This window comes from Drosophila arizonae, chromosome X (assembly GCF_054131065.1).
Source record: "Drosophila arizonae isolate 15081-1271.41 chromosome X, UAZ_ARI_1.0, whole genome shotgun sequence".
Taxonomy (NCBI): domain Eukaryota; kingdom Metazoa; phylum Arthropoda; class Insecta; order Diptera; family Drosophilidae; genus Drosophila; species Drosophila arizonae.
This window is the reverse complement of record NC_142927.1, coordinates 19,588,692-19,730,078: the sequence shown is the minus strand read 5'-3', so window position 1 is coordinate 19,730,078 and position 141,387 is coordinate 19,588,692. Positions and strand designations below refer to the sequence as shown.

General features: G+C 40.4%; 15 protein-coding genes, 2 long non-coding RNA genes and 2 pseudogenes across 33 annotated transcripts; 12 read left to right on the top strand and 7 right to left on the bottom strand.

Moving 5' to 3' along the window:
- Positions 1-15,296: 15,296 nt before the first annotated feature.
- LOC149267993 (uncharacterized) lies at positions 15,297-17,961 on the bottom strand. Its single transcript, XR_016271234.1, has 2 exons — positions 17,021-17,961; positions 15,297-15,893 (listed from the first exon to the last, which is right to left on the bottom strand). It is a non-coding gene; the product is annotated as an uncharacterized LOC149267993 (long non-coding RNA).
- Positions 17,962-19,191: 1,230 nt separating this feature from the next.
- LOC108619665 (uncharacterized) lies at positions 19,192-20,456 on the bottom strand. The gene has a single exon (XM_018016357.2). The coding sequence runs from the start codon at positions 19,679-19,681 to the stop codon at positions 19,289-19,291; it is 393 nt and encodes a 130-aa protein (XP_017871846.1). The 5' UTR covers positions 19,682-20,456; the 3' UTR covers positions 19,192-19,288.
- A 7,947-nt stretch (positions 20,457-28,403) lies between these two features.
- On the bottom strand, positions 28,404-33,278 carry HisRS (histidine--tRNA ligase). Of its 2 annotated transcripts, XM_018016349.2 has the most exons (6): positions 32,961-33,278; positions 30,507-30,823; positions 30,209-30,424; positions 29,717-30,145; positions 29,020-29,640; positions 28,404-28,952 (listed from the first exon to the last, which is right to left on the bottom strand). In XM_018016349.2, the coding sequence occupies exons 2-6, from the start codon at positions 30,702-30,704 to the stop codon at positions 28,749-28,751; spliced, it is 1,668 nt and encodes a 555-aa protein (XP_017871838.1). In that variant the 5' UTR covers positions 30,705-30,823; positions 32,961-33,278; the 3' UTR covers positions 28,404-28,748. The 2 variants fall into 2 exon arrangements, with proteins under 2 accessions (XP_017871838.1, XP_017871839.1); XM_018016350.2 differs by lacking the exon at positions 30,507-30,823 and having other exon boundaries at positions 32,961-33,277.
- On the top strand, positions 30,752-32,297 carry LOC149267992 (uncharacterized). Its single transcript, XR_016271233.1, has 2 exons — positions 30,752-30,846; positions 31,508-32,297. It is a non-coding gene; the product is annotated as an uncharacterized LOC149267992 (long non-coding RNA).
- Positions 33,279-33,562: 284 nt separating the features above from the next.
- Positions 33,563-35,155, top strand: LOC108619663 (uncharacterized). Its single transcript, XM_018016353.2, has 2 exons — positions 33,563-34,086; positions 34,172-35,155. Exons 1-2 carry the CDS (start codon positions 33,798-33,800, stop codon positions 34,837-34,839), a joined length of 957 nt encoding a protein of 318 aa, XP_017871842.1. The 5' UTR covers positions 33,563-33,797; the 3' UTR covers positions 34,840-35,155.
- A 608-nt stretch (positions 35,156-35,763) lies between these two features.
- Positions 35,764-44,462, top strand: Ggt-1 (gamma-glutamyl transpeptidase). Of its 2 annotated transcripts, XM_018016347.2 has the most exons (6): positions 35,764-35,916; positions 36,054-36,105; positions 41,563-42,330; positions 42,998-43,435; positions 43,516-43,756; positions 43,932-44,462. In XM_018016347.2, exons 2-6 carry the CDS (start codon positions 36,101-36,103, stop codon positions 44,217-44,219), a joined length of 1,740 nt encoding a protein of 579 aa, XP_017871836.1. In that variant the 5' UTR covers positions 35,764-35,916; positions 36,054-36,100; the 3' UTR covers positions 44,220-44,462. The 2 variants fall into 2 exon arrangements, with proteins under 2 accessions (XP_017871836.1, XP_089331448.1); XM_089475322.1 differs by lacking the exons at positions 35,764-35,916; positions 36,054-36,105 and adding an exon at positions 41,162-41,366.
- Positions 44,463-44,672: 210 nt separating this feature from the next.
- Pgant7 (N-acetylgalactosaminyltransferase 7) lies at positions 44,673-49,529 on the top strand. Of its 2 annotated transcripts, none has more exons than XM_089475321.1 (4): positions 44,673-44,844; positions 45,182-45,586; positions 45,856-46,332; positions 47,143-49,529. In XM_089475321.1, exons 2-4 carry the CDS (start codon positions 45,382-45,384, stop codon positions 48,234-48,236), a joined length of 1,776 nt encoding a protein of 591 aa, XP_089331447.1. In that variant the 5' UTR covers positions 44,673-44,844; positions 45,182-45,381; the 3' UTR covers positions 48,237-49,529. The 2 variants fall into 2 exon arrangements, with proteins under 2 accessions (XP_089331447.1, XP_089331446.1); XM_089475320.1 differs by having other exon boundaries at positions 45,037-45,586.
- A 2,129-nt stretch (positions 49,530-51,658) lies between these two features.
- Positions 51,659-52,483, top strand: LOC108619664 (uncharacterized). The gene is made up of 2 exons (XM_018016355.2): positions 51,659-51,996; positions 52,083-52,483. Exons 1-2 carry the CDS (start codon positions 51,759-51,761, stop codon positions 52,337-52,339), a joined length of 495 nt encoding a protein of 164 aa, XP_017871844.1. The 5' UTR covers positions 51,659-51,758; the 3' UTR covers positions 52,340-52,483.
- A 2,645-nt stretch (positions 52,484-55,128) lies between these two features.
- On the top strand, positions 55,129-56,289 carry LOC108618354 (uncharacterized). Its single transcript, XM_018014325.2, has 2 exons — positions 55,129-55,629; positions 55,849-56,289. Exons 1-2 carry the CDS (start codon positions 55,374-55,376, stop codon positions 56,103-56,105), a joined length of 513 nt encoding a protein of 170 aa, XP_017869814.1. The 5' UTR covers positions 55,129-55,373; the 3' UTR covers positions 56,106-56,289.
- Positions 56,290-57,157: 868 nt separating this feature from the next.
- LOC149267991 (uncharacterized) lies at positions 57,158-59,152 on the top strand (annotated as a pseudogene). Its single transcript, XR_016270885.1, has 3 exons — positions 57,158-57,193; positions 58,425-58,635; positions 58,696-59,152. The product of XR_016270885.1 is annotated as an uncharacterized LOC149267991 (transcript).
- Positions 59,153-59,176: 24 nt separating this feature from the next.
- On the top strand, positions 59,177-60,161 carry LOC108620057 (proteasome inhibitor PI31 subunit pseudogene; annotated as a pseudogene).
- A 581-nt stretch (positions 60,162-60,742) lies between these two features.
- On the top strand, positions 60,743-62,801 carry LOC108620055 (uncharacterized). Of its 2 annotated transcripts, none has more exons than XM_089473142.1 (4): positions 60,743-60,923; positions 61,067-61,917; positions 62,014-62,185; positions 62,251-62,801. In XM_089473142.1, the coding sequence occupies exons 1-4, from the start codon at positions 60,842-60,844 to the stop codon at positions 62,598-62,600; spliced, it is 1,455 nt and encodes a 484-aa protein (XP_089329268.1). In that variant the 5' UTR covers positions 60,743-60,841; the 3' UTR covers positions 62,601-62,801. The 2 variants fall into 2 exon arrangements, with proteins under 2 accessions (XP_089329268.1, XP_017872411.1); XM_018016922.2 differs by having other exon boundaries at positions 60,827-60,923; positions 61,070-61,917.
- A 152-nt stretch (positions 62,802-62,953) lies between these two features.
- LOC108620056 (serine protease persephone-like) lies at positions 62,954-69,812 on the top strand. Of its 6 annotated transcripts, none has more exons than XM_089473137.1 (8): positions 62,954-63,436; positions 67,060-67,216; positions 67,282-67,471; positions 67,666-68,262; positions 68,374-68,450; positions 68,784-69,064; positions 69,133-69,319; positions 69,391-69,812. In XM_089473137.1, the coding sequence occupies exons 2-8, from the start codon at positions 67,102-67,104 to the stop codon at positions 69,738-69,740; spliced, it is 1,797 nt and encodes a 598-aa protein (XP_089329263.1). In that variant the 5' UTR covers positions 62,954-63,436; positions 67,060-67,101; the 3' UTR covers positions 69,741-69,812. The 6 variants fall into 6 exon arrangements, with proteins under 6 accessions (XP_089329263.1, XP_089329264.1, XP_089329261.1 ...); XM_089473138.1 differs by lacking the exon at positions 62,954-63,436 and adding an exon at positions 64,649-64,772; XM_089473135.1 differs by lacking the exon at positions 62,954-63,436 and adding an exon at positions 64,807-64,948.
- Positions 64,649-127,457, top strand: LOC108620054 (uncharacterized). Of its 5 annotated transcripts, none has more exons than XM_089473134.1 (7): positions 64,649-64,772; positions 97,968-98,429; positions 102,452-102,631; positions 121,899-121,990; positions 122,055-122,180; positions 123,028-123,363; positions 123,527-127,457. In XM_089473134.1, exons 2-7 carry the CDS (start codon positions 97,977-97,979, stop codon positions 125,238-125,240), a joined length of 2,901 nt encoding a protein of 966 aa, XP_089329260.1. In that variant the 5' UTR covers positions 64,649-64,772; positions 97,968-97,976; the 3' UTR covers positions 125,241-127,457. The 5 variants fall into 5 exon arrangements, with proteins under 5 accessions (XP_089329260.1, XP_089329257.1, XP_017872410.1 ...); XM_089473131.1 differs by lacking the exon at positions 64,649-64,772 and adding an exon at positions 64,814-64,948; XM_018016921.2 differs by lacking the exon at positions 64,649-64,772 and adding an exon at positions 69,951-70,971 and having other exon boundaries at positions 123,527-127,456.
- LOC108620058 (uncharacterized) lies at positions 108,042-109,073 on the bottom strand. Its single transcript, XM_018016926.2, has 2 exons — positions 108,939-109,073; positions 108,042-108,880 (listed from the first exon to the last, which is right to left on the bottom strand). The coding sequence occupies exon 2, from the start codon at positions 108,806-108,808 to the stop codon at positions 108,473-108,475; it is 336 nt and encodes a 111-aa protein (XP_017872415.1). The 5' UTR covers positions 108,809-108,880; positions 108,939-109,073; the 3' UTR covers positions 108,042-108,472.
- Positions 127,458-130,866: 3,409 nt separating the features above from the next.
- On the top strand, positions 130,867-136,549 carry LOC108620210 (uncharacterized). Of its 3 annotated transcripts, none has more exons than XM_089474076.1 (2): positions 130,867-131,332; positions 135,399-136,549. In XM_089474076.1, exons 1-2 carry the CDS (start codon positions 131,084-131,086, stop codon positions 136,242-136,244), a joined length of 1,095 nt encoding a protein of 364 aa, XP_089330202.1. In that variant the 5' UTR covers positions 130,867-131,083; the 3' UTR covers positions 136,245-136,549. The 3 variants fall into 3 exon arrangements, with proteins under 3 accessions (XP_089330202.1, XP_017872599.1, XP_089330203.1); XM_018017110.2 differs by lacking the exon at positions 130,867-131,332 and adding an exon at positions 135,072-135,328; XM_089474077.1 differs by lacking the exon at positions 130,867-131,332 and adding an exon at positions 135,073-135,292.
- Positions 131,334-131,811, bottom strand: LOC108620213 (uncharacterized). Its single transcript, XM_018017114.2, has 2 exons — positions 131,647-131,811; positions 131,334-131,571 (listed from the first exon to the last, which is right to left on the bottom strand). Exons 1-2 carry the CDS (start codon positions 131,722-131,724, stop codon positions 131,344-131,346), a joined length of 306 nt encoding a protein of 101 aa, XP_017872603.1. The 5' UTR covers positions 131,725-131,811; the 3' UTR covers positions 131,334-131,343.
- LOC108618160 (uncharacterized) lies at positions 133,405-133,847 on the bottom strand. Its single transcript, XM_018014064.2, has one exon. It carries the CDS (start codon positions 133,777-133,779, stop codon positions 133,468-133,470), a length of 312 nt encoding a protein of 103 aa, XP_017869553.1. The 5' UTR covers positions 133,780-133,847; the 3' UTR covers positions 133,405-133,467.
- LOC108620211 (uncharacterized) lies at positions 134,074-134,899 on the bottom strand. Its single transcript, XM_018017111.2, has one exon. It carries the CDS (start codon positions 134,868-134,870, stop codon positions 134,148-134,150), a length of 723 nt encoding a protein of 240 aa, XP_017872600.1. The 5' UTR covers positions 134,871-134,899; the 3' UTR covers positions 134,074-134,147.
- Positions 136,550-141,387: the final 4,838 nt, after the last annotated feature.

Here is a 141,387-nt window from a genome sequence, read left to right as displayed (position 1 = left end):
ATTTCATCTTTACTTTGTGCTCATCATCAATTGATGCTTATTGGGGTCAAGTGTTAAGGCGTCTATTCAACGTAAAACAGCTGTTCGGGTTTATAATATGTATATAAATAAATGGAAATATATATTAATATATCAATCAATATTATATGAAAAAAAAAAAAATATATATATATATATATATATATATATATATATATATATATATATGTATATGCACATTATATCTTTAAAAAATATCTAGCAGGTTTTTTTTACTTTGAGATTTATTTTAGAAATTCTTCCTTAATTAAATTAAGTTGAAATATTTTATTTCTCTTTTTTGCTTACAAAATACATATATTTTATTATTAAAAAAAATATATATATACATATGTATATATATATGTATTTTTAAAAAAAATTGTTTAGTTTTTTTTTTTAATTTATATTTATTTTATTAATTTCTTCCTTTATTAAATTAACTTAAATTAACTTGATATATTTTGCATAGTATATATTTATTAATAAATGATTATCTTATTTTAATATTCCTTTTTTATTAATTTAGTTTTTAGTTTAAATACATAGTTATAAATCCGGCCCTAAATTAATTTATATTAAAAATTATTTATACATTTTACTTCTAACAAGAGTCAAAGCTACTTTAGTAAGAAACATAATTAATTTATGTAGACTGAATTCGCACTTATATTTAATAAATGCTATTATTCATTTTATATATATTCCATTAAAGACGCGAATTCGTGATTATTGAACTTGCTAAGTTCTAATTAGTAGCGAATAAATTAAGCTTAATTAGAACGCGAGCAACTCATTAATTATGCAACAAATTTTATGAAATATTTGCGATTTGAATTTGTTTCGCTTTGTTCTACCTGCCAAAAACAAGCATTTCGTTTGTGACAATTTTGTGGGCTGGATGCCACAATTTTAGTGGCTACTACTACTAATTACAACAACAACAACAAAAATTAATGACTTGCAACATTGTCGCGCCTTTTAAATAGGCTTAATTAAAATACATCAAAATTGCTGCAAAAGCAGCTGCCAGGATTTCTGTTGTTATTGTTGCTGTTGTTGTTGTTGTTGTCGGTGATGTTGCTGTTGCTGTTGCTGTTGCTGAGCTGGCAGCGCACAGAAATGGTCTAATTAAAACGATCGCCAGCGTTTTGGCCCAACAAATGAGCTACCAAATGATAAATTAAACTAAATACACCCTGTAGAACACTCACCGAGCGGTTAGTTGAGTTTGTCATTCAACTGAGTCAAAACTCTATGAATACAATTCTCTCTCTTGTTGTAAAAATTCTTTCAATTTTAACATTTAATTGCTCTAAGAGCATTAGCAAATGCCTGCATGAATTGCTTGAGTTTTTGTTAGCAATATGGAACTTTAAGGCGATATATGCGTGCTTGATGAGTGTCGGCAGTTGAGTCACTGAGAGTTCTATTAGTTTGCCTACTCATCATCTATAGACGATCTATAGTCTTGTGGAAATACAATTTCATAAGCCTATCAGCCTATAGCTTAAAATCAGATCAAGAAATCGCTTCAGATCGCTATTATATTGCAATAATATAAGGATATTTCTACACATCTTATCAAGTATTCACATTTATCCGACATGTTATCCTAAATCATTTGTAGACTATATATAAATTTTCACTTACACCGCCCTTTTTGTGAGGCGTGGCAGCTCAAAACACTCAGCATTGAACATTCTTTGCTGATTGCTTGAAAAATTGTTTTGGTTTTTAGCTACATTTCACAGGGCAGCGCTTAGTCATGACGATCTGTTAAGATTAAACGGTTGTTGCTGCTGTTGTTGCTTACTTAAAGGCAATCAAATTTGAGAGCAACCGTCGGCGCGTTAAACAATTTGTGCCAATTGTTGTTGCCATTTTGTGCTGTTGTTATCGTTGCTAATTCTTTTAGCTATTGTTATTATGAATCGTATTGTTATTGTTGTTGCTGTTGCTGTTGTTGTTGTTGTTGCAGTTGCATAAAATGAAATTGAATTACGCGCTTGGCTAAATGCATTTTCACTAAATTTCTGTTAGCCATGCATAACATTATTTATATAAATGTATGTATGTATAGCATATATGTATGTGTTATATATACATATTACTTAGTCAATGCACACACCCAAATCTTAGCCAAGTCAAGCAACCACCCACAGTCAACAGCTGAACTTTTATGGCTGTTTGATTGCTGCTGCTGTTGCTGCTGCTGTTGTTGTTGTTGTTGCTGTTATGCTAATGCGCGTAATATAATAAAAAAAAACAATTAAAATTGCAAACTTTTCACGAGCCCTTATGCCTATGCAGTTCGAGCAAATGAAATGCAACTGATTTACATTTCATTGCGTATCACATCCGATTACACTGGCCAACAAATTTTCTTATTATTTACACTAGCTTACTAATATCTACAGTCGAATTGCTGCTCTAGTTATGATAGAGCCCTCGCTCAAGGGGTAGCCGAGCTCCTCGACTCAGGCTGACCAAGTCAAGCTGCTTGCCGCGTCGTGCATACCCGTTGCGTGTTATTAGTGTAGAGCAGCTATAACAAGTAGGCTGGCACAGGCAGGCAGCCAAGTAGGTAGGTAGGTAGTTAGACGACGTCGACGTTGACGTCGCTGTCGCTGTCGACGTTGAAGTCGTCGTCAACGCCACCGCATTGTTTTCTCAATTATGGAAAGTCAATTAATTCTAATGAGTGTGTGTGTGTGTGTGTATGTGTGTATTTGAGTTGCATGTAATTTCCATTTTTTGCGCGCTTTGGCAACTTAATTTAATGCGTTGCAACAACAACAATAGCAGCAACAACAACGGCAACCGCAACAACCAACAAACAACAATTGCATCCGCATTGCGTGGCTTCGTTTGTGTTTACATTTTTTTTTATTGTTGTTTTGCCTTAGCCTCCTCTTTTTGCAGCTGTTGTTGTTGCTGTTGTTGTTTTGCATAATTGCCTTTTGGCTTTGTAATTATTGTTGCATACGCTTTTAATTCGTTAATTAATTACGTTGCACGTTCGTTGCTTACTGCAGATGTTGTTGTTGCAGCTGCTGTTGCTGTTGCATTCGGTTGTATTATTTCTTTATTGCGCATACGCAGCGTTTTGCCGTGCTGTTAGCTAACAGCGCTTTAACAGAATATTTAGGTTGTTAAAAAATTTGTATATATCGATGGCTAATATATGCATGTAAGATTATTATACAATAGAAAATTTTGATATTCATTTAGTTGTTTACTTATGCAATATGAATATATAATGCTTAATTCTATATCAGCCATAAAACCATATTTATTTTCTTACATTTATAAATTGCTATTCTATTGAGTGTCGCCCTGGTTAAGAGAATTAAAGCGCTTTACAGCTTCTGTTTTATTATTTGCATATGCCAATTAGATTAATATGCATATGTATGTAAATAGCTAAAAGATAATGACAGCTATGTTAACTTAACATAGCCTACCACATATTGGATAAACTCTGTTTAGTTAGCATTACTAACATAGCATATACAATACGACATTACGACAGCTCTGTGCAAGCTGTTAAGCTTAAATTGTAGAAGGTCTGTTAAATTAATAAGGCTTATTAGACATTGTCCTATTTATGTTAAGCTAACATTGCATATAATACTAATATATGTATATACTATGCAAGTTTCTTCCTATGGATTTTAAATGATACAAAATTGCTTATGACTGTGGAATCGAGGCAAAGCTAACTAAACTCAAGACAAGATGTTGAAGTAAATTGAATTAATTTTTATTAATTTAAAAAATTTTGCTTTAAGAGCTACATATCGGAGATTTCATAATGAGCATCAGCGAATTCTGATTGGTATTTCGCGAAGGGCGCAAAAAACGGTAACAAAAAGAAGAGACAAAATAAGAATCATGTTAGTGGAAATAGATATAGGTTTGGGGGCAGGGAGATATTTGCCAAATAACATCAGATGCGTCCAATTTGTGCGCTAATGATGATAAATCCAGGCAATGGGACACGCGGCGTGTTGAATTTATGAACATGAACATATAGCCGATGCTGATGCCGATGCCGATGCCAATGGCGATGGCGATGCCACAGCGCGGACGCAATGCGGAATTTTAACAAGTTGCAATAACAACAAAGCAGTGCTAATTCCCCAAAGACAGCAGCAACAGCAACAACAATAAGCATCACATTAACAATTTAAATACAAGAAACCAAATATAAATGAGAAAGAAGCGACACAACAACAACAAATACAAATATAACTAAAATACAAATAAAATAAAAATAAAACGAAATCAAGAGAGCGAGGACAGAGAGAGAGAGAGAAAGAGAGAGAGAGAGAGACATGCAACAAAATTTGCACTTTTGCCAGGCAGCATACCAAGAGCCCGCTTTGGAGCGAGCGAAAGAATACGAAATAAATACAAATAAAATAAATACAACAACAAAAAATCAGAAATATATATATATATATATGTATATAGAATAAAATGAGGAACAAGTACGACATTTACTGTCGGGTGTTACCGACTGCAGAATACTCATTTACAGCCCAAAAGCTGCCAGATCCATTTTCCGTTTTGGCGCGCTCAATCGAACCGAGTCTTACGCGATTTCTCACGCCCTCAGTGTACGTAGAGCTGTTCACCATAGCTTTCTGAGCTCCAATTGTCAACGGTGGTATACATTCCAAATTTTTATTCTTTAGTTTTTATACTACCATGATTTCTAAAGCACCAGTAAATGCATTTTCCGGAAAAGTTTCGACTGTTTATAATACGATGGTATAAGGAGTATGTATTGCAAATTTCAAGTCACTAGCTTCAATAACGCCAAAATGCAGCAAACATTGCGGAGAACTAATATACTCGTTTCACTTTCGTGGATGGGTATACAAATAAAGAGCAACACGAAAGCAACGTCCAGTATCGCCGTCGTCGCCAGAGACCTGTGCGCCGATCTTTGTCCTGGCTGAAGCAGCCAAGCTTCTCGAGTTGGCCTGGTGCTGCTTCAGAATCCCCGAGAGCTCATTAAAAAATACCAAAATCTTCGTACTGAAAATGTGACAAAATTTTTAAATCACCTTCACTCAGCGCTGTCGCATCGCGTCGCAACGTAGAGCGCTTAACAGCATGCACCGTGGTGCCAACTCATTGAAATGGAAATGAAATTTTTTCTTATAGTTGCGGAAATTAAAGTTTTGCTTGCAACAACAAATGTAAATTTGTAGTATTTTTAAAGTTATTAAAAAAAAAAAAAAAAGATATCTTAAAAAAGATTGATTAATTTTCAATAAATCTCTTTTTTTTTCATATTTTATTATGTATTATTATTATTCATTATAACTATTTATTATGTATTTTCTTTTCTTTAGTTAACATATAAAAGTCCATACTAAGATAACTTTACGAATTCCTATGTATTTAATAGTTATTATAACTTTTAGAGAAAGTTTATTCAAAAATCAAGCGATCATAAATAAATAAATCAAAGCTTCTCAAATTTGCGGCCAGGCCACTGTCTTTCGCCACACTGTGCGCACTGAGCGTCGGAATGCGGCAGCCTTTCTGTGTCCAACTCCAAGTCAAAGTCGCAGTCGCAGTCTGAGGTCCAACTCCGACTTAGAGTCGAGTCCTGAGACCTCAAATAAAAGTGCAAGTGATGCTCATGTACAGAATCAAGTCGAGAGTCGCAAGCTGGAGGCTGGAGGCTGGGGTTTGGGGACTGGGGACTGGCTGCGCAAGAAACTCAGTCACTAGACCGAAGACTCGGAGACACTTGGCCGAGACTTGAAGCATGAGTGTGAGGCCCTAAAACTGGGCAACGAGAACTTTGTGTGTTTTTCGGTGGTTAGGGCAGGGGAGGGTGAGGGGAAGCCGGAGGGTTGCCGAGGATTGTCGCGTTCTCAAATTGCGAGTTGAAAGTTTGCGCTTTTGCGCATTTTTTAATGAGGCTCTAATTGACATCTGCATTTATTTGCGACAGGGGCAGCAGAGCTTAGGCTCAGCTCACATCGATCATGGGGCAGAGAGAAAGAGAGGGGCACACAAGGAGACAATGAGAGGGGGAGAGAGTCAAAAAAATATTTTAATTGGCATTTTAACTAAAAGTGTTTAGGCTTTAGTTAAAATTGTTGGCCAACTGAAAACTGAAAACTGAAAGCCGAGAACTGAGAAAACTGAAATCCGAATAAACTGGTTTCTCCTACTGTATGTATGTGTGTGTGTGTTTGTATGAGTGCAAGTGTATGTGCATACGAGAGTGGACTCAACAAAAGATCCGCGCGGTACGTTCAACCCAATTAACGCGTTGCCAGTTGCCGACTGCCAAGCCCCTCTTCGCGTAAGCCCCATGTGCCGCACCGAATCCCCTCCCCCTCTGCCCCTGCCACCTGCCTCGTTCCAACTTCCCACCCCTCGCTTGGATCGAATGACATACAATTTAGTATGGGAGGCTGGCCGTATTATGCAAAAATGCATATTGCAAATTGATAAGCGACTGATCTCAGATACACTAAAAGACAGAGTGAGTGAGAGAGAGGGAGCGAGAGGGAGACTGATTTGACTGTCGGCACATAAAGCGAATGTCGCACGCACTGTTTGCTTCATTTACTCAAATTGAAAGCGACAATGTTTAGGGGCAGCGCTCGGCTAATGATGATGTTTGCCAATCTGATCAAGCTGATGCTGCTGCTGCTGCTGCTTGTGATGCTGCTGCTGATGATGATGATGATGATGTTGATGATGTTGCTGATGATCGCTGCAAAGATCTGCGCACCATGGGGACCAAGCGAAGCGTAAACCCAACCCAACACAGCACAGACCGCACATACAAAAAAGGGCAACAGGCATCATCAGCAGGCAAAGGGCCAGAGCCAACCGTTCGTACGCACCATGCAGAGTCGTCGAGTCGTCGAGTGGTTCGAGTCGTTGAGTTGGTTGAGTTGGTTGAGTCGTCGAGTCTTCCTCGCCGTTGCCGCCGGGGTAAGCCAATTAAATGTGAGATCGTGTAATTGGCAAATTAATTTCAAACCAATTATAAAGAAAACGACTAAAAAAAAAAAAAAGAAAAAAAAAAACCAACAACAACAACAACGAGCACAGGACCCGCCAGCAGCAGCGCTGAACGAATGACGAGCTTTGCGTTTTCGGCCTTCGGCTTTCAACGCCGTCGTCGTCGCCGTCGTCATTGACTTCGGCTCGTTCTTCGGCTGTCGCTTCATTTGCAGTTCATTTAGGTGCGTGCGCTGCTCAGATAAGAATCTGTGCAAATGATTCAGAGTGCGAGCGAGACGGCGCTCTGCAATGCCACTCAGTGCAATTGGCAAAGCGAGCGCAGCAACTGAGCTTTTCAACTGGACATTTGGAGAGTTAATTGAGAACGAGAGAATGAGTGAGAGAGTTATAAATGGCAAGGCAAGCGTAAGAGAACTTGAGCAATAGAAACTTTAAGCTGCCAATGGGAATCCAATTGGAATATGACGTAAAGTTTATTGGAATTATTTGCAAATCAAGGAATTAAATAAATAATTCAGTATTAAGCTTGGCAAATAATGATTTACTATAAATTTTGATTCAATTTTCAGCCAGAAAACAAAATAAATAATTTATCAAATATTAGCAATTTGTAAAAAATCGTATAGTCTTTGTTAAGAGAACTATAAACCAGCTATAAAACCTATATACCCCTCTTTAGCATTGCAAATAGAGTAAAACATTATACAAATGAAGCGCACGCAAGCAAAGTTCAAACCGTGAAATATCCTTTTGCTGATGCATTTTGCAGGTTGTGTTTCAATAAACCCTCACGCTCAGCACGTTCCGCCCCCTGAACAAGGCAATCCCGAGTATGTTTGTGTGTGTCTGTGTGTGTGTTTTAATGAAATTATAATAAAAACACATTATGTGCGAAAGAGAGGCCGTTGTGCACTTCATTTTTCATTTTGGCGCGACGCACTTCCTTTTGACAAACAACAACAACAACAATGGCAATGGCAACTGGAACGCAAACCGGGTCCGTAGAGCCCTCAACTGTATGCGGCCTGCGCCCCGCCCCCTTTTTGCATGTGTCCCGTTGAACGGCGGAGACGTCAGGATAAATTTGTGGCATAAGGCAACGGCTGCAGTTGAAACCACAATTCTGACAATGATAATGACGATGACGACGATGACGACGATGACGATGATGATGATGATGAGCGCTGACGTTGCTTCTTAATTATTAATAAAACCAATTGCAAGCCAAGTTCAGCATTGAGAGTCGCCGTCTCTGGCTCTGGCTCGCGCTCTGGTCAAACCAACATGTTAACTTTTTAATTAACGAGTTTTCTTTTTCGATTTCAATTTGCCAGCCAACACACACGCGCCGCATTGCTGCCCACAGAACTGGCCTATAGACAGGCCGACAGGCCGACAGTCCAGTAGTCCGACAGTCCCTGCCTGATCCACAGCGAGTCGCTCGCGTTACCGTTGCCAATTCTCAGTTACTTCATTGCAATTGCAACCATAGCAGACTTTGTTAATGCCCTAACTTCTGTGTGACAAAGTCCATTACATATATACAGCATATTCTTAACCTTAAATATTTACTAATCTAGCCTGATTATTAGAAGAATAAAAATTCAATTTTTCTGCCCTCAACTCAAACAGATTTCATTTGCAGGATTTGTATAATTCTATAAAAATTTAGTTTTATTATTTTTTATTTATTTATTTTTATTTCCTGATTAAAACTTTTATTTAGTTTGTGTTTATTCTCTTAAATAACTTTATGGGCTTTCCATATAAAATACAATTCTATGCAGTTTCATTAGAAAGACAATCATTATACCCAGATTTCCTCTTTGCTGTCTTTCAAGTCATTAAATTACAGATCATCAGCTAATCGAGCAGACTCTTCTGAAGAGATCTTAATTCTCTTAATTTAATATAACAGCAAAGTTTTTGCATGCATCGATGCATTAAGTCGCAAGGAGAAGACGATGCAACGTTCGCTCTCGATCTCGCTCTCTATCTCTCTCGCTCTCGCTCTCTTTCCCTTTCTCTTTCTCTGATCAACGAGTTTTTCGGCTGCAATCACAAAACAGGCCTTCCTCTCACTTCTTCTCCTTCTCTCAATCACTCTCTCTCCCTCTCTTTCTTTTTCTCTCTCTCTCTTTCTGCAGCCAATGTCATTTATTAATAAAATATTTGCAAATTGTTGTCATGGAGGCGGCCCAATCCTTCGCACAGCCCTTGTTCAAATTCTAGTTCCAGCTCGAGTCGAGTGTCATAAATTAAAGGATTACAGCGAGGCGAGCGGACGAGCAACGGGAGCAGCTGCTAACGGGGCAGGAGCAGGGGCAGGAGCAGGAGCAGGGGCAGGACTTGGAGCAGCATGAAGTGCCTGCTGCCTAAGCAAGTTGTTAGCATTAAAAGGCCGCAGCACAATGTGTGGCAATTACACTGAGCAACAAAATTTTGATGCAGGACGGAATAGGTAAATAACAAGAGAGAACGAGAGAGCTAGATGGAGCTGAAGAGAAAGTTAAATTGAATAGAGTGTTAACTACTCAGGAATTGAAAAGAGTGTGAAGTGAAGAGAGTGAAAGAGATGTCTTTCTTTTTCTCCTTTTCTATCTGTCTTCTCATTTCTCTTTTTTATTTGTTGTGCTCTGTATCCTTCTCCTTCTCTTTTTTATCCAAGTTCGGCCTATTTTTCGTTTTCTCTATCTTTATCACATTTTTTTCTCTTTTTCTTAGTGTGCATCATGATCCTATTCGCTTTCCATTTCCTCTCCTTTTCTTTCTCTTTTCCTTTCCTTTTATTCTATTCCATTATTTTCATTTTTCTTCTCTCCTTTTCTTTATTTTTCACCTATATATAAAATATTTTCGCATTTCCACCTCAGTTACACCAAAGACCCTATCCAAGTTGCGCAGTGTTTCTTAGAGCTGGGCATCATAAGAGAGAGAGAGAGAGGGAGCGAGATGCGGCGTTGGAGTCATTGCATGCGTCTCTGTATGTGTATGTATGCGTATGTACACACATACATAAGTTCACATGTAGATGTATGTCTATATGTAGGTGCGTCGTCGTCTGCTGCGTCTGCTGCTGTTTCTGTGGCTTCGGCTTCGGCTGCGGCTGCTACTGTGTGAGCCGCGAGGTGCGCGTGCGCGCCCTGCTGCCGATAAGATCGTAGCTGAGGCAGGAGCTGAAGGCGAAATGGAGGAGCGGGCGGAGCTGGATAGAGGATCGTTCGGCGAGGCAATAAGCCATACTAATAGGCTGTTGCTGCCAGACGCAATCGGCGGCCGCATCAGTTGCCAGTTGATGAAGGTGCCTCCTGCTGCCCACTGCCGCCGCCCTCGGTTACATTTGCCACATTTGTATGAATAATTTAATTATTGTTTAAATGTTAATTAATGCAACGTGAGTCGCAAGTCGCAAGTCGCTAGTCGGCGGCAACGTTAACTGAACCAATGCACTTCGCTGCAGTTTTTTCTTACATATCTTTCGCTTTTTTTTTGTTTTTGGTTTTTTTTTTTTGCTTTTTTGTTGTTTTTATTTTTGCACCTCCACTTTACACGCTCCACAAACAGGCGAGACGCCCAGCGTCTGAGTTTATAACTTGACAGACACGCATTTGGCATTAATGGCCTGCTTGACAGACAGAGAACAACAACAGCAGCGGCAACAGCAACAGCAATGGCAACGGCAACACAGCCGAGAAGTCTCCACTGTGGGAGAGTTGTAAGCAACAAGAGGGAGAGAGAGCGAGCCAGCGAGCGCTTACAAATGCGTAAAATTTGCAATTAGATGATAACTAAGATCGTTGGGGTTGACAACAGACACACACACACACACACACACACACATCTACTGATGCACGAGCACGCACACAGCATTAAAAAGGGTAACTAATTAACAGACTGCGCGTCTGCTAAAGTACAGCACAAATATTGCCAAGTGACACGAAGAGAGAGTTTGACTTGAGGGAGAGATACGGACTGGGAGAGTGCAATGTAGAGCAATGCAATTGAAAGCTTCCCAGCTGATCAACGAAAGTATCTAAAACGCAAATGAAATGTAAACAAAATAGAGTTAGACTTATTGGAAAAATCCATTTCTAATTAGAGTATCAGGTTCTGTGGAATTGGGGAGATAATTGCCAATTGGCATATTTGCGAGGAACAAAGCTCACATTTGAAGAAAGTCTAATTAGAGTGAAAATGTATATGGTATTGGGGCGATAGCGACAATAGGTAGTATGTCGGAAGAGAGAGATTTACAACCTTTATTACTACAGATCACGATTTATATTAACCTGCTATTAAAAAAACCCAAAAACTATTTTCTTATCTCTACTGCGAACAGTGCAAAAAAAATGGCTTGGATTGAGTAGCAAAACAAAAACAAAGCTGCAAAAATTCTTCAGTTCTAATGAAAGTGAAGAACATGCTATTGCAGTTATTTGCGGGGTTTCAAATGACATTACTGAAATTCTTGCTGAGTGCTGGAATGAAAGTAGATCGCTTGTTCATTCCAAGAAAAACATATGGATATAATGCTGGAAATCTAAGCTTTATATAAATAAAAGAACTGTTTTTACGAACTTGAGCAATAAGTACTCAAGTGAAGGCGAGTAATACGAGTTTTATCAGTTGATTCAAACAATTACTAAGGCTTTCAATATTATTTATAATTTGATATAATCTAGCAATCAGATAATCCAGATGGAATTGCCCTTAACTGCTTCTAACCAGAAATTGTTCTGCTTATCTGCCATTACCCATAATATTGCTATTTTGCAAATTTTAACACATTTAAATCTATGCTGAACAATTTAAGTTTTTGCACAAACAGAAATAACAGTGCGGAATCCTATAAGAATTCCCCTGCTAATTGAATATGACCTCTAAGAAAGCTTTTAACTTGCACATACGCGAAATTCTTTGCATTCCCAATTGGAATTCGTAAATAGTTTGTAGTTTGTTTGCTTGTTAGATTCTTTTTTTTATTTCTGCAAGTTGTGATCGATTTTATGTAACTCATAAAGCACTCACACACACAGGGGCTCTTTCTGTTATGTCTTTGCTGTTATTGTTGTTGTTTTTTCGGCGTAAACGCAACGAAACTTGAAACTGAAGCAATTAACAGAAAAGATTTGCGTTTTGTTGTTCTTGGGCCGCGCCGCTCGTTTTCTTCTGGCCTGCCAAATGCAGCCGCCGACGACGACGGCGACGTTAATTAAAACAAATGGCAAAAATAAACAACAGCAGCAGAAACTAAAAGTAAACTAATTAAAAGGATCGCAGCACAAAAGTTTCGACTTACATATGCAGAAAATTGTTGCTTTTCTTGCTGCGAGCGATCGTCGAGCTCTGCCTGAAGGGGGATATTTTCTCTTTATTGCTGGCGATCAGCTTTTTTCGCCTTCTTTCTTGTATTTAGTGCCGCTGTTGTTGTTGTTCTTGATTCTCCTTGTGCTTGGTTCTGGTTTTGCGGCAAGGCTTGTTTTTCTTTGCCTTCTCTTTTTTTATAATTCTTATATTTATTTACCGCGGTTTGTTGTACAATTTGCACACAGGAATTTGCTAGCGTTTCTTGTTGTATTTATTATAGTTATTATTGTTATTGTTTTCGTTTCTTTTGTTTTGTTTATGTTATGAGTTGTTGCTGCTGCTACTGCTAATTGAGTGCGAATTTTTATAGTCGTACTAAACGCATGAAAATTGCTGCCGCTGCTGCTGTTGCTGCTTCTGCTTCTGCTGCTGCTGCTTGCACACGTGCGATAAGGAGAGTTGCACAGGCAGCGCGTACGTGAGAGAGAGCGCGAGACAGTGTCAGAGAGTGGGTGAGAGCTGTTAGCGCGTGATTTACCGTTGATTGAATTAGTACAGATGGCAATAAGAAGACGCCTCTAACGAGCCAAGATCGGCCAGAGAGACAGAGAGAGAGAGAGAGTGAGTGAGCGTGAACGAGATCGAGAGAATGCCCGACACCTGCAACAACACAAAACACACGCGAACCGCGAACTGAACTCAACTCGACTCAATTAGTTAGCTCGTAAATTTGCATATTTCAAATAATTGCGCCACACACACGCACACACACACATATAGAGTGTAAGAGAGAGAGAGTCAGTGAAATAACGGCTGGTGGGGAGGCGGATCGAAGGTGTAAACAAACACACACACTTGACTGTTGCTTCTCTGCTTGTTGCTGTTGTTGTTGTTAAATATTGTTGCACGCACACTTACACACACAGAGATAGATATGTATATATTAATACATATGTCGGCACTTGCATAAATATCTTGTTTTCAAAAAAAAAAATAAAGAAATAATTTTTTGTTGTTATATTTATGATTTTTTGTTGTTTTGTTTTCCTCGTGATAATAAACAATACGCTTCGCACTCGCCAAATTTGAAGTTTCGCGTAACGTAATTTCAGTTGCTGTTTACTACTGCTGCTGCTACTGCGCGCACACACGACCGCCAGCGCCGAAGTTCACTTGACGAATGCGACGACGAGGCTGCATGAATGAAAACCGAAAAGCGGCAAAAACGTGCGCTGTTGTTGTTGCTGATGTTGCTGTTGCTGGCTTTGCTGCTAGCGTTGCTGCGCTGCTGCTGCTGCTGTTGCTGTTGCTGCTGTTGTCGTTGTTAGGTGGTTGCGCTCTGGCGCTCTCTCGCTCTCACTGGCTTATCAGCTGCTATTGCTGCTCGCTAGCTGAGACCGGCATTTGGTGCTGTCGCTGCTGCCGCTGCTGCGAGGGTTGTTTTGGCTCTTGCGCATACTTGCCGCTGCTCCGGATACTTTGTGGTTGGGGGTTTCTTGTTTTTGTTTTATGTAACGTTACCTATTTTTTTTGTTGTTGTGTGTGTGTTTGATTTAAGCGTTGTTGCTTTTGGGGCTGCGCTGCCATTGGACACCAAGCGGTTGGCTTTTGCCAGCCAGCCGCCTATCGCAGGTGCCGGCCAACGAGGGTAGCGCCGCGACAGAGCCTTAACAGAGCTCTGTTAATGTACACCTGTGCGTAGGCGCGCACTGTTAACTAGCTGTCAAACTGACCGCTGTAGGTGGAGCCAGCCAGCTTCTTATGTAAAGTGGCCAACCTACCTGTTTACCTTCTTACTCTTTTTTTGTCATGTTTTTTTTTTTTTTTTTTTTTTTTTTAATTAAATGACAAACCCTTTTCAAAGCACTAAATGGACCAGCAGCAGGACCTTGCGCTGCTTTCATCGTCACGTTTCTAATGAGTTGACAAAAATGTAATTTTTTATATTTGACGGGGGGTTGTTTCAAAACTTCTTGTTGTTGTTGTTGTTGCTGGCATTTAGCCATTTATTATTTTGCACCTCGCTCTGATTTGATTTGATTTGATTTTCCTCCGTTTTTATTTTTTTTTCTACCGGTTAACCAAGCAACTTGACATGCACAGATAATAGTTGTGCTACCTAAACAGGAATGCGGCCCGCTGCCTGCTCGCTAACCCCTTTTTTACGCAGTCCATAACAAATTTGTTGCAGAAGCAGAGAGAATAGCGAATAGAAATATGAAAAACGTGGCCCATGGACAACCACATAATGAATTGGCTGCATAAATAATAGGCTCAAACTACTTAGGATAAGAAGCATAGCACACGCACCCAAGACACACACACAGAGAAAGAGAGAGAGAGAGACATACAAACACACGCACACTCACACACATAGATACAACCCCCTGGAATGCATCCCTTTCGACAGGACGACTGCTGGCAAAGAGCAGCATTATTCATACATAAAAAGCCAATTAAAAATTTATAATAAACCCCGCGCCAAATGCAGCAACCCCAAATAAAAAATAAAAAAACAAAAATAAAATTAAAATAAAAAAAAATTGAAAATAAGCAACAACCAGTGTGCACAGTGGCACCAAATTTTATTTTTAAAATAAAAATATTTTTTGTAAAATATTAAATTAACATATACAAATTAATGTTTGTTTATTTTAAAAAATTATAATAAAAGAATTATATACATTTCATTTATTTTTCAAATTAAAAATAAATTAAAGCGAAAAAAACGCAAACACATTTATAAATATTTATAAAAAAAAAATATTTATTTATTTATTATATATATATTTTTTTAATTATTTATATTTAATATATTAATTTTTAATTAATAAATTAACATATAAAAATTAATTTTTGTTAATTTGAAAAAAAATTATAATAAAAGAATTATATACATTAAATTTATTTTTCAAATAAAAAATAAATTAAAGCGAAAAAAACGCACACACATTTATAAATATTTATAAACAAATATTTTTATTTATTATATTTTTTTTAATTATTGGAAAATTAAATTTAAATTAAAGTTTTGCTGCTGATCTTCAATAAATAATAAAATTAATAAAACTTCTTTTAATTTAATGAAAGAATCAAAATTTAATTAAAAGATTTTTCAAGCTAATAGCTTTCACCAAAAAATATACATATATACAATAAAAACCAATTTAAAAACATTTTTTTTATTCAAATTTATTGTTAAAATAATAATAATGTAAAATAAAAAAAATACACAAAAAAATCAATTAAATCAATGTCAAATTATAATATATTAATAAAAAGTATTCCCTGTACATAAATATTATTTTCCTTAGCTTCAAAAAACTTTATAACTACAAAAAAAGAAATAAACATGTGTTCAATGAAAAGAAATGAAATCTATTTGCCAAACAAATCAGCCGTAGCCCACTGTGCACAGGCGGCCTCAAAGTGAAAGCTTAAAAGCATGTGAGCATTGTGCACAGGATTCGTCCTGTCCGAGCATGGAGCTGGAGTTGAGTTGTTTTTGGTCCGGGTTCGGGGTTCAGGGTTCGGGGGGGTCGCACACGCAAGCAGCGCTAAATTAGATGTAAAATAATGAACATTTCAATTAAAATAATTAATATTATGGAGTGCATGGCGCGCTTTGACAATGGCCAAGGCAGATAGATGAGTTCAAGATCCTGTGGCTGCGGCTGCTGGAAGTCGTGGCCCGGCCACTAAGCACTCAATTAACCATTTTAATGCTTATGGAAGTAAGCGAATGCATGTTTGAAGCATGTGCGAGCGAAATGGCGCGACCATTTGCCCATCGGCCAGAGCGAGAGGGCCGAAGATGAGCCAAGGCTTTTTAATTATAATTAAACATGCGAGCAAGTGAGCGAGCGAGTGCTGCCAATGGGAATGGGAACGAATGGAAATGGAAACGGGAATTGATATATGGTATGAGGTATGAGAGGTATGGGTATGGGTATGGGTATGGGTATGGGTAGATATGGTTCCTCTCTGGCTTGGCATAATCACTTAGCCGCGTGCAGCGCAGCATTTAAAATTAATTCTACTCAAGTGCGTTTTGGGCGGCCCGAAAACACGTGGCACACGTGGAACACACAAATGGCGGAGGCTGCGGGGGCTGCGATTACCGTTAGCATTTTTGCGAGCGAAACAAATTGCACGCTAATTGCTCATGTTCAATTAAAAGCAAACGCAAAACAGAGAGAGAGGAGACAAAGGAAAGCCCAATCTGCAGAACATTTGGCCACACTGTGCGCGTTCCCAGAGCGAGCCCAACTGTGTGTATGTGTGTGTAAGTGACTGAGTGAGACTGTGCGTGTGCGTGCGTGTGTGTGTGAGCGAGAGGGCACAGACAGACAGACGCTGGCTTTGCTTTTTGTTTTGGTTTTGATCCTTTGCGCAAATAATTGCCTAATTGTCTCTGGTCGGGGCTTGTCAGTGGCATGCATTGTTGCTGTTGTTGTTGTTGTTGTTGTTGCTGCTGCTGCTGCGCATGCAAATGGGTAACGCATATTTCTTACACAAATCCATTTTCATCTATTAATTGGCAGCGCTCGGCAGCTGCTGGCCTGGCCAGAGCTGAGCCGTACCGTGCCGTGCCTTCGTTCGCCTTCCCTTTTACACAATTAAGCGCTTGTGCAAATAAAAATCGAAACCGAAACGCTTTACATACACAAATATGCAAATTTACCACTTGAATATTTCGATGGGATTTTTGTGTTTGACGGCAAATGCCGTGGCCAAGATTCGATGTGTCAGCTGGAACTAGTTGAATTCGCCAGCGGCCAGAGCACAATTCGAAATCTTTACAGTAATTCAACATTGCTAACTGTCAATTTAGTAGTTGTAGTCATAAGCCAATTCATTTCAGTTTTTTCTCTCCATTCGAAATGACTCAAAATGGCTGACAGTTTTGCTAAAATGTAAAAATTAAGGACAGAGCCGATTGCAACTTCTTCAGCTGCTTCTTCTCTCTTGCCAATTAATTTGCATATATGAATGTATGTATGTGCGTGTGTACATACAAAATTGCACTGCAATTATACATATACATGCATATGTATGCATGCATGCATGTACATATGTACAGTGGCTCACAGCAAATTACAACCAGCATCTATAGAATATATAAAAATGAATCTATAAAAAAAAAAAATAAATAAATAAACTCCGATCAAAAGTATGGTCATAGCAAATATATAGTTTTATTGATTTTGATTAAAGAAAAAAATTAATTAATAAAAATAATGTAAGTACAAGTGCTTTTAATTAACATACAAATGCTTACAAATGTTGATGAAATAAATGAAATAAATAGCAAGTAACTTGCACTTAAATATTTTAGTATATTTTCTATTTTAGAATTTATAGATGCTCCCATTTTATTTATTTATTTATTTTTTTTTTTTTTTTAATTTTTATTATTTACAATTTTTATTTATTTTTATTTTTTGTTTTGTTTTTGTTTTTTTTTTTTTTTTATCATTTTCATTTTATTATATCATTTTGCTTTTATTTTAGTTAACATCTTTAAGACTGAATTGTTTTTTTCTAGTAGCTAGTTGAAATAAACTGTGAGCCACTGTATGCAACTGCAGCGCTAGCTGCGTACTTCTCTTAGTACTTCGTTTTTCTTACTTCTTTTCATCATACTTTTGATTATTATTGCAATTATTATAGCTGCTTGTTGTCAACAAATTGATTGCCTTTGTTAAGCACATGTAAACGAGCGCATAAAAGGGACGAACGATCGTTGACAAGGTCTGCCAAAAAAGCAGCAACAAGAAGAAGAAGAAGAAGCACAGGCGCAGTTCGGCAAGTTACGTGCATGGGACCCACTGGAAGAGAGCGGGAGAGCAAGAGAGTGGGACAGAGCGCGCGCGCGCACGTTCACTTTCAACTCGTCTAATTGCGGTGCATTGTGCGTCAAACGGAGGCGATATCCAATTTCAATACATAATTTATTAGCTGTGACTGAGCGACTGCGCGACTGCGACTGCGACTGCGACTGAAAGTGTGAGTGCAGTTTAAAATTGCCACCGCTGTGGGGGGCTCAGTTACAGCCACTTTGAAGCATTTGCAACCCGTGATAAATGATAGGGCGCCGCCTACGCGCGTCAAGGGTTGTCGCTCTCTCACTCTTTCTCTCTCTCTTTGTCGCCGTCACATTTTGCGGTACGCCGCAACGCCGATCAAATGGCCGATAAGCGTTGACAACGGCAGCGACGCCGGCGACACCAGCGCCGGCTACGTGGCTGCGGTTGACAATGCAAACGGTTGCAAGTCAAAATTAATTAGGATTTTTCAGCAGTAGCTAGAGAATTTTAGCACATAACAGGCTAAAGTCGACTCTCGAATACCCTAACATAGGCTAGACAAGGAACGGGAGAATAAGCTAATTGCAATGTAAAAGGTTTAATTGAATGGGCCATTTGTAATAATTATTAACTTTCAACTATTGATAAAAGTATATTTGTAGCTTTATATATTGTATATAGCTTATTTATATGTACATATATGTTCGTATCTATGTGCATCCATAGGACTCATAACATAGCCAAATAAACCGTCTCAGCTTAGGGTAGAATTTCTAATGCGAAGCGCTAAATTGAAATCAGTAGAAAACAGCAGCAAGCAAAATAAAATGAAGCAAAAAAATGCGATCATTAATCATCAAGCTAAAAGGGTTGACGCGCTCGACAGAGCTCAAAATACAAAACACCGCAAGAAAAAAAACAACAACAAAAATTGAAAAAGAAGAAAATAAAACACGCACAAAGGGTGGCTTGACCGGCGCCACAACAAAAACAAAACCAAAGCCGAGGCAAAGGCACAGGCAAAGGAAAACAAAAACAACAACAGTTTTTTTCTTAGCCTTCGTTCAATTCGCTTTAATACCTAGTTTTAACAGCTGATCTGGCAGCTTCTCTCCACCTCTCTTATTTTCTCATTGAATCTGCTATTCTCGCTGCTTGCGCTCCTCATTCGGCTGCTCCTCGTCGGAGGATGACTCCAATAGCGATCCCAAAAACATCGCGCTGTGCGTGCCGACCAGCTCACGCAACGCTTCGGCAGTGCGCGGTTTCTTCATTAGCGCTGCCACGGCGTAATCGGTTATGGCTGGATTACCCATGAGGCAGCTGCGCAGCTCCTTGCAGCGGCGACGCGTGCGTCGCTGCAGCGCCTCATCGGTCTGCTCGGCATCGTAGTCGCCGACTAGATATTGTATGGCCAGCTCCAGATTATTGGAGGCATGCGCCAGCGCCTGTCGTGCCTCGATCTCTGCGTAGCCCATTTCGAGCAGCTGAGTCAGCGTATCCTTAGCATCTGTGTTTTGCACATCGGTTTCCATCGTTGGAAGCAGCAGCAGAAGCAACTGTAGTTTTTGGCAAAATAGATCCAATTAGATGTTCAATGCTGCCGCGCATTTCTCGCTTAGATATGCGCAACAGTTGCTAATAAATATCGATGAGCCACTTAAGTTGCCTTGATTTCGCAATTAGCGATCGCCTATCGATAGCAACTGAATATCGTTTGCAAATATCGCATAAGCGAAGCGCGCGCAGTTTGGTTTGTGCTTACACAAAAACTTTGATTATAAAAAAAAGTTTGGCAACAATTATATCAGAAATATACGCACAACACACATACAAATGTTTTTATTATACAGATGTTGCCCCGCTGCCTTCGTTTGGTATGCTATTTATGTGCTGCACAATTTTAAATAATCACCCCATTGGGAAATTTCATGGAAAGTCCAACACAACAATCGAAACCCTTTCATTCTCTTACTTTAGCTTTGCATTACTTTACTATTTGCGTGTGCGTGTGTATGTGTGTGTGTGTGTGCGTTGCTTACACTGATTTATGGGCATTTTCTTTGGAGCGTTGTCCTTTTCGGTTAACTCTTTGTTTATAAGCAGCCCTGGGACAAACAAGTGGTCCGTAAAAAGCATTCCCATATACCCTCATCTATCACAATTTCTTGCTACAGTTACAGTTCTTACATTTTTGGGTTTAAAAACGCATTATTTTGCTTTTGGTAATTGAAGTTTTTAGTTTTCATTAGCCAACAACCGGCCAAGGACCAACTGACAGGGGATAAAGCACATAATAAATGGCTAACTTATATACATAAATATATATCTACATACATATATACTTGCACTCTCAAATTAAGATATAAGAGCCGTTGCTCTTTGAATACATAATACAGTTATTTTTAAATATTAATTCCCATTTAGCGTTGCCAGCTGTTCACAGGCAGCATCAGCTAAAAAACGACGTAAAAGAAAACGTAAGTCGATACTTTTGAAATGCTCACGCACGCACACGCACACGCGCGCAGTGAAACAATTTTAAAACGGATATCAAGAGTTTTAACTTTGAGCATTTGAAATATGGGAAAAACGTGCGCTGACATCGACATCGACAGCGGCAGCAACAGCAACAGCGAATGTGATAGTTATCGCAGCGGCTTTTGCAATTGTTCGATTTTACAAATGGCAAAATCACTTAACACACCGTTAACACCCACATTAGTTGTACTTGGACGCACACACACACACACACATGCGTTCGCCTGGGAAATGCACACAGCGCTCCACTTACGGCTTCGTTTCAATTACTTTACAGCTACCCCAGCTGCAGAACTGACTGGAACGGGCGAACGGGAATGGGCAGGGAGAAGGGATCATAATCGAATTAAATGCAATGCCAACAGAACTGAAACGAAAAAGTCATTAAAAACGCAAGCCTAACGATTGCACGCAAATTTGTTGGTACCCTCGCCCGTTTACCCGTTACGCGCTGCCCAACACACAGACACACATACACACGCTCACATACATACATACGTGCCAAAAACTATGGTTCATGAATGGGATTGGAATTGGAATTGGCAATTGCACGTGGCGTGCTGGTCACCCGAGATAAGCAACTGGCGACGCGTGGCCCGCCACTGGAATGCACGCATATCCACACACACACACTACCGCCAATTCAGTGTGCATTTGTTGTCTCTGTTGCACTTATGATTATGCGGCTGATAGCAATCAATGGGCCTGACGTTACGTTACGTATGTATTTATGACCTGAAATCGGATTGGCAGATTCATTTTCATCACGATTATCGTTATTAATATTATTAGTGTTTGCACTAAGCAACTGACTTCCGTTTATTTATATTCTTTTCGCCTCATCTTTTGCTTCTTTTTTCGTTTTCATTGAAGGCGTCGAGCTGTGAATTGGAAAATTGGAATTCGAAGCGAAGCGCTAAAAAGCTGCCTGGAAGATAAGAGATCTAAAGCTGCTTTAAGCAGGACAAAGCCCCGATTGAGCGGCTGACGTTGAAAGAGTTGTGGAAGTTGGCTTATAAAATGTTAATTAAATTAAGTATTTATTTCCCTTATTTTTTTTTCTATTTTTTATTTTAAGCAAATTATCTTTGTTATACATGTGTGTATTTTATTACGTATAGTATATACTAAGCTAGTATTTATATACATATGTATATGCAATACATACATACATGTACATATGTGTATATACCTTAGTATTTAACTTATGCAAATGTTTTAATGTCGGAACGACCTAGGACAATGCACCCAATACTTTCACACGGCGCCCATTGCTACCCAGCTGACATATGGCAGACATTTATACATATGTATGTACATACATATGTACATATATGCCACATCCAAACATGCAATATATGCATATAAGTATTCATATAAATTAAGTTTGTGAAATGGAAAATCAAGCTTAGCAAATCACAAATTTATGAGGCAATCCATCAATGCCAGCCAAGGGCCGCACAAGGGGCAACAATTGCAGTGTCGCCTCCGCTTTGATTTGGCCACGGCCACGGCCACTAATCGCTTCCCACGATCGCGTCGAGCAACCAAAAATTTCAATATGTAAAATTGCGCCTTCATTAATCCGTAAATTAGAAGCATTGAATGATATCGGCTTGACTGCTCTGCTCTGCTCTGCTCTGGTTCCGTCCTCCCCCTAGAGCCGCGTCTAGCTGGTGCTGACAAACGAGCCGCGGCAGTTGAAGTGCACCCTGCAGCCTAACAACAAATCACTGCACACACACTAACACACGCGCGCACTCACACGCACACACATGCATGGAGACTTAAACTGCGTCAACTTTGAGGGACAATCCCGCAAAGCCCGATTCCACCACCAAAGCAAACAGCAGTCGCTGCACAGTGTGCACAGGCTGAAGATAATTTGATGAAAATATAAATTTCAAATCATCAAAACATTAATTATCAAAGATAATTAAAAAATTAAATTACATAAGAATAAAAAGTAAAAATAATATTCAATAAATACATATAAATATATGATTAATAATAATAGGTAAATATAATAATAATAGTAAATTATTCAATTAATACAATAATATTTGTGTATTATTTATTATTATTATTCATATATTTATATTTACTGAATATTATTTTTATTTTTTAAATCGAAATTTGTTACGAAAATAAATAATGAATATATTATTATTATATATATTATAATCTATAAATGATTTTAATTATTTTATTTTATTTTATTTTATTAACTCACATATACATACACATATATTAAGGCAATGTAATATATATTTATTTTTGTTACATGCTGTAATAACTAATCGTGTTTTCCTTTTTCAATTAATTTCAGTTACTAACAATTACAATTGAGCCACTGTGCCGCTGCGCCTGCAGTGACATGTCAATGACAAAGGGAACGAAGACAGCGCAGCGCAGGATGACACAAGAACTGCTACAACAACAACAACAACAACAACAGCAGCAACAATGGGAAACGGAACGTAAAAAACTAGAGAACAAAAAAAAGTTGGAAAGTCGCGAATGAAACGCAACGAAACAAAACAAAATAGAAATGAAATTAATATTAAAACAGCATTAACTGCGACTTGGTAACGCCGACAGCGACGTTGACGTCGATGCCACCGTTCATCGTTCAGCCCGCTGCCTGTCAAAATCAGCAACGCATCCTGGGTTAGGTCATTTGAATGAGACGGCATACGGTTTCCCCCTTTTCATGCGGCCGGCCCCTGTCTTTGCCAGCATCCCCGCCCCACCCCACCGCTGAAACCAAATTGCACGCACTGAAGCATGAAAAATGCGGCGACCACAGTAGCAGCAGCAGCAGCAGCAGGAGCAGCAGCAGCAGCATCCGTAGTAGTAGCCGGAGCTCTGTCGCAAGGGCCGGACTCAACTCGAGTGTAAAAACGATGCGAGCGGCAGCCGCGCGAACGTTTGACATTTTCGTGTGCGTAATTTAATTACGTAACGCACAGAAATGAGTAACTGCCAACAGGGAGAGATCCATTAGCAGGACTCTAAAATAATAATAGAAGCAGCAGAAAAAAAATGCAAAAAAGCAGAAGTAGAAGAAGCGATAGACATAATGGATTATAAAACAGCTGTATGTATGTATTTATGTACATACAATGTATGTCATACATACATATATAGCCATTTGTATGTCTAGGGAATTTAAGCTTTTAGTCACATTTGTAAATGTAAATATGATAGCTAAATGTATGTATGGGGATATATGTATATATATACTGGCATACTGGATGAATGTATGTATGTATGTACATATGTAACATATGAAGAGTATATATGATGCAAAGATCATTAAATTCACGTAGACGAGATAGCTACAAATCACGGCTTGTAAAGATCGATGGAATTATGCAGAAGAAAAAACTATCTGAATATAACAGTAGATAAAAGCGCGTATCCCGAGGAAGCAGTCCTGTCTCAACAGGTCAATGACCCCAAGCACAAAGCGAAAGCCGTCAAGAAATGGATCGACAATCCAAAATGTTTGGGCTTTGGTTTAAAAAAGCCTCCCAAAGTAGGATACACCATCGACTGGGATGGATGAGATGGTGTTGGGTCCAGGTGGAGTGGAGCAAGCTTCAGCATGTCCATATTGAAAAGTTGGTGGAAAGTATGCCTAAGCATATTGCTAGTGTTTTAACTATACAGCTGAGAAACTTTAATTCATTAGCGAAATCAAAACATATTTCAGACCAATTCTTGCATATTTAAAGTATTTACAGGCGTATTTACATATGTGAAATATACCTAAATTATAGTTAGTTATATGTAGTTATTTTATATTCACATATAACAAGACAAAGTAGGCCGAAAGGTAAACATTGTAAATGCCAAAAGTTTTCTGAGCGGAACTCAGTTATTCATTTTCTCTGTCACCGTTCGCACGCTTCAAATTTTTCAGTTTCATTTTTTTTTTACAATTTTACAATTTTTAAACATTTTTCTTAATTTATTTTTGCTTTTAGTTTGTATCAAAATTGAGAATTATGAGTAAGCATTTTAATGATTTCATCATCGACCGGCTGGAGAGGCGCTACCAGCAGAACCCTCAGCACCAACTAGAGAGCGAACCAACTCTACCAAAGGGCGAAATCTATCTGATGTTCATATCGAAAAATCCAAACGATCCCGTCCGTAGATCCGTCATCGAGAATACGGTACGTAAGATATGTTACGATGCCAATGAATGCAATCGCTTTTCGCTGCGCATCGAGCCTAGAACATCATCCGAAAGCCACACAGAAAGGCAATCCAGTGATACCAGCAAGTCGAGTGTGGAGGGGTCCGGAGTATCGCAGCCTGAGTCAACTCCAAGCTCTGCTAGTGAAAGTAGATCGGAACCTAGCGCACAGAATGATTGTGTCTTTATTATGCCGCCACGCCCGACGAAACTGGAGGATCTGTTTAGTACCGAAAGCGAGAGCACGTCGAGTACATCTTCGGACAGTTATGATTCGAGCGATAGGTTAACATTCAAAGAGTTCTGCGAACGGATACCGATCGACTTCAGGACGTCGATATATGCTCAGAAATTGATACGTATGCTACCAAATTTTGTGATGGATGCCTTTGGCCGGCACACTTGGTCCGAGCAGTACGAAGAGGTACCGTTGACACCCACGCTCTTTGGACCAAGCATTGATGAGCCATTTGCCACATTGATCGATCACGTATACCATATAATATGCTGGCTAGTCGAATCCGCCCCACCTATCTATAGGTTCCGAAGGCGAGCGGTAGAATTATCCCGTAGTATCAGTGCGCCCACAATTCTAAATCCGCATTAATTGATTGAATATTATCTAGTTTGTTAAATAAAACTGACTATTCCTGGCTCTGGTCATATCGTATTGTACTTTTAATAATCTAAATACGCACATGTTGCACGGAGAGCTAAAGATGTTGATGCCATTTTATAGAAATGTGGTATATCTAGGTCAACACGTTTTCAAGAATGGAAAATGTTTTGCCAACATCTTTTGATATTTTTATAAAGTTCTTTACTTCGTATAAAAAGTATTTGGGTAGATATTGTAAAATATAGTGTGGTAGTGTAGTACGAAAACATCAAATTCCCTATTCCAAATGTCGAAAATGGTAATATTTTATATAATATCTTTATATCTATAAGATATCTTTATTACCTAAACGCATTAGAGGGCTGTATCTTGATGTGTTCGAATCTTAATAGAATGGATGGATGGACATTACGAAGATATGCCTGGGAAGAAACCAATGACATCAAAGCATAATCTCAAGATCCCAAACGACAATTCGAAAACTTTGCCACAAGTATATTAAAGATAACATCCACTCAAAGAAATCCCCATCAGATTGTATACACTTCATATTAACAAATCCAATTCATGCAGACATAATGTTTATCGGAAAATTGGGCGCCCTCTGTGGAGTATCTCGGTTTAAGTTTTGGAAGTGATTCGACTATTGGAAGAAACTTTGATGCAAAGGTGAAAGACCGGCTGAGGACGACTGCATTCAAAATAATCTCAATTAGACATTCAACTCTTAAAACTAGATAGATAAAAGATAAATATCGAACAATTATCTCTATATCAAAGTAGTATCTCATTTTAAGTACAGATTAGACGTGGTGGCATCTCCTCATTATTCCTTACTGATTATTTGATGAATATATTAACCTTGCTTATAATAGATTATATAGGTATTTCAATACAGTCAAATTGAAATTCTTGCGCCTCGAAATTCCCATACTCTGAACTCAATTATCGAATGGCTTAGGCACTCACCTTTAGGCTGGACGTTGTTGCCGCAGGATTGAGCTCGATGTTGATATTGTTCGGCTCCATTATGATGCCGAGGCTCTGTAGATTGCACGCCTGCGGCATTTGCATCGTGGGCGTGGGCACCTTAAGCACCGCAACTGTGCAATCGATGCTGCTGGCGGTCACCGTTGCGGTTGCTGGCAGAGTTTCCGGCATCCTCTGGCCCTATGAGACTCTCTCGCTGTTGGTCTTGTTGTGGTTGTCGATGCTGCTGCTGCTGAAGCGTTGCCTTTAACTGGTCAACGCTCTGCAAAGAACACAAATATGATGGCGTGTTACACAGTATTTGTATAATCAGGGAAATGTTGTCCTTTACAGTTAGTCTGATACGCTGAGAAGTGCATAGAAAGGAGCTTGGGTTAGGAGCAGCGAGCGGGCAGAGAGAGTAGTAGATCAATTGAGAATTTGACTGGCGATGGAGAAAGAGAAAAGAAGGAGAGACGGAGAGAGAGAGAGAGAGAGAGGGAGAGAGGGAGAGAGAGATGGAAAAAGTAAACAAATTTAGGTGGGAAAGGGGGTATAGAAAGAGAGATAGATATATAGCGAGAAAGAGAGAGAGTGAGAAGTATAAAGATTTATATGGTGATAAAGAGAGACTATAAAATGAGAGAAAGAGAGAGGGGGAGAAAAAATGGTAGAGAGAGAAAGTAAAAAATATACACAGAGCTTGAGACGGGGCAATAGATGCCGAGATGATGATGATGATTAATGGAGAGCTAGTTAAACGAAGTGAAAGAGAGAAATTGGGATGAGGTAGACAAATATAGATAGAGAGATATACATATACATATATTCTATATATAGAGAGAGTGAAGGAAAAACAATATATGTACATATGCATCTGTGGATAGATTAGTATCGGGAGCAAAAAAGAGAAGAGGAGAAAGGAATAATACACTATCTTTCTCAACTCTATCAATTGACCGTTCCATTATCTACATTCCGAGCAATGGAGATCCCACAAAAAAGCTGATATAAAGAAATAATAAAAGGTACATATAATGGAGAGTGAGTGAGGAGCTCTGTTCCTTAAACTTCATGTTGGAATAGGAAATAAAAGTTTCATCGCATGACTTGTGCCTGACTAGGAATCACTTACGAAACTGGTTTTACTTGGGAAACAACAAATTCTTTGACTGTTCAAAATTGTATAAAAAATTTATTATCGAATTTAAAAATTGTATATAAGGAGACCAATGGCAAATACCGTGGACGTTGATGCGGAAATCAGAGAAAATGAGAGGGAAATTGAGATGCTGATGTATATTAATCGTCAGCTGGTCAGCATACTCAATTTTGTGGAACATGTGGGAAACTCTCTGGACGCACTCTCACTAACAGCGAGTCGCTATCTGAACAAAAGGAACTCACTGTTCAACGAAAATCCTGAAGATGCGAATACTCTAAAGGAGCCGGATACCGAACGTGTGGACGGAAGTGATGCAGATAAAATGATCGACAATAAGGACATCCCTGAGAAGTGATACAGACATTTACATATATCCGACTGACTATTCTCAACCGAAGACTTACTGAACTACAAGACGAAAAACTATATGTGCTTATATAATGAGACGTGAAATATTTGATTACATACATTTGCATTCATATTAATTAACATCGCATGCGGGCAAATCACATAATCAAAAAAAAAAAATGTTGATATAGAATTTATTTGTGAGATTAAACATTAACATTAACAAACATGCAAGCAAAGAAATTTGTTGTGAATCCTAGGGGAATGCGAACGAGAGCTGGTATCTGCTAGTCGGATACTCCCGACTGGAGCAGTCTAACTGAACTGCATGCAATCTTCGGCAATCCGAAGCTACTAATCCATTTCGGTGCTATACTCAAATCCCTTTTATCCAAAGATAAACAAAACTTTTAAATCCAGATCGCATTTAGTATTTTCTTTATATTTAGTTGTGTTTAAATATTTTTGTCTATTGATTAAATGCGAATGCGTTAGCAGTTTATTTTTAGTTTCCAGTTTTGGTATAAATTTGCTATAACTTATTCCTACAATTAAATGGTAGGTTCATATAATATAGTAGCACATGGATCCGTTCGACGGCGCAGCAAACGAGGGCAAACAAAAAAAAAAAAAAAAAAAAAAAAAGAACACAGTTTATGCATTGATAAATAAAGCAAAAAAAATTCATAGCGATGTAATTGTAGTATCGAAACTTTGCGTGAGTTGGCCAGAGAGGCGAGGATGGTTTCTAGTCTATTTTTGGAGTCGGCGACGAATCTCGTTGGGCAGATCCGCTAGATTCACATTGGACTCCTGCCGTGTCGTCACCTCGCGCAGCTTGACAATGCCCTGGGCCAGCTCGGCGTCGCCCAAGATAATGGCCAAGGGTATTTGATGCTCCTCGCAGTGCTGCAACTGGACCAATAGCTTCGGATTTAGCTTGTAAGAGTGCTCCGCCTGTGAATTGATTAACATTCGATATTAGTTTGCTTGGAATATGGCAATGTTGTAATCGTTGGCTCACCTTGATGCCCGCATTCCACAGCTGGTTGAGCACACGCAGACGCTGCTCGTGCAGACCCTTGTGGGCAGAGGCCACATACACCTCCACATCGTTGGTGCGCAACTTCACCTTGCTGGCCGCGAATTTGGCTTCGAGCACTGAGAAGATGCGCTCCACGCCAATGGAGACGCCCACACAGGGCACAGCCTTGCCACGCGGATCGAACATGCCAACCAGATTGTCATATCGTCCGCCACCTGCCACCGAGCCAACAGTGCTGCTTTGCTCCAACGCCTGATCCCCATTATGGAGCTCTTTAGCTGGTGAGGCTGGAGCGCTGGGCTCTGCCTTCAGCACGCCCTCGTAGATGACGCCCGTGTAGTAGTCGAGGCCGCGCGCCAAACTCAAATCAAAGCTGATGCGTTCCTCCAGTCCGAAAAGTGAACAGTATTTCAGCAGGAGCTGCATACCCTCGAGCCCTTTGACGGCATTGGGCACAGCCTTTAGCTTCTCATCCGCCAGCAGCTGCTCAACGAGCTCGGCGCCGCCGCTCAGGCGCACATACTCGCCAATCTTGTCAGCTGTGGCGCCATCGAGACCCTTCTCATCCACCATTTCCTTGCGCACATCCGCCCACGGTGACTAAAATCGAGAAATCAACATTTTATCTGTGAGTCTCTGGAATTTGTATTTATATTCTTTGTTTTTGTTTGTTTACCTTGTCCAGCTTGTCCACAGCCGAGCAGATCGCACGGAAGTTGTTCGCCGGCACACCGCACGCTTCAAACATGCCGTCCAATAGTTGGCGATGATTCAGCTTGATCACATAATCACCAATGTCTAAAGTATCCAGCACTTCGGCAACAATTTTGACGCACTCGGCATCCGCCAGCATCGGATCGTAGGTGCCGGCAATATCGAAATCACATTGATAGAATTCGCGATAGCGACCGCGGGTCATGGCGGGATTATCACGGCGATAGACCTTGGCGATGTGATAACGCTTAATGCTGGAGATCTTGTTCATGGCCAGATAGCGTGCCAGCGGCACGGTCAGGTCATAGCGCATTGATAAGATTTCGCCGCCTTGATCTTTCAGATCGTAAATCAGTTTTGAGTCCTCGCCATATTTGCCTGTTAATACTTCCTGCAAGTTGCAAATCGTTTAATCAAAATCATGAACAAATTAATCAATCAATCAAATGCAAACCTTCAGCTCAAAGACGGGTGTGTCAATAGCCTCGCCGCCGTGACGCTTAAACACCTGCACAATCTTGTCCAGCACACCTTGGCGCAGCGTCATCTGCTGTGGCGCATAGTCGCGCGTGCCCTTTGGCGTTTTTAGCGTGAACTTCTGGTTGGCCGGTGTCGCATCGCCGCCCAGTTTGGCCTTTAGGGCCAGCAGACGTGATACCTCCTCATCGATCTGCAATGGAATACAAAATGAATAGATATATGATTTTCGGTTTAATTCTCTGCTAATTTGTATAGTGCACTTAGATGCTAACCTTATGCATTTGTTGTTGTTGTTGTTGCTGTTCTTGTAATTGTTGTTGTTGTTGTGCTTTCAATTGTTGTCCAACGCTTGTTGATATCGCACGGCCCTCGCTAGATGGCGCCAGCGGCAGCTGCTGGCGGGCAGGACAAAGGCAAGGGCACTGAAACGCAACACTACAGCGCCACTGGCGGCCAATCGAACGCAACATTTTCGTTTTGACTTTTACTCTTTGATATTTCTTTCTGCCTTTCTTTCGTTTTGTTTGTATGTCTTTACTAATTGCTTTCGAGTGAAGCAGCAAATTATTTGCATTGGCGCTTAAAAAACCTAATAAACAACAACAACAATGAGTAATACAAAAAAAAATTAAAAAAAAAAAAAACAAACAAACAAAATACCGATTAGCGTTTATCGAACTTTTTGTCCGCATTGTTAAAATTTTTTTTATTTTCTTAAACTTGTTGCAACTACGTGAAAATGTTAAATGTACAAAATGAATGCGTGTGTGTTAGTATATTTGTGTATGTGTATGTGTACGTGTGTGCGGGTGTAGAAAAGTAAACAAAAGATCCTTGCTATAAATGTATATATTTAAATCGAAAGCTATACAAAATCATTGCGTTCTCTTGACCGCCGTTCATGACCTGTTTTTTTTTTTTTTCTGCAATTGGGCATACAAATGTTTGCCTTCTTGCTCTCTTTAACTTCTCTTTCTGTCCCGCTCTCATTCACACTTCACACTTTTGTACACTTGAAGTTCGAAATTTCGAAAACTCGAAATTGGATCACGACAAAGGCGAGTTCAAGGACATTTTGCATGCGATTTATTTCGACCCAATCTGATATTCATCGAATTTATGTGTCTCATAACCAAATTTAAATATCCCAATATTCATATTAATTGGTTTTAATATATTTCCCCTAACAATTTGTAGTCGTAATTCAAATAATCAAACCAGATGATGAGCTTATATTATAATCCCCCATATCGATATATCGATATATTTTTAGCGCTTCGCAAAAGCCAAAAAACAGCTGATGCCCGCTGAATGCAATGAACGCATAAAATAGCAATTAATGGCAACAATTACTTTAACATTAATGCTGCTTACGCGCACATAGACAACTAACGGAGGCTGCGTCATTTGTTGCTGAGCCGGTTTCAACAGCAGCACCAGCAATAGCAGCAACAGCGATTCGCATGGCAGTCAGTCGGTCATGAGCACAAAATATCACAACAACAAACACAACAACAACAAGAACAACAATAGCATTCATTATTTTAAAACGAATATAAGAAAAAAAGGGGCAAACGCAACGGAATAGCTGATGACGACAAGGAGAGGAAGAGGTAATGGTAAGAAAAAAGCTTGCGGTGGTTTGCTTCAAGGCTGGCGATGCCGACTGACTGAGAGGCCAAACGTTGATTTACAGTGGGAATGTGAGCGGCAGCAGTGCTGTCCGTTTGGCTTTTTCTCTAGAGTGCATTGTGGTTACTCTAGCTATTTTGAAATAAGCTAAACTTTCTCTATGACTCACTCAAATATTTAAATTATAATTATCGAATTATATGCTCAAGTGAATTCAACGTTGAATGATTCATTTCTTATAACAATTTTGTTTTAACTTTTACTTTGCTTTTATGTAGTTAATGACTCCAATCAAAAATATCGTGTATATACATTTATATTTTGTACCGATTGAATCTGTTTTTTTTTTATTTATTTTTTTTTTTTTTACAATAAATCGCACGTTTATATATTTATTGAGAATGAATAAAATATCGAATAAAAATGACCAATATGTGCACTTTTTGTAAGCTATTTTTTCTCATAAACAGCTTCTGTTGTTGCCATTAAGAAATGCCAGCACTGCACAACAACAACAACAACAACTCTTGTTACAAATGCCAAAAAACAGTACTCAAATGTGAAAGTTCTCTTTTGTTGTTGCCACTGCTGATTGAGCTCTCTGTTATGTGTGCATGCAATCTAATTACAGAGCTAAAATTCAATAATGAGAGGCTGCCAACGCGGCTCGAATGGTAAGAGCGGTGAGCGGAGTGGCGTAACGGATGTCGACGAGTCGAATACGTTATGTTGTGCTCATACATACATGCGTAAATACGCATGTGTGCGCGGCTGATGAAATATATAATAAAGTTACAGTAGTTCGATAGAAGTGCAACAGGATTCAGATGAACGTACGTATGTACATATGAACGGCAAAGGGTTAAAAACGCATGACGAGCGGCCTAAATACACACACAAACACGCACACATGTAGAGACAGCATGTACAAAACTACACGCATATCCATGGACGGCAAAACAATGTGTATGTGTACATGTGCACTATGGGAATGGTTTGGCCTGCATGCACACTTACATACACTGCTATGCATACAAATATGGGGAAATAATTTGCATAGACATTATGGCATTCATTATGTATGTCGTACTGACCTTCTCTTTGGACTCCTTCGTCGCTTTCAGTTGACGCACGAGATCGCCTTGTACTTTAATTTGTTCCAAAATCTGTTCACGCGTATCACTCATATTCTAAATGCCACAACACCAACGAATAACGACAGTATAAAGCACCACACAAAATTTTCTTTAATTGCGAACAGTTTGCACAGTTTCGTGGCAAAATGTATGTAATCGCAAGATTTTTGGTAACTTCGCGCGGGCTGCGATTACTTTATTGTTAGCTGCCAAAAAAAATTGCACGCGGCCAGCCGTGAGTAACAGGCACGTAGTAGCGCGTTAGCGCACGAATGAGCAACGTAAGCGCAAAGAGAGCAACGTTACGTGAACAGATAACATATCGAAATAATTTGTAGTTTTAATAAAATTAGATTGAAAATGGTTTAAATATTAAATGAAAAAAAATTTAAAAATAATTACTGCAAAATTTTAAACCTAATCAGCTTTAAGTAAATTTGCATTTGTTAAATAAATATATCCAATTAGAAAATACTAGATGTGGCGCCATCTATCAGATATATTATGTGTACAACTGATACGGCATTATTGAGCACTACGAAATTTGAAATAAAAATCTGAGCCGATTTCAACATGCGCTGCATTTGGTTTCATTGTGTGTAGTCTCAGTTTATATTTTACACGCGTTTATATACACACAGTTTATATTTTACACTTGGGGAAGTGACATTATTATAAGTAATTTTTAAGAAATTTTATTATTTCATGAGCTTTGCCGGCCACAAAGTTCGTACAAGATTATACCAACAGTAGCAACATAAAAGCAATAGAGATTTACATATACCAACAATCAATATGAAGCAAAATAGAATCGCGTCATATCAGCGTAACATGAAAGTGCAGACCTACGACCAGCTGGAGTCCGACATGGAGAACGCTCAGAAGACGGTCGAACGCAAACTGAACTATTTGTCCGAATCGACGGTCAACATGCGAGCAATCCGAAGACGCGGCCAACGGTCCAGCGACGGAAGCAGCGGCGGCCTGCACAGGCGCGGCAAGCAAGGCAACAAAAGATCTTCACAATCCAAATTAAAAGACGACACGTCTACCATTTCACGCCAAAAAACGGGTGCCGTACAAAGTGAGTAATTCTTGGTAGCATAGAGACTTAACGTATTCCATTAGGAAGAAGAATAATAATAAATTCTGGCTTGTTTTGCCTTCAGCTTTCATACAGACGCCACGTCGCAATGGTCTATCCCCTCGTGATGATCTCGAAGAAGAGGAGGAGAATGATGCGCTAAAATTGGCGCGCTCGATGCGCGGTATTCTACAGGAGGAATACGAACGTCAGTTGGGCAACGAATCCCATCGACGCAGCCAGATGAGCATCAAGCATATGCATAAGCCCACATATAGCTGTAGCTCGTGCGGCGCCATTTTTCACATTAAGTCGCTGCTTGGGGCACATCGTCGCACCCACGATGATGACTTTAAGGTGCGATTTCGGGGACGTCGTCTGAGGGAGAGCACCACAGCACTGACGGCCATTCCACCCGGCAAACAGTGCAAGTTCTGTGATCGCATCTTCGATCTGGAGCGGGCATTGCGAATCCATCAGCTCTGCCACTGCAACAAGATAACACCGCAGCAGCGCCGCAAGCTGGGCTATACGGATCTCGCTCACGAGAAGAAGAACGCGCCGTTGCCGAACTTTCAGCGGATGAGCAAGCAGTGCTTGCCGTTGCACACCGTGCCCGATCCCAATATGCCGTATGTGGCCCTTGGCCCTGCTGCATTGAAGATGATCGAACAGGAGCAGCAGATGAAGGCTAAGAGGCGCTCCACCAAATACACTGTCAAGGTGGCTGGTCCAATGGGACGTTGGCGTTGAAACGGCCTGAAGAGGGAATCCAACCAAAAACAAAAAACGAATCATAGCAACAACAACAGCAACAACATTAAGAAGAACAAGAATAACAATAACAACAACGACACAACAACACAAAATGACACGAAACGAAACAAACTGGAACACAATAGATAACACAATGGACAAGAGGAGGAACACGAACACACATTCGCTTTGCAATTGGAGTACCCAAAAAAAAAAAAAAGTTGGCGTTAAAGTGAACAGTTCGCCTTGCATATAGGAATCAATATTTTGCATCTGCATCTGCTACAAATTAAAGGCAAATTTTAGTGTGAAACCGTTATGTTTATCCATTTATGTGCTTATTATGCTATTGACGGCTGGCTCAGCAGCTCCAGCTGTTTTCGATCAAAAACAACAATGCAACAGCTGTTTATCAAGCTTGGGTTAAGTTTTAGCTTTGCTCTCTCCCTCACGCACACACACATACACACAGACGAGAGACAGAGAGAAGGCTTGCACATGCGTGTGTCCAGTGCAGAACTATACTGAGTCGGCAGGCGGGCTTAGCTTTGCGCTAAGCGCAGATAGCTGCAAAGTTGTACAGATCATACACGCATACACGCAAAAATGCCTAGAGGCCTGAGTGCGCGCGCGTGTGTGTGCCTATGTGTGTATTACTGTTATTGCTTTTGGTAGTTTCATTTTCATTTTTTCCGCAATCTCACAATTTGAAACTAGTGAGCGTAAGAGCGACTCTCTGCAAATATTATTGCGAAGAGCAGGTATTTGTGTGCATGTGTGTGTGTGTGTGGGTGTTTGGCTGTGTGTAAACTGTGTTGGCTCTTTCGATAAAGAACAGTTAGTTACTTAAAAAATATAGAAGTGCATGCATGTGTTTGCGCACATAAAACCAAAATAAAACACATATCGAATCGAATGGAATCGAAACAAAGTTGTAATGCGGCGCCTCACTTCGTCCAAGCACATCAGTCGAGGCTAAGCGCGACAAGTGCTCAGTTAGCTCGCTCCCTCTAACGGCAACTGAGAATATTTGCAGTCGGCGCATTTATAAAGCGGCTCCTCCAACGCGACATTGTTAGTGCAGATTTTTTTTTTTATTTACCATTTTACATTTGCATAATTTGCTTGTGAATTGCATAAATTATTTACTAATTTTGGTTTATATTTTTTGTTATGTTTTTGCTTTTGTTTTTTTTGTTTTTTGCTTTTAGTTTTCAGTGTTTTAGTAATTTGTGAGGAGCTAAAATAATTCTACAAAATGAGGTAAGTGTTATATGATTCCATTAATTGTCATCATCATTGGCTCTATCAATAGAATTCATAGAACTTTACTATCCAATCCCAAAGACTGCTCAGCTGTATCATTACAGTTACTATTTATACCTATATACATATGTCCATATACATACATATGGACGTACATCTGTATGTGTAGATGAATCAATCCATTTCCAGTCGATTAGTCGATTCGACTTTAATGTTAATGAGAAAAAAAATTATAAATGTACATATGCGAAAATGTTGTATTTTAAGTGCAGCTTTTTATTATTTTTTTTTTTTTATATTAGCCATAGCTGGAAAATTCAGTGCGCCAAAGTTCAATCGTTATCGATTTTCGATCCATAACGAGACAGTTTCCACTTCATAGTTCTTTCCTCTGCCAGAGGTATAAGTTTTAATTGCTTTTACCTTTCTGTTTGTCTTGTCAACACTATTGGCTGTCTCGCACTTTAACATCCACACACACATACACACACAAAAACTACATCAAGTATATCATCATAAGTGTATCAGAACCAACAACAACAAAAGATGATTGAAACGCAAACAGAACTTGACAATCATATATGGTATTTGCACGATACACGTATCATAGTCAATCACAGTTCTCTTGCTGGCTAATACCCTGTAATTGTGAGAATGACAAATCATCAAAAATTATTTATAAACATATGTACATACATATATGCATATGTGAGGGAGATTTATTGTGAAAGTTGCTTTTAGTTTTTGTTTGATTGTTTGTTTGTTTTCTGAACTAAGAGATTTCAGATAATCCACACCATAATTATTCAATATTAATAAAATATGAGCAATTCGTTAAACAATAGCTTTCTCTGTAGCTTATATAAGAGTTCATTTCAATAAATATGTGAGCTATGCGTCTATATATATAGTTAGGAGTTCACATATCTAAGCACATTGCTTTATAGACGGCGACTTCAACATGTACAGGGTAGCGCATAGTCTAATAACGTCAAATACAGCACTACCTGTTAATTAGAAGTAATATGTAACTAAAAATTTGTTGAAATGTGAGCAAGATTTCAGAATTCCTTTTGAGCCGGCAGCTAGTTAAAGCAAGAGAGAAACAGGGAGAGGAAGAGAGAGAGAGGGAGAGAGAGAGAGAGAGTGAGAGAGGGAGAATTATAATAGGTAAATAGTATAGCTATAAGAAAGAAAGGTGTTATCTGAGGAGCACGGCAAGTATATTTAAGAGTTTTTAACAGAGCGCCTTTAACTTATCGCCATGTCGTAATTGTAATTAGACAGTTTTATGGGCCATGTTATGGGATACCATCTCTATATATTATATACCAGATATATTCAGGTGGTCAAAGTGCAACCTTCGCAATTTACAATGTGCTAGAAATATTTGCAAAATGGGATTATTGCGCCGCTTAAGCGAATGCTAAATAAAGGCATTTATGGATATATGTTAGGTGCTGCCTCCGATAAGATGAAGATAACGGCCAACAATTAAGTGTAAAATAGTCTTTTATCGTTTTATAATGGCTAACGGTAACAAAGTAATTGCCGCTAAAACGCTTAAGAATGTTTGAGCTAACATATATCGATAATTTGTTCTTACTCCAATTCACTTCCACTTCGGGAAATAAGTAATTGACTAATTTATTAGACTGGACTGCCGGATACCTTTTATTTGGTGCAGATAAAGAACAATATTAATCTTAGAACTATTGTATAATATACATTAAATGGAGAAGCTAATTATCGTTTCTTATCTCTATCCAAATATCGATACCTTTACTTTATTATTTTTATTGCTTCCTGCCGTTTAGATAATCTACGGATTCTATTTAACTCGATTTTCCTCGAATAGCCTTTGAGAGTCTAGTTGCTTAGGCTGTAGATCTATTAATTGATTATGCAAATGTGTTTATCGATTACTATCGATTTCTAATTATTGTGATTAATATTATATTATTATCTAAATATTCAGGATATTTATTGACAATGCTATTTCATTACTATTTATTGAACGTGCTGTACTCTGAGTTATTTCCGATTTTTTTTTTTGTGATTTTTTGTAAATGCAATTTTTTACCTCTGACATTGATACACGTAGCTGGTGGCAAAGCAATTTTGTTGTTCAAAACAAAACGCTTGAATAAATTGGAGAATAAAAAAACCAAGAAAAAATGAATAAAAAATAATTACAGCTGAAATCACAAATTACGAATAATAATAATTCATTCTTTGGTTAAAAACTTTCAATTATACGCAGTCAGACTGAGAGAGAGAGAGAGAGAGAGAGAGAGTAAGAGAGACACATAGAAAGGGAGAACCGCAACGGAGAGCACAAAGCCAAGCTGGCTCTCCTATAAATAGATATAAAGTTTAGGTCAGAAATTAGAAGAGATCATCTAATACTACGGTATCATTATAAATAATATATAACTGCGAAAATCACTTCTCTAAACGCAAAGATATTATGTATGTATATATACGAGCTTATATATTTCTGAATGAGCTACATAATCTCTGAGTACCCTACGCTCTGGAGTTGGGCAAATGCATACATTTACATAGTACCTTATGGGTGCCCTACAGCCTATAATACCCTTACCAGCTAATTTATCAAAATAAACAACAGAAAAAGTACCTAGTGTAACTATTTGCTGGGCTCCCTCCCATTTTTATAACGGGTATTTCCGCTAGTTATTACAAAAAGCCCTATGATTCAGAATGCATTTCAAATAATAAATTATATTTTTATTTAAATCAATTTTGCTATTGCGAATCTCTTAATCTAGATCTTTAAATAAATGTTGACGATTTTCGTTATGTATCCGAGACCCATTTGTAGCGCTCTACATAGATACGTGACGTCTACCTCTTCCAATCCCAGTCCCAGTGTTCATAGCATAAAACAAACATTCGCTAATTGCGTGTTAAATATTTACATTGGCAATAAAATAAAAACAGTTGAAATTTAAAGTCTGTTTTCTTAATACTAGAATAAAAAGCTAGGGGATTATTTATATTGATGAATATAAATAAAAATTCATATGCATATATTAAATTCACATTTTGAAATATGGTTTCTTTAAGCTCTCTTTTGGTACTACGAAAATGGGTGGCATTCCTTGACTCATATAAGTAGCTTTAGTACTATTTAGCTATATATATCTGCTCTCTGAGAGAACAAAGATAAGTCTACAGGAATGTCATATATACATATATGTATATGTATATTTCGACATTTAACGATTGATAAATTTTGATCAAATAGCAGCGCCGGCCACTAATAAAAGCGGCTACCGTTGAACTACCGAATGATCGTAAAACCTGCCAAATATCATTGATATGGCTCAGTATAACTAGGTAATACCTACCCGATGATATGCATAAAATATAGCCCTCGATCCTAATCGGCAAAGAGATTTCATCAGAGCTTATGCCAATGACAGGGCAAAAATCTTTAGTTGGAGTTCGAATTTTAACCACGTACCTCGAGGCACTTGAAGCGCTCGAAATTAATAGACTTATGATTTACCATCGAGCACTTGGGATTTAGTCGCGTGCTCTACATCTACGCCTTAGTCTACGTCATCAGAAATTGGTAAACAAAGAATCAAAATTGAACAGTCACGAGTGTCATCGACTGATAGATACCCTGTGAATAGGTTCTGATTGAATTGAATGGATATTTCTGTACTTATATAGCTACAATATAATATATATCTCAGCTTAACATATATCCTAACGGTTAACAGCATAAATCTGATCAATATGAATATATATACACATATATTATACATATTTATATTTGAGATAAAGTTAGGATTTGATATTTCTAGATTTTAAAGCAAGGATAGCTAAATTCAATATCGTTATTCATTATATTCAATAAGCATCCATCTAGTTCCATATATAATAACAAACAATGAACCCTTGAGCGCTATCAGAAACGTAATCATTAAAATAATTATAGGGTATAAAAAATCGCCGTTAATTATGGAAAATTGCTAGTTAATGGCATTGTCGAGCCTCACAGCAGAAATACGTATCTTTACGATAGGCCATATATGTCGCCAGAAATATACTCATACAATATATGTTAGCTGATAAGCGAGGCATACCGAATGACTAGACAGAGCCGAAGAATATGAAATGTCATGGTACTTGAGAGACATATCGGAATTCTTTTGAAATACATAAGTAAATCTAGTTATACTCTTAAGTGCATAAAGTATTAAGTGTATAATGCATATATCCATAAATAATTGCAATCGAGGATCAAGGTCGTCTCTAATTTTCAATTTGTCCAGCAATGATAAAGCTTATATACTCCAATAGCAATTTCTGAAGAACTCTGATTACCACATTGAGCGAGTTATTGATAGCTGATATATATACGAATATATAGCCTAAATTGTTGAATCAAAATCAAGTGTGGTCAGTTTATCAGGCCTTGAGATATCTAAATTATTCGATCAGGAATGCGCTCATAATAGTAATAGTCCAATATCCACATACCTAATCGAAGAATTTAGATATCTTAAGGTCTGAATAAATGACTACATTTGATTTTGATTGGACAATTTAGGCTATAATTAGCTAATGATTATAGCTCTAGACATAAACATCGATATCGGGAATGTCTCATTGAAAAAAAAGCGGAAATGTAATAACCGTGAAATTAATGGAAAATATATCGAATCGGAAATAGCAAAGGAGGTTTTTGTCTCTGTCTTTGCGATGCATATGGATTAGAAATATCCTGATGAGCACAAGGAACTCTGAGCTCTTCGTGAACTTCTTTGTTTGAGTGGAACAGCTGGTAGTGCCTCAGATAGAAATCACATAGGTCCATAATGGTTCTATTCTGATCTTGTAGACTTTTCTTTTTTGTAAAGATGTTACCTCAGACTTACATTAAGTTTTTTTTTTTTTTGTAAGGCTTTCAGGTTTGCCTTCTGAGTGTAAAGAATAGATAGCACTTCTATCAAGTATTTATGCTCTGTGTATTGGACTCAGTATGCTTGGAGCTTAAAAGTAACTGTCGATTCTAATATATTTATATATACATATATATCAATCAAAGGTCAAAAATACAAAAAAAAAAATAAAATAAAATAAAAATTATTGGGCCGATTGTATTCGCTGCGCCACTATATAAAGGGGTTGCAAAACAAATTTATATTACCACACATATATATGTATATATAAAAATATATAAGGAAATATAAAGAGAACAACGATAAGAATCAAACGTGGTTAGTCTAATCAGAGCCGTCGCACAGAACTTGGGCAATCAATGAAATCCCGGCTAATCCACTTGGAAAACCACTTCAATTGGGCGCCCGATTAATTGCCCACGATTTTTATATACACACACATACATATATATATATATATATATAGCTTTATATATATATATTGATCTATTCATATTCTATACATCATTTTCAGGCTGCTGTTGAATAAGAAGAGCCTTGTATGGCTATCGATCATCGCTCTAATGGTCACTGGTCTGACGCTTGGCCTTGTCTTCGGACTGAGATCGAGAGATACGCGGTATATTACGGGAGCCGTTGTCTCCAATGGCATCGGCTGCGCCGAGGTCGGTGGAAACATGTTGCAGGAGGGCGGCTCCGCGGTGGATGCGGCAATTGCGACGCTGCTCTGCGAGGGCATCATGTTGCCGCACTCAATGGGCATCGGCGGTGGGTTTGTGGCCACCATTTATACGCGGCGTACGCGTAAAGTGGAAACGGTCATTGCCCGCGAATCGGCCCCAGCTGCAGCCCACAAGGAGATGTTTGTCGGCCAGAAGGAGGTAACGGGCGCACTGGCGGGCGGTGTTCCCGGTGAAATACTTGGCTACTGGGAGATGCATCAGAAATATGGCCGCTTGCCGTGGAAGGATCTATTCCAGCCGTCCATTAAGATGGCGCGCGAGGGTCATGTGGTGTCGCGCTATCTGGCCGCGGCTATCAGCTCCAAGATCACACAAATCAAAAGCGATCCGGCACTGGCAAAAATGTTCCTCAACGAGAAGGGCGAGCCGTATGTGGAGCACGATTATATGAAGCGTCCCGCTTTGGCCAATACACTGGAGCGCATCGCCAACAATGGCGCCGGCGAGCTATACGATGGCGGCGAGACGGGCGTCAAGTTCGTTGAGGATATTAGAAAATTAGGCGGCATCATTACTTTAGAGGATCTTAAAAATTACAAGCAAGTATCAAAGTTCACAAGTGTACTAAAAGCAAAGAATTTCAAGACGGTAGAGAATCCAGATAGTCCAGATAAGTTATACGTTACAACATGGAATTTAAGCTAGGCCTTAGTTGGGTTTGGTTTGGCAGGATCTTATCAATTCTATGGTATCACAGTTCACAAGTGTCCTAAAAGCAAAGAATTTCAAGTTTAGTTTACGACGAAACCAGATAGTTCTTAAGTTATATGGGGATACATGGGACTTAAGCTAGGCCTTAGTTGGGCTTATATAGGCTAGATCTTGTTAATTCTATAGAAGTATATTTTCACAATTCCCCAGCTCTCTCATGGTGCAGTATTTGAAGTTAGTCACAAAAGTTCCAAAAAACTATCCATTGTTATTTACCACTATATCGTAATTGCGTTAGGCTTCAGCTGTGGCTACCAAGTCAATTTAATTTATTTAACGTGTATCACATCGTTTATTGCTGCGATGACTTAGCCAATGCAATGGTAAATGTGATTGTAGAGTCGCCTTATGCTTTGGGTTTTTTTTTTTTATGAAACGATGGGAGATAAGCCAGATTTATGGTCACATCTACCTAAAAGTGGATGACAGTTTAGTTAGTGTTGTATTTAGTGGAGCCTACGTTTAATTGCCTTATTTTGTGTTGTTTGTTCACAGGTGCCGTTGGGAGAGCGATGGGATCATATCGGCAAATGTTACGGGCGGCTTTACATTATATACAACACCATTGCCATCGAGCGGTCCGGTTTTGGCCTTTATATTGAACGTGATGAGCGAGCTGTATTCGGATAATGAGCCCATTTACTGGCAGCGCGTCATTGAGACCTTCAAGCATGCGTACGGGCAGCGCACGAATTTGGGTGACTATGAGAATGATCCGGAGTATGGCGATAGCATAAAGGCGCAGCTGGAGAAGTTGCTTGGTCACGAGCTGGTCGACACCGTGCGCTCCTTGATAAAGGATGACAAAACCTCGCAGGATTATATGTACTATGGCGCCAATTTCACCGTGGAGCCTGATCACGGCACCGCCCACATGAATGTGCTGGCCAGCAATGGCGACGCCATATCCATAACTAGTACCATCAATACCTAGTGAGTATTAAATGCAATTGGGCATATTAAATTAATTTTGAAAGACTAACGATTCCTATTTTTTTTTCGTTGTCTGGCAGCTTTGGCGCCAAAGTGGCATCACCACAAACGGGCATCATATTGAACGATGAGATGGATGACTTCTCAACCCCAGGCGTTATCAACAGCTTTGGTGTGCCCTCCTCGCCCGCCAACTACATTTATCCACACAAACGGCCCATGTCCTCCATGAATCCTTCCATTATTGTCGATGAAAATGGCGATGTGCGCATGCTAGTCGGCGCTGCTGGCGGCACCAAAATCACAACTAGCGTGGCAACGGTACGTATTGATAGTTATATGTGATTTTATATGGGAGGATAACAGGAATGTTCTTATACATATATGATCAACTTTAGCCAGCTTAACAATCTAATTGTTTTAGGACAGCTATCTTAATAAACACAGTAGATTGGCCAATTACTTTGATATCGATAATTAATTTGGTATTTTTTAGGTTATCATGAAATATCTCATACGTCGCGAGTCAATGGCGCAGGCTGTGAATAACGGTCGACTGCATCATCAGCTGATACCCATGCAAATAGATTATGAGGAAGACGTGGACGCTGAGGTCATAGAATATTTGCGAGGAGCTGGACACGCGATGAATGATCATGCCGGCGATGGTGGCTTTGCTGCAGTAACGGCAATTGGGGCGCTGCATGAGCCGGAACCTTTCTATGATCGCCGTCGAGTTGGCAGTGTTATGACCATCACTAATACAAATAAGATGAATCATTGAATTGGTTCGCAAATGTGACTGCCATCATGTTTCATCGGCGATTCGCCACTTTTAATTTTTGAACTCTCATTATAGGAATATGTGTATTCGTAGGAAACAGTCATTGTAATTAATATGATCTATCTGTACATTTGTACATATGTATAATTGTATCTTTTAAAATTGTTGTTATGTATTAAATGATGTAAATATATATAACTGCTCGAATATTGCAACGTCTTCGGCAAAGCAATATTAAAATAACATTTGGCGCGTATTTTTTAAATAGTAAATTTTTAACATAGAATCACGTAACATATGTAAACGTAACGTCGCGTTGTTCGATGCGCAAACATCGGCAATGTTAGCGCAAAAATGAGCAAGGAAACGTAAGCTTCGTAACGAATTCATTGTGTGGCGTTGTTTGTTTGTTAGTATATTTTGTGTGCCGATTAACGATAACAGCCGGCATTTATTGTGTATCGCCTCCGCCAGTTGGCGCTGAAGTGCTCTAGGTGCCACCTGATGTGCTAGAAAACGTCAAACGCGTGGCAGTTCCGCATACTGCAACAATTTTTTTTGTTTACGTTTACACTGCAGTTATTGCTGCATTGCATTTGCATTTGTTGCGGTCGTGTTGCATATTGTAAGCAGCAGCAGCAGTATTAAAAACCAATTCGCATCGAACAGTAATTGCTTTCAACTGGCATTTAAGAGTGTTCAGTGGCTGTGTTCATTTATCATTAACGCTGATTGCCTTTTGATCAACGCTTTCGCAGCGAATGCTCACCTGCTCACACACACGCACACAAACACACTAACATTCAGTTGCTTTCAGGCTCATACACATAGAAGCATACTCGCAGACTCGTACATTGACATCGCATCTGAAATCAAAAATTCTTAAGCGGCCGCTAGCTGCTGCTGGGCTAATTGCTGTTCGGCGTTTTCTTACGATTTGGGTTTACATTGTTGTCGCGTAGCTGCTGCTGATACTGCGACGACTACGTCGACGCCGACGTTGACGTTGACGCCAACACCAACACAGAGATACGTCGACACGTCAACACAAAACTCGAATTTGACTTGCAATTGGCTTTGGCGTTGGCATTGGCATTGGCATTGACAATTCAAAGTAGAGTGAACCCATCGAAATTGTATTGTGAATCACAATTGGGGCAAGATGCGCGTGAGTAATATACGCAGCGGCCGCATCTGCCGCATGGCATTGTGCCTGCTGGTCATCTTGCCGCTGCTCTATCTGCTGGCCAACTGGAGCGATCACCACAAGCGCGTCCAAGAGGCGTATCACACGCGCTTCGGCGGACCCAAGTTCAGTCATCAGCGTCTCGAGAATCGGCCACGGGAGGTGCCCACGCTAGTGGAGGGTGAGTAGACAAAGAAAGGGGCACAAATGGCCAGCGATGATATCATATGTTGGCAGCCTTGCTGTTTGCTCTAGCCAATTATTCAAATACAACTGGTCTGGGCAGCGTCGTATTATTCTAATACGTCTGCATTTGATAAGTGTGATCGAATTGTTAATATTATTTTTGTTGTCTGTATTATCTTTGTTTACATCTGCGCTGCATTGTGTGCTCAAGTGTCGATCAGTTTTATTGGCCAACTGCTAACTGCCAACTGTTTGCTTTTGCAGGCCTGGGCAATTTCGAGCCCAGAGATCTGAAGCCACGCACCGGACCTGGCGAGAACGGAGAAGGTCACATTCTGTCGCCCGACAAGAAGAACGTGGCCGATGCCTCCGAAATGGAATATGGCATGAATATCGTCTGCTCGGATGAGATATCGATGCATCGTTCGGTGCGTGATACACGCCTTGAGGAGTGCAAACACTGGGACTATCCCTACGACCTGCCGCCGACCAGTGTCATCATTGTGTTCCACAACGAGGGCTTCTCCGTCCTGATGCGCACCGTGCACTCGGTGATCGATCGCTCGCCCAAGCACATGCTGCACGAGATCATTCTGGTGGACGATTTCTCGGACAAGGAGAATCTGCGTGGCAAACTGGACGAGTATGTCCTGCAGTTCAAGGGCCTGGTCAAGATCATACGCAATACGGAACGCGAGGGTCTCATACGAACACGCTCTCGTGGCGCCATGGAAGCTACAGGTGAGTGGCAGGAGCGCTATCTAGCTGGAGGGGTCTAATCTTATTTAATATGTATTCATCAAGCAGTACACTTAGTAGCCAAACGAATTTTTTCTGTAGCCGACTGAGCTATGCTAATTTCAAAACCTGTTTAATTAGTAAATTCTAAATTATTGGCCTTAGAATACGATTTATTGTGTAGACTTGCCTAAGGCCAACTAATAGAGGGAGAAGGAATGTTTTTTTTTTTTAACTAAACAGACTAAGCTAATGTTGTATGTGATAATTTTTTTTTTTAAAGTATATCTCCTCTATGCAATTCTCATGAATTTTAAAATGACTTAAGAGGGTACAAAAAACGAATATGGGCTAAGCACTCCATTAGTTGTAATTGGTTTTTTATTACCCTCTTCGCTCACATTTTGTTGCAGGTGAGCTTGGGCAATGTAAAGAGAATAATATTAGCTTAAAACAAATATGAATGAAGTTAATTTGGCAGTTAATAGTTACCTGTTAAGTAGAGCCTCTCTATGCAATTCTCATGAATTTAAATATGACTTAAGAGAGTAGAGAAAACGATTAATGGCCGAGCATTCCATTAGTTATAATTGCTTTATATCTCTCTCTCTCGCTCATAGTTGAATAAGTTCCAATGAATGTTTCCTTCAAACAAACATGAATGCAGTTAATTTGACATTCAATGGCTGCCTGTTAAGTAGAGCCCCTCTATGCAATTCTCATGCATTTAAATACGACTTAAGAGAGTAGAGAAAACAAATCATGGCTTTATATTGTATTTCCCTCTCGCTCACATTTGAATTTCGTTTGCAGGTGAGGTGATTGTCTTTCTGGATGCGCATTGTGAGGTGAATCTCAATTGGCTGCCACCGTTGCTGGCGCCCATCTATCGTGATCGCACCGTGATGACCGTGCCCATCATTGATGGCATCGATCACAAGACCTTCGAGTACCGTCCGGTCTATGGCAGCGACAATCATTTCCGCGGCATCTTCGAGTGGGGCATGCTGTACAAGGAGAACGAGGTGCCGCGCCGCGAGCAGCGTCGTCGTGCCCACAACTCTGAGCCGTATCGCAGTCCGACGCATGCGGGCGGACTCTTTGCGATTAATCGCGAGTATTTCCTGGAGCTGGGCGCCTACGATCCGGGCCTGCTTGTCTGGGGCGGCGAGAACTTTGAGCTGAGCTTCAAGATCTGGCAATGTGGCGGCAGCATCGAATGGGTGCCCTGCTCCCGCGTCGGCCATGTCTATCGCGGCTTTATGCCCTACAACTTTGGCAAGCTGGCGAGCAAGAAGAAGGGTCCATTGATTACCATCAACTACAAGCGCGTCATTGAGACCTGGTTCGATGACACACACAAGGAGTTCTTCTACACGCGTGAGCCGCTGGCGCGTTACCTGGACATGGGCGACATTTCCGAGCAGCTGGCGCTGAAGAAGCGCCTCAACTGCAAGTCCTTCCAGTGGTTCATGGACAACATTGCCTACGATGTGGTGGACAAATTCCCGGCTTTGCCAGCCAACTTGCATTGGGGCGAGCTGCGCTCGGTGGCCTCTGATGGCTGCCTGGACTCCATGGGCCACCAGCCGCCGGCCATAATGGGCCTCTCCTATTGCCATGGCGGTGGCAATAATCAGCTGGTGCGCCTGAATGCCGCTGGACAGCTGGGCGTTGGCGAACGTTGCGTGGAGGCCGATCGCCAGGGCATTAAGCTGGCCGTCTGCCGCTTGGGCACCGTCGACGGACCCTGGAGCTACAACGAACAGACCAAGCATCTGCTCCATCGCGTCCACAAAAAGTGCATGGCTCTGCATCCGACGACACAGCAACTCTCGCTGGGTCAGTGCGATGTGAACGATGGCTACCAGAAGTGGCTCTTCAAGGAGATACGTCCGCACTGGTAGGAGTGATCGGACGATTGAGGCAGCCAGGCGTCAAAGCAATATCTAACAAGGGTTTCAACGGGGTACGACCAACGAGTGGGCAGGCTGGGGTCTAAATGAGGGGAAAGGGGATTCAAAAAGGGGGGTTTCGGCGCCGTTTTTAGACACAAGGAATTTAGTGAAAATGAAACAAAATGGAATTGTTGTTGGTTTTAGCACGCACACACATACACACACATACACAAAGCATCAATGAATATATATGATGAGCATGGACAATTGGTAGAGTCAAACATTATCTCTTTGTGATTAAACATGATATTTAACAATGGAGCTGGAACACTTTGAGCCCCATTTATATATGTATTTTAGTAGAACAAAATTTAACTAATGTGTATTTGCTATAGCTTCTCATTCGTATACTAAGAAATTAATTCGTATTAAGTACAATATTTTATAAAATTTTCGTTGAGGTCGATTAGTTAAGGTAATTAGCCGATTGTCCAAATTAAATAATGCGTGTGCATGTCTGTGTGCGTGTCGGTGTGTGTTTGTGTGTGCGTGTACATTGTTGTTGAGCACAACGCATGCGAGTGAGTGAGAGCGGCGCTAGAGCGAGATAGCGTCAGCATTTTTGTATGCATAATGGTTTTAGCATGTGTGCGAGCAGAGCCGTTGCCGAAATGCAAGCGAGCGAATCATGTGCAATCTATATACATATATATATGAAATATATGAATATATTCGCATTATAGCCTTGCCAGGAAATTTTTTATGAATATCAGCAAACTTATTTGTAATATTATAGTGAATATGTATGCCTATTATAACTCCACGTAACTATGTATATCTCTATATATGTATTTATTATATACCTTGGTTAATTAACTATCTCTATCGCTGCCACATTCCATAAATTTTACTATAGAACCTAACCTAAATGCGACTTTGCCAATTAATAATTAGCATCTTTTTTATCATTTTTTTTTTTTAATGTACAAATCAAATTTTTATTTTGATTTTGTTTATTTTTTATCGAATGTATGTTACATACGACGTTTATAGATTGGAACTACCGAACACCCAATTTGTAGCACGCACATTTTTCTCGCAGTCGCTGTGTGTTTAATATGTAATTTATATTATACATTCATACACATGCGTATATACAATATATATATTGTCTAGGGTATATATACAAAATATACATACATTAATATTTACATTCAAATGTAACTAGAGTTATAAGTCTGAACATTGAATAGTAATACAAAAAAAGATTACAATAAAATAAAACGTTTTCTAAATATTGCATACTGACTCTGTTGACTACCGACATTTTACACTCTGTATATTTCCCTATCTGCTTCTCACTCTACTTCTCTCTGTCTTTTTTACTTTTTCGTCCCACTCTCCCAGTCCTTTCGCTCTCTTCTCTCTTCATTTTTTCTATTCCCTCTCCTTTCTTTTATCTACGCTCTCTATCACTTTCTCTGATTCTCTCTGTCTCACTATCCCTTCTTTTATCTCCCCTCTCTCTATCCCTCCGTCACTCTCGCGATGATTCTCCCTTTTTTTTCTTTCTCTCTCTCTCTCAGTCTGTGTCTCTTCCTTTTGAATCCTCCCCATTTTCTCTCATATCTCTCATCATTCTCTCTCCTTTATATCTCTCTATCCTCATCTGTTAATCTTTTCCAATATTTATATTATTTTGGAGTTTTAGTCTTATAGAGGCCTACATAATACAACAGTTTTCCTCAAATATCACGAGGTAGCGCATTGGAAAGTTCCGTAAGCGCAATCGAAATTGTTTACCCAATTCTAAATTTAACAAAGAGTGGATGAGTCAGGAATTGACGAATTGACAGATTGATCCATAACAATAGCGGTTATCTATGGCCGTTGACTAATCTTGTTTGTGAATTTGTGGCAGACGATTTGATTCGACTAGGTGGTTTTCAATTCCAGGGAAGTCCTCAAGGGTTCCGCTGTCGCCTCGATAGGCTTCTGCGAAATGGGCTGAAATTTAGAGCCGTCTTTAATTAGATATGAAGCTGGTGCTGGAATGCTATTGGAAGAGTTGGGCGCCTGTGATATACGCCATCATCCTATCACTAATTAGAAAGCTACTGTACCAGTGTCTGTCAAATTGTCAGGTGCTGTTTATGTTGTTTATGATTCGACGCTACTTATCACTCGCAAATGGGAAATGGGGAAGCGCTGGCGTTCATATTATTATTATTGTTTTCTCTTTCGCTTGCTACATGCTACATGTTGCCCCACGTCGCTATCGGCCGAGAGCGCAACGTAATATCGTTAAATTGTTCAATTTAATTGACTCGAAGTGACTGGGATGGGCCGGGAACACGTATTATGTAAGCAGCCATTGTTATGGAAAACACATGTCCGGAAGAGTTTTACCAAATGTTCATGCAGTTTGTTAAGAATATTTTCAAGGGATCAATGTTATGTTATATGTTATATATATATTATATACATGTCTATATTACACTGCTTATAAGCATGATCAAGCATTTTGCCATAACGATTTCTATATGTGTTTATACATTATTCCTATCTTTAAAGATATTAGGAATGGCTGATCTCTACCCTCTCCTGATATTATTAGAACAGATCACACTTAGGCAAAAAAGCGATAGCTCCGCTGCTCAATATTTTAATTTTAAGTTCGCTTCAGTAACATCATTTTGTAGATCCTTATGTTCCCAAAAAACATAATATAATAATATCTTCAATGAAAGATATGAAAAATTTTGAATAAAATATATAAAATAATATAAAATATTTATATAAATGCTTTGCTAATTTAGTTTATAATTAATCTATGAAATCTTATAATAATTTTAAATTAATTCTAAAATTTTTTATACTTTATATTTTCCGTTTTGTCTTTACCCTACGAATATATGCACTACCGGGCTTATAAAATAATCTTTACGCGGGTATGGGCTGTGGTCCCGAATTATTTACCCCATAGGCAATCCGAAAAAGATTTATGTATATACTTATATGCAAGCCAAGCTCACATATAACATCATATATCATTTATATCAGTCAAAATTGATAGACATTGGAATACTGCAAACCGTTTCAGCATGGAATTTATTTACAGCTTAATTTCGAAGCTGTTGCTATAGTTTAAAAATTGAAATAGAAGCAAAATATTTGATATCAGCTCTGGAATAGTCTAGATTGTAGTGCTAGAAGGGCATTCACAGAACGTGGGGCTATCAACGATTTGGATGTTCTTGTTGTTGTTGGCCAAAACATTGTCAATGGAAATTGTCAATTGGTGTGATAAGGGCCGCAGCAGCAGCAGCAGCAAACGTTAGGTACTGGGGGCGTGTGGCGTGAAATTCTATGAAACTGAAATCAAAGGCTTCCACTTAATTGGCGCTACTATAAATAATAAACAGTTTGCCATGAAAGAGCTCATTCAGCGATTACCATTCGCAGTAGTTGGAACTAATAAACCGAAAGAAATAAAACTCTCGCAAACTCTTTAGCAAACCCCAAAACAAAATGTGCAAATTGAGCCTGTTTCTGTTGTTGGCCATCTTCGGTTGCCTGGTGGCCGATAGTCTGGCGGGCGTGACACGCGACGCCGATGTACATCGCGATATTGTTGTGGTCAAGGATGTGCGCGATTTTGTCGCCCAGCATCCGGGCCTCAAGCTGCAGCGTATGGTGAAGCAGCCAGCCGCCAGGGCCACCACACGCAGCCTATCGGTTCGCTACACGCTCGGCGCACGGATCAATGGTAAGTGCGATAGTTCGAGCTGTGGCTATTAAGCGCCAGCTCCAGAAAGTATGCAGCGAATCTAATCCATCGATATCGACTTTCAGGCGACAGACTGGTCGCTCAGGGCGCCGACGTGTTCCACTATCAGGCACGCAAGGACGTCAGCCTGCAGATCACGTACCCGGAGTCGGGCGCCGGCTCGATAGTCACCTTTGTGGAGCTGATCTGCACCCAGGATAACAACGAGGGCAATGCCTATGTGGTCGCCGGCGGCATTGGCCAGCGCTTCATATCGATCGTGCTGGAGGCCAAGCAGACCAATGACTTCGCTTACCAGGCCCAGTACTTTGGTTCCGATTAAGCGAACCGACTCCTGAGTACTTGAGCCCTACTTTAAGTTTACTTCTTACTTTTTACTATTTTATTTTATTTTATTTTTTTTTAAAGAATATTTATATTATAACCTATTAATGAGTTACTAACCATAAATCGCATGCGCATTCAAGAGGGGGGCTTTCTTTTCACTTTTGGGAGCCTTCGTAAATATCTGTGGGCAGGCAAATAAATCGAAAACGCTCACGCGCTTCCCACTTCACAAAGGTATGCGAGATCATAAATTAGTGTTAAGCCCAGGGCGGCCGTACGGTTCGAGCGAATGGCTTCGACATTATCTAGACGAACATAAATGGACGTTTTATTTTGTTTCTTTTCGTTTTCCTTTGAATCGTAGCTCACGCGACTTGCAATAGTTCTAGTTTTTGTAGTGCCAAGATCAAGGAAAAAACTTATGACTGAGTCATAAAAATACTTCATCAATATATGGGGCCTATATATTTAGAGCAATTCTGTTGTCATTTAATTAAAATTGAGTTCTCTTAGGGGGCTTGGGACATATAATTCCTTCAGAGATAACCGAAACTTTCTCTGCCTTGTGCGCAAATGCAGAGAAATTTTATCGTTATCGATCATGCATCGAGTATTCGAGTCGTCAAATTTGACGTCTGCGGTATTACGTGTTAGAGTTACGGTTAATGTTATCAAGAAAGTTGCGGTATTTCTTAATTCCCAAGGGCCACACAGATATATCCAAAAATAATTTCCGTTATTTTGGATCAATTTATCAGTTACTATTTTCTTATATATATATATATGTATTCATATTCCGTTCTCATGCTTAACTGTTTACTTTTCGCACTGATAACACTGCGTTGAGCATGCACTACCGCAAGATACCCTGCAGCTGTAGCTGCCGTCAAATTTGATCTGTAAACAAGTTCTTAAATTTTGATAGCGCCTTTTTTTCGCAGCCATAAATGGAAAGCACGAAGGCAATTCGAGCACACTTAACTAGCTCGCTTAATATCATTTGTAGCTCGTTTTATGCGTATAGGGTAGCTCCATAAGTAATATCGCTAGGCCAACTCTCATTTCTCGAAGTGTCCGTGTTTATGAGATTGTTTGCTTATGTGCGCAAATACTATGTGTATCAAGGTTACGATTGCAAAATCAAATCGAATAAATACGATGCCAGCCTTACTGCTCATGTATTGATTTTTTTTTTTTTTTTTTTTTTTTTTAATCATCTAGAGCGCTAATTAAAATTCTCAGCACTAGGAAACAATCTAAACTAAACTAAACGCCCAGACATTTGTAATTTATGATTTTGATTATGGAACTATAAATAGAATTTATATTTTAATATTATATACATATATTGTTTAACCATCTATGTAGACCACTTCAGAAAATTTCGGGTATCAATAGATAATTGAGTATTTTTCGGCATTAAATTGTTAAATATTTGTTTTTTGTTTTCGTTATTATTTTTTGTGTTACTAACGGGCTGTCGTCAAATTATTTACTGCTTGTATTTGATGGACTTAGTGGGTTTGTATTCTTAGACCTGCTATCAGTTAAGCTGCAAAGATTTCGAACAAATTGGCATTTATATGCATAATATATCAATTTTTATATTTGTATATTTAGTCATATTAAATTTTATATTTGAATATGGCAATCGATTGTAAACTGATTTGTCGCCCTCTCAGCCAGATATTGTTAATGGACTAAAGCTCTTGAGTTTTGCTGATCTTCAGGCAGATCAGCTAGAAAATTGTTTGTACGAGCTTCAAGTTTTTTGTTTTCAGCTTCAACTTGCCTGATTGAGTGATAAGATACGTTTAAGGCTACGTCCACTGCGAGCTTGATGAATAAAAAAAAAAAAAAATAAATAAAAAAGACAGAGATATTCTAATATAGTCAAGTTAAAATAACAACTTAAGCTATAGAACGTTATAGAAGACAGAGACATGAAATGATTTCAAAATATTAAATACATTTTAACTAGATTAGGTTTCTTACATAGATGAATTGATTATATTTTCTGAGTTCTTTTACAACTCTGATCACTTTCTGCAGTTAACAATTTCAGCTATATTTTGTATATTGTCAAATTTCTTAAGAACTGCTGATTCATTTACGATCATCTTTGTCATCGGTGGACTATATAATGCTTGCACATACGGCTGTATACTTATCGTAGCTAGCGTTGGACTCTGCATGACAATTGGAAATTCATATTGCTGTCGCATTTCGATAAATATATCATGCACTATATAGTTAGCTGTTCATAATATTTGCTGTTGATTTTCGATAAGAGAAAGCGACGTCAGCTACCTGATCAAATGGTTTCAAGAGCCCAACACGGAGACGGAAGTTAAAGCCAGTCTCAAGTGATTTGGTAAATATTGTAGTAATATTCTAATATACATACGAGTCCCTGACGCTCTCTTGTTATCACATGCTCCAGCGATCAGGTGAACTTCTGAACACTGAACATTTGTTGATATATTGGGGAAATTGGGGCCACGCGCCGCACGTCGATTTGGGGCTAAACATTTTGATTGGCTAAATCCATTTGGTATTAGGGCATGTCTAAAATTACTAGCACTCAAGTGCTAGCCTATTTATAGAAACTGAGCAAATAATTGCCAATTAAAACTGAAAGAATACACAAAAAAAAAAAAAAAAAAAAAAAAGAAATAGGAGAAATAAAGCCAATAATGTGGAGCTATACGGCTTATCGTTCAGTCGTCGAGTTGCTGCCTTATCTAATGCTGACCGCCGATAAGAGTGTGTGGTATAAAAAGCCAGTGCTCAAAACAGTCGCCAATTAGATTGCAAAGAGCGCGGAGCCAACAAACCACAAACCGCAATTCACAAAAAAAAAAAAAAAAAATCAAAAACAAAAACAAATACAAAAACAAAAGCAAAAAGAAAATCCAATCCAAACTCAATTTTTTTTTTATCTTTCTCTCTTGCCTTTCTATGATATATGCTTTTCATATAATATTGTGTTGAGTTCGTTGTTTGCTGATATTTTGCATTGTTTCAAAATGCAGCAAGTGATTATTTTTTCGTTACTTTTGCTGAGCGCCTGCGCGCTCGCTGCGCCATCGCAGCAGCTGGAGCTACAATTACCACCGGATCCACAATCGCAGCGCGCCACCGATCTCGTCGTCACGCCCATCAAGCCTGTCACGAATGAGAATCGCTATACGACGCTCAATCCGGACGTTAAGCTGATCGCCCTCAATAAGGTGAAGCATGCCAAGGGCAACATGGTATTCAGCTCAGGCGAGCGTATATCAGGTAAGTTCAGGCTGATGGAAAACCTATGCAAAGCTCGCTAAATGGATTACTTTTGTCTCTTTACTCTTTCTCCCCTATTCGCTCGTCACTCGCTCATCTCCATTTACTCGTCGATCTCCACTCGCTACTCGCTACTCGTTGCTCGACTCTCCTACCCCGTTCGTTATTTATGGCTCCTCCTTTCTCCATCGTGATCCATTCATTCATCACTACCATTAGGCGACAAGCTGCTGGTCAACAACTATGATGACGAGAGCTTCACCACCGCCGTGGACGTCGAGGTGCTCATGTCCTATGCATCGAAAAGCGGCAGCGCCATCACCTTGACCAGCATCGAGATCTACGTGGACACAACGGCCGATGATGCGAGTGCCTATTTCACGGCCGGAGGCATTGGCAGCAGCGAGGCATCCATACTGCTGGCGTGCAATCAGACGCGCACCTTCTCATATGAAGCCGTCTTCTACGGTTACTAGACTAGAGAGCAAATTGAGAGCAAATAAAACAGCATCATCAACTTGGAACTGAACTGTGATCGCGATCGCCATCGTCAGCGCTAACACTAACGCTAATGCCATATCCCATCCCATTCTTCTCTCAGAGGGACAAGTATTATAGAGCTAAATTTGAATTAAAGCACATGAAACCAAATGAAGACAATTTACAGAAATTATCTTTAGTTACACTCACGACTCTTTCGATAAATATTTCTCTATATATATTGTATATTTGTATACCTTCTCTTTGACTCACTCATTCGGAAGCTTGAATATTTTTTTTATTGTTTTTTTTTTTTTTTTTTTTTTTTATTTTATATATATGTGTATATTGCATATACATATGTATGTGCGTAGATGTGTATGTATTTACTTCTGCTGATTTTGGTTTGCGTAGAGCAAAAAATATCTTTGGCTTATCGTACACACGCACACAAGCACAGATGCTTGTAGACGCTGTTGGGGTCTGACGTTTGGGTTTGTCCAATGTAGCCCCATTTAATTGAATTGGTCGTCCGTTATGCCGACCCTCTGCTTCCCTGCGCTACTTGATAAGGTGATGCAGATCGTGACACGTGGCGCCATTTACTGCGCGAATAATGCGTCAATTGAATTGTTTATCAATATTGTAAATTGCTTTCCCGCTTGGGGAAGACCCCTACGCAGATCATGTCAAGAATCGCTGTGGATACCCTGTATTAAAAGCAATAAATATAATCCGATACAATCTGCAACAGGCAATAAAACAACGATCCATCAACAGGGAGTTCCTGCTAATTGAAACTGTTTATGTCTTTCTTTGTCTTTATTAGGAAGTATCCGACTAGAAGATACTCAGCTGTATATACTTTACTCCATACATCAAGCGCCTGTATATAAATAAATCTCTCTGTTTGAGCTTTTAATTTTACGCATTCATGCAATAATATAATGTAATATAAGTATATGTATATATGCGAATACTTTGTGAGCTAAGGGAGCGAACTGAGCTCAGTTTCTTTCGGGATCCCGTGCGCTACAGAAGTGAACCAATGGCTCTGAAAACCCTCAATGTGATTATGCCCTGCGTATTGCTGCCGTTGCACTATGGGCGATTTGTCGATTTTGGCGGCATAAAGCCTAAAAATAAAGCTAGAAGTCTAATTTTTATACTCTGAACCCATTGAAAATGGGAAATCAGGGTATAATGGTTTTGTTAAAAGTATGTAACAGGCAGAAGGAGGCGTGGCAGACCCCACAAAGTATATATATTCTTGATCAGGGCGACGAGCTGAGTCGATTTGGCCCTGTCCGTCTGTCTGTCCGTCCGTCCGTATGTATGAACGCGTCGATCTCAGAAGATAAGACACTTGAAATTTTTTTCCTAGGTCCGTGTATATCACGCGCATGTCAAGTTTTTCTTTATATATCGATAACTACTCCAGATATTTTATTATCGATTAAAAACCTTATCGAAAGCTAGTTATTTAATTATCCATCTTTGGAGCTACAGCTTCCAAATTTTTAATGTAGACTTATATGTATTTTATATAATTTCGATTTTTTTTTTGTAATTTACCCCCCACCCCTATATCCACCCCCTCATCATCACCTCTGTAAAAGGCGTATTTCAAGTACTAGAGACGTGTGCTTTGGAATGTACATACATTTTCAGCATATGATTACGCTCTGAAAGTTTCATTAAGATTGTACGCCTAGAATTTAAATTATTCAACAAATAAATTCTTATAATGTTGCCCACACTACAGCGCAGCCCAAGCGCAGTCGCTGCTTAATGCACAGTTAGCAGAGCACGTTCTAATACGTGCGTGTGTATGTATGTGTGTCGAAAATAAGTGCAGACTGATTAAAATATCAGATTAGAGGGTTCAGGGTATCTCGTAGTCGAGCAGTCTCGACTAGAGTCTTCTTACTTGTTTTTTATTGTATTACTAATATTTTTCTTGAATTTCGGATTTATTTGGCAATTAAAAGGTTATCTGATTTTGTTAGGACTTTTGGGACTACTCAACTAAAAAATCTCATATGGCCCAGATTTGGCTTCCTCTGACTTTCCAGTCACACTGTACTTCATATTGGGCAGAGGGATATTAAGACGGATATTGCATAAACCCAATATAATATATTTAGTTCGTCTACTGGTACATCAATACAGTTGCTTTGTCTATTTGTGTAATTAGCTATTTATTTTTTAAATCTAAACGGAGAATTTGCCATGCCTGGATATGAAAAGTACTTGTAAGCTACCCGATAATTGTAGCACATGGAACGCTTATGAGGATCAACAAAATTCTGTAGCTCCTTGCGGTTTCCAGTCTTTGTTTTCCTAAATTCGTTTGCAGTCAAAAAAACAAGATAATCAACAACGATCTGGCACTGTTCAACCTGAAGAATGCCATTGATTTTACCGATAAGGCAATGAAAAACGTGAGCTTGGCTACAGTTTGTTTTGAAAACGAACTGAAAGAACAGTCAAAGTTATATGCTGTGGGCTTTGCTCAAAACGGGGGTATATACATACATATCATGTGATCTAGGATTGTTTCAACTACTTCTATTATTTCTGCAGAGACCAACTGTGGATTGTTTCAGACCCGGCTTGAGAGACTCTCTGACTGCAGATTACCGCAGCTAAAACGCCCGGTGAGAAGAATCGATACCTCTTCAACATACATCTGTGCGAGAGCTATGCCGTAGAGCTCTGCTAGGAGTGATGGATGCAAAAATTGCCTGACGGCCAGCTCGAGTGTCCTCCATGTGGAGCAAAGCGACGGCAGTCTGTGTGTGGCTGGCATTGCCACGCCCACTACCAACGAGTGCACTTTGACCGACAGTCCAATTTTCTATACGATATTTGTGAGCAGCGTAGCGCAGGAATTGATTGGCTCTTCTGTTCCATCCAAGGAACCCACATTTAGGAATGTGAAGAATTGAGCGTGGTCTGTAGAATACGTTTATAATGATATTACTAAGGTCTTTGTCTAATGATATGTATGTTATTATATCGGAAGTCGTTGTAATATAAATGAAAAGGACTCTACGAATTCTACGTTTGTCAGTTTGTGTTTTTTACGATGTTTTTGACAGCAGCATGATTTCATTGATGTGCTTTAGCTCTGTGATTGTACTTTAGTTTATTTAAACAAATTTGTTCAACAAATATTCAAAATTCGTAATTGTAATGGATGCTCCTACCTCGACAGCGGTGGCGGATACGGAAAATTCGGACTTCTTTTACGGCTGGGACTTACTATTTAAAACTGTGGAGACTCGAATTGTCAAGAAGGCGGATGTGTTGATGGTCCTTGCCCACTTTCTGCTGACCAAACATTGTAATTTTCGTTGCGTTGGCATCGGCGATGACAAAAGTATGCCGGATGATGAGCCCGGCAGCGAACTATTGCCGGATCAGTGGAACGGAGATAGTGCCAAGTACTCGCTGAGATATGTGCGCAATAAGGTCCTCTATTTGCTGCTGGCCCACATTACCGAGGATGCATTGATCGTCAATTTGCTGGACGTGAACACCAAGAACGTTTCCAATCTGTGCGTCACGCCCGACACTCTGGTGGGCGACTTGAAGGGTGGCATTGCCAAGACCCTGCCAACCGCTAACGTCGTTGTTGAACGCTTTCGCCGTGAGCTCTGCGATCCGGTATTTGCGGCAAATATCCGTGACGTGGTCGTACCGCAAATGACCACCCAGACGCCGGTGCAGACAACAGATCCCCTTGCCGATGACAGTCAGCAGCCGGTGGCATATATGCCGCACAGTTTCGAGGTAAATTCCTATAATATGCCCGACGTTGGGCGGGGCGATTTGGATCCATTATCCGGCGGTATGGGTAATCTGTTTCCTTTTCCTCGCAATCCGGGGCCCGCTCGCCCGAACGCACCAGACCAGACCACCCCAGATCCGGATCACGCTCAGCCCCCAGACTGGACTCCCGATAACTACATGTGAGATGACGCGCACTAAAATTGGTCATAAGTTTACAAAATTCGCCTAATAAAAATTAATTACCTTCAAAATTATTCCGAAAATCATGTAGAATTAATTTGAGCATCTTGGAATTCCAGTTGGTCAAAATGACGTGAAGAAATACGCTTTAGAGATACATTTTTTTTGGGGGTTTTACGTCTTAAAATTGTCAACAAACTTGTAAAATCACAAATAATACCGGATGTTCAAGTTCTTAAACTATTAAAATTTTATTGCCAAACTTAAATAAAATACTAAGTAAATTAGAGGCTCGGCCTGTCAGTTAAGACAAGGATCTGGACATATAGCAAAGAGATCAGGATCTACGCATACGCATCAGTTCTAAGACTCACTTTGGTTAGTTTTCGTTTCACTCAATCGTAGAATCGTCTTAATGTAGAATATAGAGTGCGATAGGAAATGCATCGCCTTCGCGAATGCAACGACATTCACAGTGAATAGTGTTATCGCTGTGATTATGCAAATTGTTGCTCGAGTGCCTCGTTAGTTGTATCAAACACAATGCTGGAAGATCGGCAGCTGGGCATACACTTCCTCAGTTTCCCAGCAGACGTTGCGCCGCGTCAGGCTGCGCTGCCGGTGGCTCTGCTGCGGCTGGCGTCGCGCTGAGCACCGAGCTTGGCCAGTGGGAGAACGCCATCAGCGTTCAGCAGTTGAGCGCGAGCGACGCGCCTGTCCAGTTCGTTGTCATCGGATCGGACCGGATCGGAATATGGCACGAGTGAGCAGTGTGATATCAGCGCTGTTTTGGCTCTGTTTGAGTAGCGGATGCAGCAGCTATTACAGCCTTCAGGGTTTGTTAGCAGACTTGAGGAGTCTACTGCTCATTCTCTCTGTCTCTCTCTCTTTCTCTCTCTCTCTCTCTCTCTCTCTCTCTCTCTCTCTCATTTTCTCTGTATATATTTAAATACTTATCTAATGCTCTCTTTTGCGTTAGCAGTTGGTGATCCGTGTCCGACTCGCGGTTATCGGAGCAGTTGCCAGCCGGCGGAGCAGTGCTCCACGCTGGGGCCGTTTATTAGAAGTGGACGACTGTCGGTTGAGTCTGTGCTTAATTGTGGCTATACTATAGCTGGCGAGAAGATTTGCTGTCCGCTTGAAGACGCAGCAACTACAACAACAACCACTACAACAACAACCACTACAACAACCACCACAACCACAGCAGCACCAACAACAGAATCTCCACCTTGGCTGAGCCTCTTCAAGACCAGTCGAGAGTATGTGGAACGTTCGGTGGCCGAGCAGGCGCCAGCCAGCCGGGACAGCATCATATTCCCAGATACCTCCACCATGTCGGGCGCCGCCTGCCAGACGCCCCTGTACGAGGGCAGCTGCGAGACGGCTTCGCGCTGCCGCAGCCTGAAAACGTTTCTGCTGCAGCAGCGACTGCACGATGACGATATCCAAACGTGCCGGGACGGCACCCTCGAGGAGATCATTTGCTGTCCGGCCAACCTGCCGGCGGTGCCGCGCGGCCAGGTGGGCACCGCCACGCGCATCTGTCTGCCCGAGACGACAGCATCGCAGATCGAGACGAGAGCATTGTACGATGATGAGAGCGCCGCTGCCAATGCGGTGCGGCTGTTGCCCCACTATAAGCATCTGGCGGCGCTGGCATATCCGAATGCCGCCCACGATGGCTATGTGCATAGCTGCACGGCTCTGGTGCTGACGCCGCAGCTCCTGGTGAGCGGCGCCAACTGCGGGCGGCCCAGTCATGCGGTCTTTGGTGTGGCCGATATGCGCGATGTGGATGATGAAGAGGACTTTATAGCAGTTGTAGATGTGTGTATCTCTCTCTCTCTCTCTCACTCACTCTCTCTCTATTTCTATCTGTCTCTCACTCGTTTTTTCTAAATCATCTCTCACGTTCTCTTGCAGCGCGTTGCCGTTTATCGCGACGATTTGGCTGTGCTGCGTCTCACGCAGCCATTGCCCGTGGATCAGTCGAGTGCCCCACACATCAGTCTGGCCCCCATGTGCACCCAGTTCGAGCTGACACGCCTGCAGATCAGCGGACAGCTGCTGGCCACCGCCTGGGCCAAGGGCAATGGTAAGCTTACGCCTAGGTCTGCCTCGACTGCAGCTCCAATGTTAATCAGATCATGCCTTCTCCAGCCAGCGATTGTCCGCTCTATGAGCTGCCCATGCGTCTGCTGCCCACGGAAGCGTGCAAGGATATTGCGAACGCCACAGTTGCCCAGGACGTGCCTGCATCGCATCTCTGTCTGGCGCCCATTCATGCCAATGCTCTGATTGCCAGTAATTCCAGCTCGTGTGCTCCGTGTCCCACTGCCGTGGCCAGTGTGCTCCATTTGCTTCGCCCCAGCGGCAGGCGTTGTGTCCTGGGCGTTGCCACGCCCACTGTCGCCCACAGTTGCGATGCGAAGGCCATGTACTACACGAGCCTGCTGAGCACACAGCTCTTTGTGTTTGTCGAACAGCAACAGAAGGCGAAGCGTCTATAGGGACTTCAGGACCACATTGAGGCTCAAGTCCGCTCGTTCCACTGCAACAGGTGCAGCCTTTGCTGCAAACTCCTTTTCAAATGTGATTAATATAAGATTAATACGCTCATATACATATATATTGGATATATATATATTTCTATAACTAGCGCGTAGTATATATAGACATAATATAGATTTTTAAACTGGTTTTCCAGCTAAGTGAACCATTTTTTAATATGAATATATTTAGCTAAAGCTAGGCTTGAGCTCAAAACGAATGAGAGTGAGAGAGCGAGCAGAAGAAAGATAAAGAGACAGAGAGAGAAAAAGGTAGACTGAGTGAGGGAGAGAAAGAAAGTGTGAGATATGAAGACAGAAGAAGATAAGAAGAGACAGACAGACATATAGTCGGAAAGAGATAGAAAGAAAAAGAGGAATAGAGAGAGAGAGAGAGAGAGAGAGACATATAGATATGGAGATACAGAGAGAGAGATAGAGACAGAACGCGCGAGAGAGAAAGAACAGAGGGAGATAGAGAGATATAACAGAGAGAGAGAGAGAGAGGCAGTGTGAGTGGAAGTGAGAGAGATAGAAATACTTTTTGATTTATTTTGGTAATAATTTTGCTCATGCTGCTTCTACTCCATCTAAAAGTTGCTAATTATTTTGGTATTTTTTATAAATTGTTTGTATTTGTTTTTCGCGCTCCGACCTTATGCCTCTACAGCATTATCAATTTAAAATAGTCTCTCGGTTAGATGTAGGTACAATATGAAATTCAACACATATAAATCTCAGCAGCGAGCGAACATCGCGCAGTCGGTAAAGTCAACTAGGCAAATGTAGCCTATTCTGTAATTTATTTATTATTATAATTATTAAATTATTTCTTTGTATTTAATTAAATTTTGATAAGAACGGTTTAGTGTTATCATAGGCTATGAGCGTTGCGTACTTGGGTCGAAAGTAAACTCAAATTTATATTTCGCACTAGTGCTGAATTCGATTCTGACGGTGTTTTTCCCTTGAATCACGGTGGCTTTTGTTGTTAATGCTGCCGGTTTTAATGCCCATCGAAAGTGTGCACAGAGGGTATACTGATTCTGAGTTACACAAGGGTGTGATCGTGTCTGACCTACAAAAAGAAATGTGTTTCAAGTGAGCTGTGCCAAGGGCTATGTTAGAAATTCACTTGCCTGTCTTTCTGCTTGGCTGGCATACCCTATCAAAATCACAACGTCTATATATAGCCAGAGCCAGATCCTCAGACTTATCAACATCTTATTTTTTGTTTCGCTTATAATAATGTTATTTAATCTCTAATAACGACTATGCAAGTCTTAATGATTTCCCGAAAAATATATTGTCAGATATTTTTTTGTATAGCTATAGATTTGTAGTCAAGATTTCTCTGTTCTAAGCTCATAGATTGACTAAAAAAGCTAGGAATATCAAATTTGTCATTCAGTTTTGTATATTTCAGGGACGTTATTTTTTTATTTTATTTATTTATTTTGGTTTTTTTTTGGGGGGCTCTCTAACTTTGTATGTATATATTTATATAGGTATTTATATAGCCAGATATATGCAGTGAATATGCCAAAGAGGTGTTACAAATAGTATCACTGTACAGAAGATGCAGAGACTACCAACTTATGCTTGAATGTAATTTATATTTCAAATGGGTATCTTCTAGTTGAATGCACTCTTAACTATATAGAGTTGTTACCCGCTCGCTGTTCGCTTACGAATCTGTTGTGCTCAGAGTTGCGTATTTTGCTTCTGTTAAAACAGGTTTAGAGCTAAAATTCGAAAAAAAAAAAAAAAACAAAAATCCAAACAAACTGAACAAAACACAAGCGAAACACGAGCGACTCTCGGCTTTAGGTTGGAAAATCTCAGCTCTGCAATTCTGGGCTCTCAACTGGCTGGTCTTGACTCTGGGCTCTTCGGCTCTCTGTTCTCGGCTCTCGGCTCTGTCGGCTCTGCCGGCTCTTGGTTCGGCGACCATCGACCGCTTGCTCAGTTGTGCTCGCTTCAGATTCTGATCTTGGCTTCAGTTGGCAAAGCGTCGCGTTGCTGTTAGGTCGTCGGCAGCTCCACGACTTATCGAGTGTGCCGAATGCCATTGAAATCGTTTCCGTATCTCGCCTGCCACCGGTTTATATTTCATTTTAGCTTCGACTGTCTGTGAGTGCTTTTTTTTTTGTTTTTTTGTTGCCTTATGCCAAGTGCTGGAGGAACTGATTGCAAAGAAAGGAAAATAAGCAACATTTGACGTAAAGTCAACAACCGGAGTGATTTGTTGCAGTTGCCTCAATTTGTTGTTATCAAAACCATACGTTTTCAACTTGCGTGTGTCAAAGGTTTGTCTGATAATCAACAACAGCCGGAATAACAACAACATGTGCAATTGAAATAAGAACAATTATTAATACATATCAATGAAGGCACGGCCAATGCAGTCCATCATTGTGATGCGATGCGAGTTGCCATCATGTTCGGCATAGAGATTCATGATAATTACATGTTTGCCCCATGACAAATAGCAAATAGCACAGCACACAACACAACACAACACACACACACACACACACAATAGTGATGAGCAACAATAACGGTTCTTTTTTTGAAAACCCCAACAAAATTTTGTATTAGTTGGCAACAGTGCATACATTATTGATATTCGTATAGCATCAATTTTGTTGGGGAATAGTCAAACATATATGTATATAAACAGAGAATATAATACTTAAGCTTAAATACAGTCGTATTAGCTAATTAAAATTATATGCTGTTTACTTTAAGAGTTACAACTTTATTTCAATATGTGTGCGCATATACTTATATAATATATGTATATATATTTTATCTAAATATGTATCTAGCTAAAAGCATTTGAGTTGCCAAGAGTTGTTCAAATTAATGCATCAATATGTATGTATTTGGTATATATACTGATATATTTCAATACATATATATGTATATACTTGTTTTATTCTTTTTAATTTTTATTCGCATGTCAGAGTAATAAAATATATATCTATAGATCTCATTTTGATCACGTTAAATGAGCTTTAGTCGTGACTGAAGCACAGCCATTTGGTATATAGATCAGCTTAAATTTAAATTGATTGGGACTATATATTTTAACATATAATATAAACATACATATATATATATATATATATATATATATATATATATATATATATATATATATATATATATCTGTGCATATAACTTTTATTATATCTTTACTGAAATCTAACTTAAGTCATTTGAATCACCAGCCTTTAGTAAGCATTTGTTGTCTTTAAATAACATTTTGTGTTTTAATTCATTAATAATCATTTCGTAAATACGAAAAACACTTCAGCAATTAATTTTATGTGGGACACTTTATTATGAATAATTTCAGGTATTTTACAAGTGTTGGCATTTTACTTATTGCCTTGTATTGTATAATACAACTAACACCAAATATATATCAAATATTATATAATATATATTTCAATATTTTCTTTGAAATTTCATCACATGTTTTGTTTTCATTTGATATCATGCGGCTTTAATTATGTTTCGATTCTTCTTTGCCAACTTTTGAAGAGCCCAAGTTTAGAGATAACTCTGTAAGCACTGAAATTGCCGATGATATGAAAGATAATTTGTTAATTTGCTAAAACTTGTACTACAAATGTAGCACATATTCGTATCTTTGGCTTTGTATTCTTCTTCTTTTAGTTAGCTCTGTCTTTGTTCCACGGAATTACGTTATCAATTGACTGTTAGATAAACCATATTGAGGCACTCTGGTACGGTATGGAAAGTTCCGATTTATGGTTCTATTTTTGTCAAATATGCGTGAGCATATAGAAGCATTTCAATCTGCCTGTGGAGAAAGGTCAGTTAGATTAGCAAGAATCAGAATTCCCTACGGCTATTGACTTTATCCTTAAAATATTGTTCAGTTGCTGGCTCGCCACAGCACTGACATTATTCTGCATTGTTGTGGAGAGGTTAATTAGTTTGCTGATAATGAATATGCACGGATGACACGCAACGGCAACGACAAATCGTCATTGAGTAAAACTCATTGGAATCAGAAGGGAATTGCTGCGCAATATTATCTGTGAAATAAACAAAACATTTTGAGTAATTAGCCTACTTAATAAGAATTCAAATTATAATCCAAATTTATTGGTTTTTTTTTTTTTTTTTTTTTTTTTTTTTTTTTTTTTTGTTTTAATCTAATTTTTGTTATATTGAAAACATGTGTATTTGACTTGATGCTCTTATTTAAGGCTCTCGTTCTCTTCATGTCTACCTTGGTGCACCAATCTCCTTGCCCTCATTTGCCCTTTCGCCCTTCTTTTCTTATTCTACACTTGATATACACTCACATTACAAATACAATCCAATTACCGTATAGAGAAAGGCTTTCGATTCATCACCTCAATATATAACTTTACTGCAGATCAGCTCCCTTGCGGATCGATTGAGGAGCTTTCCGTTAAAGATGGCGCTGATGTCGCCCAGAGGAGTGAGCGCCAGTCGAAGTAGTTGTTTCAGCTTCAGTCTGCTGCTATCTGGCCTCATCCTGTGCGTTCTGCCACACCTGGAAGCACTCGAAGGTGTTCAGATTGTTTTTGTTTTCTTTGGTGAAAGGCCGCATATTGAACCCGATCTCTGTTTGCAGAGGGCGATCCATGTACGCTGAAGGGCAATCTGGCGGGTGTGTGCCAGGGCTCCTCCAAATGCGTGCCGCGCATCAATAAGTACATCGAAACGAAGAGATTGACGCCCAGCGATATACCCAGCTGTGGCCTGAGCACGCGGGAGGAGATCGTCTGCTGTCCGGTCGCCGAATGCTGTGGAGATGATCAAAGGTAAGAAAGACACAGAGAGAGAGAGAGAGAGAGAGAGAGAGGGTGTGTTTAAAAAATGGATGGGAATTTGTTTTTTGTTGCTTTTGTTATTGTCCCTCCCCCGAAGCTATGTGATCCACGTTGTTGCTCGTTCCATAATTTTAGCCACTCAAGAAACCGGGCTTCTAACCTTGTTTAATCTAATTTACGTGCAGCCCAAGTAGCAGCTCAGTGAATGAATTGCCAACACGAAAATCGGACAACGCAGAGCACGCTTGGAACAATGTAGGTCCGCCTAGCAGTGGCGAACTGACATCGTCAGGACGTGCCACGCCTAAAACTGACAACTCGAATATATGGAAACCGAAACTGGATCCCGATTCGCCCTATTTTGATTTTAACCAAATGATGAGTGGAAAGCAAAATCCACAGACACTGTCCGGGAATAGGGGTGACAGTACAATCAATGAAAATGTAGCAGGAGGAGCATCTCATCTTTTGATCTCGCACATGGGTGCAGGGAGTCAGCCATTTCCTACAAGGGATCCGCGACCAATACAAAGCGCATCTACTCCAGCTGCACATAATCAAATACACTATCCGCACCATTGGCCTGCTCCCAGCAGAGAGCCAAGAATCATTAACAAACCGTTTTCGATTGAATATCCAAGGAGGATCATGCCATGGCCAAATCCAAGCCATTCAAATACTGCAACAGATCAACAACCAACTTGGCAGCCTCTCCAAGAATATCCTGTGCCTTTTAACGGAATCCAAGTGCCCCAGAGCAATGGCAATAATGAATGGAATTGGTTTGTGACAGCTGCATTTAAGCATTTGCAATTGAACATGGATTGCCGCTAGTCTCTAGTACCTGAAACAGTCAGCTAAGTAAACCTTTCTCTGGTTCTTTTGTTTTCCAGGCAAGGGACCACGACGAAATCACCTCTTCAACCCGCTCCCTCACCACGAACTGATGTACCGCGACCATCAGTGCAAGGTGTGTATTAAAGGGGGCTTCTAGACTATTGCCTATATGTTATTTAGCGAGTTTCGATAGGATGAGCTCAATAAGGGATACTTTAGTAACCCGTGAAGCGCAGTCAAACTGAGGTTTAAAACGGCCTGAACTCATGTGAAAAGACTGTTCTATTTGACTCCCCTTAAGTGTCTGAAGGAATGTTTAGAATTACAAACTAGAGAGTGTTGGGAAAATTCGTTTTCTCTATCAGTTTCAATAGGTTGATCATTGAAGTTATTCCATCCATTCCATCATGTTCAAATGAACAGCTCAGAGAACCGAGTGTATAAGTTTGCTTAATATCTTCGGCAGCTTGTCGGGCGATTGAACAACGTCAACTGGAGTATGGCTTAACCGAGCACATCTTGGATGGCATTGAGGTGGACCCAGCCTATTATCCGCATATGGCAGCAATAGCGTTTAATCAGTTGGGCAACATTATATTTGGTTGCGGTGGCTCGCTGATCTCAACGCGGCATGTCCTGACGGCAGCTCATTGCGTCAACGATCAGGATAAAACACCCGTTTTCGTGCGCCTTGGAACGGTGAATATTGAACACGTGAGCGAACACCGTCAGGACATTAACATAACGGTACGTGGCACGCCTACACATGCTAAGCATGCATTATACTCATATTGGACTCTCGCCGCCAACAACAGGACAACATCAGAATACACCCGGATTATGTTAGCACCAGCAAGTACAATGACATCGCCATACTGGAGCTGGCCGAGGAGGTCAGGCTGACCAATTATACATATCCGGCGTGCCTGGAAACGGAGCTATTCGATCCGCCATCGAACGCGAGTATCTATGTAGCAGGCTGGGGCGTAATGAACACGACCAGTACGTTATCATTTGAGCGGATTAGTTCGCACTGATTACTATTACTAATGCAATAGTTTAAATTTGTACAGCTCGTCGCACTTCGAAAATATTGCTGCGTGCCCCACTCACCGTGGTGCCGCTGGCCCAGTGCAACGACAGCTTTGCCGCGCAGCCGCTCAGCCATCGATATCTGGAGAGAGGCATCATCGATTCGCTGCTGTGTGCGGCGGACTTAATAAGGGGCACGAAGGATGCCTGCCAGGGCGACTCCGGTGGTCCCTTGGTGCTGGAGCGCGACAAAGAGAACAATAAGTACAGCGTAATGGGTGTCATATCGTCGGGCTTTGGCTGTGCTACAACCACGCCGGGCCTGTACACGCGTGTCGCATCCTATTTGGATTTCATCGAAGGCATTGTGTGGCCAAATGGGTTTGTATGACAGTACTGATATTAATGGATCCTCAATGTGTGTATAACAATAAATTCTAAGTATATCGATTTTAAATACAAAGCTTATATAATTTAGTCCTCGAAAACAGTAACTGTTTTCCGAATGAGTGAGAATGAGATGCATTTGCGGAGCAGTGTGGATCGCCTATGTTTGCAAAGCAAAATATTCACTCTTGAGCTTGGCCATCCTGATGTAACATTTAGTAGCATTAGTCTTAAAAAAAAAAAATAAAATAAATAAAATAAATAAATAAAAATAATAAAATAAAATTGCTTTAATGATGCGAAACATGATTTTATTTATAATGTTTAAATAAATTAAATAAAAATTATAGGAGTATGGTTCGAATGTCACAGAAAATTTGAAGCATTTTTTTTAATTCTCGTTTATTTACAAATATTTGATTTTAATTTAAATAGACTTCAAAATTGTTAGATTACTAGTTCCGGTTCTTTGACCAGTTCCTTATTAACGCGCTCTCTGCCATCCACATATTTACGTAAACAGAGCAGCTGTCACTCACTTTCACGCTCACTCTCTCACTCGACCTCTCTCTCTCTCACTATTAATCTCTCTCAAGCTCTCACCGAGTTGCACCCTAGCGCACAGCATTGCCAGCTGCAATAAACAGGATAGCCAAAGCTTTAAGCTTTTACAACTGCAGAGCTTTTGGTGTTTTTTTTTTCTGCTGACATTGAATGAAACAGCCGTGTTTTGGCCGTTACAAAACGCCGCTGCCGGAAAAGCAGCTGACGCCGTCGCTGCTGCTCCTTTAGCTTGGCCGCCCGATACCATCGTTCCACCGTCCCACGCTTCCACTCTCCCACCGTCCCACCGTCCCACCATCCCACCGTCCCACTCTGCCAGCGCCCGTCGCTACCCACACGCATTTGGTAGAGGCAACAACTGTTTCAGCTGCTTCTTAAATGCTGCTGCTGTCGCTGCGGACGCCTCAGTTGGTCGCGGGACTGCGTTGCCGTTAGTTCGTGCCCAGCATTTTGGAAGCGAACGGAACAGCCTTTCAGACTGTGCTTCATACAAAACATTTATTTTTTTCTAGTGCTATTTGGCAGTTACTGTTGCTGTTGCTACTGTTGTTGTTCTTGTTGTTGTCATCCGTTGCTGTTGCGCCGTGCAGCATGCAACGCTTTTGGCGCGCCTAGTTTGAAAATTGTTGTTAACCGTTGTGTAAATTGTGTGCGGCTCCGGTGTGTCAAATGTAAGTCTCTGTACTCTGTGTTGTTGTATGTTGCACGTTCCTTATCAACCGTCGCATATTGACGCATTAATCACAAGCTGGGAAATTGATTCCAATTGCGCATCTGCTGCCTCGATAAGCATCATAAACACTAATAATACAAAAAAAAAAAAAAAAAAAAAAACTAAATGAAAAGAAAAATAAATAAATATATAATAATAACAAAAACCTGTCCAGCAGTAGCCCATGCCAATGGGGCGACGTGTGCCACGATAAGAGAACAGTGGACAACAGGTGCTCCACAATCTGAATACCAAATATCACATTAATCCCCCATTCAAATTAATTGATAGGTTCGGAATATAATATATACACATATAATTATAGAGCGGGTCTTAAAAAAGAAGTTTCTGAACTAAGGTTAATCCCACTCAAAAAAGAGTTTAAATGCAATTAGAAAATTGAATTGAATTTTATTTCAGTTTTTTCTTGGTATTTAAAATTGTATTTTATTAACATATTTGTCTTTTTGGTTTTTGTGGAGATGTTTGATTATATTTTATTATAAATGTAATATATTCAAATTAAATTATTATATTAGTTTAAAGTATACCATTTAATATTATTTTTAAATTTTTTTAAATAAGTAAATAATTTTATTTATAAATTTTAAATAATAATAATTTTATATTATATAGATATTTTACTTTATCTTTTATTAGAAATTCCTGAAACTAAAATGCTTCCCAAATTTTGGCTTTTTGTTTATAAATTGGTTAATTCTCTATTCCTATTGGTATGATAGCAGAAAGAAAGCATTTATTAATTTCCATTTTAAAAACCTTTTTTCTAATTTTTCTAATTCATAAATTCCAAACATGTGAGAATCTATTTAAACTAGTTTTAAGTAAACTTCAACCTTTTGTAAGGCCCTTCAGTTTACTACAAATTTAAATTGGAAGCAAATAATATTTTTCAATATACATATATTCCATCCAACAAAAAAGTTGAAGCTTTAAGTTGATTTTAATAGTTTTTGATGGAACTCTATGTAGATGGAGTCACATTAATTTGATGGCAAATTTAACTGTCTTATCAGTCAAGCTGGCAATTCGAGCGATATTTGTGCTCAAATTCCGTTTGATAAATTGCCAGGCAATGCGAGAATTTTCACGGTCAGTCGGTCAATCAATTAGACAATATCGAGTGCATTTTAAAGCAATTTGTTGCCAACGCGGATGGATGAGGAGGGGAGGGGGGGGGGGTGGTAGTTGGAGGCGTGGTTATATGGTGAAAACTGTTGCTATTATTGCTCATGTGGGACTAGGGATGTGTGGGTGGATCCCACGAATTTTGCTGCTGGCGTTTGGTTAGAAAATGTGGCTATAAATGTGACACTAAGTTAATAAATTTATGGCCAAAACACACCCAACTGATATGTTCTCTCTGTGTGTGTGTGTGTGATTGTTGTTTGCTGCTAATTTTTTTTTTTCTCTTTGTACATGTGTGTGCGGCTTTGACACGACACCGTTGCGGACATCAGCAAGGCGGATGCCAAAAAGTCGAGAATTGCCTTCGCATGTGTGTGTGTGTGTATGTGTGTGTGACGTTGGCATATTAATAATATTTTTATAGGCCGCTTATTTGCCTTTAGTGGCCGAGCTGTGTCTGCCTCCGTGTGTGCGCGCGCTAAATACTGTACTAATTTGGGGCTGGCAAATACAATCGCCCACCAAGTTGTGACCTCCTTTAATTAATAAATGTGCGCGCCGATAACAGAAAACAAGAAATGGTTAATAAAATCAAAAAGCATGCAAAACAAAAGAACAAACAAAAAAAAAAAAAAAAAAAAAAAACAAATGTTAATTATATAAAGAAAGGAAAATCAATTTTCCCAGCATATTGCTTCTTTTTTTTTTTTTTTTTTGGCGCGTTTCAGTTTGGGGCAGGTCTCAGATGCTGCTTATGATGTGTCTGAGTTTGAGTCAACTGTTTGTAATGTATGGATTTCTATTAAAGCCAATGGCAAAAACTGATCTCATTGAATATGCATGTGCTTCAAGGAAATTTGGCTGAAAGCATTCGCAGGTGTCAGGATCTGCGTCTCCTCGCGCTTAGTCTGACAAATTGCATATCAAATATTCATAAATTATTGGTAATTTTTTATGGAAACAAGCACAGCTGCTGGCTGACTACGGCCGTTGATTATGAGCGGTCGTAGCCGATGGCGTAATACTCGCTCAAAGTTCATTTAGAGCTGGTAATGCGCTTGAAATGTGTTAATTTATATAGGTGCATATCAGAGCAGAGTCTAGACGCAAGAACCATTTGCATATGGCTCTGGCTGATAATCGAAATAATGCTTTACATTTTGTATAGAGTCATAAATTTATATTCGAAATATAATCATTAGCATGCATATCAAAGCAATTCGAGAATTTTTGTCAATTTATTTATACTTTAGTATGCTACACTTATTAGATATGCGAATGGCAGGGCCTTGGATCATGAAATCAATTTTTCTACACGATTTATACATATTCGATGTTAAATGTTATATTGATCTCCATTTCAAGGAAATTGATAGTAGTTTGACAGCAATTGAAACGTACAAATGCTACGTACAAATATACTATAGAGAAAGTCAGTTCCCATAGTTTCTTCATTATCTAAAAGCAAAGCATGAAAACTTTTAATTGAACTACATATAATTTAATTTAATTGGTAATTTATTTTAAATTTTTTCTTTTTATTCTATTAAGTGTAGAACCTGTACATTACAAATAAAATGCTTTAAAAAAAAAATGAATGAGAGCAAAAGGTTCGATTGAAGAGTCTAAGCAGAGGCATATTCACTGGATTACTGCAGAAATATTTGCTTCAACTATAAAAGAAGTAGAAATTTGATAGTAAAAATGTAAACACAAGAAAGAAGCAAAAGATTTGAAATGAAAGTGCATTTACTTTAACACTGCGCTCAAAAGTATGCTACACTTTTTGCATTTGCGAATTGCATTGGCTTTACTCTAAAACAAATAGGCTCGACTCATAGCTACATCAATTAGATTTACAACCAAAACTAGAACTAGAGGTGCAGTGGTTGGAAATTCTAAGAACATTTAATTGGAAATGTGGAATGTTTCAATTGCTCTGCAGAAACAGACTGAAAATGTGCAAAACTTTGAAATGGAGAAATTTATTAAATCACGTTTGCTCTAGACATTTGTTGCTACAAATACCGGTTTTATTGTGGCTTCTGGTAGCTGTGTGGCCCTTAGAGAATTTCAGCCAAGGCTGACGAGCATTTAGAGACAATTAGTTAGGAATGTAGTAAGTCGACTCGTTGCTGTTGTGTGGATAAGCGGCAGTAGATACAGTTTTAATTCCAAGCAGAGCAAATATTGTCAGAAATTAATAGTGCCAACTACACAAACAACGGCACAAAGGTGATGTCTACATACAAATACTCGTATATGTGTATCTACAGTTGTTGCTCTGTATGTGTGGCACATTAAGAAAACCCCTCTCTGCATACAGCTGAAACTCCAAAGCCGACTTAAGCAGAGATTTGCCGCAGATACTTTGATGCCGCTTTGAGGAATGCAGCAATAAAAATGCCCGACCAGAACGAGGGCCGATGCTCCAGCGTAAGCGGCTAATAGCGTTAGTTACTTAGTGGAGTCATTTGACCAGCCTGACGATGGAGCTCAGAGCCACACACACACACACACACAGACACACGGCCAGGCAAAATGTGTGAGAGTGTTAGTGTGTGATTGTAATGCACATAAATTTACAGAAGTTCATTTTTGTGTAGCGCGTAAATCTTTACACAAATCTCTCATTTCGCCGGGTCATATGAGGCCCGAAAAAGAGAAACAATACAAGTCATAGTGCCTCTGTGGGGAGTTATCGACTAGCCGATGACCTGGCAATCGAATTGCTGTCAATGAATATTAATACTGTAAGAAATTGTGAATTAATCTGTGAACTACTTCAATCAAAGTTGAGTATTAAATATTATGACTCTCTGCAACCTACAGCATGTGAGAGTCAGTGCTGCACCTAGCATTGGCTACAGGGTATACAACAAAATCACTGCATACAAAATCGCTTGAAGGAAACAAAAAGATAAACAAAGCATAACGGTAATATACACCCAGTCAAATGGAAGGAAAAAACAAATTACATATATGTACATATGTATGCAGATACATGCACACATGCATGCACACATATTCACACACAGTCAGCTATATACATATGTATGTATGCGTAGCTTATATTATACCCTCATATGGCACTTAACTGAGCAGTGGAAGTCGGGACCATGCGATGTTAGACATAATTTCGTTTTTGGTGTTTTTTTTTTTCTTTTTCTTTTTTTCTTTTCTTGTGCTCAGGGTCTGTCACTTTTTAGCTATATGTATCTGTTGTGAGTGTGTGGGAGTAAGATTGTGTGTGCTTGTCTTGGGTTGAAAGGTCGTTGACAATGCTGAAACAACTGAAAATTTATGGTTTGACATTAAGGAAATTTAATCGATTCGTTGCAGCACGTGGTTGAACCATTTAGCCCCTCGCCCCACGCCCCCCACACACAGTCCTTATTCAAATACGTCATGAGAGACTGCGTGGCATTCGTGCCGTTGCCTGCATAGGTAGGACTATTACGATTACATAGGCAACAAGGTAGTTCCAAGCCTGGAAACCTCTGCCACTCGCTCACGAACACGCCTCACGCCTCACGCCCACACCCACGCTGCCCACTCTGCCAGCTGCCGTTGCCATTGCTGGCAGAGCACGCGTCATAAAAACCTTCTCATATGTATGCCCACGTCTACCTTATGAAAATTTCCTTAATGAAAAAACGTTGACTATAATTAATTGGCCAAGTGAAATTGTGAATACTCTGCGAGGCTCTAGGAAATTAAAGGCTATTGTGAATTAGAAAATGTTGCAACTGATCTAAGCTGGATTCTCAGTTTCCTTCATTTACTGCTGTCTTCACATAGCTTGTGCACCGTTTTCCAACACTGTTGCTACTGCTCTAAGGCCGTGCTCAGATGCCGTTATCACTATATCTATATCTAGCTTGATTTCTGTTCTATATAAGATTTGCATGGTACAATAAATCATATACATAAATAGAGAGAGAGAGAGAGAGAGAGAGAGAGAGAGAGAGAGAGTAGCAAACAGTTAGCGATAGGCGCTATGCTCGACGGGTTAGGGTATTCGTACATGTGTTTACATTCACAAAAAGCAAACTGAGTGAAAAGTTTGGCCAGTGGAAGTTTTTTACTGTGCGTGTGTAAATTATTTCTGATCTTGTTGGTTGTTGTTGCTGTTGCAATTTAAATGCCTCTTGCTGTGGCTGTCAATTAAAAATATTGTTAATGGTCTTGTCTGCTGCTGCTGCTGCTGCTGCTGCTCCTGCTGCTGCTGCTGCTGCTGCTGCTGCTCCTGCTGCTGCTGCTGCTGCTGCTGCTGCTGCTGCTGCTGCTGCTGCTCCTGCTGCTGCTGCTGCTGCTGCTGCTGCTCCTGCTGCTCCTGCTGCTGCTGCTGCTGCTCCTGCTGTTGTAATAATGTTTTCCACGTCCATAAAAAAGACTTTGAAAACAATTCGGAATTGAATATGTAAATGAAGAGCACGGATAAAGCTATATTTATATTTTTTTCTTTCTTAATTTATTATATATTTTAATTATTATTATCGCACATTGCGAATGATTTACCAATGCCATTTTCAATAAATAAACTTATTGATGTCTGCTCTAGATGAAACAGAATAATCAAATAAAAATACATAATACATAAATAAATAAATATACATACATATATTAAAAATTTACTTTGTCTAACGGAAGTTTATTATTTTTAATTCTTTATTATTATTATTTTTTTTTTTTGCATTTGTGATTGAAAAAGTGCACTAGTCGGGAGTGCTCGACTGGTATATACCCTGCATACTGACACACACTGACTGAATACATGCATATACATATATACATATAGATAAAAGCACATTCACACACAAACACATACACACAGTTATCGTTTATTGCACAGCTCTAGTGCATGCAGCATTATTATGGGAAATTAATTAATGAATAACTGTTGTTCTAGATGCACTTGCGTGCTTAATGAAATTTTCAGTGCATAATAACAACATCCGCATGTGCGTGTGGCAAGTGCCAAAGTTGTGCTGCCATACGAAATTTGATATTATTTTTTAATTAAGTCCAGGTATCCATCGAAATATTCATAATGTGAATCGCGAGAGTATATTCCAAAGTAACTCTCGTGGTATTCAAATTACGCCCAAAATATCAGATAGAATAAATGAAATATATACATTTTTGAATGGGATTGGGAGTTTATTGGAATTTTGTATGTATGTTGGACAGGAATATAGATTTATCAATTTAGGTCTTTTTTATGTATTTATTTATTTATTTTTTAATTCAATATATGGTAACTCTTTTTTATAGACTCAGACTGAAGCGAATATATGAAATCAAGGTTTTTTTATACCCGTTGTATTGAAGTCCAATTCCTATGACATTTACATTTAATTTAAATATCAAGTATCTCACATCTGAGTACATTTGTCAACTAACTGCAGACGTGAAAACAAATCGAATCATAATTTATTTTGCTTTCGTAATTAAGTTTATTCCATTTGCCTCTAGCGAAAACTATGCCATGAGATGTTGCAAAGACTTGTAATAGATGTATATGTATGTATGTTATGTAAATATATAAATGCCAGCAATTGAAGCACTCTGGCAGCCATTTGTCAGCTGGGCCGATGCGGACAGTGCGAGGACATTGAGCGTAGGGACTGCAAGGACTCTCGGATGTTAATCATCAGTTGGCTTATTAGATTGGTGCGCAGACTGGCGCATGGAAGTGTTGAGTGCTGCCATTTGCAAAACAGTGAGTGCCAAAATATATCGCACATCGAACGACAAAGCGGCAAACGGCAGCTTGTCAGCTAATAGAGCCAAAATTAGCTACGCTAATTGAATTAGTCGCATGGCAGCTACGACAGCCCTCCAAGCCAAGCCTAGCCAAGCTCATGCCATCTCAGTTTCATTTAGCATCTTAAGTTCTCCCGCTCCCCTTCACTCTGCCGCTGGGGCCCTAGACGCAGCTGAGTCTGAGCTGCTTCTGGCTGGTTGGCAATTAGCCTGTAGCCTTGCTTCAATTTCAAGCCTTTTAAAATTTTGGGCGTCCGCAAATCGTTTGCTTTTACTTATGCTTTCGCTTTAGCTTCTCCCTCTCTCCTGCTCCCATCTCTCTCTCTCTCTCTCTCTCTTTCTCTCTCTCTCTCTCGCTCTCTTCACTTCTCTGGCACTCTAATTCAAATGAACTCATTAAACTTAATGAATAACAGCGTTGTGGCATTAAAAAATGATGGCAGCTAGTCATTTGATGGGCTTAAAACTGATGCCGAAGCCGCGACACAAAGTCAACTCACATTGAGTCCCAGATGCAGCTGTTCCCAAAAACGCAAACGTCCTTGCCAGAGTTGTTAGCGAAAACTAACTCTTCATTAGAATTTCAATTAACAGAGAGCACTTGCCGACCTTCCCATATACATATGCAATATTTGAATATTTCTGCAATTAGTCTGGCGCACGGCAGCTCAGAGAAATTGGTTTTTGTTTTTGGCGAAGTTGCGTTGAATGCTTTTGTGAAAACATTTAGCAAGCAACAACAGCAACAACAACACGAACAGTTATCGCCCATAGCTGCTTTTATCACTTACAAACTGTTTGTTTCGCGCACACCCAACTGGGCGTGACTATAACGCCCCCATTTGGGGCCCGTCTTGCGCAGGTGTAAATATCAACCGCAAGCGCAGCACCCCCCACACCCTCTCGCCCACGAAGCCATCGAGATGGTCGCACGCGCTGACTGTTTTCAATTGTGCGACAGCAGCGACTTTAACTTCATCAATAGTCGACGCACGCCTAAGATGGGCTGAGGAAATGGGTTTAGAATTGGGAATGGGAATGTCAATGGGAGAGCAATGGGTTGGATTGGGGCTGGGACTGTGAGTGGGGCGCTGCTGCTGGAGCTGGAGCTGGAACTCGAACTGGGGCTGGGGTTGGGGCTGGGCATGACGCCTCAGAAGGGTTGTCCAATTTGGCTGCTCTGGCAGCCCTACAGCTGTTGTTGCTGCTCAATATTTCATTTTCGGCTGCCTACTTGAGCACTTCAAACGCATCAAAAGCGAATTTCGTAGAACACTTTCCGGTACGGGCACCGAGCTAAGTGAAACCTCACGCAACTCATTTTCTTGAGGAATACCAGACGAGCGTTGAACTGAAATTTAAATGGATATAGTAGTCCCATATGTGTGTGTGTGTTTGTGTATGTGCGAGTGTGTGTGTGCGTCTGCAGATATATTCATTAAGTCTGAACGCTGCTCTTCTCGGAAAATATGCAAGGCTTTTGATTGCCTTTTCTGATTACGAGAAGCGGATTAGTGGCGCAAAATTTCGGTAAACTTGAAGTGAATTTCGAAGCTTTACAAGTTCAAATTTATTACGATTTGACACAAACGGTGAAAAACAAACACGCAAGCAAAGAAAAAAAAAAATTGAAATGAAATATTTTTAAAATAATTTTATTTGAATTTTACAATGAAAAAAAAAAAAAAAAAAAAAAATATGAATAAATAAATAAATAAATAATTAAATAAAAAAAATAATACAAAATTAATAAAATAATATTCTTCACTTTTTTTTTAATATGTGAAAAATCTACTTTTTCAATAAATTATATATGTAAATATTTGTAATTTTTTGAAGACTTGGAAAATTAAGATTTTAAAAATGATTAAAGTATTTAATATTGAGTCTAAAATATCACAAAATGAGAATAATTTATTTTATTTTTGTAGGTAAAAAAATATTAATATTTTATAAAGCTTTCAAAGTATGTAAAATTTAAATATTGTACATAAAATGTAGTAAATATTCATAAACTGTTCTGTTTTGGCCAAGTTAGGGTTTAGAGCTTTCACTGGCTCTAAAATTGTTGTTGACAATGTTGCCAACATGCATTGAGCTAAATCCGCTTAGGCAGGAATTATTCGCTGGCTTTTCGTTATGCATTAGAGCATTGATTTTTTATTTTTGTATATATGTATTTATTCAATACGATATTTACAATTTGGTGTCTTGTCAATTTTCAGGCAATCTTATTAAAGCCGACATAAATTAAATTATTTTCACAGCCTTGGAAGACAAACAGAAAGAACACAGTTTAGGGAAAGAAATGTTTACAGATAAATGATAGTAGGAAATTTGATAGATTTTAAGTTGAATTCCGCTTCAGTAGGTCTTAAGGGTGTTGACATCTGAGTCTTTTCCCTAGACGCGTAGCTAGGCTGTTTGGGTGGGCAACGTTTCGTTGGCTGAACAGCTTTGAGGTAATTATTTAAAGTTTTCGCATAGCATAATTAAAGACTTGTTTACTAAAAGATTCCCCTTGTTCACTAAAGAACACAAGTGCAAATTTCAAGGTGTTCCAGACGCTGTTCGCTGTCAGCCTGTCATGTGTCGCTGGCAATGATTATGTAATTTGCACATAATGCAAACGCAGCGTCTGCTTTAAAATGAATATATGAGGGAAATTAAAAACCCTGTCACCTACTGTGGGTGCCTTTTCTTTTCTTTTGTTATTTCATTATAGACAGTGTAGCTGTAGCTGTTGCTGTTGCTGCTGCTGCTGTTGCCATCGTTGCCATCGTTAATTTGGCGACGCATTTCGCACTCAGCTTCAGACTTGAAATGGGCGCACTTCATTTTTAATGGCAATTTATTAGGCAACATCTTCACTTTTGCCTTTGCCTGGCAATTAATTCGGCGCATTTATTATGTCGCGTCTCTTTTTAATCTGACAAATTGGTGACTTATATACCCGGCTTTAATACATGAGCGCAGCAGATAAAATTTAAATGAGATTGTAGAACACAATCCTCCTGCTGCGTCCTTGTTTCGCTTAACTCATTTTAAAAAAAAAGAAGCAAAATATGAAAAAAATTAAACAGCAAAAGAGAAATACAAAATAAAATGCGCGCTTGGAGCTTTTGTTATTGTTGCTGCCTGACCCCAAAAATGCAAATGTGTTCGACATTCATCGTTTTACGGCCCAAAACACAAAAGCCTAAACAAACAAACAGCTCATACAAAAAGTATTCGCACCGTTTGCGTACATAAATGTCTGAGCCGCTAGCATCCTCAGCTCGCCTGCCCGCCCGCTGCAGTCCCACTAAGTTCAAGGATATCGAAGCGTCAGCGCATTGAAAACAAGCAGCGAGCGGCGCTGCGAGCTGGAAACCGAGTCAAGGTAACTTAGCACCCAGGTCAAAAGCCAAGCGCACAGTCACTAAACTCGGCTCTGAATCACTCACTCTGGCAGGCGCCCAGTCAGATTGTCACTCAGCAGCAGACAATGCAAGCTAAAGGGTATGACAGCCATCAAATACTCTTTAGTTCAGCTTCTAGAAAAGTTCAAAGTTTTCTTCTCTCCGCTTTTCCCTAGCAGTTGTGCTGTTTGACATTCGTGAAATGTCATGTCACAATTATGTACTTAAATAATGTAATCACGCTTTGCTGCCATTACAATGCCTTTCACTTAACATGGGCATGTACTGCTAATAAGAGCTAATAATTCTGCTTGATATATTATGCAGAATATTACTTAACATACTGCTGATTATACAGAATTTTACTTACGTAACATAAGTTGACTATCGTGTTTAGTATAGAATATTTATTGCTTAGCATATGTTGGCATATATTGTACAGAATGTTACTTACTTAGCATAGGTTCTCTATTAAGTATTCAACAGAATTTTACTTAACATATATTAACTATATATTCTATAGAGCTTCACTTGACATATGTCGACTCAAATACATTGTGCAGAATGTTACTTAGCATAGGTTCCCTAACAATTTAACTGCATTTTATTTAGCATATGTTAACTATTATATATGCTATTGAATTTTACTTAACATATGCTAACTATAATACATTGTGCAGAATGTTACTTACTTAGCATAGGTTCCCCAATAACTTAACTGCATTTTATTTAACATATGTTAATATATTCTTTTGAATTTTACTTAACACATTTTAACCATAATAAATTGTACATAATTTTACTTACTTAGCACTAACTAACTAATTAAATATTCAATGGAATTTTACTTAACACATGTTAATTATAATATATTCTATAGAATTTTACTTAAGCTAACTAGCTAACTAGATAACATATGAACTATAATACATTGTACAGAAACTTACTTAAAAAACATGATTTGACAATCATTTATTGTACAGAATGTCACTTAACATAAACAATCATTTATTGTGCAGAAGGTTACATAACATAAGCAATCATTTATTGTACATAATGCTACTTACTCAACATATGTTGCCCATTATCTAATATACAGAGTCTTAAAGGTCCGGAATGTAACTTATCTAACATATATTTTCTTTAGAATACTAGCTTGACTTAAACTATATCTAAACGTTTATGTTAACTGCCTACAAATTGTGTAAGTTTTGGAGTTTGTTGAAGCCTTATAACCTTTATTAGATTTCTTGAATGTGTTTCGCGGCTGGCTCGCTTAATAATTCAGTCGATTGCTGAGAGTTGAGAAGTCATTCTTACTTCTATATTCCTGCTGGGCGTAAACTTGATTCAATTGCATTGTTCAACCCAACTCGACTGGTTTCCCAGCTGGCTGCAAAGCTATCAGCTGTCATAGATTTCAGAAATCAAATTTCGAGCGTAGCATGGGGCGACCTATGCAAACGAATTGGCGAGCATGTGGGCCAACATTTGGCTTAGATTGGGATTCGTGCAGCGGCAAACATAATCAATGGGCTCGTCTCTGGCGACGGGTCGGCAGCAATTAGTGGCAACCACTGCCCCATGAGATTGCCAGGCATTTCAATTTCAATTTCAATTCCTGCGCAAATTCGCAATTAGTCAAGTCTTCTTTCGGGCCTCCGGCATTCGCAGACAGCCGACCCCATTTGGTGCCACTTGCGGCCAGTGCCGCAAATAATCATACGCAACGTTAAACATTTCCAATGCCTAAGCGAAGCCGCAGTCGTTACATTTGAGCTCTTAGTGCTTGGGGCTCTGGCGATTTGATTATGGCCATGTCTTTATCTTCGAGCAAATAGATATTAAACAACTGCACTTACACTAGAGACACCAGAGCAGCAGTCGCGCGACGAGTCCTGGCCACAGGCCATTGACCAAAATCAATGCAGAGTGTTTGGTATCATTTCTTCAAAAAGTGTTCGACAGTCAGCTTTCGACAATTTTGTATAAAATTCATGTCTCTTTGAATTTTTGTTGCTATTGACAATTGCTTGCGGCGTGGGCGGGAGTCAATGGGGGAGGCACTGGCGGGGGCAGGGGCAGGGGCTGCGTGTTAGTGATTTGTTGAAAATCGTAGCGCGCCCGCAAGTCAATGACCGAAGACGGGCGGCTCGGCCCAGTCGAGCCAAGTAGAAACTGAAGCTATAGAGAAAGCAAGCAAACGAGCGGCCCTCCCATGCGCCACTGCAGCAGTGGGCGTGCCGCAAGGCGTTGCAGCATTGGGCTCAACGGTCGCATAGACATAGAGCCATAGACATGCACAGGGACAGAGACATAGACACTGACACAGACACAGACACAGACACAGACACAGACACAGACATGGCCATAGATACACTTAGACGGAGGCGCAGGCCGATGCCAACGCCAGTGCTCTTTGACTGCATACTCGAGTTGAAACTTGTCAATTTGTAGAGGCGCCAGCCCACTGGGCAACCCGCTTCAGCTGGTGCCTTTGCGCTTTTATAGTTTTCTTGTTACTCAATAAAAAAGCAGCATTGCAAAAGCAGCAAAAGCAAAGCAGCAAAATCAAATTAAACGAAAAGCTGCCACAGTGCAGGCAACTAGCGAATGCTCTCACCAAAACTGGAATGCTTAGCTTATCTATTGTTACGATTGATACCATAAAGGGTTAGCTTCTCTTGTCAATAATCGATCATTATCATCGACCTTAAATATTTTCGACTAATCTTAGGAAAAGGCAAATGCTGTACTTATCTATTGCTCTTAAGTTACGATTATCTGGGAAACTATCGCCAGTATTGTTGTTGGCATTGAAAACTATCGAATATTTCTAAGCTAAGATTGATGCCCTGAAAAGCTGTCTGTGATCCAACGGTATCTCAAGAACTACCGATAATCGATAATCATTATCGATATTGGCATCACTATCGAAATAGTTTACACTTTTTTTCGAGCGTTGCGTCCCACACAACTTCGTATTTGCTCGGGTCCTCACTTTTAGATTCGGGCTACGAAAATATACGGAAGCGCGATCATTTCGTGCTCTATGGTTAGTGGCCATAGTTAATTCATAATCTGTTCATCGTAGACAAATTTGTATAGTAATATCGAATTTCATTTCATTGCAAACAGTTTATGAACAGGTATTGATACTCCATAATCACTATCGACACTATTATGACATTAGTCAGCTCGTAATCTACTTATTGTATGTAAACAACTTTGTATAGTAAAATCTAATTTCATTTATTTGAAAACAGTATATGAAGCACTATCGATAATCGTTAATCACTATCGACACTATCGAAATACTTTGTCCTCTAGTCAATTCATAATCTGTTTCTTTATTTTACACCATATTCTGTCACAAGAATCTACTTTCATTTAATTGAAAATGAGTGTGGACAAGCGAATTCGGATTATCCATGAAAGCATTTATAGACCTCGTGTGTGAGAGTAGAGGGAAAATCAATGCTTAAACTGCTGTGAATGTTGCGAAGCAGTTGATCAGCCATCGGCTTGCAAAATCAATTTCCGCTCAGGGTTTGGCGTTAAGCACAGGCAACAGCCAAGACATAAGAAAACCAACGGGAGCTGGATGAGGAACGGGAACGGGAACGGGAACTGGAAGAGGAACGGGACCGGGAATAAGAATGAGTTTAAGCACATAAAGGACATGGAAATGGGAAAAGTAATACGAATGGGAATGAGATTGGGAGTGCGAATAAGTATAAGTATAAGTCTCAGAATGAGGATGAGGATGAGCATGAGAATGAGAATGAATGGGAGCACCAATGTAATTACTTTGAGTGCCATAAATGCTCCACAGTTGGAGATAACAGAGGTAGTGAGAGGGGAGGGGAAGAAGGGGAGCTTGGACGAAAGGTTGGCAAAGTTAGGTTTGTCTGTCTACTTATACAGAAAAGTATGCAATTATAGCCACGCACCCTATTTGGGCGAAAGGCGGGGCCAAAGCAGCTGGATCGGGTGCACGGCGCAACTGTTGCGCTGACACCGACGACGACAATTGCGATGGCTGCTCTGTTGCTCAGTGTGTAAATTGGCTTGATTGGCACTATTAAAATAATTAGCTTGACTTCATACCGTTCCGCCCATACCTCCTCCATACCTCACGTGCCCTAACCAATTTGCATATACCCAGGCGGCGTGGCACACACCTAGCTTCCTTTTAGCATTTTGTTTCTCTGTTTTTTTCTCTTTTTCGCTTGTTTTTTTTTTTTTTTTTTTTTTTTTTTTTTTTTTTTGTTGCGGTTCGCATACGCTCAAATGAATTAATTGCGCAATTAGGGTAGAGCTTATCTATGAACAAGTGAACCGAACTATATCTGTAATTGGCTCCCTCGCCGGTCCACTTCCTCCCCCAGATCGGGCCAGCGACTGGCCATTATATCGAAGACTCTTCCACATATGCACACAGATAGTTCCATCCGCCGTCCAGTAAGAAATACGAGCTTACATACATTACTAAATATACCATATACTGTTAATTGCCACGCATGCAGCGAGTCGAGCGTGATTGTGGAGCACCGCGTGTTGAGCTTATTTAACGTACAATTTGCTAAGCGTTTTTCATGGAAATCTACTTAGGCGAGCTGCCGTCTATGAATTAAGATCGCATATTAGCAGCAAGCGACATAGCTTTTCGTTTACCAAACTGTGGCTGTCCAACTGTAGCAGCTGAGCCAATGACTTGCAAACTGTTCTAGTTATAAATTTAAATGAATTGCTCGAGCGTGACATGAAAATTCAAACACTTTAGCCAAGGTCAGAGTCGGACAAACTTTATTAGAAGCGGTGCACAGACGGACGGACGGATGGACAGACGGTCATCGTCTGGCATAACCTCCGCACTCTTACAGATTGAGCTAAACTATCGAGAGACGAGATGTCGATAAAGTTTGAGCAAACGTACTCACATGCAAGAAATAAACAAGTATTTAATAAAAGAACTTGTGACGAGATGGTTCCTATGGCATCGACGAGCAAGGGCAAAATAAAGTTTCCTCTGAAAGTCTACTACTTTGGATAGAAAGAGATAAAATTAGATAGAATGAGATGGCTTTAGATGGAAATGTGAAAATTGCATGGTAAAATATATATAAATATAGCTTCTGTGGGTTCTAAGAAACATTATAGGGTCAACTGAAGGAAAAGTTGATTATTGAGAAAGGCTTGGCAGCTTACACAACTCGATAACCAATCGCAGAACTCGAATTCCAAGAGAAATAACAGACTGTCACATCATCGGATACACTTGTTGTGCGTTGCATAAGCCATAAGTGGATGTGGGACGCAGCTGAATGGCAAACAGTCAAAGTCGATGCCAATTTTCAGGGATAATATGTTCAAAATTAAATGGTCATAAACTGCTCGAGAGCGAGAGAGACACGCACAGACGGCACAGAGCTACAGAGAGAGATGGATTGGGAGTGGCAACATCTGGAAATCTTGTGGCTTCAAGTTCAATCGAAAATCCCACAGAAGGCAGCGAATGTCATAAAAATTCCTGTGTGCGGTTGGAGCTGTTAACTGAAATTAAAGTCTCAAGCCCTTAAAAGTCAATTGGTAAAACATAAACAGGGGCACGTACACATACCTACACATGCATATCCATATAAAATGGATAGACAAAGTGCGCGCAAATATTTTTTATAGTCATAAGCCAGCGAAAGGCCAACGAGCAGTAAAAAGGTAAGAACGAAATGTTCGAATGAAGAAACCGAAGACTGAATACCTTAGCCAATTGCCAATTGGAGACGGCTCAATATTGATGCAAATTGGGAAGTTCCTTGAAGAGAAATTGGACTACAGTCGAGTCTCGAGATTTTCGTACCCCGCTAAATAAAAAAAATCATTCTCGATAATTCTCGATAATTTTAATTTATGTGTAAATCGAAAAACATCTGTTTCTCTTGCTTGTTTCTGTTACTGTATATGGTATATTGATGAAGAGTTTTGGCAAGCGACTATTACAGTTATCGATCTCGATAGCTAGATTCGATAATTTCTTAGAAATGATCGATATCGATAGTTAGTCTATGCCTAGAGTGTCATCAAATATATATAGCTGACCTATCTTACCCATATTTCTCTCCTTTTTTTCATAGTTACGTTCTTTTTAGTTCTCACAATTCGCTTGTGAGAAACGAATAATGAAAATTTCGCATTCAATATCGATTAATTATATAATTCGTCTCAATATGTCAATTTTAACACATTTTATCACATCACAATTTATTAGCCTCAACTTCGTTTGGCCCATTTCTGAGTATCGCTCTCGCCAACGCCCTTTGCCTCGGAGTCTGCGGCCTCTGTTGACTCATCGGTGCCTTGGTTGGATTGCGGGTTTTGTTCGGTTTTAAAGCGTGCAGTGCTCATCGATAGCGTCTCCAGCGAGACACCGATGCGATTCACAAACTCTAGCAAATCAGCCAGTTGTCGATGAATTGTTAACAGAGCGCTTAGTCGTCTTTCGTTTCGCAGAGTTTCTTGCTCAGCATCCATTGTGTTGAGCTATATTAATATTATTATATATTCTGAGACAGAAGAATGTCGCAGTGGTTGTATTTTGTTTTATAGTAGCTTTAGGTATTTTGTTTTTCTTTTTTGATTTGTTGGCTTCTTTCTCTTGTTTTGTTTTGCAAAAAATTTGTAGGGTCGAAAAGATTTCAATCTGGAATTTTTCTTTTAACAATTTGGAATTCTCTGAAATGATTTGAATACGGCCCTATTGAAACGTAATCTAAGCCGAAAAGCTGCTCTGATGTCAGCTCGAAATGCTTACATTAGTATAAAAGCCAACTAGTTTGATAGACCAGCCAAGGCTGAGTTAGTTTAATGGAGCTGTTATAGGGGCAGGTGCAGGAGCAGAAGCTAATATTAAATCTATCTTATTTATGTCTTTGTGATACTAGCTTAACTATAACAATAAATTTGATGGTATTTCCAGGCCGAGTCTTAGATGAATGAATCGAATACTTCATGCTTTATGGCATTGCTTGGATAAATTTCATGGCAATGTCAAAGGTGTCGCTGCTTGGCAAGGGCAGCGCTGTTAAGTATGCTACGCATTTATGTATGCGAGTGAGCCGGGGGTATTCACACATATATATATAGATGTGTGTGTGTGTGAGTGTAGCGAAAACAATAAACATAAAATGCACAAATACACGCACAAATCACATTAAGTGCGTGTGCTGCTGCTGCTGCTATGGACTAAGTGCTTGTTTGTGTCTGTGTTTCTCTTTGTCTCTATGTATATGTGCGCGTGTGTGTGTGTGTGTGTCTGTGTCTGTGTGCGGCTTATCAATTTCAATGTCTTTTGCGCTGTTTTCGAGTAGCTGTCGCCCGCCTCGCATCGCTGCTTTGTTTGACTTTGCTTCGCCTTCCCGGTTTGCCACTTGACTCGCTCATTTGCCTGCCATAATCAGTCAATGCAGGCGCGCTGGAGCGACCTATTATATGTGGGCGTGGCTGCTGCTGCCGTCGTAGGAGCCTTTGGTGGGGGCTTGCATCATTAAAGGAGCTGATAAAAACTTTTTGAAATTGCCTTTCGTCTCAATGGCTTTTACTGTGCGCCAATTTATGGCCAGCAAAACTTGAAGGCATTTGCTTTGGATGCGATTTTCATTCAAACAATTGTCAAACACACTGTCTGTCTGGGTGTGTGTGTGTGTGTGTAGGTGGGTGGGTGGGTGTTTGGATGGTCGTGTAGACAGAGCAGAAAATTACCTTGACAAAAAAGCGACAGAGCCTAATAGGCCTTGACGCGCATATTTCATGACAATTTTATGGCCGAATAATTTGGTTGCTCTGTTAATTTTATGGCTCAGCTGTTGTTTGGCGATGGGTTAAGCTGGCAAGTGGTGGGGGGTGGGGGTGGGGTTTGTGAGTGAGTGGCCCGGTGGATTGGGAGGCTGCTTTTGAAAATCATTTGTTTGCTAATTAAATATGTTGCCATCCATTCAATATGACAGCTCGCAACGCAGCAGCATTTGCGTGTTGCCGAACAATTAATTCGCTGTTCGCGTCTGTTGTTGCCTGTTGCTGGCGCATTTGTGTTTTATGTTGCATACTTTGCAGCACGGAGAGAGGGATGGACAGAGGGACGGTCGGAGGGACGGCTGGATGGAAGGAGAGTCGCACACGCCCATTAAGCCCGGCAATGTATGCAATTAATTGAGTTTCACGCAGCGGCTGGCAAACAGCAAAGCAAATTCGCCATTATCATTGAAATTGCACTTCATTCGAATATAGCATCATATTTTATGCATAGCCAGGTGTGCAAATATGCGAGGGTCATTCGATAAGCTGACTGCCGACAAGAGCGTGAAGTGTTATCGATCAGCGGAAATCTGAGTTTCTACTTGGGAATGGATAATGTAATGTTGAGTTTTATCAATTGGACAGCCTTCTAGGCTACTGGCATAATTCCTTTTTGTTTGATTAATTCATTAATTTGTTTATTAAAAAAAAAATTCTTATTGTTTTTAATTTAGCTTTTATATCTCTGCTTCTTCTTTTTTAATTTTTTTTTTTTCAATTTGATTTATTTATTTTTTTAAATTAGCGGAATTTATATTATTCTTCTAATGTCTTCGTAAATATTTTTTATTTTCAATTTAATTATTTTATCTCAGCATTTTCTTATGTATTTATTTTATTTTTTAAATTATATTTTTTTATTTTTTTTTTTAAATTAGTAGTATTTATATTTTTAAATTTCAATTTCAATTTATTTCACTCTTTGATATATACAGATTTTTGTGAATAGTATTTTACAATAATTTAAGAGTTTAGGCTAAGAAATTAGTAGTTTTATATTAATATTATATTATATTGTTATCTTCTTATATTATTAATACTTTAAAACATTTGTTTATTTATGTTTTTAATTTAAATCATGTTTCTATTTCTTCTTATTTGTTTTCTTTTAGGTTCGATTTATTATTTTTAAAATATTATATGTATAGTTTTTATATAAAACTATTCCTTTGACAACACCTGACATAATAGCTAATGTATATAATTATTATATACTTTTTTTTTACAATATAAAAAATCCATGTATTGTAAAGACATGACAGATTCGCCTCATTTAATGTATATGCACATATATTTAATATATACATATATTCTATACTAATTATAGCTCTGCTGTGATATGTGACTTTGTCGCGTCGAGGCGCAACGCCATCTTCTCTTTAAGCTGCTTATCTGATAGCTTGTGTCTATTGCCATGGTATCCCAGGCCGTGTAAATGAAGCATACTGTATTCCATATGTCTATAATCAACGGCCTAATCGTTTTTTATGGTCGTAAAATGAAAAAACGTTTACTTTCGTCGAGCGCAATCCTTTTTGTTCCTTCTTTATGTATGTTAGAATTGTTCAGCTTATGCTTGATTAATTATAATTACTATACTCATTATTATATAAACGGGATTCATTTTAATGGCCTAACTTCTTCGGCCACCCGCTCAGCTCTCATTTACACATGTTCAGGTTGCCTAGCCAAGGTCAAAACCCCCGCACGAATTCACAGAATTGAACACAATTTAATTAAAATGCAAATTGATATACAGGATTTTTGAAATCTAATCTAATAACAAAACACCCTTATACATATACTCGTATACTCTTACAGCCTATACATCTATGTTACGGTTTATGCATTATGCATTAAGCGAAACAAATTTAATTACTTCATTTATTTCAATTAAAGGCTTGATGCATTTAATTGGCAACGATTTAAAACGCGCTTATTATTTATTGTTTATAGAAATTTGTTTGTTTTATTGTTTATAGAAATCAGATAGTAACCTAATAGGTTGGCTAATTCGAGACGCTGTCTGGGGCAACGTCATGAAAGAGAAACAGAGAGCGGGAGACGAAGAGATAGAGAGTGAGAAAATTGTAATTGACTTGAAAGTGACAAAATTATGCAGAACTTTCTTTACCTTTGCTTTATTTGTTTGTTTGCTTAAGCCGTGGGACGTTCGTTCATTAATTTCCCATTATGTTGCTGAAAGATCTTGTTGCGACTTGATTAAGTGTGAGTAGACACTGTAAATCTGGCGAGTACAGCTGCTTAATTAGCAAAGTTTGGCAGCCAAATAAAATTGGTGTTAAACAATTAAATAGGCGATGAGCAAGCTAAACGAGCAAATAACCTGTGCGACCGCTGAGAGATTGAAAGAAGTTCAGATATCAGCTAGACTACGTATAGCCTTGAGACGTACAAGCTTGTTGTTGTTGTAGTCGCATAGAATGTTGCTGTTGCTGTTGCTGTTGCTGTTGTCGTTAGTAGCACCTTCGTCTAGTGTGCGATGTTCCGCATCAGTGAGTTGTTGTAGGAATCAGTATTAATTACTTGACTTCTTGTTGGCTTTGAAAGTCAGCCAAAAACAGCAGCAGTGCACCACACACAGATAAAGAGAGTGAGAGACAGGAGGAGAGGGAGACAGAGACTGTGGAGTGAGATGGCAAATTGTTTTGATGGCAACACTGCATAGTCCCCATCCAATCTAATGGCCAACTAAATGGCACACTGCATTGCCCTCTGTTGGCCCGGCCAAGTGGCTGTGATTGATGCACCACCGCAAATCTACGCGAATTGTGGACCACACACACAAAAAAAAAAAAAAAGGGAGAGATAATGAGTGAGAGAGAGTGCAAAAACCACGTCTGTTCGCATTATGAAGTGGCTTTGGCCAAAGCTGATTGTGTTCGTGCACGAACTTTCAGCTGGCTAATGGATTCCTCATTTTGGCCATTATTCAGGGAAGAAAGTCAAACGAATTTCTGACTTTAATTCTCGTTGGCATTTGCTGTTGCACTTTTTCAAGTTTCAAATTTAAATGCAAATTATCGTACTCTCTGAAAATATGAAACGAGTGTATTGGTTTTCTGCAATGCCGTCCTCCTGCTTGTCCGATTTATTCTCCTGTGTGACTTGCTGACATGAAAATATAGTTAGAAATATTTATCAATCGGAAAACAAATATATCGGGCCGTGAATGAGTATTCTGCAGTCGTTATCGCCCGATCATGTCATTTTGACATGCTTTTTTTTTCTTTTTTTTTAATCTCTTTCTTAATTATGAAATTAATTATCAAATTTCAGCATATTAATTAACGTCGAAGTGTAATTAAATGTAAATAGGCTTTCAATATGAAAATAAACAATGAGTGAATTGAGCGCAGTTTGCATTGTCATCCAATATTTCAGCTAGCGAGTCGATGACATTTGAATAGAGCTTGTATTCATTCATGAAGTGGCCAAGCTTTAAACTTTGCCAGAGAAAAAGAGAGATAGAGACAGAGAAAGAGCTATGAAAAGTATGAAACGTTCATAAGCTGCTTAGTATTTCTTTGGAAATTTCTTAGCAACACTTCAAGCTAAGTGGGTTTTACATTATTCAAATTTTTTGTTCTTGTTCCTTTAACTGTTCTCGAATTGGTTTTCCACTTGGAAATTATTTGGAATTTGAGCTAAAATTGCTTAAATGTTCTTAACTGAGCCTCTAACTTGAGCATCGAGTTTTGCTGTATGCTCTCTATCGACATACAAGAGAACGTCGGAGGCAGATAGACAGAGAATTAGAGATAGAGACAGAGAGTGGGAGCTCGCCAGTCAGTAAGCTTTGGCGAGTGTGGCAGATCGCATAAGTTGCGCAAATTGGTTAATAAAATTATAAATGTCTCAGCTGTGCGTCGCGTGTTGGGGGAACTTTTAGAGCAAACTATACAAATTGACAGCAATTGGGTTAATCTGTGTAGGTGTGTGTGTGTGTGTGCTGTGCTCAACAAGTGAGAAAAATTAGACGCAATTCAGCTCGTTTCGTGGCCCGTTGCAAATGCAGATGAGCAAACTGAAAGAGCTGAAGCGAAACTGGGACGATAGTTGCACACAGTGCGTTGCACGTTGCACGCTGCACGCTGCATGCTGCACGGTGCATTGTGCGGCTGCCGGCCTGCCCCTCGGGGAGTACCCTGTGCCCCTGTGCCCCTAATGCGCCCTGTCAGTGGGGCATAAATCATTGAAGGGTATAATAAACCCAACAGCGAGCCGGCACATAACGGGGCACACAGGGTGTGCTAAACGTGCTGGCCAAAAGAAATGCCTGTGGCCTGGACAAGCCCCGGCTGAGACATGGAAACAGAGTTGGCCCATCTCTGCTGGGGCACATATGCAATGTGTGCATGTGTGTGTGTGTGTGTGTGTGCCCCTAAACGTGGCACAGATAAGCTCCACCAGGCACCAAACAGAGGGCAAAAAACTACTAATGTTTGATGCCTGTTTGCTAGGCGCTGCAGCAAAAGGGGACGACGGGCATTCGGGCAGCGGCAGGGGGTGCGCGGGGGGCTAAGGGGGCTCTGCGGGCATGTTCAAATAAAATTAAGCGCACCAACAGTTGCCAGTGCATGGGTCATCAAACCGAGCGGCCGCTGCAGTCCCAGCGCTTCGTCCTGCACTTGGTATAGGGTGACCCAGCAAGAAGTTTGCAGCGAAAGAAATTGCATTTTATTACTTAGCTATTGTTCTACATATAGTATGATATATAATAGAGTTTATATACGAAAAGAAATTTTTGAATGTAATTTAAAAATACTTTGAAATTATTTTGATTATTTTTTATTTTTTTTATTCACACTATAATTTTTACTGTAAACAGCTTGATTCAAAGAGAGAACTTTGAAGCCACAGAGTGAAGAAAATCTGTAGATCTGCGAGCTATTGAAATGAAATGTTTTGTGCATCTATATGGCACGCTTTGGGCTTTAGGTGTGCTTGATGCACAGAGCCCTTTAGCTCTTAATTCACTTGAAAACAAATTTCAATGGTGAAAGTTCGAAGTTTTAATTTATATGAAATTCAACTTTTGTGTATTGTATTACTGTAGCTTATTTTGTCAATTTGTTGTTACTTAAACTTATTAGAATGCTCGACAGCTTAAATGGACATCTTAGCCATACAGGGTGTCGTTGAATGATAATGAATCGAGCTATCGGAGCCAGCTCATTTAAGTTAATGTCATTTGGCCATTACGTAAGGCTCATTAATATATTAACTAAATATAATTACGCGATTGTCAGGATGCAAATGGGAAATGACAATTGAATTGAATTGAATTGAAAATAATTGGCTTTCCCAGACCTGCGGCACCCGGTAAAGGGCCCAGACAGCAGCTTCGTTCCCGAACAAATATTTTTCGAAAGTGAAGAAAAATTAGGCACAATAAATTGAACGGAAGTTGCTGCTTAAAAAGGAAAAACAAAACGAAGAAGAAAAAAAAAAAGAACAGCGAACAAAAATAAGACAAAAGCCATTGAGGAAAAACAAGAGAAAAAGCTGGCGGAAAAAGCGGAAGCTTGCAAAATAGAAAAACACCGACAACTGGTAAATGTTGACGAGAAGGGAGGGAGAGAAAGAGAGAGAGTGAGAGATAGAGGGAGGCGAGTGGCTGTGGGGGTAAATGTTGTTGCTGGTGTTGTTTGCCTGCGGTTACTGCTGTGGCTATTTGGCCAATACACACACATACACACACACACACACATACGTGACAGCCGCTGCGTGTGCTGTGTTGAGTCAGTTGTTGTTATTGTCTAGCCATCTAGATTGAAATTCTTGCGTCGCTTTAGGCTTTTTTTTATGGCCCTCGAGCGGGTATTATAAATGTATCAGGCAACTTGTCACACATTGAAAGCAACGACTAATCTCTACCTCAATGACAATGCCAGTGCTTAAAGCGGTTTTGCGAATGAACACAATTTGTATTGTATGTATCTAGTCATAAAAATACTATATATGTATATATTAAATATGTACATCAGGCGATCGTTCTATGCTTAGCTGTTGTGACTACTAAAAGTAATTGGTCTCGCGAGGTTATTTCAATTCCAGATCCAGTTCCAGTAATTAGCCCCAGTTTCAGTTGTCAGCTGCAGTTCTAGTTCCAGTTGCTGGTTCGGATTCCAGTTGACATCTCTAGTTCCACTTCTCTAGTTCTAGTTCTAGTTCCAGATCCAGTTTCAGATTCAGCTATACTTGTCAGTTCCAGTTGCAGCGTCATTTCTAATTCCAGCTCTAGTTCCAGTTCAACTTCTAGTTCCAGTTTAATTTCTCATTGGCAGTTCTAACCTTACTTTCAGTTTTCATTATCAGCAACAGTTACATCGCTAGCTCTAATTATCCAGTTAAAATTCCAACTATAATTTCCAGGGCCCAGTATGCAGTTCCAGTGGCTAGTTCCGACTCTAATTGCCAGCTCAAATTAGTTCTAAATTTACACTCAATTCTTATTGTCAATTCTAGTTCCAGTTCGAGCCCCAGCTCCAGTTCCAGTCCTAATTGCCAATACCCACTGTTCAGATCCAATCGCCACTTTCAGTTCCAGTTCCAGCTTCAGTTCCAATAGCCAGTTAAATTGTCAATTCTAGCTCCAGTTCTCAGTTTCATTGGCTGTTCTATACATATGCCATATACCCCATTTTCTATAAATATTTTCAATCAGCTTGATTCCTACCATATCACATGCCGCTCTTATCCCTTATTAGCTAAAGTGACTTGCTTCGATCAGGGTATGTGAGCTTCGATACTTAATATTTACAACAGCTTTCGTATTGCATGTTCACGTCTCGTGTCTAGACACATGTATGTATGTATGTGTCTGCACATCCTTATACGCGGTCTCAGCACTTGTGCAGGTCTGCCAGCCGTTCAATAGAGACAGACAGTCAGGCAGTCAGATAGACTAGACAGAGTACACGGCCATGTGGCAGGTAGTAGCTGGTAGTAGCTCAGCTGACAGTCATGATTGTATAGCCTATATATACATACCTATGTATGTATGTATGTATCTTGCATATGTGCATATATTACATAGACAGACGTTCTGTGTTGCATAGAGATTTTCAATTTCCATATTATGTTGCATGCACTGCCGTTTGCAATGCTTTTGGCAATTTCCGTTGCAAATGCCAAACAAAGGAAAACTGAGCGTAACTCGCAACACCAACAACAACAACAACAACCTCAACAGTGGCCAAACAATGAGTCAAATGAATGAATAGAAATTTTATACACGTAATGCCATCGGTTGCATTCATGCCAGCCGACAAAATTGTCGCCAACACTCCAACAGAGATAGAGAGAGAGAAAGAGAAAGAGAGAAAGAGAGAGAGAGAAGATAAGGAGAAAAACCAACAAAAGCATTTAGGCTGGGCTTTCTCATATTTCTGCTTGAGACACATGAAGTCTCAAATTGCATAAATTAGATGAGTCCATGAGTGAACCAACAAAGGCTTTGTCAACATCATTTTATAGAGTGCTGTCAGCGTATGTTAAGCCTGTCGAATATCGTCGAATATGCGAATAGCTGCGAAATTTATTAAGCTCCATGAATAAGTAGAAACCATTTTCTTAGTCTCTAGAAAGAGAAACAAACAGAGACACGTGCAGAAAATGTCCCTGTTTCTTTCTCTATTTCTTCTTCTCTTATCTTTTTGCTCTGACGCTGCTTCTCGCTGTCACTTTTTACCTCTCTCTATCACTGTGTCCCCTGTCTTTCTCTCCCTCTCTTTCTCTCTCTCTCTCTCTCTCTCTCTCTCTCTCTCTCTTACGATATATGTATATATCTCTTTCTCTCTCTCTCTCATCTCTCTCTCTCTTTTCCTCTCATTATCAAGTAAAAGTCTATCATTTGGCGATTATATATTATAATATAAAATACCAAGCCCCAACAGGCTTTGATAGAAATGAATTGGACTATACCTCTCTAAAGACTCTAACTTTGGAATCTACAGATCTCATCAATTAGCTAAGCATAGAAGTCAAGTCACTTCATTTCCTATTTTACTACATTACATTACTTTACCTTTTTGCCCCCACGGATGATATTTAGGTCTATTATGAATACCTCTTAGTCCTAATTACTGAATATAAGCAAATATTTCTGATTCGTTTTCATTATTCGCCAGATATGTGAAGCTTTGGCTGCTTAGCTCTAAGTTGTAGCTATAATATGTACATATATCTAATATGTATTATTATCAAATGTTTCATTGCGAATTTATAACTGCAGAATACTAATTGAAATTACAATCCCGAAATCCGAACCAACTGGAAATTATTGTATCAGCAGTCTTTTGTTCCGTAGACAACGGAGCTCATTAAAGGATCTATTTATGGTTGAGTTCCAATCCGATTTAAAGCTTGCTAGCTCTTTGTCCATCCTTGTCTGCTCTTGTGTCATTCTCAATTTGAGAGACTTGACAAAAATTTCCCTTGTTCGACCCGAGCAAATCCTTTAAGCTGCATTCATTCGATTGTTTGGTCGGGTGTGTTGGCCCAGGTGTGATGCCATGGGCCTGCTCCATCTATCTCCTCTTCACACCCACTGACCAAATGCAAGTTTGCTTGCCGAGCTCTAGGCGGCAGGACGTAACTATTGTTCAATTACCTCATACGCCTCCTCCTCTCGGTGAGGCGGGAGGAGTGGATTTACCAGTCATGTAAACTATTCATAGATGCCATTTTCTCTCCGTCTCTCTCACTCTCTATTTTTTTCTGCTGCTGCTGCTGCTGCTGTGGCTGCATTCAATTTCAGGTGGTAAGCATGCCGCCCGCTGAGCATCATGTGGGCACGCCCCACAGCCAGGCGGCTGGCGACGAGGACTATCAAATGGCGGCCAGCGCAAGCCAGTGGAAGGATGTGCCGGACAAGTACTTTATGGTGATAGCGCACTTGCTGGCCGGCCACATCAACGACACGGAGGACATGGAGCGCGTCAATGGGCCGATACTGAAGGCGAGCATTAAGTCGGTCTATTGGCTCTTCCTCATCCAATACGCAACCCTGGCACTGCTGGGCGTCATTCTGAACATTGCCATCATTGTGTACATCATGTATAATCGGCTCTACAAGGATGTCACGCATGCGTTCATCATCAATTTGGCCTTCTGCCATTTCGTGCAGTGCGCTCTGGTCTTGCCCGTTTCGCTGATGGTGATGCTGCTCCAGAACTGGATATTTGGTCAATTCCTGTGCTTCTTCTTGCCCATGCTGCAGGTGAGTGGCCCATAACTTATTGCTCCAGCCGGGTAGCCGGACAGCTGGCCAGCTCGCTGGCTCCAGCAAATTTTAATTAAACTTACTCATGAGCATTGTTATCTATTGCGGCTCCCAAGTCCAACTCCCATTCCCTTTTGCGCTCTCATCCTCTGCCTTATTCTCGCGCGCTCTTCCTCTATCTCTCTCTCTCCGTGCTGTGCTGTAAAGCTGCCAGCGGGCCAGATGAGCCGATAAACCTCATGGCACTATGACAAGTTAATAAACTTAACGCAGTCTGCTTTATCGGTTCTGGCCTGGCCTCCGCACAATGGCCCACAGACAGACGAGAGTTGGACCGTGCCGCTGTGCCTCTGCCCGTGTCCGTCTCCGTCTCCGTCTCCGTGTAGCTGAAAACAAAGTAGAGCACAGATCGGACCGAGAGCAATAGATAAGGGCCAATAAGACACTAAAATATGAACCAAGTGCAAACAATGAATTCAAATGATTATTGGGATTTTCGCCATCTGCGCCGCTGCTACTAATTTCCTTTTCACTTTGCAACTAAAGTCTTAAGATAATTTCTTATGCTATTTAATCTCTACTTGAGTTTGGCTTTTGTTAGGCTGCATAATACTTGGCATTACATGTGAATGAGTAAATGTATATTAAATTATGGTAATTAGTAAATGCATAATTATATCTTAGTTTTCCATTAATCATGTCATTGACCAACACTGGCAATGAGGCAAGCTTGTCGATATACAGGCGACTTGGTTTTATTCTCATTAGCTCTCGTTATACTCGGAAGACCCTATAAGTTTGGCTGGGGGCCTTACGGACTGTATATATATATATAGTACATATACTGTATATATATATATAGTACATATCATATTTAGTTTAGCTGAACTCGTCGTCATTCGATTCACTGTGATAAATGTTATACATTTCAAACTCCTCCTCTTTCTCATATATATCATGCATTAAAAATTAAATAATTTTTTTTATTAGTAAAGCCCTTTAGACTAGCCGCAGAAAGGTTGAATGATTGGAGTAATAAATCTCCTCAGAGTTCGGGGTATTTGCTAGTCGGTTACTCCAGAGCATATAGCTCTTAATTGGTATTTATAAGTCAACCCCGACAATATCATGCGCTTGACAGCCGACCGAAAGTCACAATCGGGCAAATATTTAATTTAAAATGATTTTCTGCTTTGACTGGCGTCTGGAAGGACATTAAATTTGCTTTTGAAGTAACCACAAGTGCCTCAACGCTTGAGTAGTCATAACTCATGCGTTTGCCCACTCAAGTCAACAAATTCCCGGTACTAATTAGACGCACATCAAATTGCCATGAAGTTCGCATCAAAGAAACTGTAGCCCCTCAGCTGTTGCCTTGCATGGCAATTAAGTTCGTTTTAAGCAGCTAGTGAATGCGTTTATATCATCAGATTCAGCTAAAAATAGATATTCAATTCAATTGTATTCAATTTACACGCTCGCACGACTCACCTCTCACCTCCCACCTCCCACCACCCACTGGGGCGCGACAGTCAAAGGGCTGTCAGCTGAGCCTAATTGGCATGTTGTTCTCTGATAAGGGCGTATATGGAACTCAAAAGACCGTAACGTCACCTCTAGCCGCAGAGCTCCAGCCACCACACACTCGGCTCAACGCTGTGAGGGATTGGCAGCACCCACATAATAGCTTCAGCCGCATCTTATTGTCAAAGCCGCAATGATTGACACATCTCACGGCTGCAGGTACATCCATACAGCTGTAGGCGTGTGTATGTATGTGAGTGTGTGTGTGTTTGTGTGGAAATACTAAATAAAATTTACTCTCATTCAATTTGTTTTCTCACTTTTATCTAATGTCTTCAGCTCAGCGTGTGACGAAAATAAATGTTACAGAGCAAATAAGAAGTTTCGATAAATCGATTAATTTTCCTTTTCTTATATTATTATTTCGTTTTGTCAGCTTGTGTTATGTGAGTGAAATGCTCATAAAAATGTCTATAAAATGTTGGTTATTTTATTTTTAAATTTGTAAAAAGACAGTGTAATGCCAGAGTTCTGAAAAGCTCTTAACAATCGAGCTGTTAAGCTCATTAACAATCTGGGTTTAGTGGCAAAAATTTGGAATTAGATTATTTTTGTATTTGTAGACAGTCAATATTCTAGTCAAGCACTGTCTGTTAGCGTGCTGAAAAGCTCTTCACAATCGAGCTTTTAAGCTCATTAATAGTGGTTCAATGGATAAACACTCAAGAGTTGTTGGATCTAATTAATAATCAGAGTATTCTACTTTCTATAGTTGAGTTTATCACGTATTTATATGGAGAACTTTATGTCTATGTCAAATAGTAATGTGCTTTATTTCTGGAACGCAACATTTAAAGGCGAGTTGATTTTCTTGAGATTGAATTACAGACACCTAATGCAGCAGCAGCTGGGACAAAACTTGGACAAAATGTCAAGCAACGGAAATGATTCGATTTGATTGCTATCACAATGGGCGACAAATAGCGCACACAGACACACGCACACATGCACACAGATACACACGTGTAAACGGATATTTGTGGCATTTACACACATACACCGATAGAGAGAGAGAGCGAGAGAGTGAGAGATGTATATATATATTTGTACATTTGCAGCGCGCATTTGAGCCCATCGAAATTGATTAATGCCATCGGCGCCACAGACAATCCGCAAACATTGCAATTCACTTCGATGAGCCTTTAAATTTGCTTCTTTCAAGCCAAATCCAAGATGAATGTGCATTCCATTTGCGACAATTATTGTGTTTAATTTCAATGTTGCTTTTGCTGAGCTCGGCTAACAGAAGCTGACGGAGTGAATCGACATGGAATGCGAATTGAATGCGCTCAACTCTGAAATTCTTTTGTTCTGTTGTGCAAATTGAGTATGGGGCTATATACATATACATGTATAGTTTATAGGAAGTGTACTCACGTAAGATAAACAGAGAATATGCCGGAAGTCAAGCAGCAAAACCTTTCAGCTGCTATAATCAAATTCTATAGCAGGTCACAGTCTTATAGATCTTCGAGCCAATACCTCTGCAATAAACCTTTCAGCTATCTAATCAAAACGTATGGGGGGTTATAGTCTCATGGATCTGGGCCCTTATAATATGCCATTAGACCATTATAAATGACATAAAGTATGCATGCTTTATCAACATGTATAAATTTTCATTACCTATCGATGGCCATTAGGCTTCGACTTCTCTCTCTCTCTCTCTTTCTATCTCGCTCGGAAACCGACGGCCTCATACTCTACCGCAGGTCCAACAAGTTTCAGGCCGAACAGATTGTCGTGTCGCCAGTCGCAAATTGCATTTGTCTAGACTTGGCCGTCTACTAGGTCCGTTAACAAGATTGTTAAGCAAATGAAGTTAGTGTAAAATATTTGGACTGCAAGTGTAATAATTCTGCTTTGGGCCAACCGATGCATGCTCTATTTGGCTTTGTGTGAATCTCTGGGCGCACTTAGCTGAATAGATTGACCATTGCCAAAATGCTAGACAATCTGTTAAATATATGATGTACACACACACACACGCGCGCACACACACACATATCTGTGCGTGTGTGAGTTTGAGGTGTTGTCACAAAATCCAATCTGAACTCAAGCAAATAAATAAACAAAGCAAAGGCCCAGCCGAAATGGATAGGCGGGCAAATCTTTGGGATTTCGCATTGAAGCATAACAAGATGGGCAAATGTCTGCAGGTTGCCAGGACATACACATACACAGCTGAATAGATATGTGTGAGTGCTCAACGGAGCGAGCCCAACATGCCTCGCTGCTGCAACAACAATCGGAGGCAAACAAATTTGTTTCAATCACCGCACATGGCCGAAAAATGGTTGCCCCAGCTCAAACAAGAGAAAGAATGGCTGAGGGGCAACAGCTCGCCCCATCCATATTCATCTACCAATAAACGTATATATGTACATATATAAATTTGCAACTGTATGTGTGTTTGTGCTTTCTTGAATTTGCAGGACATACCGATACATGTGGCGATGATATCGCACATTCTGATTGCCTGGGATCGCATGCGCTGGCTGAATGATCCACTCAAGGGGCGCATACCTGGCTTCGTCTGCTGCTGTGCCACCTGGCTAACTGGTATGGTGATTGCCCTGCCCTATCCCATTTATACGATGTACGTGGAGCTTGGGGTGAGTACTAAATAAAGCCTGAATGGGCTTAACATTGTGCTTTATTAAAAATTACGCGCTGTCACATGTGTGTGTTTGACTGGATGTGTGTGTGTGTGGGTGGGTATCACTGTGTGTGTGTGTGTGTGTGCGTACCTGTACCTGCGCCCAGATCAAAGCGAATGCAACAGACCGTTAAAGCATTAAGCTACTTGGCGTGCCTCCCTCATAGACAATGAGTGCTCCATGCGCTGCGCTCTCAGTGCGGTTCAAGGAATCCGGCGTTAGCATTTTGAGAGGCAAATTTGAATCTCATTCAGTTGGCCTAGCTGCGCAAAAACAATCCAATTTTAACTGGAATTGGCAACCTTTATTATGCAATCCAATCAAATGTAAACAGCTAACTCTTTTATTGTATTTATTCTATTTTGTTGTTGTTAATCATTGTGCCATAATAATCAAATAGAGCCTCTTCGATCTATGCTCTCGAGTGAAGAATGCCACAGATGATGCAATGGAGCAAGCTCAGGTTGGGAGTAGTTTGTAGTTCCAATTTCTCCAATCGCCTGGCAAAAATAAGCAGGTTATCTCATTAGGTTCGGTTTGCCCAATGGTGTGTGTGTGTGTGTGCGTGTGTGTGCTTGGGTGGGTGTTGTTATACAACGAGCTGTCGTTCCGTTTGCATTCACATTGCCATTGTCTGGTAAAACCCCAACGGTCTGATTAGCAACTAGAAACTGGCAAATGGCAACTGCAACGGTTCATGGCAAGGCGCCCAAACAATGTGGGGCTTACGGGCTGAAACTGTGGCTCTGGCTCTGGCTCTGGTCTGGCTCTGGCTCTGTGGTTGTTGCTCTGGCTCTGTTTCTGTCTCTGTCTCTGTCTCTGGTTATGGCCATGGCTGTGCTGTCTGCATGGCAGCACGCTTGATGGTGTGTGGGCCAATTTGAAACTCGTTAACATGGCTTGTCAACTGCGCTTCTATTTCGCTGCCAAAATATTTGCAACATGGGGCTTTAAAGTGCGCCCACGACAACGACAACGACAACAACACACATAAATATTTATGGGCCATAAAGTGTTGCAACTTTTTGATATACTCAACGTGTTCATGTTTTCCTCCTTACCGTCTTCCTATTTCCATCTCTATCTCTCTCACTACCTCGCTCTTACTGGGCGTGTGCTTGCGCTTATATGTATGTATGTATTTAGACCTTCGTTTTAGTTGCTTGGCATCAATAACTATCAAATTCAGCGTAGCTAACTGCATTTAAGTATACCCTGTAGGCAAGCGACTAGTGGTAGCATCGACTAGAGAGTAAAGGTGACAATTTTAACAGTTGTTATATATTATATTAATTTTTTTTTTTTAATTTTTTAAATAACAACATTGCTGATTCCAGGATATTTTCTGGTTTTAGCTACCTTTTATACCTCAAACAAATTAAAAATTGGAAGTCAGGGTATCATGGTTCCATGAAAATGTCAGTAGGACCCCCTAAAGTGTATGTATATGTATATGTGCGCATACACAAAGTATATGTGTGTATGTTCCTCATTAAGACGACGAGCTGACTTGATTGATCGTTCGTCTGTCCGCCCACCCATCTGAGCCGCAGCAATCTCTTAAACTACAAAACCTAGGGTTTGCAGATTTTAAATGCATACACGTGTATGACGGTTTCATCATATGCTGTTCTCGAAATTCACTGGAAAGAGCAAACCCATTCACTCACTTTGGCTCTTTTCCTCTTTGTTTTCTGTTGAGCGACTCGAGTGGAACTATTCGTTTGACGAGCATCGTGTGCGGAGAGAGATATGATTGACGTTCGCACAATGAGACTCAGCAAATAACTCAAAGAGCCACTGCAAGCAATCCTCACATCTATTTGTCTATTTGCACGCACACACACGCACACAATTCACGGAATTGATATGTTTAACGAGCAAAACACTCGCATACATGTCAATGCATGCACTAAAGAATTTTTGCGTCATTTAACTGTTTCATTTCACAAGACAAACGATCATTAAAGAGCCGATGCTATCGACTGCGCCCTGAGTCTTTAAAGTACACTCATTTGCAGACAACAGTGTTTCTTTTGCGAACCATCGTGAAAATCAATAGTTTAACTTCATCTTAAGGCAAAGCTCCGATACAGCAAAATATGGCAACATTCAGTTTACTGTGTGGACTGCTGTAATGCATACATAGGCTTTGTATATTTAGGATTTTCGGTAGCTCCGTCCCATTCCAGGAAAAAGGGAAAGAGCTGCACTTCGGCACACATGTGTAAACATACATACACAGATACCACTATCATTGTCTGCATTGAAACAGTCCTTTTAAAAGGAAAGCTACTCTATAATTAAGTAGAGTCCATTAGAGAGATAATACACATTAGCTATGGACTCATTTAATAGAGTAAAATCATTAAAATTCCAACTCAGCGAGGAGTTCAGAGTAAATTCTCTTATTATTATACTATATATGTATATATATAAATATACTGTCTATTTTATTAATAATTGTCTACAGGGTATCTGCTAGTACATCTAGAGTTGCTTATTTTCAAATTTATATTGTTCTTGATTGTTATTATTATTGTGAGTTTTAGATATCAGTTATGCTAATATAAAAAAAAAAAATAATAATATTATAAAAACACAGATTTAGGGGGACGGGAAGAGTGGGAGGTAGAGCAAGTCTGGGTGGCTTAGTGGAAATGTTTAAAATATACATACATCTACATATGTATGTATATGTGCACATACAACTGCAGGCTACAAAACTTTGTAAAGCAGAAAAGTTTCGATTAGAATAATGGAAATGGATACATGTATATACATACACACTTACATACACATTTATACATATTATTGGTTTTCATAGAAGCGACCCAAAACATTCGGCTGTGTTAATATTGTAAATGAATTTATGCCTCTAAATAAGAGAGCCACAAGATTATCATTTATATTCATTCATTCGAGGCGAGCTAATGAAGTGGCGCTGGGCGAACCAATTGTGAATTGGGATTCCCAGTTGTCACTTGGCCAAGTGGCTAAAGTGGCAGCACTCTTGGGCCGAGCAGCAGGTGGGTCTATAGGGCCAAGAGCCCTTAGCTTAAGCTCAGCCATGGGATATGCCTAACGGCTATGTTCGGTGCATACGTACATATATCATTATTGGGTCGGTCGGCTGGTCGGCTGGTCGGCTTGGCTTGGCAATTATATGCGGTATTTATGATGTTGCCGGGGCTATAGACTCGCTCTGCGACGTTTCTGGCGACAATTTGTATAATTTATGTGGCAGTTCAGTGAATGTCTGTTGCCCATAAAAACTGACAGGACGATGGCAACAAGTGGCACAACAAACGACGCGACGACGATGATGATGACGATGATGTCGATTGCGAGCATAATAATCGGCTCAATGATTATTATTATTACTGAGCTGCTTTAATGCCCACAATAAGGCTGATGATAATTGCGTCGATTTATAATATTTACGCCTAAAAGTCGATTACCATAACGCGAAACTACCAATACATTGCAATGTGAAAGTGAGTGTGTGTATGTGTGTGTGTGCTCATATGTGGTAGTCAAACTCAATCAGTCGTCAATAATATCATTAATGTGTGTGAGTGCGCGTGTCTGCTTAATTTGATAGAGCTCAAACACACACAAGCAGACTATAAGGACACGCAGATAGCGTCTAGATTCGTTGGCTGCCTTAGTCCTTGCCGAAACTCTTGGCCGAGAGGGCTTATTATCTCATTTGGGTTTGCCTCATGTGCAATTTATGAATATTTTACGTATACGCTATGGCCATATTACTCCTGAGGAGGGTCGAAGTGACGTGCCATTTGGCTTTGTATTTCTATTTGGGTTCAACAAATTGCTTTGACATGCGCGCACACATACACACACACACACACATACATATAGATGGGGCACACAGACAATGTGAACTTTGATTCGTCATGTGGCAAGTGATTCAATGATGCTTCTGAAATCTTTTACATTCCTTTGTGTGCTTTCTGTGATGAACAATGATATTCAAAAATCATTTTGATGCGAGTATATATCTATATATATGTAAACATATGTTGGCATATATGGTATGCATTAGTGTCGCATTCCCAACAAAATACAATATTTTATAATTCAATCAGTTTGGCTGGTCCTTAAGGATCCACTTCAGAGATAATCAATCATAAGTAAACTACCTACAGACTTTTCAAACTCTTTGATTCATGAACAATGACAGATCCTCAGCTATACCTTCTCTCTCTCTCTGGCAGCATATGAATCGCTTATCGATTTTTTAGCTTGGGCTTAATTGCCGCGTCTTTGGCCATAAGTCAGTGAGAGGAAATGCGACTCAGTTGCGAGTCGAGCCGAAGCTGAGGTTGGGCAACTTGAAGCAACCAGAGATTTCCACGCTTGGCCAACTTTCGTTCAAGTTTGTCAAAAAAAAAAAAGTTTGACAAAACGAAAAGCAAAGAAGAAGCAGAGGCAGAGGAAACAAAAAAAAAAAAAAAAAAACACTCAAATTGAAAATGTTTTTATTGTTTTTTATTGGTCCCATTCCGAGCCGAGCGGCCCAGCGTCCCATGTTGTGCAATGAAAATGTCAACGCCACAACAAATTTGCCTAGTCGAATAAAGGCAGAGGCAGTGGCAGAGGAAGGGGTTGAGGCAATCCTTTTACCCACATCAAGCCCAATCTGTCATAAGGGCGTGTGAATCTCGCCTTGCCCATGCGCCACATACATACATAATTATGTACATACCTATATGTATGTGAGTGTATTATTTTATTTTTATAATTCAGTGCCATAAAACTGTCAGAGAATTTCGACCGCAGACTGTCAATAAATTACGAGTTATGCGAGTCTAAACATTCGCCGGAGGAGGCTAAGGGATTTCTAACTAGCTCTGCTCCAAGTTTCAGTCGCCTGCTCGCTTCGTTTTCGGCAAATGGAGCTGGAGCTATAGCTGAAAGGCGTACAACATTGTCGGTACGTGCGTCGGTGCGCCCGGCCACACCCTGCGTCCCTGCCATGTGCAGTGTGGCCAGAGTTTATTTATTTGTTTACCACGATGGCATTGCTGGTGTGCGCAGCAAGGTCTTGTTACGAATATCCGCTTGCCCGCATTGACTTTGGCACGAAGCGTTTCCTAATCCTTGGGCCAGCACCCACGCAGCGGGGGGCGCACTTCCCCACAGCACACACCACCCCCCCACCCGCCCACAGTTCCCCCATTCGTCACCATTATTAACCATTGAACTTAGCCGGATATGCGCTTGGCAAGCGAAATTATGCTACAGGCCACGAGCCATCCGAAGCAAAAAGAAACAACAAAAGTTATCGTAAACAAGCGACGGACGAGGGCTAAACGAGGCTAACCAAATGACGAATACAATGTTTAAATTACTGAATGATATTTAATGGCATATTAACTTGAAAAGGGGCTGACATCAGAGGGCAATCAGTTTAAGGCGAACGAGATGAGGAGCCTTATACATATATACATAAACACATATATATGGTGTTGCGGCCAGAGGATCTCTTGATGATCACCGGAAAGCGCAAGCGTCAGGTCGACCATCCGACAGTGTTTTAGGATAGACTGTGTAATGTTTTTGTAATTAAAATGTGAAAAATGCTTTTAGAAATATTTACAAATTTTGCATAAAAATCAAGTTTCAAATTAGCTGATCTGGTCATGCGTCAACAGGCAGTTGCAGACATTCGCTCACTATTAAATTTTTTTTTTTTGGTTTTTGTTGTTTTGTTGTTGTTAATGTTGTTGTTGTTGTTGTTGTTGGTTTGTTGTGTTTTGCTGCATTGCAGCATTAAGCGTCACAGCTGAAGCGAACGACCTTGCGACGCTTCGGTCCATTTGGCTGCTTCAGGCATGACTTTAAAACCTGAGTATTGGTCTTGGCCTGGCTGTGATCCAGTGGCCTGTTCTTGTTTGGCAGCGATATGAAGTCCCGATACGCGTTGGCCGTTAGATTTTTATGCTTGTTGTCGGCCTCTATAGATTGTGCCGATAGATTGCATAGTTTGCCATTGGGGCTCTTGAGCATCGAGTAGAGCTGCGTTGAGTCCTTCAAGGGGAGATGCATTGACCTCAGGCCCAGCTTCTTTTGCATGCCCGTCAAGTTCATGTGAAACGAGTTTGACATGTCCAATAATTAGTGAGTCCGCGTTCTTGCCAACAGGGCCACAGTGCGTCGTTGCCAGATTGCTACCGGAAACTGAAAAGCCAATAATGAATTTAGCACAAAATACAATCGAAATTGCTGTGTGTGTTACTGATTAACAAACGTATAGGTCCAAAACTAAATAATTCTACGACAAACGACAATATTTCGAGCTCTCAATTTTAAACTGAATGTGAAAGCAATGTTGTCAAACATACAACGACTCGAGTTTTCGGCCCTTGTTTCCACAGTCTACTGAGAGACCCGGATTTCCCACCAAGCAAAGTGCGTCGACATATATCTTGGGTTCCACTAAGCCATTGCCAACTCACCCATATGCATATTTTTATTTATTAGATGGCAGAATTTTAAATTTATATTCATGTCAAATGTCCGGGTGTCATGTTGGCTCAACTGTCTGTGAAAGCTGCGCAACTCTGTGGAATGGAATGGAACAAAATCTTGTTTTCTTTTGCGTTTTTTTTTTATTTTATTATTATTATAATTTTTTTTTTTTTTTTTTGAGAAAAAGATGGACAAATATGCAATATTTTATTGCTGCACTAAATAAATCAATCAAATTTAAATATATATAATCCACATTACTATTTGAATACACTGAATATGTGGGAAATCAGAATGTATTTTTTTTTTATGAAAAAGTGTGTAACAGGCAGAAGGAGGCGTGGCGGATTTTATTATATTTTTTTAATTCGATTTTATTTAGAAGAGTTGAGTGACTTGCGTTGGCTTGAACTGCTGGCGCAGCTCGAAATAAAATTTTAAAAATTCGATAAGTATTCCCATATATATCGATAATAACAGTATCAAAATTTTACTGTTAAATTATACTGTATACGTCTGTGCAGCTCGAGTCTCGCGACTATGTATGTCTATCTATCTTATGTTTATCTTGCACAATTCAGTTTTTTATGTATATGTACATACAGTAGAATACCGATAATTCGAAATGGCAAGGAGATCGGGTTCGATTTACACTCGAATTCAAATTATAGAGAATTATTGAGAATGATTTTCTTTCAAGAGGATAGAAATTCTTTCGATTTATCGCGATTTTCGATTTGACGAGCTACGAATTATCGAGACTCGACTGTATATAAATTTTTGAGTTCACCAAATTCTTTAGGTCAGTTGCAAGTATAGGTAATATGTGAACAAGTTGGCTTATTTACTAAATTACAAACTATTAAATGGGTTGAGTAGATCATATTCTGAAAATTTCAATGGAATCTACTTAGTTATGCAGAAGTTATAAAACAAATCGTTTGGTTAGTTGGCAAAAGGAAATGGGCTAGCATTGGGCTTATACACATGCCCACCTACATTCAAATATGTGAGTCTTTGCCTATTCAAGGGAATCGAAATTCCGATTGTAATTGGAGCATCGCCAGTCGCAGTGAACTGACGGTGCTAGTAGAGCTGATGTGAAATTGTGAGCTCCACTTTACATTTTACATTTTACATTTTTGGTTTGCTTCACATTCGGTTCGTTCGAGGCTCGAGGGCGGGCATCTGCAAGTCGAGTGCCTATCAGATTTGTTATTTGTGATTTATTATCATATTTCATTTATTCTGCGAAACCAAAGCCCTGAACAACTAGTTTGGCTACATGCTCGCAATCCAACATTATCGCCGCAATTGCCCTTTGTTTATTAATAGCGCAACAATTTGAGTTTGTTACGCACATGCGAATGCCGCACGGAGCGGAAATCGAAACGAAGCGGTCCGCAGGCTGCTCTTCTATTCAGTTGCGTAGGTTCCCTTATTATTGTAATTTTTACGTTTTTTGTATGTATTTTTCTTTTATTAGGAGCATCATTATTGTTATTATTATGAGTGTAACTTTGTTAGGGACTCGCGCGTGGGCCTGCCTGAGCCTTATTAAATTTCCCATTTGCCGACCTACCCATGCAAATGGCGTTCAGTCGAAGCAAATGTGCTGCGCAACGCCATGGCCCATGGGCCACACGGGCTGATTGCATTTATGGATGTAGAGACGCATTGCTATGCATATGCTGCGAAAAAAGCAATTGAAACTCATGTCCAAAGTTCCGAAACGATCAAATTGCAAATGTAATTGGGCATCTTTTGAGCAGAGGTAAAGTAATTTCAAGATGAAACAGATGAGCTTTGCTTGTTCGGTTTCGAATGAGCTGCAATCGCCTTTCATCTGGCTGTATGACAGCTCATGGACGAAGCATGCTCAAGCGAGGAGCATTTCTTATGTCCGATTATTGACACAATTCCACTCCAGCCATGCATAGGACAGGGCCAACAGATGCCAGTTAATCGAATGTGTAAGTTTCGACTCAAAAGCTATACCAGCTCACAATGCTTGCCCCGCACTCGCCTTCATTACTAATGCAGTAGAGGGTCGTCCCGGCCAGCGAATGCCAGTGAGGGGGACCTGAAATATGTAGCATACTTATAAGGGCACATGTCAGTGATTTTCTTTGTGTGCTTCGCATTGCTAGCAACCCGCAGCGTCTGTCCGTTGCTAGTGCTGAAATGCTGCTAGATTTGTTGCACATGCAACTACATAAAAAACCGATTCACTTGAGTGTGTTTGCTTTTGTGCGTGTGGTTGCAAGCAGCATGGTGATGGTGTGTGTGGCACGGGAAGGGGGAGGGGGAGGGGGAGGGGGAGGGGGAGGGGGAGGGGGAGGCGGTGCGACCGGCGGCAATTCGGTGGCAGCAGTTTAATGGCGCAGCTGTTGTGCGAATTGCGTGGAAATGGCCAACGAAACTTGGTTGATTTTATGCGTTTCGCAATCGCGACTCCTGGGGCAATCAATTTTTATTGCTCAAGCAGCGAGCGGAGAGCCGAGAGCAGCGAGCCGAGAGCAGCTGGAGACCAGCGTCAGCTGCTCTAATAAGTTGAAAAACAACCTCAGCAGCTCAAAGGTTGCAATAACTCTCGTCTCCAGCCTCGCTACCAGCCCCATCCCCCCAAGCCCCACCCCCGCTCTTTTGATAAATTTCATATGCACACAGGTAACATTTTGTCGTTTGTTGCCGCGGCAACATCCATATCCTCAGCCATTACCTGTGCACTCTATGGACTGCCTTGCGCATTACCGAAATTTCGGATAAATGTTTTACATATTGTAAAATAACAATATAAAAATTTTGCACACAGCAAAGCACACACATGGGTTGCTCACAAAGTCACTGAAAGAGAAGTTGCTCCATTTTATATACAATTATATTATTGTTGTTGTTCAACTGCTGAATTCATGCCATTCAAATTTGGTCTCTTGGCAGCACAATTGTTGAGGCATAAAAGATCAGGCCTCAAGTGTATGAATAGCCTGGTATACATCAAATGTATTGGGAAATGATTGGGATTATGATAAGGTATAGAAAGTCTGCTTTCGAAGTCCGATTAGCGCAATAATCAATAACATTAGCCGTGATATTTGTATATTAGAGAAGAACTTAAATTGGAATAAAATTATATATATGTATATATATATATATATATATATATATATATATATATATATATATATATATTTCATTTTGCTGTAAGACCACAGCCAGCTCATAATCAATTGCTATAGCTAAAACTGCCAACTTCTGCGTCGACCCTCGCATACTTATCGCAAAAGTCTGTCTGGCTGGCAGCTGCTTTATACTTAACTTGGCAGCTAAAATTTCACTCTAATATGTACATTACACTCGTAATGTATGCGTGTATGCGTATGCGTATGCGTGTGTGTGTGCGCCTGGAGATGAGGAACTGCGGGGGCGAGTACCTTGTTGCTGGGTACTTGAGCAAAAGTCCTGACAATATCATATGCCAATGCTTCTTATTCAAGTGGTTGGCCTCCGTTGATGCTTTTGTTGTTGCTCATCTTTTGGCCAGATTGTAAGCGGCTTATTGTTGTAAATCATGAACTTTTATGACTGCCCCGATTGTTGCTGTTGCCGAGTTGAATGAGTTATTTCCGAAGAAGCATATGGGAATTGGGCATTTATAATGCACTTTTTGCACTGAGAATAAGAGGGAGAGGGAAAGGGAGAAGTGCTTGAAGAGTGCTCGATTTAACTCTACATCAAATACATTTGCAGCCATTCAACTGCAGGCCAAATGTGTCCATTAGCCGTTCAGATATGTGGCTGAGCCAAAGTGAATATGGTATTTGATATGGCCTACATGACGTCCTGTGGGCCACAATCATAATCATTCACTTAGCTCGCACTTTAGACTTTTGGCTAAGCCCCAGCCTTAGCCGCCATCGCTCGGCTCCATTCCCCAGCAGCGAATCTCATCTGAATTTTAAGCAGCGTCTGTCTGCCTACACGTAGACAAGTACAAGACAGTTGGAATACAAACTCTGATATAGCCAGATATAGCCAGATACAGATACAGATACATCTTATACAAAACATTTTCAAGTGCACAGACACTTCTTGCAAAGTTAGAGTCTGCGTGTGGCTCGTCAATTGTAATACAGTCATCTACACCCACTCACACATATACACATGCACAGAGAGATAGAGGGGGAGAGAGAGACTGGTTTGTGGAGGCGGAGAGATATTGGCCAACTGTTCTGTGTCAGCTCCATGTTGGCATTGTCAGCAACCACTTGTTGTTGTTGTCATTGTTGTTGTTGTTGCTGTTGCTATTACAGACGCTGCCTTTGTGCTGTTATTGTTTGGCATTGGCTCTCGTTGTTATGCACATAAGCATAAAATATTAATACCCTTAACTTCAATAGCAAACAGTAAAAAAATATATATATATATATATATACAAAATGCAAAATAAATAAAAAACAACAAAGAAGGCGCTCTAGCGTAGAAAGCAGATGCCCATTGCTTGGCATTTTATAAAGCGCTGTTGTTAGGCCCTTGGCGGCGTTGTTCTGCAGCAGATTCTAAGCCCAATTATGCTGTCATTTATGTGATATCAAAAGCAGAGAAGCAGAAATAGAAAAAGTATATGCAGAACGTGAGGGAAATTCACTTAACCGAACACCACCCCTGGCTCAGTCAACTTTCACAACGTTTACAGGGTATGAGACAGCTTAAAAAAAAAAAAAAACAATCACACACATAACAAAAGTCTTTGTTGAGAATTTAAGTCTTTTGATATACAAATTAGAAGTAGAAATCGAAATAAAGAAGACAAGCGAAATTCTATGCATTCTACGAAATAAAGCTTAAAATTTATAACACAAATTTCAGAACCCATCAGAAAACAATTACTTTTAAAATCGGAATTATATTTCAATCATAATCGAACTTTTAAAGAGATTTTACAATGTTGGCAACATATTTTTATGAGAATTTAGAATTGCTTTAACTATGAATAGCTTCAATTCAGCTGTATCAAAACTATCAACTGTATAGATATACAATTTGTTGTATTATCTATTTTATATAAATACTAAAATGTTACATATTTCATTTATATAATATAATATAGCATTTTTTAATGCTATGATATCATTATATGACCTAGTTAGTAGACTTAAAATCTTTTGAAGATCATGTTAAGCCACACGAATACATACATGACTGCAACAACTAATCTATAGTTCATCGATATGTTGTGCTTAGAAAGCCTAGTACTTCTATACAAATAACAAGAAACACAATATCGTTCCATGACTTTTTAGACTTTATGCCAAAAAATCGGACTTTGCGTTCACAGTGCATTGCCAGAGAGAAGTAAACGAGATCTATGAACAAGAAGAAGAAGAAAAAGAAGAAGATTATGTTGTATAAATAGAAGAAGGAGAAGTAAAAGAAGATGAAAAAAGAAGAAAAATAAAGAGAAGAAGGAAAACAAGAAGAAGAAAAAGAAGAAGTATAAGTAGAAGAAGGAAAACAAGAAGAATAAGAAGTTGATAGCTCATTATCTTCATGCTCTATTTGTGGATCAGTGAGATATGTATATCCCACTATGCTCAGTGATCAGTGAGCTACAACGATCCATGTTAGTTCGGGTTATGCTGAACTCCGATGTAGGACAACCAATAATTTATGATGAGCTGATATCGTTCTTTGAGAGTTTTACAATTTGAGGAGGATATCCAGAACGGCTCGAAGAATGATTGAGCTACAAGAACTGATGCTCAACTGTTACGCCGGAGAGAGAACTCGTACAACCATATTTATTGCTGTGCTTCCGCGTGCTTTCTAATTTCGGCATGGAGCACAAGTGGTTTTTCGTGTACTCATGGTCGTATATTTTACAATGCTTGAGCAACTTGTATATGGTAAGGAAGTCAGTTTGAATTTGAGTACACCTGCCTCAAGTTCAGGTTCAATTCTAGCACAGATCATATATAACAAGGTGGAATTTGATGAAATGCTGACAATATTAGCATCGGATCTGAAGTGAGATAACAGATTGCTTATATGCCAAACGAATGTGGATCCCAGCACAGTGAATTCTTAACAAATCTGGATTTCATTATCTTTCGACTAAAAAATTCTTGTGCATATTTAAGCATTTAAATCGTTTGCTCTGGAGGCCCAACAACTGAACAACTATTTGGCATCCAAGTGGAGTCAAACGCACAAGTGCTGAGTCAATATATACATATATATATGTATATATCTATGTGTGCATATATAAGTGTGTGTGAGCCTTTGTAATTTCCTTTTCTTTTTAAAAATCTTTTTGCCTTTGTTTTGTCTGTGCTCTGTGCACTTTTACGACTTTAATTATGTAAGTACATAATTGTGTTATTATCATAAGCGCAAGGACTTGGTGCTGGTCAGGACCCGTGTGCTCTTTATGGCCCAGAGTCCGTGTCCCAATGCTAAGTGTGCGTCCAGGCCTAACCTTGTCTGACCGGTCTGCTTGGTAAGCATTTTACGGCCATTAAGCCCCGGCAGTATCTTTTTCTGTTTTTTTTTGGTTGCCTGCGCCAGCTATGGGGGCCGTTAATGCCACGCCCCGCTGTCTAAAGTGCGGGGAGGCGACGGCCCCAACTGACATTGTAATCTGTGCTCCATCTCCAGGCATTGTTGTGCTTGTTATTATTATTTAAATTATGGAATGCGCAGTGATTTTAATTATGCATTCGAACATTTTCAGAGCTTCGCTTATATTTTTCGGTTTTCATTAGCAAACGCGCGTGGAAACCGGACAGAGAAGCAATGGGCAAGAGGGGCAGTGGGGCAGCAGGGCAGCGGGTGAGGGCTAATAATTGAAACTTAAACGATGATTATTGCTCTTCGCTGCTTCTGGTTGTCGTTGACAACAGTTTACTTACTTTTAATTAGAGTGCAAATTAATTACACATACGTACGACTCTAATTTTCTTAGTCATCATCATCATCATTGTCATTATTTGTCTTGTCATTTATTTGTACTTTTTTTTTTTCGTCTGTTTGCTGTGCCTTGTTTTCCATCAAACGACTGCTAATTATATCATGGCTTTAAATTATTTATTATGCCTACATTGCTGGGATCCTAGCTTCGTTCTAAGGCTCAATTTCATGCAGTATTCACACGGCTGTGTGTGTGTGTGTTTGTGTGTGTGTGGGCGATTGTTGTTGGCATTGACAGCCAAGGAGAAGTCTCGAAATGCCAGCCGCTAATTGAAAATAGAATGCGATTCAAATGTTGTATCCCATTTCATGCCCAAGCCACAATTCCATTAGCACAATTTAGGCAAACACTTGAACAACTATTTAAGTTCATGTTTTGCTGTTTGCTCTGGTGTCACAAATATAAATAATGCAAAATATATTGATGGGACTTACGGTAAGCCAATGGCTTACGCAGAGAGTGGTATTCAATGCATTTACAAATTCAATAGAAAAATTCATGCCGAGAAGTTATTTATAGTATTTATAGTAAATATTTGTTTAAAAATATATTTAAAAAAAAAATATATATATATATATATATATATTTATTTATTGAGCTATTGATGAAGCAACATAAAACTTAACTTTGTTTTTATTTTATTTGAAATTTATTTTGAACTGCAATTCATATTTGAAGCTGCCTTGATGCCAAATGGATTTACAGCCTTTAGCATTTGTATGATGATACATACATTACATACATATATATTATATAGAAACTGTATATTTAACTTTACCAGCAGACACTCTCGCCGCTTCAATGGAAACGGCTTTTTATGCAACATTCTTTTTTTTTTTTTTTTAGCCTCGGGCAGTTTGTTGTTCCTTATAACAAATATGCCGCTGGGCAACGGCATTTCAGCTTGTAGTAAATTATTATAAGTTTACAGAAGACACAAGCTTACACACACACACACACACACACAAACACGCACAGAGAAAAGGAGATAGCGAGTCAGCCGTTAACTTCGCTGATATTCCTTAAAGGCAATTCGTCAATGTCAAAATTATGACAGTGGGCACGCTTATGTGTGCGAGTACTTTTTGCGCCTGCTGTTGCAATTTGTTGTTTCTGCGCCACACCCTGAACATTTGCCGCCTTGCCGGCTGCCACTTGGCATTTGCCACTTGCCCCCATCTTCCGGCAGTTTCCAGCCCACTTGCCTCACTTATTTACGGTCTCAAACCAATTGCCGTTGGTTGTCTGCCTGCCTGGCTGTCTTTCTGTCTTTCTGTCCTTCTGACTTTCTGCTTTTCTGCCTTTCTGGCTTCTGCCTTGTGCCTTGCGGCGCGAATCTGCGGAATGTCGCCTACACTATCCTTGGGCCTAGTCGCTTGCCTCCTGCCACCTGCCATTTGCCGCACGCTTGTTGCTTGTTCTTGGCATGACGGAAATAAATTGTTATTAATGCGTTTGGTTCATACGACGCCTTCGGCTTTAGTCTTTCATTCAGTTCAGTGCCACATTCAATGAATTATTTGAAACGCGCGCTAAATTCTAAATGGCTTTGTGTGCGCCGCTCTGACTCCGCCAAGCCCGAATAATGCGCGCCAATTTAATGCGGCTGCCACTTGTTGAAGAGGACAGAACGTGTCCATAAACTGTTTACGGCTGCCGTCAAATTGATTTGTGCCAGGCAAACGAAGCAAATCAATTGCACTGCTCCAGCTAAGGTAATCATAATGCGACTCAATTGACGGGGAAGCACACAGATGCCGTCGCCTCCTGGCCAGCCCCAGCCCCCAACCCCTAGCCCCATTGTCGTTTCCATCCTGCCAAGTGAAGAGTGTCAGAAAGCTTAAAAGGAAAATCAGCAACAGTCACAGACGCTGCACACGCTGTGAACTCGGCTAAGGCTCGAGTAACGGTAAAAATATAGGTATATAAAAAACAAAATAAGGACGAAAAAATAATGCGGAATGTGCTCATAAAAACGCCACGAAATTTTCCAGAAAAGAATTATAGGGAAAAATCCGAGCTGCGCCGAAAATACACTAATTTAATTGCTAATAAAACTGAATCCCATTATCATTAGCATTATTAGAATTATTATTGATTTCATTTTATTACTAGTACTTCAAATATTCTTGCTTCTAGTACTATCTCTACTAACATTGTTATTACCATTAGTTATACTCATGATTGCTGTTATTATTATTGTTATTGCTCATTATTATAATTGTTATTGCTTATTGTTCTTATTGTTCCGTCTTCAATTCCCTAATTACATTTTATAGAAAACAAAAACTGTTGGTCATTATCATTATTATTATTATTATTATTATTATTATTATTATTATTATTATTATTATTATTATCATTTTTATTTTTATTATTATTTTTATCGTCATTATTATGTATAGGAAGTAAAAGGTTCATCACTCATATAACTAATCTAAATATTATCATCATTATTAGTATTTGTATTAGTATTATTATTAGCTTAATTTAGTCTCAATTTAAGTTTTCCTTTGTGGCGGGCAACAAACTGGGCCACATAGCCTGCATATTGACTTCAGAGAGTATCCCAGGAAAGATGACCGACCGCAGGACTCGAGACTCGTTAAATTGTACAGCAGCTTCCGTTGAATGTGCCACGCCCCTCTTTTGGCATTCTGTAGGCAGCGTGGTTGGCCGCAGCCGTAATAAAATTGCAGATTGCCTCGTTTAACGCTTTGCATTCGGGCCCAGCCTGATGATGCCTGGCCCCCAAGCTGCTGCTCAGAGGCTCATCATCGTCGTCATCTTTGGTATCGTTGTCGATGTTGTTGTTGTTGTTGTTGTTGTTGTTGCTACTGCTGTTGTCCTTTATTTGCATTTTACTGTGCGTTGGCCGAGGAATTTCAAAACAGATTTCTTGGCCAGATTGTACGGCGCTAACAGTTCATTACCCAAATGACTGCTGTGGGCGACACGGCGGGCAGGCGGGGGCCAAGTTCAAGATTTAGGGGTAACAGCCAGTGTTGAAAATGTTTGTTTTTATACTCATTCACGAAAGTGAATCAGTATATTGGTTTTGTGCAATGTCCGTCTTGCTGTCCGTCCGTCTGTCCGTCTGTCCGTCCGTCCGTCTGTCCGTCTGTCCGTATGAACGCAATCTATTTCGGCGCTATTGAAGCTAGAGACTTGAAATTTGGAACACATACTCGTGTATATCTCCGGTTTATAAAGTGTTAAAATTTTCCCGATCCGCCCACTAGGGGCGTGGCAAATAGGAAAATGCATTTTCCGATATACCAGAAATCATGTTTGTTGAAGAGCTAGAAAGCTGAAACTTGGTATGTAGGTCCGCGTTGACCACCCAAGATCACGAGCTATGGCGGATATATCTACGCCCATTGGGGGCGTGGCAAATCGGATAAAACTGTATCTCCTAAAGTTGTAAACCTAGAATGCTGAAATTTTGCACGTCAGCTAATGGTATGATTCTATAAAGTCTGAAGATAAATTATAAGTCTACGCCCGTTGGGGGCGTGGCAAATCGGACCTGAAGATATAGTGATTTTTTTAAATTCTCCTATATTTTGGACACTATTGATGACAGAGACCTCAAATTTTGTATATATACTCGGACTGATCACCCAAGACCAAAAAGTTTTGTCGGATATATGTCCGCCCACAGGGGGCGTGGCAAACCGCAAAAGTTTATATCTCCTAAAGTATAATAGCTAGAAGCTTCAAATTTGGATAGTTGAGTTACTGGTAGCCTCCTCTATCGATTCCCCAAAAATAATTTTTACGCCTCTTTGGGGGCGTGGCATATCGAAAAATACCCTGCAATTTTCACATTTTTTTAGGGTAAGCATTCAAACTTTGCAGTTAGGGTAACGTTATCTCTTTCTAAAAACTGACCAAAAATGAGGTGTCTACGCCCAGTTGGGGCGTGGCAAATCGGAAAAACCTGTATATTCTACAGTATTAGAACGAAACTTAACTACTAAATTGTTGATGGGATGTGAATGAGTATTCCGCAGTCGGTAACGCCCGACTGCAACGTTCTTACTTGTTTTTTTTTTTCGTTGTCACATTTTCGGACCCGAGTCGAGTCGAAAAGTTTTGGCCATCTTTCTTATGCATATTGCTGGCATAGCTGACGCCGCTCTGTAATTTTCTCTTTAAAACTTTGACACAACTTTTTTAGCCAGCCACGCCCACATCGCGAACTCTGCCAGATTAAGTTACATGACATATGTATATGTATATGTGTTTGTGTCTGTGTGTGTGTGTGTCTGTGTACGTATTTATTCTTGTTTGGGGCAACTCTTGGGCTGTTGATGGAGCTGCAAAAACTTTTTAATAGTTGCTCATGCAAAATCATTTACAAGTGCCTTTTAGTGACATTGTGTGTGTTTGTGTGTGTGTGTGACTGTGTGTTGTGCCCAGTGTGTGCTTAGCATATGTAAAAAAAAAAAATATTAAAAGTTGATCAAAGTGCCCAAATTGTTAAGCATAAAAATTGTACAGCAAATGTTAACAAGGATCTGTCGAAGAGTCCTTGAAGAGTCATTTCCGAAATGAAGCATTGGTCCTCATTCCTGAGCAAATAATTACGTAAACTAGCAAAGCAGCTCGAATAGGCCAAAGCTCCAACTTATTCAAGCATTTTAAACTTGACTGGACAGGGAGTCCTTGGCAGAGCGCTGTTAAGGATTGCAGAGGATGTTGCTCAGCATTTCATATCCAGTGCTGTGCGGTTTTGGTTAGCTTGCACAACTTTTGATAACATTCATGTCATCAATTCTCGGCTTAATTTATGGGAGTACAACTACAGCAAGCGCTGGCTCGGCCCTTTTGGATAATAACTTAATATCCATAAATTCATTTCCTTTTTTTCTCATTTTTTGTTGTTTGTACTTTATTTGTGTGTGCTGCCGAGCCCCTGCAGCTGCCAACTGAAAATACTTGCATGTGTATGTGTAATTACAATTACGCGAAATGCCTCGACAAAGCCGCCGTGGTGGCATGCCGCAAGCCGGTGGCACGACGCGACGCCGCCCGGCGTGCTGCGCGGCGCAATATGTGGTGGGTGTTAACAATACAATTACGAGTGGGTCGGGCCAACTCAGCCGGCAGAAGGGGACACGCATAGATAGCATGCCATGGCATCTGTCACGGTCACGGCCAGTGGGGGAATGGGTGTGTGTGTGTGTGTGTGTGTGTGTGTTCGTGGCACAGGCCTGTTGTATCAGTACCAATACCTGTCTGCTGCCCTGGCACAGGCATGTGCCCGGGCCACGGCCAGGGACACAATGAATTCAACTTTCGTGTGTGCTCAACTTTAGCGGAAATTCCATTCAATTATCCATTTTTTGTCGCTTTGTTTTTTTCGTGTGTACCTGGAATCGATAGCAGGTGACTATCCAACCGACTGCATGAGTACAAACGAGATTACTGTCCCTCGCTCTCTGGTTGGTAGGAGTCTCTGTCTGTTGGTTTAGCGACCTCCCATTCGTTCGTCATGGAACTAAATGTTTTCCCATTCAGCGGGCTAAAGTGTGCTTGATTGGTGATTAAGCACTTAAGCAAGGGGTATCTTTGAGTTGAGCATTTGTTGGCTTTGCTCGGGCATTTGCTATCGATAATGCTTTAGTCAGTTTCACTGAGCCCAAATGCCACACAGCGACCTTTTAAAACAATTTGCTTTTCGTATCGAGCGAGATGTGGGTCGTGAATTCGGGGATTGTGTTTGACTTTATTCTTATCCTCTGCTTGCAGGCGTACATACCCCAGCTGTCGGGCATTGGACTGTGCGTGGTCAACTTGATGGATGACATGCAGGAATATACGCGGGGACTGTTTCTAATTATGTATGTGCCGAGACCTCAAAGATTTAGCCGCGTAAATATGTATATTCGAGCGTTCGCATTGCAGGTACTGTGGTCCGGCCGTGCTCTTGTCCTATCTCTATATACGCACCTCCCAGGAGCTGCGTCCGCCGGATGGGCCCTTCGCCGTCATGATGTACGAGCACCGTGTCGATCTACGCATGCGACAGAGGTAAGTGCAGTTCAGGATGAGAATGTCCCCTTATTTTCTAATTACGAAAAATTCTCAACACTAAACGGCCCAGTGTTGCATAGTTGGAGAAAAGGTAGTTAATCTAGATTGTTTTGCTGTAAGTCATTAATCAATTTTGCTGTAAAGCACTGACAGACGAATAGAAAGAGAAAGAGAGAGAGAGAGAGAGAGAGAGTGAGAGCGGGATAGACAGACTTTGTTAAGTGAACAGAGTTAAATTACACAATATACTATATTTTCGTCAAGGACATGCGGGCGCCAGCAGAGAGCCATATCAAATAACAACAGTATTAATAATAATAAAATAATTATTATTTCTAGCTCAGTTGATTATAATTGGATTTATTGGCATCGAATGGTATATTTAGAATGTTTATGAAATTTTCCAAAAGGGACAAATAATACCTTCGGCGCCGACCTGAGGCGTGCGCCATTAAATTGAAATATTAAGCGCCTGCTGTGCCCGGGTGAAGTCCAAAAAAAAAAAAAAATTACAGAAAAAAAAAAAACTAAATGTGGGTTCATTATTCATTTGGTCGTTTGGGCTTCGATTTGGGTTACATTTGCTAATTGCACTGATTAATTTTTCGAACGGATTGAGCTGGAGTACTTCAGGCGCTGTGGTAAAAGGTGGGCCGGGGCGTGGCCATGGTTACCAGAAGAGGCCAGGGCCAGCTGCGTTCGCTCCGGGCTCCTCTCCATTGCTAATGAGCTCAATTTCAATCCGATGGCAGTTTAATGACTTTGATTTCCTCAACAACTTGCTCACCTATCGCCTCATCATTATCTTCCTCTTCTTCTTCAATTTCCTCTACTTCTTCGTCAGGAACTCGTCCGCTTCGTCGGAGCCGCGTGCGCACAGCGGCGGAGGCGTGGCCGGGCTGAGCAATGGCCACGGCAGCAGCAGCCGCTCCTACGATCTCTACAGCGCCGAAATGGACGTCTGCCGGGAGAAGCGCAAGCAGCGCAACTTTGGCAGCATGGCCGCCACCCAGGTGGTCTGCCTGTGCCCCCTGATGATACTGCGGTTCGCACGGCTCTCGCTCGAGGAAACCTACGAGAATCAGAAGCACTTCGACTTCACCTACTTGATGTTTGTCTGGGTCGCATTCTTGCCCACGGTCATATTCCCGTGCATCTACGCCTCGCAGATATTGCCCAGGTGAGTACGGCGATTGCAATTCGAGCCTCGCCATTTGCCTCGTCATGCATGAGTGGTGGCACTTCCGTTGAATCACCTCTCACTCCACCTAAGCCAGTTCGGTTTCACTGAGTGCTTATTTATTGACAAGCTCATTTGCTCTGCTTCGACTCTCTTCCGGCAGAGATGAACAGGAGCGCCTCCGCGGCTATTTTCGCCTGTCGGCCAAGCGGGCGTCCAAGTCGCAGCGTCGCAGCAATGCGGGCTCCCATGAGGACTCGATTGAGAAGGACGAGCACAGCAATACGACGAGCATTGCGGCCAAGGGCCAGAGCCAGACGGCGACTGATTCGCAGAAGCATCCGACCAAGGGGCACGCCGTGTCCGGGCGCCATGAGCGCAGCCAGGGCCATGGCTTGGGCGCGTCGGATCGGTATAGCGGTGCACCCTACAGACAGGGTCAGTCTGGCATCAAGGAGCGCGACAAGGAGCGCGACAAGGAACGGGATAAGGACCGGGATAGGGATCGGGATCGGGACAGAGACCGGGAACGGGAACGGGAACGGGAACGGGATCGACAGCGCGGCGTTTTGGGTGGTCGCGGGGCTGGAGATGCGGGCATGGTGAACAATCTTAGCAAGAACATGCGCGGCAAGAAGCACGACGTCAAAATCAACATCATCTCCGATGGGCATGCTTCCACTGGATTGGCGCGCAAGCAGCCGGCGAGCACCAGCAGCAACAACAGCAGCCGCACCATGAAGGCCGCCTCCACAGGCGGCGCGCCACGGCAGAAGCTGGGCGTGGAGTACATGTCGGTGTCGAACAACTCAGTGTCCAATCTGACCGCCTCCACGTACTGCAATGGCAACAACAGCGCCCTGATGGACGACAGCAGCACGAGTAACTATGGCGATGGCGAGGAGAGCTCCGTGGTGAGCAGCATGATGCATCCGCCGCAGCGCTGGCCCAACGTCGGCGGCGGGCTGCGGAATAAGGATGTGTCGTTCAGCGAGTGCAGCAGCACCTTCTCGTCGAGCACGCTGGAGCGCGACCTGGAGATCATCGATCTGCTGGAGCGAGAGCGCAGCATGGACATACAGGAAATGATGCAGCGCGAGCAGCAGGACGACAAGATCCGTCTGTCCGGCGGCGGCGTCGGCGTCGGCCGCCAGCTGCCGGACATTGAGAAGCTGTACGCGCAACGCTCGCCGAAGCCCAAGCGAGACTCCAGCTATGGCTACGACAAGACCGGGCTGGCTCTGGTGATGCCCGGCAGTGATCCGCTCAGCATGTCGATCTCGAGCAGCAGCCAGCCCACGGAGTACAGCCTGTGCTCCAATCTGCAGGAGCAGCAGCAGCATCTCCACCTGGCGCAGCAGCGACTGGGTCATCTACAGCAGCCACCACCGCAGCCGCAGCCGGAGTCGCAGCCGCCGCTGGATGAGGAGGAGGTGCCGCAGGACTTTTACGACAGCTACACACCCGGCGGCAACAACAACTTGCCGCGCTCAGCCATTGTGCAAGGCCCGCAGCCCGCTCCGCCCCCGCCCGCCTATCAGTATCAGTATACGCGCCGCCTGAGCCGCAAAAGCTTGGGCGCCGGCTCCCATCACGGGCCGGGCGGCGGCACCTCGCGCAGCTCCAAGCGCGACAGCTTCAATTCGCTGAACGGCACGGATCTGATTGCGGGCGCCTTCTGCGAGCTGGACCCCACCCAGCCGCTGAACAAGATGGCCGGACTGGAGGGACGCATGCGGCGCAGCAGTCCGAGGAACACCAGCTTCAGTTCCAGCTCCGCACGCAGCTCTATGAAGTCGCGCGACTATGGGCACGGCTCTACGCATTCAGCCCACCCGGAGCTCGACTTCAGGGAGAACATTTTTGCCGAACTGTAAGCTGGGGCCAGGCGGATCCGCTCCAGGCGGGAAATGTATTTTTTTTTTTAATATGTACATATATACGTACATCTAGTGTGTGTATATTATATGTGTATGTGTATAAGACGTAAGTATTCGCATCTTTGCGAACTACCAGAACTTTTCGACCCAGGCCATTTTTTCTACTTGTTAGCTTAGGGGTTAAAGGGACGTGCGAGGCTTAGCTAAGGAATCAGAGGCCAGCGCTCTGACGAAGGAGACTCTGCAACTCTCCGCCGTCGAGGGCGGCTGCAGGTACTGTAGGAGCGTTTTTTAAGCAGTTTTAGGACAAATTTTTAGCACGATGGGGAAATAAAAAAATTTTATTCGACAAATGGCAAATATTTGCGTATTCTCAATGTACAATAAAAACAAAAAATAACAAAAAAGTGAATAAGAACGACGAAAATGCTTATATACACGTAATGCTAATCAAAAAATATTATTAATTTTTAAAGCACAAAAGAGAAATGATGAGAGATGAGATGAGAGAAAACGTGAAGTGGAAATGATAATGATAATGAAAAAATCATGTATTTTTTAACGATCCATGAACAGTTTGCTCAGCAAAGTTGTTAAACCGAAACGAAATTGCGATTGACATATTTTTAAAGAACTTATTCCAATACGAAAATATCAGAAAAAAACAAAAACAAAAACAAAAATATAATAACTAAAATATATATTACATGAACAAAAATATGAAAAGTTACATAAAGTATTTATATTCCTCTACAACGTGGTAAAAAGATTTAAAGAATTAAATGAAGTGTTAGCAGAATTCATGTTACATACATATATTTATTAACGTTGTTATAAGCCACAAATATTTTTCAAACTCAGCTAAAAAGCGAAGAAGAAGAAGAAATATTTAAAGCATTGTTAAAGAGCATGCGGAATGTGCCAAGCAATAGCATTACAAATTTCCCTTTAAAAACCAGCTGGAAAACTAATACAGATATATATTCTATTTGTGTACCTAGTCTCTATAGCGTATTTGTATCGTAAGTGCGTACACATACAGCTGTGAGCCAGTGTATGGGTGTGTTGAGAATTGTATGTTGTTTGTTAACTTAACCAGACTTACGAACTATTTCAGTGTCAACAGAAACTCAAGTTGAAACACAAACAAAGCCGAAAAAACAATGCAATTAAATAAATATACTCCATATACAGAATAAATATTTATGGTCAAATATTGAAAAAAAATTTTTTTAAATATCAATCTAGCGAGAAAAAAAGAAGAAAAACAAGAGAATTTTAAATAATCAGAAAAGAAAAACTGTTTACTGTAAAAAAGTTAAAGCCAAGAGAAATCCAATATATATACATACATATATATATGTATAAGGATTAAATTAACACAAAAAGACACACATGCATATACACATATATTTATTATATAAGCAACAACAAAATTGCATTCGAACGATTTTGCAATTCTTGTGAGCCCCGAGAGTTGCAATTCCTTATTTGTACTATACACCCGCTCTATATACAATATATATATATATATATGTATATATATATATATATATATATATATATATATATATATATATATATATATATATATATATATATATATATATATATATATATATATATATATATATATATATATATATATATATATATATATGTATATATATGTATATAGATCTACTATATTAGCTCTAAATTACAATATATATGTATGTATATGCAAATCGACTGGTATACGCGTCTCCTTGCAAATTCAACTCGAATCACCGTTGAATTGTTATGCTATAACCAATACAATGAAGAAGAAGAAGAAATTAATATTACTTGAACTAAGCAGCAAATAATACAGGCACTAAATAACATGAATCCAACCAGAGTCCAATAACGCCCCATAAAATTTAAGTCCCCCATTCTAAATAAGTATCTATATGTATGAATATCTACATATACATATATATAAATATCTATATATGTGTTACATAAATACACATATATGTCAGCTTGTATTGAATACTGTTTATTTCTTCGTTGTTGTTGTTTGGTTTTTTTGTATTGGTGTATGAAACAAGAGAGAAACTAATAAAAAATTTTATGTGAGTTAAACCCACAAAAAAAAAAAAAAAAAAAAAAACTGCTGCATTAATGCGTTTTTATTTGTATTTCAACTGTGCACAGTGGAACAAAGTTTGTCCCATATATGACACAAAAAAAAAAAAAAAAAAATAAAATAAAATAAATTATTTTATGGTTGAAATCTTTTAATATTATATTTAAAATATTTATTTGGCATAAAATAATTTTTACTAATTGTATATCAAATTTTTAGAGTTACAACTTAAATAATTTAAGTACATACATGAATTCATTTTTTTATAGAAATTATTATTTTTTTTTTTTTTTCAATAACTTCATATAATAATAATATTACTAAGTATATATTATACATGAATTATACATTATGAATTCAAACAAAATAGTTTAATATTTTCTCAATATTTGAAATTTACTGCAATTAAAAAAAAAAAAAAAAACAGTTTTTTTTTATAATTTCATATTTTTTAAACAACATTTAATATTGTTGTTATACTCAATTTATTTAAATATATTTTTTCTACACAATTAAATTATATATGTATATTGCTTTAACTGCATTGAAATTTTCAAAGAAATTTCAATTTTCATTCAAGAATTTCACATACTTTATTCGATAATATTATTTTTACCAATCAAAGCAATTTCCACATTACTTTTTAACACATTTTCAGTATACTGCAGCCACTGTAGCGAGCACGCCATAAAAAGGCTGATGCCTGCTGTTTGTCTTTCGGCACCAGCCTAGGTAAATTGCGTATAGTGTGCGAATGTGGATGCCATTGGGGCGCCAGAGCCAGCAGCTAGCCAGGAGCCACAGCAGCAGGAGTTGGACCTGAGCCTGAATCTGGAACAGATGGCACGTGGCCTCAATTTAATCTGTGCAAATGCAAAAGCGAAAAGGCAGCCCAAAATAATTCGCAACGCAAGGATTGGATGCAAAAGTGCGTGTGTGTGTGTGTGTGTGTGCGAGTATGTGTGTGTGTGTATGTGTGTGCATTGAGGTCAGTGTGCGAGTTCAAAAGTTCAACGTTTGGGGTTTAATAGCCCCAAATCGGATGCTGGTCGCCTGGCATACTGTTATATGGAATTTTTGACCACTCTGTCTCTCTCTCTCTCTCTCTCTCTCTCTCTCTCTTTCTCTCTCTCTCTCTCTCCCTTTTTCTCTCTCACACACACATTGTCTCGCGCCGTGCTCCAGTTACGTTAGGTCAGTTGGCAGCGTCGCAATGGGAAGGCTCGCTCGACTTGTGCTTTTACAATGACCCAGTAAAATGATTAAGTACCGTTATTTAGCAGCTACCGCGTTTCGGCCAAACTCATCTGCAACTTCCGCATCAGGCGACACGTCCGAAGAGTTTTCGACTCTTTTATTTTATTATGTTTATTTGTATGCCCTTTTTTTTATTTTATAATAATTACTTCCAGTTTTTCTTCATTTTATCGTTAAATTGTGAGCATTTTATGTGGTATTCTTGCTGCAATAAAAAAAGGGGATATAAACATAAAAAAACGTTGATCTTTTTCATGTCGAAGTCGCAGTCAGTTGGCTTTTTGGGTTCCTTTTAACTGTTTATCTTTTACATGCTGCCCTGTCGCCAAATCATTGTTCGATTGCAGCCGCTCGAAGCCGGGTGCCGTCTGCCAATCCGTGCCAGCATGCGTTCTGCGAAATCGACAAGTCAAACGCCATGGCGCACTTGGCTATTTACATAAGACTGGACGTTCTTCTGACCAACATGCTCTGCCAGTATTGCTCCTATCTAGCCCTTCAGCACACGGTCAGCATTGGGCCAGCAGCAGCTAAGTTTATAAGTCTTGCAATGTGTGCCGTGGGCCAATATGTGGAGAGTGTTCTGGTGTCTTCATTGTCGGCCCATTGGCTTAATTGCGAGTGCGTGACATGGCCGTGGCCCGGCGCGCTGCCTATTTACATATGAGCGGGAGGGAGCGGGGCGGAGTGGCGTGCTTGCTGGGGCGAATGGCATACATATAAATGGACAACTTTCAATCATGTGAAATGCGCTTTCGATTGCGATTGCGTCTTCGCAGCAAAACGAAACGCGCGCGCGAGACCAACGCGTAATGCGATCACGTATACGCCATGAGTGTCTGTCTGACTGTATGTGTGTGTGAGGGCAGCCACTGTTTGACCAGTTGACACAGATGCGAGTGGTGGTGTGAGTGCGAGCACTCGTAATAGTTTTCTTTCATAATCGCTTTGGCCAACACAACACAATTTGAAAAGTTGGCAACGAGACGAGCGAGACGTTTGAGCCAATTGGCAATGCAATTGCCAATGCAATTATGGTGAGCGTCATATCTGTTTAGCCTTAACCTCGCTCTCTTATCACTGCCGCACACACACACTCACACATGAACTGTCCACTTTTTATTGATATCGAAGTGCCGTTGCTACAGCTACAGCGAACTGACTCTGGGGCACTCACGGCTTGCGCATGCCACGCACGTTCCCATAAACAGCGTTTTATGCCGGTCTTTATATTTAGTTGGCCCTGTGGTCGCATCACGCTTGTTGTTGTTGTTGCTGTTGTTGCTGTTGTTGATATTTTTCGCTCACTTTTGGCCCTCTTTACGCTGTTTTGTTTTTGATTTTGGCTGGCGAGTGTTATGTAAGCGACACGACTATATTCAATTTGTATTGAATACCATATCGATAGGGCCTATCCATTGTTGTTGTTGCTGTTGTTATTCGTTTTGTTGTTGTTTTTCTCGTTGATTCACATTGAAATTCCAAGCACAGCTCCTTGCTTAAAGAAAGTGAAATATTCATACAAAATTAAATACATATTTTAATATTTAATTTTTCAATTAGAAAACACTCGCATTTCGTTGCGTTTGTTTGGCGAGTGCTCGAGACAACATTGACAACATAGGTAATACCCATGCCTGGCTTCGACTTGCTGAATGCTTGAATAGATTCATTTTCATATTAGCTGAATTGTTAATGCATTTCCCTTGAATTTCTCTGCAGCTTCCATGGAGAGAACCTAGAGACTTGCTTTCTAGCAGGTTCTCGAGTGAAGAGAGCAGAACTACTTATTGAAGAGATTTATTTAGCCTGTAGCTCAATAATAATCGTAGCTTAGTTACTTAGCTGCTTCAAGTCGAAGTGTCTCACACCTCTCCTACCTCATCTTCAGTTACTCTTATATATATATATATCAGTTATATAACTTCGATTGCGACTATCTGGGTCCCTGCTCATTAGCCAACAAGCCAGGCGTCTGTCATGCAAATTGTTTGGGGCTGAGGGGCGTGGTCTGGGCCTGGTCAGCTCACGCACATTGGGTCGTAATGCTGCTGTAATTGCGGCACTTGCCGCAGACACAGCCAATAAATAAATTTTCCATTTGCCATCAGCTGCTGCCGCCGCCGTCGCCGTCGCCGTCGCCGTTCGAGCGCTGTCTTTGCTGCATGCCAAGTAAATGGCCAAAGCACAGCAGAGCAGAGCAGGGCAAAGCAGAGCCCAAGGCCCTGGGCCAAAAACCAAGTATAAAACGCTCGAACGGCGGGTGGGCAATGCACAGTCGCATTTTGGCCAAACTGCAGCCGGTCTGTTGTTTGTTTTGTCGTCGATAACGGGATTTTATTTTTTTTATTGTGGTTTTTGTTATCAATTAAGGCAGCCATCAGTGCCATCAGTGCCAGTAGAGTCACCAGAGTCATTAGCTCAATTACAAATAGCATTTGGCCGAAGGCAACATAAATCAGAAAAGCGTAACATGTTCGGCTTCTCGCATTCCGGCGGTCTGTTGACCCTCTGCCTGGCCCTGTTCAGCGGGCTGCAGTCCGTGTGCCATGCGCAATTATCCTTTCACACCGATGCCAACACGAATTCCTTCACACTGAAGACGCCGAGTCTGCAGCAGAGCTTCACGCGCTACTACGGATCGGCCAAGCAGCAGGAGCAGCCGCAAGCCGCTTTACAACAACAACAGCAGCAGCAGCAGCAACAACAACAACAACAGCTGGTGAGTTTAGTCTATGTATTTATTGGGGTAAGCTCAGGTCGACGCATTAAGGTCAGCTCCACCTGCCGACGACGACGACGTCCAGCAGCTGGGCGCAACGCATCGCCAAAGCCGAAAGATGTCGCCCCGCCCATCTTCTGGCCGAGCACCTCGACGCTGTGCTCGTTCCGTGCCGCGGCACCGCTCTCCACCAGCTGCTTCATCTGGGCAACGGCCAGCAGCATGCTGCTCTCCAGGTCCTGTAACCAAAGAGAAGCGTACTCAGTGTGTGGGTGTGTGGGTGTGTGGGTGTGGGTGCATGCAGCTGAGCTTACCTGAGGCTTGGCATCTGTGCAGCTGCAGCTGAGCAGCAGCAGCAGCAGCAAAGTAAACGGAGCCAAACACATTTCCATGGAAATTGCTTAGCTGTCGGTCTGGGACTGGCTGACTTGGCTCTCGACTTGGCTTATTTAACAGAGGTGTCGCTTCAGCCACCCACCTACCCAGCCAGCCAGCCAGCCATTTGACTAATTGGCAGCAGCCAACGTCGGCAGCACAAATCTGTTATAATTACTGCCAACAGTTGCTGTCGTGTTGCACACAAATCCGGCATCCTAATCTCAGGCAATATCTAACCGAATAACATGACAGCAGTGTGGGTAGATGTAAAAGGGGTGTTTCTGCGAGTGTGTGAGTGCATCAGTAGTGTATGTGTGTGTGTGTGTGTGTGCTGTGGGTGTTCCATTTTACATGTTAGCATTCACTAATTAGCGGCAAATCTAGATGCTCGCTAATGTGGAGCAAGCCCGGAAGCTGCCTGATCAGCTGAATTACAATTCACAGATTACGCCAAATTACAGTTATCCAACTCGATTTTATTTATATTTAATGTGGCACGTTACATTCATCTTACTCCAGTTACCACCTGTCAATCTATGCACGTTTATGGGCCTGGCCCAGATGTCAGCTGGCTGATAATGATTCCTCTCCAGCTATTTATAGAATTCTTGATTAATTCATGTCGCACTTAACTAGAGATGTGAGGCATAAGCTTTGTAAATATTTTGGATTCAAGAACCTAACTTCAAGATTTCCTTTGATATAAATCTGAATAGTTATAAAACAAATTTCCCCAAATTTAGTTGACAAGAAAATCGTTTGAAATTTTTAAATAAAACTTTGAGAATAAATACCTTATATAACTGTTATAACTAACAATATCTCATGATTATATACCTCATATAACTGTTATAACATATAAATAACTTAACATCTTCATCTAAATGTTGGGAAAGTCCTAAATATCATTTGTTTTTTATTTCTCTTATATAATCGTGCTTTAAATTCAAATTACAGAGAGACTCTTATATTTTTCTTGTATTTTATTTCCTCCTGTTCATATCTATTACTTTCCTTGACAGTCATATATAATTCTTTCTTAAAAATCATATATATCATTTGCTTCCTCTTTTCATAAGTATTTCAACACTGAAGGAGTTATAAAAAAAATCTGATTTAAATTATTGAATTATTTTTTCCCTTTACTCTTCTCGACCTTACGACATAAATGTCATTTCCTTCTGCAACTCATGTATAATTACATTAATAATATTATTATTTGCTTTTATTCATTTTAAATATTGCGCATTAAATTGGAATTACAAAGAAAATCTGCAATATTATTTCCCTCTGCTCTGCTCACACGGCTTAAATATCATTTCTCATATATAATTAATGTGGTAAAAATATATTAATTCACACATATATAATAAATATATAATTTGCTTTTACTCTTCTCAAATATTTATCCCTTAAATTGAAATTACATGAACAATTTAAAACATAATTTCCCTTCATCTCATTCTGCTTTATATGTTCTCTCTCTCTCTCTCTCTCTCTATCTCTTTCCCTCTCTCTCTCTCTCTCTCTCTCTCTCTCTCTCTATATCTCTTTCCCTCTCTCTCTCTCTCTCTCTCTCTCTCTCTCTCTCTCTCTATCTCTTTCCCTCTCTCTCTCTCTCTCTCTCTCTCTCTCTCTCTCCCCTCTTTCGCGATTTTTCTCTTTCCCTCTACCCGCCCGTCAAAATTTAGTAATTTGTTATAGATTGAATTTTATTCTTCAAGCCTTTGAGATTTACATGCAGAGAGAATCGGCGCTCAGGTGTTTACTGGGAGCGGCTCGACATTGTCGTCGATGCCATCGGCGAAGGCAATGCGCAGCTCCTCGAAGTAGTTTTTAAAGGAGTCGGCTATGGACTGCCAGGCATCGCGAATGCTCTCGCCGAACTCCTGAGCCGCTGCCGTCAGGCGATGCTCCAGGCGCGGCTCGTCCGGGTAGACGAGCATTGGTCGCACGTTGTCGTACTCATCGGAGTAGTCCAGCTCCAGGTCCTTCTGGCCGCTCACCAGCAGCCCCAGCGGGCCGAGTGCCAGGACCAAGCCAAATGCCAAGCGCCAAGTGGAAATCATTTCGTCAACTGCCGTGCAGCCAACGCGGCTTGGCGGCTTTTGTTTGAGCCGGCTGCGAGCTGGCGTGCGAGTGCAGGAAACGCCGGAAATGTTCGCCGGCTTAACAGCTTGTTACTATTGCAAGAGATATATCTATAATGCCAGAAATTGCAGCTGCTTATAGCGCTTGTTCCGCCTTTGGCTAATCTGAATCATAATTGGTTTGAATTTATACAACTACTTTATTTTTGTATTTTCTCTCTCTTTCTATTTTTGCGCTGATCTGCTGAATAATTAGATTGCGATATATGTATATATTTTTTTATCAACTATTTCTCTTTATTAATATTTCATTAAAAAAAAAAAAAAAATTCCACGTTGATTGAAGTTTACATTGATTGCATGCCGTCGGCGGCTTGAGCGGCGGCTCCTTTGATTCGCTGGCGCATCTGCTGCACTGCATCGGCCACGTTGTCCACGATTGAGAGCCAAAAGTACTTGACCCGCTCGCCCAGACTGGGCCCCTGCTGTGGCCCCAGCTGCCCCTGCTGCTGGTCCTGCTGCGGCGCCTGGCGACGTCGTCGCTCGGCTGCCTCAAGCAGCTTCTTCTTCTTGCTGCTCGACTTGTTGATGCGCGTCCTTGATGCATTGTTGGCGGCGCGTTTGCGTGCGCGTCTCCTGCGAGCCTCCACCTCATCAGGCGACTCCGTTGTGGCGCCCATCATCATGCACGGCGAGCGTTTGTGGCGATGCAGCGCCAGATGCCGGCTGAGCAAGCTGTTGGCGCTGCGACGCCTGCGCCGACGCCGGCGTCTCTCATCCGACTCGGAGCTGTCGGAATCATCCACGTTGCCGCGCATCGCGTCGCCATAGCCCACGTCCGTCTTGGAGTGCACGGCCATCAGAGCGTTGTCAAAGTTCAGCTGCTGCGAGGCCTTGGCGCCCTCCTGCAGGCTGTTCATGATCTGGCTGCCCACGCCGAGCGCGCCCACCGCTATCTTCTCGAACGGATTCTGCGGATGGGCCCGGCCCCAGCAGTGGCCCAGCAGCAGCAGCACCACCACCACCACCAGCTGCAGCTGCAACAGCGTTAACTGCAATCTCAAAGACATTTCGCTCTCGACTGTGCGAGCCGCTCGATGCCAACGGCCGTTTTATGGCCACTTGGGGCTTGCGTGCGGCAAATCTAGCCGAATCTGGCTGAATCTGAGGCTGATGCTCGATTCGTGGCCCTGGCTCTTTGGCCGCTTTGTTTGTTGTATTTGCTGGCATCAGAGCAGGCCGTGCAAAACGTTTCCGGACTGTCACCGGCGAGCTGGGACCTCTCGGCCTTGTGTAGTGCCAGTCTCGCTCGCTCGCTTGATCAGATTAGATTTCGAATTTCTGAATTTGTAACTCTCTAGAATTTTAACTTTTTGCTCCAAAACTGCAAAATTTCTATTAGTTGTTAAATTGTGATTGCGATTGCGATTGTGTGTATACAACTCGGCCGAAGATGAGAGCTGTCAAGACACGCCGAAGTCCTGCTAGACTGGTAAAAGACAAAAGCCACGGAGCCGGCAAGAATCCCGTATAGAATAATGCCAATGCCCAGCCAAATATGAATACACGATATATTTTCCTTCTGCTCTCGTTCGCAGCATAATCCATCTCAATTCGCCGGATTCTCCGCGGGAGTGCAATATCCAGCTGCATATCAACAGCAGACGCTTGGCAAATCGAAGCCAGCCTCAGTTGCCCTCAGCCAGCTGCAGCAGCAGCAGGAACAGCAGCAGCAGCAGTACCTGGCCCAGCAACAGCAACTGCAGCAACTGCAACAGCAGCAGCAGGCGCCCCTCAACCTCCCCAGCTATGCAGACCAGATGCAAGCCGCATTCCTCGATTACCAGCGCCAGCGAATGGAGTTTGAGCAGCAGCAGCAGCAGCTGCTCCAGAAGCTCTACACCTACTATCCCGATGTCTCTGGCCAGCAGCAGCACCAGCTGCACCATGAGCTGCCGCACGGCCAGCAGCAGCATCAGCCGAACACAATCAACAGCGACGGCGGTCGGTTCTTCGCGCGCCAGGCCTTTGGTGGCGCCAGCAACGGATTGCAGCCGCAACCGCAGCCGCAGCAGCGCCAGCAGACGCAGCAGCCGCAGGCACAGCTGCCCCAGCTGCCACAGCTGACGCAGCTGTCACAGTTGCCGCAGTTGGCACAGCTGCCACAGCAGGCCCAGCCAGCGGCCCCGGCTGGCGGACTGGCCAACTTCTACTCGACCCAGCAGCACATGGGCTTCATGCAGCAACAGCAGCAGAACGTGCTCCGCGATCAGCAGCAGAACGTTGCCCAGCAGTTCGCCACCGGCCAGCATGCGCCCAGCACCAGCACCAACTACGGCATGGCAGTGCCCGACTCCCCCGAGCTGGCTGCTGCAGCCTATCAGCCGGCATCGGCCGTATCCCATGTGAGATTCAGCAGCGGCAATCTCAACTACAACTTCTAGGCCCAAAATCGATCGAATGCCAGGCGCTGTTGCACTCCGGATCACACAGCCTGTGGCCGCGAAGTGGACCAGAAACCATAACCCCCTTTCCCCTCACCACCCCTCCATCATCGCCGAGCAGCTGTCAAATCATACACATTTTTCTGTCCCAAGCAATTTTTTTTCCCCAATCATTAGTCCTAATTTATTTTTATCGTAATAGTCATATTATTATTATGAACACTTTTGTTACAATGCGAAAATTTTGCAGCAGCGCAGCTATGAGTCATAAATTGTGAATAAATAAACTTTGCATAATCCCCAAATGAGTCTTGCACTTTCCCTAATCCCCGGACTAATAATAATGTGTGACTGTGTGTGTGGCATTAGCTAATAACGTTTATTTGTATTATAGTTTAAAACGGTATTAAATGGGCGGAGGGCGGAAAATCTGTAGATCCCTTCCCACTTGGGTAATATGAAGTAATTCAATTCGATTAGACTTGCTATGAAAAGCATTTTGTTATCTATATACTTTACATAGTTGTAGTGTTAGTAGTAGTACTAACGGCAGTCTATTCTAGAGTTTTTATTTTAAATCTATTTAGTTGAGATTTTATTCGAGTGAAGACAATACTTGTAGAGAATTTTTAAAACGTAGAACTTATAATTTGATCGTATTTACATATCTATTTATTTATTAGAGATTGGAATTAATATACAATTAAGACTGATTTAAAGCAAAATTGCTGAAATACACTGATTTCCCATTATCAATGGGTTCAGGGCCGACTGAGGCCTTCGCCTTGTTATTTATATATAAAACGAACGACTACACCTGAAGACATAAAAAAGATTACTACGGGGCCATGATCCAATTGCTCTCAGATATAATCATAGCTTTCTCATAACATTTAGACGTTCTCGAAATTAATCTTACTCTCTCCCTCTCGGCTAGGGCACAAGACTTCGGTTCGTTTCGTTTTTCCTCTTCTGTTGGACGCCTTGAGCTATGCTCTTTTAACGAACATCGTGTGTGGAGAGAGACACGATTGACGTTCGCCCAATGAAATTCAATAAGAAAGCAAATGACTCAAAGAGTCACACATGGACTTCACATTTACATGCTTACATACATACATATGCACTTGCTCAATTCATGTACCCTATTGATATGCTTAGGGAAGACAACACTCTCACACACACTAAAACACACACAACAGAATTTTTGCTTCATTTAACTCAGTCGAACAGCCAGGGAGTAAGCAGAGATCGCGAACGAACTTGTTGAAGAGTCGAAACCATCGATTGCTCTCTGGACCTCTTTTCAGAGTGTGTGTAAAAGTCACTCATATGCAGACATAAAGCAACACTCAACAGTTATTTACGAGTGAATGTAAGAGAGATAAGTTATTTGCATTAATGTGAATATTTAGGAGTAGTATTTTAAGAAGAGTGCTGATATTGGATAAACAGTTTAAATAAGACCAGCTCAGCATGGATCGATGTAGCTCACGCATCTGAGCTCAACATACAGTGAGAAAAATTAATACTAATTTTTTTAATTTTTCAACTTTTTTTTTCCGGCTTATGTGAGTGCATAAAATACTAAATATATGGATATATACCTCATGGGAAAGGGGTTTTTTTTCAAATTTTTCAATTAATATTATATGTTTTATAGGCATTTGAAGTTGAAGTTAAAAAAAAAAAAAACGAATATTAGTGTTACTCACGCTATGTGGATTTTATTGTATATCATTGCAGCTCACTCATCTGATCCTTTAAGCCGCTCTGAGCAATGTCTAGTAAAGGCATAAATCGTTGCAACTGAGTACCTTGTACAGTGTGACTTGTAAAAAGGAGTTACTTTATTTTTTTTTTTTTTTTTTTTTTTTTGGGTGTTACACAAGTCTAAATAAAAATCTATCAAATAAATTAGGTATACCCACATAAGCAAATACATACATATATAATTATTTCATTCTGTTTGAATACCAAGAATAGATGGAAATATGGTTTGAGTTCCATATTCCATATTAAATATGTTGAGCATCATTAAATTGGATAGACAATTTGATGTCAACCTGAAATGAATTTTGACATGCTACATGTCTATGAAGTCGCACTGCCAACAGTTCATGCTTAAACAGCAGGCATTGAGTTTAGCTTTAGCTTCTATTTAGTATAATTTGTATGCACACAGATTGAATTCAGTCTGACCCAGAGAATTAGGCAAACCAAATTGTTCGTTTAGTCGGTCAGTTGCTAGAATACACAGTGAAGGCAAACTATTTGCTTAATTGAAGCTGTCACGTACAAGCACACACACACACACACACACACACACACACACATATACATACAGATCTAAATTAGTTACAGTTTGCTGTTTGCTGTTTCTGCTGCGGCATGCCGCATATGCCACAGGTAACCGAAATGCGTTGCAAACTTGAAGCTCTGCAATGCAGCACACGGCACAGGCTTGGCCAGAACTGTTCATCAAGCTGCTCGAGTGTGTGAGGTGAGGATTAGCCAAGGTGTTGACATGGCTGCGTTTCATATTGCCAGACATTTTGGGTCTCGCTTTGTCACTTCGTGCGTGCTGTCACCTGGGGAAATGAACAGGAAGCGACGCGCACCACATGCCCAGCCAGCCTATGTCTATGTGTGCGTGTGTGTGTTTGTGCTTGGCTTTGGCTGTGTTGACCATCTTTTTGTCCGCTCTGTCTGCATTGCACATTTGTGTTTGCCGAACGCAGCAAATTGAAATTTTTTATTCAAATATGTTCTGCACTGGCCAACCCACGTCCATTTTCCATTTCCATCTACTCTCTACCCGCTGAGCTCTCATTCGCTAACTGCCGATTCACCTACGCTTTGCACGGTTCTTATTCGCCGTGGTCCTCTGATAGTTAAACATGTCATTTCATGTATTTTGCGAACGACCCTCGCTTAATTGGCCTGCGTAATAAAACAAGGATTCTCAACGGATGTGTCCCCTAAAATTTAATAGCGTCCATATTTATATTGGCCATTTGGTGCAGCAGCTGAATCATCAGAGACACATCCACATTATTATTTTATTTATTATTATTATGTAAGTAGTTGTAATGTTTTATTGAGTTTAATATTTAATATATAGAAGAGATATGGAACGACGCCATTAGCTCAATTTAAAGCACGAAGCAGCTCTGCTTGGGCTTCAGACCGAGTCCCATTACGGACTTACCTAACTTACTCCATGAGGGTCATCCGACGCTTGCAGCGCTGCTTTTGGCTGCCAACTATAATAAGAATAAGTTTAAGATGGAGAAGAAGAAGAAGAGGAATACGCAAAACGATTTGTATTTATTCGGTAGAGCATTCGCCATTGCCAACTTTGAATAGTTAAGTGACGACCTTTGTAAAAGTTGTTTGTTTTTGCTTCTCTTCTGCTTCTACTCCTGCTGCTGCTCCTGCTGCTGCTGTTTCTTCTTCTTCTCTATTTGCCTCTGTGCACTGCTTTGGCATCTTGCAGAGGTCGCTTAGTTCTGTCGAGAAGCTGACGGAGCTGACTGAGCTGGCCTTGCCTCAATACACGCAACACCCAGCACTGCCCCTATCTCTGCTCTTCCCTTCTCCCCCTCTCTCTATCTCTCTCTCTCTCTCTCTCTCTCTCTCTCTCTGTCTCTCTTTGTCTCTCGACTGCATTTGCTAATGAAATTGTTGTGTTTTGGCTTCGCGTTCCCCATTCCGGCTGTCTCCTCTGCTGCTGGGGCTCCTTCAGCTGCTCAGCAGCGGTATTTACATTGGGACGCGACCTTGGGCCCAGGTGTCCCGTGTTGCCAGCGAACAGGAGTCGGCTTTTGTTTGCATTTGCATTGTGTTCGCTCTAAATGAAAATGCCAACAGTATTTGGTGGACAACTGTTGCTGAATTTAACATGCTGGCTAAATCAAATCAAATAAGCCACAAGTCACGGCACGCACTGGCGCTGGGGCGTGGCCGTTACTTTATTGTCGTTGTTGTTGTTATTATCGTTGTTGTTGTTGTGCCAGAGTCTGGCATAACTTTGCATCTTAATTGATATCCAGCTGCTTGTCTGAAATGTTTGCTGTGCCTGCCTCTAGGGCCACAAAATCTTGAATCAATATTTGAATGCCATGCGCTGTTATATGTTAGTGTGTGTGGGTATGTGTGTGTGTGTGTGTGTCTGTGTGTGTGTGTGTTTGCCTCTGCAGTTGCTGAGACTTTAACAAGTAAACAATATGTCGTCGCTGCTTTGCCACATTGACAGCCCGAAATTCGTGTTTCCTTAGACAATTACTATTATTTTCTCATACAATAATAATAATTTATGTTATTTGTATGCGTAGCCCGATGAATATTTCTTCATTAAAACTACCTTCAGCCAGAGAAACCATTTCAATGAATATCAATTTCATTTTCATTGCAAATATGAATATTACATATATTGGCAATATTTAATTGGTGTGGAGTGTCTCTGTAAGCCTTTAAAGAGAAAATCGTCAGATAAGTGAAAACAGTCGGCAGTTATCGACTGCTTAATACTCATGCGAGACCCAAAAGCAATTGGGTCTGGAAAAAGTCTGTTAAGTTACTAACTAACTATACGCTTTGAAGCTTTAGTTTCATGATATTGTATTAAAAAAAAACTTTATTTATTTATTTTCAAGTATATATTCCAAATTTCAAGCCAAGTCTCCAGCAATTTAAATAGCTTAGAGTTGCGAATAGAATTTTTCGATTTGCCACGCCCCTTATAAGCATATCGGTACTAACGAGTATATATTAATAATAATAAATATATATTTCAGGCCAGTCCAGGAGGAAAAATTTGAGGCACGGACAGTAAGACGGGCATTGTGAAAAGCCAATATGCTCTCTCACCTCGTAAATGAGTAAACATGAATATTTATATCTATGTAAATAGCTACAGCCACTACTATAAACAATTCACTTAATTTGAAAGTGCATTTTTAAATCACTCTACATATTTTTATTTATTTATTTTTTTTTTTTTTTTCAGTTTATTTCACGTTCTGCATGTCATTTTTTTTTTTTTTTTTTTTTTTTTTTTTTTTGGCCTATGCTTTGACATGTTGACATCGTTCTACTCGCACTTTTTCTTTTTTTAGCATTTATCTAAAAATACGTTTCA

Coding starts and splice junctions, on each gene's coding strand:
- LOC108618160 (XM_018014064.2), bottom strand. CDS start 133,779: ATGATTTCCACTTGGCGCTTGGCATTTGGCTTGGTCCTGGCACTCGGC.
- LOC108620055 (XM_089473142.1), top strand. CDS start 60,842: ATGGCACGAGTGAGCAGTGTGATATCAGCGCTGTTTTGGCTCTGTTTG. Junction 60,924..61,066: donor CAGCTATTACAGCCTTCAGG/GTTTGTTAGCAG, acceptor CTTTTGCGTTAG/CAGTTGGTGATCCGTGTCCG. Junction 61,918..62,013: donor ACTTTATAGCAGTTGTAGAT/GTGTGTATCTCT, acceptor GTTCTCTTGCAG/CGCGTTGCCGTTTATCGCGA.
- LOC108618354 (XM_018014325.2), top strand. CDS start 55,374: ATGCAGCAAGTGATTATTTTTTCGTTACTTTTGCTGAGCGCCTGCGCG. Junction 55,630..55,848: donor CTCAGGCGAGCGTATATCAG/GTAAGTTCAGGC, acceptor CACTACCATTAG/GCGACAAGCTGCTGGTCAAC.
- LOC108620054 (XM_089473134.1), top strand. CDS start 97,977: ATGCCGCCCGCTGAGCATCATGTGGGCACGCCCCACAGCCAGGCGGCT. Junction 98,430..102,451: donor TCTTCTTGCCCATGCTGCAG/GTGAGTGGCCCA, acceptor TTGAATTTGCAG/GACATACCGATACATGTGGC. Junction 121,991..122,054: donor CGGGGACTGTTTCTAATTAT/GTATGTGCCGAG, acceptor TTCGCATTGCAG/GTACTGTGGTCCGGCCGTGC.
- LOC108620213 (XM_018017114.2), bottom strand. CDS start 131,724: ATGGAAATGTGTTTGGCTCCGTTTACTTTGCTGCTGCTGCTGCTGCTC. Junction 131,572..131,646: donor GCACAGATGCCAAGCCTCAG/GTAAGCTCAGCT, acceptor CTTTGGTTACAG/GACCTGGAGAGCAGCATGCT.
- LOC108619664 (XM_018016355.2), top strand. CDS start 51,759: ATGTGCAAATTGAGCCTGTTTCTGTTGTTGGCCATCTTCGGTTGCCTG. Junction 51,997..52,082: donor GCTCGGCGCACGGATCAATG/GTAAGTGCGATA, acceptor ATCGACTTTCAG/GCGACAGACTGGTCGCTCAG.
- HisRS (XM_018016349.2), bottom strand. CDS start 30,704: ATGTTGCGTTCGATTGGCCGCCAGTGGCGCTGTAGTGTTGCGTTTCAG. Junction 30,425..30,506: donor AACAACAACAAATGCATAAG/GTTAGCATCTAA, acceptor ATTCCATTGCAG/ATCGATGAGGAGGTATCACG. Junction 28,953..29,019: donor TGTGGAATGCGGGCATCAAG/GTGAGCCAACGA, acceptor ATCAATTCACAG/GCGGAGCACTCTTACAAGCT.
- Ggt-1 (XM_018016347.2), top strand. Junction 42,331..42,997: donor GAGGATCTTAAAAATTACAA/GCAAGTATCAAA, acceptor GTTTGTTCACAG/GTGCCGTTGGGAGAGCGATG. Junction 43,436..43,515: donor ACTAGTACCATCAATACCTA/GTGAGTATTAAA, acceptor GTTGTCTGGCAG/CTTTGGCGCCAAAGTGGCAT.
- LOC108620056 (XM_089473137.1), top strand. CDS start 67,102: ATGGCGCTGATGTCGCCCAGAGGAGTGAGCGCCAGTCGAAGTAGTTGT. Junction 68,263..68,373: donor GGCAATAATGAATGGAATTG/GTTTGTGACAGC, acceptor TTTGTTTTCCAG/GCAAGGGACCACGACGAAAT. Junction 69,320..69,390: donor GGGCGTAATGAACACGACCA/GTACGTTATCAT, acceptor AAATTTGTACAG/CTCGTCGCACTTCGAAAATA.
- LOC108620211 (XM_018017111.2), bottom strand. CDS start 134,870: ATGTCTTTGAGATTGCAGTTAACGCTGTTGCAGCTGCAGCTGGTGGTG.
- Pgant7 (XM_089475321.1), top strand. CDS start 45,382: ATGCGCGTGAGTAATATACGCAGCGGCCGCATCTGCCGCATGGCATTG. Junction 45,587..45,855: donor GGTGCCCACGCTAGTGGAGG/GTGAGTAGACAA, acceptor TTGCTTTTGCAG/GCCTGGGCAATTTCGAGCCC. Junction 46,333..47,142: donor TGGCGCCATGGAAGCTACAG/GTGAGTGGCAGG, acceptor TTTCGTTTGCAG/GTGAGGTGATTGTCTTTCTG.
- LOC108619663 (XM_018016353.2), top strand. CDS start 33,798: ATGAAGCAAAATAGAATCGCGTCATATCAGCGTAACATGAAAGTGCAG. Junction 34,087..34,171: donor AAAAACGGGTGCCGTACAAA/GTGAGTAATTCT, acceptor TTTTGCCTTCAG/CTTTCATACAGACGCCACGT.
- LOC108619665 (XM_018016357.2), bottom strand. CDS start 19,681: ATGGAAACCGATGTGCAAAACACAGATGCTAAGGATACGCTGACTCAG.
- LOC108620210 (XM_089474076.1), top strand. CDS start 131,084: ATGTTCGGCTTCTCGCATTCCGGCGGTCTGTTGACCCTCTGCCTGGCC. Junction 131,333..135,398: donor AACAACAACAACAACAGCTG/GTGAGTTTAGTC, acceptor TCTCGTTCGCAG/CATAATCCATCTCAATTCGC.
- LOC108620058 (XM_018016926.2), bottom strand. CDS start 108,808: ATGTCAAACTCGTTTCACATGAACTTGACGGGCATGCAAAAGAAGCTG.